The sequence below is a fragment of the Muscardinus avellanarius genome, assembly GCF_963383645.1.
Source record: "Muscardinus avellanarius genome assembly, chromosome: 12".
Lineage (NCBI taxonomy): Eukaryota > Metazoa > Chordata > Mammalia > Rodentia > Gliridae > Muscardinus > Muscardinus avellanarius.
Window position 1 is genome coordinate 28,257,296 of NC_137798.1, and position 144,179 is coordinate 28,401,474.

Genomic DNA, 144,179 nt, shown 5'->3' on the forward strand with positions numbered 1-144,179 from the left:
ACTCATCTGAGATGCTGTCCTCTACCTCTGACTCTTACCTGGGCATTTTCTCTTAATGCCTCACCATCCTCTCAATTTTGAAAATGCTTTGCCTACTCTCTTCAGAGTTTCCAACTTCCCAGTTCCTGTAAGTGGCACCGTGTCCTTTCTTTATTCGAGCTTGAAACTTGAGTTGAGAGTCGGGCGCCAGTTCCTGGCTGTTTGTCCTCTACTGCGCTTTTGGACTCATCCCTTGTTTAGAATCCCTTACTACCACCGTATTTAAGTCCTTGCTTCCTCCCACCAAGCTAAGGAAGTGCCCTCCTCTTTCTTCTCCCTCACCGACATCTGTTCTTGCCCTCCTCCTCCAGCACCAACTCCCAGCCATGCTGTGTACAAGTACCACACCTTTTTAAAAATATCCTTTCATCGTATCGCTCCACTATCCCATATCCCACAACAGTTTCTGTTTTCTCATGAATGTAAGCCTTTTTGATGGCTTTCAGAGACCTCTCTAATCCACTCCTCATTTCACCAATCCAGCCTGATTCCTTCCCAGAGGCAATTTCCCAGCCTGCATTTTCTGTTAGACCATTCTTAACACTTTCTCAAAAACACATTATCCTCACTCCTATCTTCCTTTCTAAAATGGCCTTTATATCTTCCTATCTATCTATCTAAACATTATGTATTCTTCAGGTGTAAGTGCCTCCAAAGAGACTTACTAAATTCCTACGGCCTTTCATAATTCCCCTGAATTCACACACAACCTGTTTTTTTTTTTAAAGGCAAACCAATGTTTTCCTGTCTTGCAATGTTAACTTTGCTCTATGCATTATTTTTATTATTTTATCTTCCTAACATACAACTCCATTAAGATCAAGATTGGATCTCAAAAAATTATTTAATAATTTTATTCCATCATTTATCCCATTACTTGATACGTGGTGGGCACTTGGCACTTACTTTTGACCATAATGTCTTATTTCACCTCATGTCTTTCATTTTCTCAAGTATTCTTGAGAAAAATCGGTGCTGCGGTATTTTATCTTTTATAAAGAGTTTGTGTAGGAAAGGGGATTTCTACAGGCCCTTGCTTGAGACCATAGATAATTGAATTTAGGATTTATTTATTTATTCATTTATTTGGAGTACTAGGGATTGAACCCAGAGGCATTCTGCCTCTGAGCTACACCCCCAGCCCTTTTTATTTTTTTTATTTTGAAGCAGGGTCTTGTTAAATTGCTTAGGGTCTCACTACATTGGTGAGACTGGCCTCAAACCTGCCTACCCTCCCAAATACTGGGGTTGCGGGAATATACCACCATGCCTGGCTGCATTTAAGATTTAAAAGGTAGAGAAATTATAAGTAAGAAGCTGTATGACATTAATGTTAGTAATCACAATAAATGAAAAATTTCTGCCTGTGACCTGTAGTCCCCAAATCTTAGACAGGGATTTGGAGAGGGGGGGGGGGATTGGCATTTGCCCAGTGATTAGCTGGATGACTTGAATCCCAGTTCCACCCCTTACCAGCTGTGTGATCTTAAGCTTATTAATTAACCTCTGTAGGCCCTAGTTTTCTCTTCCATAAAATACAGACATCAAGAGAATGTAATGAGTTTATTCATCCACTTAGCATAATGTTCAGCAGATAGTAGAGCATATCAGCTATTATTAAATTTTGATTTTTCTTCCACAACTTTGTATAAGAGTTATTTGAAGAACTGAAGAAACTTCTCCAACAGTCAACATGGCACAGAAAAGGTGCGCCGCATGCAGGAGGGCAAACGCTTCATAAACTAATTCAGTTCATCAGACGTGGTGACTCACGTTTAGAGGACCTAGAAAATGAAAGCCTTCACACCTTACCCCCATCAAATCCACAGAGTTCAAACAACACTGTAGTGGTGGTCAGCTACTATTTCTTCACATTAGAATAGCAACTCACTTGTGATAAAAGTAACTTCTAACTATGTGGTATGAATGGGAACTGCCAAATTACTCTGGACGGGCTGTGCACGACCCCCAGGCGGATGCCTGCCCCGGCTGAGCCACTCACATCACATAGACACCACTCTAGTCACAAACTGGCCCTTGGAAGGAAACCTGACTCAGACAGAGGTGATCAGATTCTTGCCCCAGAATTTTAAAATCTGAGATTAGAAAGAAGGAGCTTCAGTATCTCTTTGGTGGGTACACCACACCATGAGATGAACCCCATCCAGGAAATATTTCTAATCAATCACATCTGCTCTGTGAGGGGATCTGCACTGAGTATATGAAGCTAATACATGGATCAAAGTGGATGGAACAGAGCGTCCTTGCAGGGCTCAGTTCCTTGGCACCCAGGTGCTGGAAACCTAGATGCCCTTCTGCACTGCCCAAGCTTCTAGGAATCGGTGCATTTGTCGTCTTGCCTAAATCTATATAATCGCGGTTTATGTAACTTTAAAATGTCCTAAAAATCAATAATATTCTGAAAAAATATTTTAAGAAATTCAAGCGAATACCCGTCTGACTTACAAGAAGCAAATTTCACCTGTATAAAATTCTATGAAAATTGCTTTCTCAGTAATTTCTCCAAGTATCCTGAAGAGGGCACTGTGTGTCCATTCACAACTTCTGTTTTTTTGGGTTGTTTTTTTTTTTTTTTTTTTTTTTTTTTTTTTTTTTTTTTCCCCAGTGAAAGGGAGGAACTGGGCGAATTGCATGCGGTGATTGTAATTGGTTGGAACATCTGTTGAAATTGTGTTTCTGTAGAGAAAGGAAAAACTATTTTCAGAGAGTCCTGGCCAGCTCTTTCAAAGGCTCCTCGATTTGAGTCTTCCGTGAACTGGACCAAAAGAAATGAAGACGCTATTAGCAGGGATGCTGTGGCTTTGACTGGGCTGAGTTGAGGGTTTACTCCACTCAGAGGGTGAGAGGGTAGAGGAACTGTCCACACAACGTTCAGGTGGTGACAAGCTTTGGCGCGCTTCATCCGGGCTTCCTGAGGAGGAACTGGGTGCAGAGGCAACCAGCCAACACTTCCTTTGGAACCATTCTCCTTGGACAGGGTTGAGTGGAGAGCCGGAAGTGCAGCAAAGCTCTCGGCTCCTGAGCACCCAGGAGGCAGAAGACCGGGCTCTCTCTGCAACCACTCAGGCCTCCCCCATGCACACACTTGGGGGGGGGGGGGGCTACAACCATGAGGCTTGGCCCGCTCACTACATATTTTTTTCTCTCTCTGCAAGAAATATTTGGAAAAGAATGAAAAGGGATGGTGTTTTAACTTTTATTTTCATCACTGTAGAAATTTTCTTAAGAGGAAAATGCATTCAAGGGAAAAGTCCTAAACATGTCTTTCCTGAGGATGTAAGGTCCCATCCTTTACTGCCTCACAGTCCAAACCCATTAGTCTTCCGTCACGGAGCAACTTTACATGCAGTGAAACTGTCGCAAATAATGCCTCTGAAATATGGAGTCATTATTTGTTTTATATGTGAATGTAACGTAGCATTTGCCAATGGAAGAAAAAAGAGTAAATAATTTATAAAAGAATATTCTAGGAAAGGCCCCTTACCTAGTATTTTCTGTAAAAATATTAACTGCAGTAGTCAGATAAGATCTATGTGATCTAGAGATCCGTTTACCATCCTGTGTAGAGACTTCCGTTTTGTAGAACTTTGAAAGAAAATTAAAAAGTTAATTGAAAAACCCTGGACCTATGCCATTGAGTGAAAACACACATGTACCTGGTCTACAACACAAGGATACAAATACTTTTGTGCTATTTTTCTGATGAATGATTACAGAAACTTCCTGACAAATAGAAGTTCATATTCTGTCTCTGTCTGTCTGTCTGTCTCTGTCTCTATCTCTATCTCTATCTCCATCACACACACACACACACACACACACACACACACACACACACACACACACACTACTGCCCCTGACTGGTCTAAGAATCTAGAAGACTGAAGACATTCAGAGAAGCATTACCACAGCTTCCAGGCCCAGCACTGGCCCTCTCCTTGTTTCCTGCTGACATCCAACCTCCCGCGAAGTCTGAGGGGAAATGGGAGACAGTTGCTGGTGCTGATGCAGCTGGAGGATGATCCACTCCCTCCCTCAGAGATAGTTTGGCCAAGGTTCCCTCCTGCCTGGGCCCCAAGGCTGCAGACTATGCTCAGCTCCTTCATAGACACATGACCACTGGCCCAGCCCTAAATAACCAAAGAATGCTGGGTGCAGATGGCTTCTGGCATTCATATCACAGGCCAACTCTAGCCCCTTTTCTACCTTCTGTTATAAACATTTTTTGCTTTTCATCTCTTAACCAAAGGACCTGATTTCATTCATTTCCTGTAGGGTGACCATAGGGTTATGCATCTATGCATCAATCTGCTTAAGGAAATGTATCTTGGTAACCCATAAGAACCCTGTGGCCCCACTCTGATCGAGGCTCCCTCAATGACTCAGCGGCGATTTGTCCCCCAACATGAGACTCTGAAGGATGACTAATTCCAGTTTTGTGGGTTTTTTTTTTTTTTTGAGGCTACTCACAATAATTCCATGGTATTAACACTTACTAAGGGGTACTACTCTCAGTGAACATACAATGATTTTCTGTGGCTTTCTTACTGAATAACAGAGCTAACCAAAGCACTGTCAATGGTAGGCATTCAAGTTTTGTAAGTAAATTAAGAACAATTTAATAAAATGAAATTACATAATAAGATCTAACCTTACTAAAGCATCAATGAAAATACTTTGCTTAAAAGCAAATAAAGTAGTATTTACTTTATTTATTTTTGCAGTACTGATGGAACCCAGGGGCATTCTACCTTTGAGCTACACCTCAGCCTAATTTTTATCCTTTATTTTGAAACAGAGTCTCACTAAGTTATAGACAGCCTCACTAAATAAATGAGGCTGGCTGCGAACCTACGATCCTCCTGTCTCAGCCTCCCAAGTACTGGGATTACAAGCGTGGGCCACCACACCCGGCAAGTAGTATCTACTTTGACATAACCTAAATTTATCTTTTTTGAGGTCTTGGTGCACCTTAATTTGTCCCATATTAATGTTCAAAATCAGTTTATAGTGGTGAGAGGTCACTCCCTGGTTAGGAGCCCTTATAAAACTATAGAACATAACTAATTTTTGCTCATATACCATTATAGACTGATTATTTTTGTCTCCTTAAAATGCGGATATTGAAACCTTACCCACAGTGCGATGGTAGTAGGAGATGGGGCTTCTGGAAGGTGATGAGGCCTGAGAGATGGAACTAGTGTCCTTGCAAAAGTCAGAGAAGACCTCTTCTCTTCTTCCCCTCTCTCTCTCTTCTCTTTCTCCTTCTTCCAGGTGAAGGTCTAACCAGAAGATGGAAGCTGCCATTCTGAAGAGGGCCCTCCATAGAACCTTACCATGCTGGCACCCTGACCCCAGGCTCCCTAGAAAGACATGAGAACGAGAAGTTTTTGTTGCTTATAAACACCTCAGTCAATGACTTTGTTCTAGTAGACCAAGCTAAGACATGCACGTTGTTACAGTCACAGTCTCAGTTATTCAATGTTTTAGAGGCTTAGCCTCCTCCGTTGCTCTGCACAATGTTGGTGCCCGAGCTTCTTGGGGTCTAGGATCAATAGCTTGTGAGACGGCGCCGGCCGCTGCTTCTCTTGCCAGCAGCCTGTGTGCTGAGTCTGCAGGTTTGCTCTGCTCCTCTCTTTTCTTCATGGTAAAGCTTGTTGGTGAACTGGGTCAGTTACTAATTGAAATCTCAGTTCAAATAAGGTGCTGCCACCATAAAGAATTAAGAACCTTGTGACACTGTGAAATCAAGAAAATCCTCAGTGGACACAAGGCTCGGGGACCCTACTGCTCAGCCACTGCATGTGTGTGGGTACAGCGCACTGTCTTCATCTTTCAGGAATGTGTAAGGAACAAGGGAGAGCCACCAACACTGAAAAAATAGACTGAGTTACACCGCAGGTTTAAATCATTACAATCTAGCTAAAATTGTTAAGCTGGAGTATGTATCCAACACAGCCAGGCTACTTAGTGCATATTACTTAGCCTAGCCGAAGGTGTTACCCTTCCATCCTTCTTCGTTTGCCTTATATTGTCTCCTTTGAACTTCTTAGGAATAGAATGCGTTTTTATTTGTCATGGAAGGGACCACCTGGCTGACAAATGCAGTGTGGTTGATCCAGCAGCTTGTCAACCAAGCAGATAGAAGAAACTAGCTACCTACAAGAGAATTTTTAGTTAAAATGTTTTTTATACCAAATTCATAAACATGGGCGCCTCATAAATGACAGTAGGCTTCAAGCAAGTTGTAAGGTGCAAAGATACGGAGATCCATCCCATTCTATTCAGGGATCTTCTAGGTACTAGGGAAAAAAGAAATAAAGTCAGAGATCATTGCACACATTACTTAACTCATGTTTCCTCGTAACTATGGAACAAGAGTGAACACAAAAAACATGATTATCCACTAAAAGTCTATTTAAAGTAGCAGTTTAAATAGACTTCTGTGGAATAGGAGAAAGCTTTAATAGCTATCTTAGTACTTTTTTAAACAAAGGTATTGAATAAGAGGGTCATGCCTTCTCTCATTATTGAAAATTAGATTTTTAATTTTTGCTTTTTAAAAATTTTTAGAGAGAGAGAAACTATAAAAGAGGGAGAAGTTGTGAATAAACCCCAGTGCTGTCTTTGGGTTTAGAATATCCAGTTTCTCTCCTCTTCTACTGTTTCTTCATCCATAAACTTGGAGCAATAACTGTGCCACTTTCTCATTCCCAGGAATGATTTTGAAAAACTGACATGCTCGTTGAAGCTACCAGTCAACAAAAACATACCAAAACCCATTCTATCTGAATACAGCTGTTTCTTCCACACTCTATCACCAGGCTATTTTTACGTAGTCTTAAGTTATCTACAACCCAAGGAAATTTCTCTCCAAAAGAAAAATTTCAGGATAGAATCCCAGAAAAAATTTGTCTGTGGGCTCTTATCTGGATTTATCTCAAGACTACCCAAGTGTTCTTGTCAATCAGAAGAATATTATATATTTTTCTGTATTAGATGCAAGTTTCTTCTTCTCTCTCCATTTTTATGTTTCTTTTTGTTTTTCTTTTACTAAGTTGTGACATTTATTTAAACTTTGCTCTTTTCAAGATAAATCAGAACACATTTCACTCTCAGGAAATCCCCAAGTTGAATGTTACCCAGAAATAACTGAGAGCACATTTTTCTGTTCTGCCAGCAAGATAAACAAGTATCTCAGATACCAATTTCATCAGATTTTCATCCCAAACTTCTAGAAAAATAATAATCTTGATTCAGTTAGGCTCCTAGGTGAAAATATTTTAGAAATTGCAATGACAATGTAAAAATTGACCTTAACATTTCAACATTTGAATATCCTCCTAAGCAACAGCATATTTTAAATAGAAAAAAAAAATAAAAATACTTATTGCTCTAAATTTCCCAAGAGTCTTCATGGACTAATCAGCTTCCACAGCAATTTGCAGGCAGGTTGGGAGTTTGGGAAAGGTCAGCAATAGCAGAGTACAGAGCAAAAGCTCCTTTCACCAGTCAGAGCCTCCAGCACTGTCAATAATAACTTCCATATTCAGACAAAATGAAATTTGACACGGAAAACTGACTTAGTTCCATTGACCTCCGAGTCAAGCAAAGGCTCCACTCTTACAGATTAGGCAGACAGAACTTGGACCTTATATTTATAAATATTCACAATGTGTCATAAATTTCAAGTTTCCTGAACTATTACCAGAGACGTTTCCTTGTTAATGACTGCTTGTCAGGAAATTCTTATTTTGCATTTGTGAACTCAATTTCTGTGTGGTTACATAATCAGACAAGAGATGCTACATCAGATTTCCTGTAACCTTTCTGTAGCGCTTATCGGCATGTCTTCGCATACTGATAACCATACTGGAACAATTTCACAAGGAAACCATTCATGACAGGGAAAAAGCTCATTGCTAAATACAATCTAATCTAGTGAAAGGAAAATATTCACTAAAGTTGTGTGATATCCTCCGTCTTATAAGAGGTTTCTTGGATTCTAGAACTGAACTTTTAGATCTTAAGGTCAAGAATATAAACAAACTTCAAAACAGATGAATATGACTCAGACTTCACTCATTTGAAATTTAAAACATAAAAAGTTAAATTTCTCTCACCTCCTTTCCTGACCCCTTTCCCAGCTTATGAGTTTATAGAGTTTTGTTTTGTTTTGTTTTGTTTTGCTTTGTTGTTGTTTTGTGGCACTAGGGATGGAACCCAGGGCCATTCTATTTCCGAGCTAAACCACAGCCCTATTTTTTATTCTTTATTTTGAAACAGGGTCTCACTGAATTGAAAAGGGCCTCACTAAGTAGCTGAGGCTGTCTGCAAACCATGATCTTCCTGTCTCAGCCTCCCAAATGCTAGGATTACAAGCATGTGCCACCATGCCTGGCTAGAGGTTTTGTTGTTGTTGTCGTTTTTCTTTTCCCAGAATCACTGACTGTCACTGAAGACACATTAAACTAAAAGATAGAATACAGTCATTCAAAACTTAACCAGACGATTATAAGCATGTGATGTTGTAAAAAAAAATACTATCAAAGGTGACAATTTCCTGCCCAGTAGAATGTGCTTAAGCAAGCAACTTCATCCCATGGGCACATCTCGGATGGTTCCTGCAATGCTAATCTCAGCTCTGGTACTTCCAGCTGCTGACCGGAGGTTCTCCTGAGAAGCCCCATGGAACTTTGGATCCATTCTGATTTTCAAATGCACCAATTGTCGAGTCTATTCCTATAGGAATTAGGGAAGGACAAACTTTTCTCGAGTGTACTGTTTATCTCCCAATATAGTCATTTAAAATGAATAATCTTCCCTTTTGTGGAAGGGGAGGGCATTCTGGGACTTGAACCCAGGAGGTCTCTAACTCTGAGTTACACCCCCTCCCCTTTTTATTTTGAAACAGTCTCGATAATTTCCTGAGGCTGGCCTTAAACCTTCAATCCTTCTGTCTCAGTATCCCTGTACTGAGATTACAGGTGTGGACCACCATGCCAAGCTAAGAATCTTCCTTTAAAAGTACTTTTTACCATAGTGCATAGATATCTTTCTTATTGCTTTTTAAAAAACTGGTTATTTTTTTCTCTTATCTCTTCTCCAAGGCTTATCTAGAAGTTCATTTCAAATTTTATACTTAATAAAATTTGATTGAAGAATATACATATACAAGCTCTTCTTTTAAAATTTCCGCTAGCTGGGAGTGGTGATGCATGCTTGTAATCTCAGCATTTGGGAGACTGAGACAGTAGGATCGTGGTTCGTGGACAGCCTCAGCTACAACTTAATGAGGCCCTTTGCAACTCAGTGAGAGCCTGTTTCAAAATAAAGAATGAAATAGGGCTGGGTGTATAGCTAGGAGGTAGAATGCCCCTGGGTTCCACCCCCTCGTACTGCAAAAATAAAATTGCTAAAATTTATTTTGAAGTCAAATACATAATCATAATTTTATTTGAAAGCTACAGATTTGTATACTTATATCTATATATTCAACATCTTTGATCATATCATTCAACTCCTCAATGCTCTTGGAGTTTTTTCTGTTGAATCTGTTGCATTCTTTAAAAGGCTTATTGAAATCTTCCATTAATTTTGTCTTGTTTTTTTAGAAATTAGATTTTATTTTATTTATTTAGCTGCAATATTTTTTTTTTTTTTGCGGGTCTGGGAATGGAACCCGGGGGCATTCTACCTCTGAGCTACACCCCCTGCCCTATTTTTTATTCTTTATTTTGAAACCGGGTCTTACTGAGTTGCAGAGGGACTCACTAAGTACCTGAGGCTGTCCGCGAACCGCGATCCTCCAGGTCTCAGCCTCCCGAATGCTAGCTGCAATATTTTTATGTATATGAATTATGACTTATATCTTCATAAAGTCTTTTTAGCATTACATAATGTCCAGAAAATCATCTATTTCTTTTAGATTTTTGTCATATAATGTCCCTCTTCATCCTGTGTGGTACAGTCTGCTATTTTGCCCTTAATATCCATTCTAGTTTTTTTTTCTCCCACCTTTCTTCTGCCCCCAAATGAAGCCTGAATTTTCCTGACTTCTTTGCAGCTAGATATGGTCACAAACTGAGTTCTAGTGGATAAAATGTAAATATCATGCGGTCATTTCTAGGAGTTTCCCTAAGACTCAACAGGCAGGATCTTCAGCCTCTCCCTGCTGTTTTGACTTCTTCTTTCTTTGTTGCTGGGTTGTTGACCTTCTGAGAGTCAACCACACACTTCACTTTGTGGACACTGTCACGATTAGGTATAGACTGTCCCTTGAAGAGTTTATTTATTGGTGTTTGGATTTGGTGTAATTGAGTCTGAGGAAGCTAATCTCATCCATTGTGATGGATTTATCTGAGTGGTAATCTAGGTGGGTGGGGTGTAGCTGGAGAAGTTGGGTCCCTGCGGGGGGGTGGCCTTAGGAATTGTGCCTGTGTCTTTGAACCCCTTGCTTGCTGATACACTCTTGCTTCTGACCTCCATGAAGTGTGAAAGAGTCTTGCTCTCTCCCTCCCTCTGCTGCCCACTGCCATGCTCTGAGGTCCAAGAAGACATGGCCTGATATAGACTAAATTCCAAAATATAAAAAAACTGCGAGTAAATAAATCTTCCTTCCTCCACAGTGTATGGTCAGCCATTTTAGATTGTAGCAGTGGAAATACTGACTGAGAAGTGCGCCAAGAACCTTCTTAGGGCAGTGAGATCCCCAGCAGGTATACGGTTCTCAATTCCCAGCTTCCTTCCATGAACTCTTCCCATAAAGCAAAGTATTTTCATCTATTTTTAGAAGATATCATTTTAAAAGACCATAGTGTTATTTCTACTCTTCTGTGGCCAAGATATATTGGAGTAGATAGATTACTTTGCAAAGCTAAAGTCCCTCAGAGTTCTGGATGGGAAGCAGGTAAAAATTCCCTTTGCATTGAATAGACAATCTATTTTGTGGTTTTTTATCATCATTATAACTAGCTCAGGATTTTAGACTCAGGATTCATGATAAAAATTACCCTGAACCCTCAGGCTTTACCCTTGATATGCAAATTTCAAAAAGGAAAAATATCAGGTACTTGATTCCCACAATTCAGCAATACTTTAGCCAAGTGCTATGTGCATGTATGTCCCTATCACTCTGAACTACATTATGATGTGAGACTACAATGCACCAAAAAAGTGTACACATAAAAAAGGATATTTTCTTCTCATACAAAGTTTTATGTACATTTTGAAATATAAAAATCAAAAATTTGACTCAGGTCTCTTTGTATTCTTTTGCAATCTTCCTTTCCTGGATCAATTAGCTCTACCTCCAGATATTATGACAAAAGGTTACAGGAGAAAAAATGAATTTGAAAAAAGAAAAATATGATATTTAAAATGAATTATCCCACTCCATTTATAATGAGATTTCTAATGATACAATAGCATGAGCACCATACAGGTGGCAGAAGGAATCCCTTAGGTAGTTAAATTATTCTACTGTGAGCACTATGCCCTTAGGCAAATTTCATAATATACTTAAGCTTAAATTTTCTCATAAAAATGTGGGAAAAAATAATACCCACTTGCTAAGGTTCTTCTGACTTTTAAAATGAAATGGGCCAGAATTGGTGTGCACGCTTGTAATCCCAACACTTGGGAGGCAGAGACAGGAGGATCACAGGTTCATGGCCAGCCTCAGCTACTCAGTGAGGTGCTCCACAACATAGGGACACCCTCTTTCAAAATTAAAATAAAAATAATCCTGGGTGTGGTGGCGCAGGCTTGTAATCCCCGTGCTTGGGAGGCGGAGACAGGAGGATTGCGCAGGTATGAAGCCAGCTGCGCTGGCTTAAGAGACCCTGTTTCCAAAAAAAATATTAAAAAATAGGTCTGGGAGTGTATCCCGGAGGTAGAAGGGTTTCTAGGAACCCCAGTACCACCACTAATAATAATAATAATAATAATAATAATAATAATAATAAACAATAATAATAATAAGGCTAGGGGTATAGCTCAGAGGTAGAATGTCCTTGGGTTCAATTCCCAATACTGCAAAAATAAACAAATAAACAACATAAAATGGTGCATATATCAAGCCAATAGTACACACACCTGACCTTCCGGAACAGTGTTTTGTTTATTGGGGGAAACTGGTAGAGATGAGCAAAGGAGCAGGCGTGTGGTTTTCCCAGGGGCAGCACACACCTGCCGTATCTGGAGCTGCACACAGCATGCGAGCAGAGCTAGTGTTGGAACCTAAGAAAGAGATCTCAGTCTTGAGCCATGAAAATTTAAACTGTGTTCATTATTGAGGAGGCGCCAGGATTTACCCTGGCATAGGGGCTAGGCTCCAAACTATGTGATTATAGCAATATAAAAGAAATTTGTAGCCTCCAGACCTGATCTGTCACCTCAGCACTCTTCCAAAATTGATTGACCCAAGCATTAGGCTGTAGCTCTATCAGGAGAATCAATTTCTTCTCTGGAAGGCCAGCTGGCAGGGAATCAATTATTTTACCTTTCGGTATGTGAAATCCACAAGCACAGAACCCAACAGTTATTTGGTGTAAATGTAGACGAGTGTGTGGCCATGGGGACAATGTCTGCGCTTCCTTTATAATGGAGAAAGTGTGTTTGTCCTCAGGTCAAATAATTAACTTATTCAACAAGTGTTTATTGAGTGTCTACTATGTGCCAGGGTCAGTTCTAGACATGAGCTGTACTTTAACAATATGCACAAATATATCATCTTTGATAGAGATTGAATTTTTTCTTTTTTGATGTGTGGTACTAGGGATTGAACCCAAGGTCATTCTCCCTCTCAGCTACACCCGCAGCCTTATGTTATTTTTATTTTGAAATAGCATCTTGCTAAGTTGATGATAGTACTTGCTGCAGTTGTCCCTAAACCTGCGATCCTCCTGTCTCAGCCTCCCAAGTACTGGGATCACAGGTGTGTGTCACCGCACCCGGCTTTAGAGACTGAATTTAACAAAACAAACATTATAAATAAATCACATGCTGTGTAAGAAGATGAGTCTCCATGGGGACAGAGCAGAGCAGGTTCAGGGGATGGCGAGTCCTGGGCAGACTCAGGATTCCCTCTGATGGGAGCATGGGGAAAAAAAACTCACATTAATTTTATAATAGTCCAATCTAGTGGCATAAAGCAAGGAGAGATTAACCTTCACCTGCCTCTAGGCTGGTAAGGTGCCCTGTTCTCCTGGTTATTGAATATAAAGCCTTGGACTAGGACTCCAGCAGTGCCAGAGATCTATCTAAGAGAAATATATCTGCAGAGGAAAATATACACAAAGGGGCTATTAGTCAAACCACACAAAGGGCCAAGTTTTCACCATGAGATGTTTTACAGCCTCACAGCAAGGAGCTTCCATTGTTCTGGCCTGCATATGCTGTCTAGGCAGAATGCCCAACTTTGTTCTCTCCTGATAACATTTCGGAGTTTTTCCTCCGTAAGAGAAACTGCTTCATCATTAAAAATCATTCACCATAGACAATCTGGGCTTCCTTCTGAGGACCTTGACCACTTTTTTGTCTTAGGCAAGAAGCAAAGATGAAAGGAAGTAGCCTTATACAGGCATGATGGCACACACTTGTGATCCTAGTACTTGGGAGACTGAAACAGGAGGATAGTGGATTTGAGGCCAGAGAGCAGTAACTTAGTGAGATACTGTTTTAAAATAAACTAAAATGGTCTGTGAGTGCAGCTCAGAGGTAGAACTCCCCCTGAAATATATTCCCAGTGCCACATACACATACAAAAGCAGTAACTTTAGAAAGCTATATGCCCTAGTTAAATTCCCAGGCTCTGACATAAAAAATATTTATGCACTGCATAACAACATTTTGGTCAAAGTCAGGCCAGATATACAACAAAGGTTCCATAAGATTATAATGAAGCTGAAAAAATCCTATCACCTGAATGCAATACACTACTCATATTTGTGGTGATGCTGGTGTGAATAAACCTATCACACTGCCAGTCATATGAAAGTATAGCACAGACAATTATATATACTATATAACTTGATAGTGACAATAAATATGTTTCTGGTTGTGTCCCCACTAAAGAAAAATACCATGTCCCTAAAATCTGTCTTTCTTTTTTCCCAGAAACCTAGTTAAGTTAGGAGAAACAATAATAACAGGCTCAGACCTGAGTGTCCAAATAAATACTATCTTGAAGGACACTGTCTCTCACATTTGCTGCAAATAGGGCAGGCTAATATTGTCTGTAGGAGCTGTATCTTGCATGCACACAAGGACAGCTGCTCCTTGGGATGCTGGTCATACAAAGAACAAACCAAACTTAGAAAACCAATGATGTCACTGTTTCTGGAGCCTAACTTTAAACCCCTCTGCTGCAGTAACTGGCTCGGATTAGAGCAGCATGCGAGGTGGAAGTTCTTGTCCAGCTGGATGATGCTGGACAGTGCATCATGGGGAAATGGAGGTGCTACATTCTTACAAAGCACTGGAGGCAGCATGTCAAAACAGAGATGCACCTGTACAGCGCATCCTGCTGGACTTTCTGGAGATGCCTATTAGTACATCACCACTGGACCTTCTGGAGATGCACCTGTCTAGCCTATTACCACTGGACTTCCTGGCAACTTTCCCATTATATCTTCCCCAAATATTAAACATGTGCCGTGTGATATTCTGATAATATCCCTGTAATTAAAATGTCTTATACATCAATAATAAAACATTATTATTCCTGAGGGGAAATTGGCAATTTTTATTCCCATATAAAGGGCCAACTTAGAGATGTATGGAAATTTTTAGAAATCAAAGAAACATAAAAAGAACAATGTGATTCATTTTTCCACCTATCAAATAGTAAAAGTTACACACACACACACACACACACACACACACACACACACACACTCATGTAATTCTTCCTCATTCTTTCTCTGTTATTCAAAGGACAACTCCTGCCCCTTCCCAAATACGTACCACTCTTCCTGAACCACTCACTATGTAACCAGAAATAAAGATTGCAAATACTCAACTCTGAGCCGAATCACTTCTGGTCTAAGTGCGAAATTGTATGCTTGAAGAGTTTTTTCAGTTCTTAAGAACTAGGCAAAATGATGCCAACACTAAGAAAGAAACAAAGAGAAAAAAGAAACAATCAAGAAAACCAGAACAAGATTAAGGGGAGGAAACGCCACCCCACAGGATGACTTTAGTGAAACTGCACCATCGCCACTGACCAAATCTTCAAGTTCAAATAAAAAAAGAAAGGAGTATATGTACTCTCAGAATTACTCTCTTCTGGGAGAGAGAACCAAAAAAAAAAAAAATCTTGAGTCACTACCATTGCCAACAAAAAGTTTTGCAAATGTGCAATGTGTGAGAAAAATCCATAGGTCAGGCAATAGACCACCCTGAGAAGTTACTGCTTCTTTGCTATAATGCTAAATTTTTAATAATACAATTAATAATTAACTCTTGGGTTGAATTTCAGATTTATTCTTATATTTCTAAAGTTAATCCCACTTTGTCGGTATTCAGATGTAGTATTAACTTGGGCCAAATACTTACTATAGCACCTTGCCACTGGGCATTTGGTCGAAAGGTGTTTTCGGCTTACATGCTCTTGTAGGGAAATAATCAGATGTATGAACAAGAATTCTATGAGCATACCCTTATCACTGCATTATTTATAAAAATGAAAAAGTGGAAACAACTGTCTAAAATCCTGACATGCTGTGATTCTGAACTCCAGTGGGAATTATTCTCATTTAGAGTACGTGTCCTAGAAACAACAGGCTTATTAGTCCCTTTGCCCAAAAGAACCAAAGTATTCCCAACATTTCTCATAGGAATGAGGGCAGTCGTAAAGATATAGAACAGAGTTTTGAAAGACAGTTGACTGTTTTATTTATTTATTTATTTATTTATTTATTTATTTATTTATTTATTTATTTTGCAGAACTGGGAATGGAACCTAGGAGCATTCTACTGAGCTATGCCCTCGGGCCTATTTTTTATTCTTTATTTTGAAACAAGATCTCACTAAGTTGCAGAGGGCCTCACTAAGTAGCTGAGGCTGTCCAGGAACCTGTAATCCTCCTGCCTCAACCTCCCAAGTATTGGAAATATAAGCCTGGCCACCATGCCTGGCTCCAGTTTTATAACCTGTTCTTCAACTCGCCGCATGGGGGCACTATTCTCCAATTCAATTATAATTTATGCATGAATTCTAAGTATAACTGTAATGCCTTTGTTTCTTCATTTCAACAGAGATCCCTCCTACAGACCAGAGACTCCAACAATGAACTCTTCTCTGCACTGTCTAATTCTGATCTTAATGTTTGGTAAGTGCATTCTATTATACTTTTTATTATTTCAAAATATTAAAACTTCCTCTAAAAAATACAACTCTAGCCAAACCCATAAAACAAGCACAGCACTTTTTGCCCCTACAGGAGGAGCCAGTGGTGATTCAGTCGAACAGACAGGCCAAAAAATTGTCTTGGAAGGAGCTTCAGTGACTCTGGATTGCAACTATACATCCAAAGAGTACCCTGCCCATTTCTGGTATGTCCAATACCCCAATAAAGGTCTTCAGTTTCTTCAGAGGGAGACAATAGAAAACAGAAAAAGCTTTGGTGCCAGAAATATCAAAGAACGAATCTCCTCCATTGTGAAAGATTTGGTTCAGGTATCAGACTCTGGTGTGTACTACTGTCTTCTGAGAGACACATCGCTGAGGATGCAGGAGGAGCTGTACAAAAACCTCTTGGGCCCACACAAAGTATGCACTGAGGCGGGAAACCCAGATTGGGGAGCCTCATTCTCTCCCATGCAGACAGTCCTGTTGGGCCACTATGAGAAGGGGGAAAAATCATCTACAGGTGCCTCTACTTCCAGGGGCACAGAGCTTTCTTTGGTTGAAACTGGGGTCAGGGAAGAAGGTCTTTAATGCCTCTGCTTTCTCTTAGGTCAGCTCTCTCTCGTGCTTGAAGCTGGAATGATGCTTATGAATACAATCTAATGACCCGGATGACAGTCCTGGTTCTACTGCTTATTAGCCATGCAAATTTGTCCAAGTTAACCAATGTCTCAGGGCTTTGGTTTTTCATCTGTGAAATAGAAATTACAATAATCACACAACTATAATATGGGGAGGACGTAAGAGAAGGTAGTTCTAAAGGACAGATAATGACTCGAAGCATTGTTGGAACTAACAAGGCCCACCGTAGGGGCAAGCTCTCTGTCTGTCCTGACTGTGCTGAGAGCGTGACTGGTCCACTGCTCAACAGACCACACCCCAGCCCAGCCAGGCCTCAGTCAGGATGATCAACTGTCATCTTCTCTCCCACTGGCTCCCACCTCATGCCACACACGCAAAATTAACTGCAAGTGGGTCATAGACCTAAATGTAGGGACTATTGGTATAACAGAACACAAGAGTATGTTTTCATGATTTGGGTTAAGCAATGATTTCTTAGATGTGACACCAAATAATAAAATAAACTATTGATAAATTGGGCTTTGACAAAATTAAAATTGCTTGTGCTTCAAATTGTATCATCAATAAAATGAAATATGACCCCCACAAGATTTGCAAATCTTACATATCATAGATCTGATGGTAAGGGAGTGTGTGTGTGTGTGTGTGTGTGTGTGTGTGTGGTACTGGGGGTCAAACCTAGTGCTTTGTACATCCTACAAGGCAAGCATTAGATAGGATTTATCTCCAGAATATACTAAGAATTATTACAACCCAATGATAAAAAGACACAAAATAAGCAATAAGCAATGTAGCTGTGTGTGATGACACACACCTATAATACTAGGACTTGGGAGGCTGAGACAGGAGGATCAAAGCCTGGGCAACTTAGTGAGACTCTGTTTCTAATTTTAAAATAAAAGGGCTGAGGGTGTAGCTGAGTGATAGAATGCTCTGACTTCAGTTCCCAGTGCCCCCTTGTCCCCAAAACAAGAGCAAAGAATTTAAATATACATGTTTCACTAAGTGTGATTGCATACACCTGTAACCCCAGTTACTCTGGGGGCTGAAGGAAGAGAAGTGAAAATTTGAGGCCATCCTAGGCAACTTTGTGCGACCTTGTCTCAAAAGTAAAAAAGGCTATGAGTGCATTACTACTGAGCAGTGGTAGAACTCTTGCCTCACCCTAGCTTGCACGAGGCCCTGGTTCAATCCCCAGGACCAATAAGCAAACAAACAAACAAACATTTCTCCAAGGAAGATTATGAGTGGTTAATTAGAACATGAAAAGTTATTGACCTTTGTCCATTGTTTGCCAGAACCTCAAAAGGTGAAATCAGAATCGATTCCAGTCCTTCGTATCTACCCAAGATACAAGAAGCGTGTGTCCACACAAACACTTGTATGTGAATTTTTATAGCAGCATCATTCATAGTAGACAAAAAGTGGAAATAATACGAATAGAACAAAATGTGGCATATTCGTGTAATTATTATTTGATCATGAAAAAGAAAAAATACATGTTTATCAGTAAAAATCAACCTTTTTCACTCACTTTGCTAAGTGAAGAAAAAGCCAGGCACAAAACACACATTTACATAAAATTCCCAAAAAAGGCAAATTCATAGAGAAATCAGATTGGCGATTCATAGGAGCTGGAAGAAGGGAACAAAAGAAATGGATTGTTTAATAACTATAGAGTTTCTTTGGGGACTAAGGAAAATTTTCTGAAACAAGACAGTGGTAAGGGCTGCACAGCATTATGACTGTACTGAAAGCTACCTAATTATATAGACTTTAAAATAGTTAAAAAGGTGAACTTTATGTTTCTTTTATTCTTAGTAAAAAAGAAGACAACCAAAATTCAAAATGTGATTGTAGGGACTGGGAGGACTAGCTCTAAAAAAAATAAAATTTTACTTTTCTGTTACAAACAGTATCAATAAGAATACAAAAGATGGCATCAGTAAGGAAACCCACAGCCGCACAGGAGGTAGACTAACTCAGGTGCTAACCAAAAATTATAAAAATATTGACCGTCTGATGCGCAGATCAAGGGGAATAGCAAAGAAGACATGAGCCTATAAGGAAACATTAAAAAGTAAAAACCCAGAATAAAGCAAAAGCTTGAAGAAAATATGAAGTACAACATAAAGGGCATTTTAGAACAATTTGGAGAAAAGAGGCGCGTGGAGTGAGAATAGTTGATTTACATATTAAGGAAAACGGAAAAATGTTGGCACAGAGAGAAAAGGAGTGTCTCAGCCCCTAGTCTCATCCTCTATTCTCCATCAAGCAGAATACTTTTCAAAGTGATAAAGAAAAAAGAAAGACATAGAAAATTCTGACAGATGAAAAAATACTAAAAGAGAACTAGATGCTTTCAAATAATCAAGTCATCCAGACCATTTAAATTAAGTCCCCAAATGCAAAAAATAGTTTGGAGGCATGCTTTAAGAGGCATTGAAACCTCCAGGGAAATGAAGGAAATCTCAAGCCCACCAAAAGATGATTGACACTCACCCAAAGCTCCAGAGCTGATGACGTGTGAGATCCCTGATCGCCATGAGCAGGACGAGTTTACTAATGACATCTTTAAAACAAGGCGACGAGGCTCCAGAAATTTCCATAGATTTAAATTATCTTGATTGTTTGTAAGAAATTTGACCATTTTGTTTCTCACTATATCTTTAGGGGAAATTTGTAAATAATATCATGCATCATCTGAGACAGGAGGATAGTGCAGGTTCGAAGCCAGCCTCAGCTACTGAGTGAGGCTCTCAGCAACTTAGTGAGACCCTGTTTCCAAATAAAATATAAAATAGGTCTGGGAGTATAGCCCGGAGGTAGAAAGCCTCTGGGTTCCACCCCCAGTACCAAAAACATATATATATATATATATATACCATGCATCATTTGTTATGTAATATATTTATATTTATCAGTCTCCATCATACTATCCATAATAATAGATAAAATTTATCAAGGGCTGGACATATATGAAGTATTGTGGGTTTTTGTTTTGTTTGTTTGTTTGTTTGTTTGTTTGTTTTGGTGGTACTGGGGTCCTGGAAGCCCTTCTACCTCCAGGCTACACTCCCAGACCTATTTTATATTTTAATTTGGAAACAGGGTCTCTTAAGCCAGCAAGGCTGGCTTTGAACCTGCGCGATCCTCCTGTCTCTGCCTCCCAAGCGCGGGGATTACAAGCGTGCACCACCACGCCCGGCATATATGAAGTATTGTTCAAAGTGCCTTGCACACACTAATTTGTTTAATCTTCTCTATGAGCTCATGAAGTAGGTACAGCAATTAGCTGCATTTTAAAGATAAGGAAATGTAAATGCAGAGTAATTCATTAATTTACACAAGAACACACAGTCAGGAAGAGGAGAGCTGGCTTGCAAATAAGAGTAGACTCTCCAAGGTCTACATTCTTAATCACTATATTTCATTAACTCTCAATGCTATCTGTAATCCTTATCAGAAAACTACAAGTTTGGTATTAGACCCATTTTATAAGTAAGGAACTGAGAACTAGGGTGTTGTGGTAACATCTCAAAATTCAGTATCTAGTAAGACTCAAACTAAGTCTGTTTGGCTTCAAACCAGCTTCTCTTTTCACTTGCTATTCTACATAATGCTACGGTTGGTTAATCTTTGGCTAAAAAAAATGGTCATATATAGGGGCTAAAGATGTAGTTTACTGGTAAGCATAAAGCCCTAGGTTTGACCTCCAGCACCAAAAAGAAGAGAAAGAAAGAGACAGAGACAGAGACAGAGACAGAGAGACAGAGAGACAGAGAGTGGAGGGAGGGAGGGAGGGAGGGAGGGAGGGAAAACAAGCAAGCCATATATAAAGATGTGATTTAGAAAAACATCTCTATTGTTTTGCCAAATGATTTTATTCTCCATCTAACCTATTCAGTCATCTCATGTAAACTCATATAAGATATGCCAATCAAAGGTGAAACAGCACAAAGTTGCATTTGTAATGATATGTTTATTTATATCATAAGATATAGATTCAAAGTCATTTCAACAAGCCAAAAAGATGAATCAAAAAAGTCAAAATCAAATGTAATGGATACATATACGCTATAGTTTTATAAAAATCAATCGCAATATCTGGAACAAAGGAACAAGGGACCTTAAATTTACAGTATTTTTTGTATAACCCATCCAAATTTGCTCAAAAAATGATTTTTTAAAAGATACTGGAGAATATTATAAAAAACCATTTGTGCAAAATATAGCTGTTTCTTATGGGAGGAAGAGAGTCATCAATTGGCTATTCTTTCTGAACTTCTCTCTGAATGTGTAATCAACTCTCCTCTTTACAATGATTAAATTGTTAAATTTAATCAGATCACACTATTCAACTGTTAGACTCTACCCAATAGCATAGCTTTCATTTGCCAAGGGATGATTCAGGTTCAAAACGCACAGGGTTGTATACCTCTGGTAACAAATACCACCAAACTTGTGTTTCTGTACCTCCAGTCCAAAGTGATGAGTTTAGTATCTACCCAGATCAATAGGCTATCCTCCAGGAAAAGAGGTCTAGATTCATCCCTTAACGGGTCCATCCAGTGGCACGGATATGATATGGAAAGGAATCCCAAATGAGGAAAATTTCTGCAATTCAAATAGTTAATCAGTGTGATAAAATAAATTAATCATAGATAACAATCATAGACAAGTGGAAACCAAATGAATAAAGTCATACTCTGAGCCTGGCATGGTGGCACACACTCGTGATCCCAGTACCTGGGAAACTAACACAGAAGGATTGCAGGTTTGAGACTAGCCTCAGCAACTTAGTGAGGCCCTCAGCAACTTAGTGAGATTCTGTTTCAAAAAAATGTAAAAAGGTTGAGGATATAGCTCAGAGGTAGAATGTCCCTAGGTTCAAATCCCAGTACCACAAAAAAGTAATACTCTGACAAGACAGTAACATTTAAAGCCTATTCAAAGAGACATAGAAAAACTGCAATAACTCCAGAAAAGAAATACAAAACTAAGTCTGAAATAATATCATGTAAAGAAATAGGGATGTCTTATAAAGAAACCAGGGTTGTTTATAACATATCTTTTAAAACAAAAACAAACCCGCCCTTAACCTCTTAAAAGATTTAGGTATCTGGGCATGGTGACACGCTCTTGTAATCCCAGCAGTTAGGAGGCTGAGACAGGAGGATCAAACAGGTTTGAGGCCAGCCTCAGCTACTTAGTGAGGCTCTCAGCAACTTAGTGAGACCCTGTTTCTAAATAAATATAAAATAGGTCAGGGATGTAGCCCGGAGGTAGAAGTCCCCTGGGTTCTATCCCCAGTAACACACACACACACACACACACACACACACACACACACACACACACATGATTTAAGTGAAACACAGTCACTCTACTTGGTGCAACATAGCTTATTGAAGCCAAAGAATCACCAAACTTCTATTCTCTCACCTTAACCAGGGTTGCTAGTTGGGCGATGCTGTTTGCTTCTGTATCTGTCTTTTTCTTTTTCTTTTTTCAGTTATTTGACCTATTTTATAGTTATGCATCTTGCCACCAGATGGCAATGTAGGCATTATATTTAAAAGATCATGGGCAGTTTCCTTGTAAGAAACCCTCTAAATAGTGGGGTTGCTAATACATGTGCATTTCTGGTTTCTCTGATGGGCTGGGAATCCCCTTTGGTCTGGGTTCCTTGGACCAATTACCTTTTATTCCAAGTGTTCTAACAGAGACCTGTGCGAGCTTCGGGTACCACGGAAATGGTAAAGAACCAGCAAGTTTCTTTTTTCTTTTTTTTTTTTTCTTTTTTTTTTTTTTTTTTTGGTGGTACTGGGGGTGGAACCCAGAAGCTTTCTACCTCCGGGCTATACTCCCAGACCTTTTTTATATTTTATTTGGAAACAGGGTCTCACTAAGTTGCTGAGAGCCTCACTAAGTTGCTGAGAGCCTCACTAAGTAGCTGAGGCTGGCTTCGAACCCGTGCGATCCTCCTGTCTCAGCCTCCCAAGCGCGGGGATTACAAGCGTGTGCCACCACGCCCAGCGAACCAGCAAGTTTCGATGGCTATTTTGTGGCTTCAGCGAAGCTGTAAGTTTGAGAGTTTCTGAACATGAGAACAAGACTAAAGGGATATCTGTTCAAATTTCTGAGGAGGTGAGAAAAGAGACTCCAAGTGGTTATCTGGAATGCCGTCTGGCAAATGTATGAAGGAAAGAAATGTGTAGGAATACTGCCAGAGCAGTGATATTCTGTGTTTGATGATGTCTTTGAGCAAAAGGATAATAGGCAAAAATGAAGTAGAGCAGAGTCCTCAGTACCTGAATGCCCTGGAAGGAGACTTTATCACCATCAACTGCAGTTACTCAACAGGAATGTCCACCTTGCACTGGCTGTAGCAGAATCCTGGAGGAGGCTGTATCTTCTTGTTTACAATGAATGTACAGATGAAGAAGAATGGAAAACTTAGCCCCACGCTCGCTCTACAGGAAGGAAAGCCACAGTTCCCTGAACACTGCAGCCTCCCAGCCCACAGACTCGGCCACCTACCTCTGTGCTGGGAGGTAGCACAGTGCTCCCCAGGCACCTGGAGCCCATACCCAAACCTGACTCGAAACTTCATTTGTGTTGGAGAGGGACAGGGGTCCTGGGGATTGAACCTAGGGGCATCCTTCCTCCAAGCTATACGCCGAGCAGTTTTTATTTTTTGCTTTGAAACAGGGTCTCACTAGGTTGCTGAGAGTTTCTCTACTTGCTGAGGCTGTTCTTACACCTGTGATCCTCCTATCTCAGCCTCCCAAGTACTGGGATTACAGGCATGTATCCCCACATCCAGCTAAGACCTCATTTCTTATTTTTTGTCTTTTCAGACTTGTCTATCTCTATCCTTGGACAGATGATACAAGCTTTTTTGGTTTTTAAAATATAATGCTCACCCACTTTAGATCATCTTTCATCTCTGTAGCATCACCACCAAACATGGTAACCATAATGATATATGATATATACATTGGAAGTAGAATATACAGGCTTTGGAGCCAAGTTTCCAGTGTATACAAATCCTGGTTCTGCCACTTATTAATTGGATGATGTTGGTCAACAATCTGAACTTCTCTTTATGATAGTTTTTTCTCAACTAGAAAATGAAACTGTTAATCACAAGTTCTAACCTTAATTGTGGAGGTTGCCCAAGATAATAAATATATTCAAATGGTTTAAACAGCCCCCTGCATGTGGTTTGCATTATATAATGGTATCTATTATTAGTACTGGGTTTTACTGCTAATAGTGATAAAATAATACCTCAAATCTTGGGAGAAATAAGCGGAATACAAATAATAAACACTTAATAATAATTTTAATAAGAATTTCAAATTCTTTTCTAATGATACCCAGCAGCCAGCCTTTAATAATAATATTCAGAAAAACATAAAAAACACAAAATTGCTTTAAGAATCATGGTAGAAGGCCAACTCTATGGTATAGTTTGTGGTGTGGAGATGAAATTCTCCTAAGAGTTGCTCTTGGAGGCATTCCATGATTTCTTTGGGAAAAATAAAAGTTCTAAGTTTCTCACAAGGAGATTCCCTAATTGAAACATACATTTGTGGACATTCATGAAGCAAAATATCAAAACAAATGGATCTACATTCGTGGCCCTCAATGGTTGTAGTCTCAAAGATTATTTCTGTTACTATTCCCAACCCCAGTGGAATTATCATGTTAGAATGTAAGTATTACTATTATCATTGCTTTTGATACTCAACAAAAAACCGCACATATTAAATTATAGTTAAGTCCTTTTTGTGTGGTACCAGGGATGGAACTCAGGGATATTGTACCTCCGAGCTACAACCCCAGCCCTAGTTTTTAGTCTTATTTATTTTTGAAACAGGGTCTCACTGTGTTGTGAAGGGCCTCGCTAATTAGCTGAGGCTATTCATGAATGTTGGAATTACAAGAATGAGCCACCATGCCCTTAAGTCCTTTAATCTAAAAAAGTACCATGAAGATCTTCTCCCTCACCACTCTCTGCCCTCAAAAACAGCAGCATCACAGTCTACTCTCATCTTCCAATTCAACTCTACTTTAGCAACTTCTAAATAATGTTTATATCTTTGATTTATCAATATTAGACATTATTATTGGCTTCCTTCTCTGGTAGCACACCATTATGCTCACCTTCCCAAAATGGCAGCATTGCAATAAAATTAAATCTTATAGTCAATACATAGATGATTATGGCCAAGTAAATATTGTTACTATCCAGACAACATGAACACTATGATTGCATTTTCTTTCAGGCATATCTTTCTTTTTTAGATTAATAATTGCCTCATTTTTCTGTTCATTTGTTTTGTATCAATTTTCTTTTTTTTCTAACTTTTTAACAAATTCATGAACATATTCACCAGTAATTTTTCCCAAATGCTTCATACATTCTTGAAAAAAAAGAAAGAAAAAGTTTCTTTTTTTCCCCCAGAGATTCCCTTTCCCTTGACCTCTGTCCTTTACCCTGTATGACTAGGTTGCTCTTTGAGCTCAGAGCACAAATATTATTCTAGGATGTTTTAACACCAGTCTCCTATGATGGTTTTCTCACACTTTGAATCTTATATCTTCATTTCTCATGGACAAGTAGAAAAGAAGAAAAGAGAGTGGACAGATAAAGGGAAAGGAAAGATAAACACTGTTGAGACAACTTTGGAACAATGGGGGAAAATAAATGAATAAATGATTTCACCTTCAAAACTCCACACTGCCCTTCCCCACAAAGGTGAGAAAGGCTGAGGCGCATCCTGTAAGACTCTTCAGAAGGTCACACCAGGATCAAGCATCACCATGCACAGTGGTGTCTGGCTCCACCAAGCACCACTGAACCGGCTTTCCCTGCTGCCCAATGTTACTCCCTTCATCCCTCACTCTTGCTTCCTGGAATCATTTCTCAAATAAATGCCCGCGTGCAAACCTTTGTCTCAGACTCGGTCTTTAAAGGAATCTAGGCTGAAACTGTCTTTCTTTCCAATGAACAGAGAGGACATAGAGTGGGGAGACATGTAACCCCTTCCTGCCACTCTCGGGAGTGCCCACCCCCCAAAGCCCCGTGTACCTGTCACAGTGAACCTGTCATGGTGACAACCAACAGAAGCCTCCTCCTGAGGTTTCCTGGCTGCCTACTTTTAAGAAGTTCTAGCCCCATCTGAATCACTTTCCTGAGATATTCAAGAACTCTGGGGTTGAAGGGTACAAGTGAAATTATAGAGTGAGACACAGGAGGTGCTGGCCCTAACAGAGAGACATAGCAAAACATTGTTCTTTTTTAAAATATGTCTCCAACGACTGAAGGTCCATTAGTCTTTTCTTAAAATCAACATAGTTTTTCATCTAATAAGGCCACAAGTGAAAATCAAGAGAAAGCACAGGCATGGACAAAAGTTCCTCCATAAAGTTAACAAGATCATCCACAGAGATAGACTTCTTTGTCTCAGCTTTCTCGGCCTCTTTACTGGATGGAAGATATAATCACAGAAGGAGTCTCAGGCATAAAGATGCCAAAGCCAGCAGTGCCTTCATATCAATTGTTCAAGAATGAAGAGGAAGAGGAGAAACCACAATGTCCAACAGTAGAGGAAATCATTTTAAAGTTTTGGGTGCAGCTGTATACAGGATACAACCATTAAACATCAGATTACCTGAACTTCTGCCTTCAGCACAAATGGACTAACTGGAACTATATTTGCCCCTGCACTTGAAACAATCAAAAAATAAAGACTGCCTGAGACAAATTACATGAACCACAGTTCATAGGGCATTGTATGCCAAGCAATGAACGGCAGTGATCCCTGAAAGTGGACACCAACAAGATAAGACCTCCTGCTGCCCCAGCTTAATGTCTTGAGAGAGTTTCTAACCACGGCACAGGGAGGGGAAGTTGAGGCAGAAACCAGTGGGTTCTCTCATCTGAAGGAACAGAACTGAGGGTTGAAAGAGACTGATAAAGTTAGGTCAAAATACTGGAAAGAAGCTGTGCACAGGAAGAACATTGGAGAATAGAAGAGGGTCTCCTCAAGTATTCAGCAGGATGTTGTATATGTGTGTGGAAACCACCCCAGGCCAGGGAATTAACCATTCAAGAAACCAGAGGAACAATGCCTTTTCAAATTTAGAAAGGAGATTATGCTTGACTATATGTTCCCTAATTCTTTAATCAATACTTTATACATTTTATTTCCACTTGCCCTGGTCACTTATCATTATTGGCCATTTTCAAAAGACAAAATTTTCATGTAAATGTTTAAGAAATAACCCTGTCTCATTTAGATAATGAATAAAGACAAAAATAAATGTCATCCATATGACATGACAAAATAGAATTTATTGGTAAACCTAATTATTTTTGTCCGTTGTCAATACAATCATCTTCAAAAATTAGTTTTCATTTCTCATCCTTGAATCCATTTACACATAATGTCAAGTTATGATCAATTCCAATCATGCTGACACTGCTAAGGATGTGGCTTTGTGAGATGAAAACCCTTATACTTTGAATCAACTTTTTTTTCTTCTTCTTCTTTTTATTTTTATTTTTTGATGGTACTGGGGTTCCTGGAAGCCCTTCTACCTCCAGGCTACACTCTCAGACCTATTTTATACTTTTTATTTGGAAGCAGGGTCTCTTAAGCCAGCGCAGCTGGCTTCGAACCTGCGAGATCCTCCTGTCTCCGCCTCCCGAGTGCGGGGATTACAGGCGTGCGCCACTACACCCAGCTTGAATCAACTTCTGACTTCAATTTTACTGTTTTAATGTTTGAGTTTATTTCACTACTATAACATTTTTAATGCTTCCCTCATATTTTACCTCATTCTTTATCTTCTAAGACTGAGGATTTCTGTTTTTAGAATCTTCCTATTAACCCTATAATCATCATTTTATTGTATTTCTCTGAGCATTCTTTTTTTTTTACTTTAATGAACTCCTGCCATTAATGGCTTTTAGAAAGGATTCAAACACCATCTCCATCTTGGTTATCCCACACTGTGAATTCTGCCTTCCTAAGGTCCAACTTTTTCTTTAACAACTAAATATCCCAGGCTCCCTTGAAGCAAGGATGCAGACCTGTAACCAGCTGCATCTTTGATTGCAAGATGAGCCACTGACACACAGGAGAGGCAGGGCCATCCCTTTTCCTGGGTTTAGGGGCCATAGGGGGGCATGGCCTAGAGTCGGCAGCAGTAACCGCGTCTTGACTGAGTGAGAAGCAGTAGTCTCCTGTCTGGGCAGATTTGCCTGCGAGTCTGTGGTTGGTGGCACTGGGGGCAGCTGTAATTGAGAAAGGCAGCAACATCTTCCAAGACTAGTTCACGAATGGTTCTGCTCATTGCTGCTTGAAGTGAGCCTAGAGGCCGTTTCTCCAGCACATGCCAAATCATTCTGTGAGCTATTTAATATTTCTCTATAGATCAGGCACGGTGGCAGAGGCTTGTAGTCTCAGCTATTGAAGATGAGACAGAAGAATGGCTTGATCACGAGAGTTTGTGGCCAGCCGGGGCAGTATAATGGATTCTGTCTCAAACACACACACACACACACACACACACACACACACACACACACACCTCCCTAAGTATATGTTTGCACTAGGTGAAGCCGTTTTCTCTTCCTCACTTATGTCTTAACACTCGGGCATCTCACAGTGTTTAGTGTGAGGCTCACTGTGGCTTTCATTCTAATAAGCTTTAAGCTGAGTATCAGAGCCAGTTGACCTCTCCATCACAGCACATTTGGCTCATTTCCGCAGGAAATAGTTTATAACATTTCATAATGGCTTTCTCTTCCTTTGCCTGGAAAAACTGTGAGTGTGTGAGAATAAAGCCAGTTGTGATGATTGGCCCAAGATGTATCGTAAGCCAGATCCCATAGGCACTAAGCTCCCAAGAGATAGAAGAGGCCCTTAACTGCTACAGACATGGGCATGAATCAAACTGAAGATTTCTAAAGCCTTCTTCTCTGTGAATGTTTTTTCAGGACTTCACCAAATATTTTCCCTAAGTTTTATTTTTTAACCCTCAGAGTCAATAAGGACCTTAGGTGAAAGGCGCATTGAATTTCAATATTAATTCATGAACATTCTTCTCATTTGGCAGAAATGGGAAAGCAGCTCAAAGACTTAATTTAGAGCTTACATCATGCTAGTCTTACGAGCGCAAATCGAATTAGTGTTTCCAGTTATTTGGCTGATGTTTACTTTCTTTAAATCCTGAGTTAGTCATTTCCCCAGTGAACATTTTTCTGCCCCCCAATCTAAATGTGTTCCCCCTGTTTCAGTGTTTCAGAGAACCTTCCAATTTCTTTTGTAGGCAGGCCTTATCACAATTTCTGTGTATTTCTGTGAGATTATCTGCAAAATATCTGTCTTTCCCACTAACCACTAAGCTCCACTAAATGCTCTGTATTCAGAACAGTTATGGCACAAAAGTGTTTGATAAGTAGTTGATGAATGAATAAATCTGTGCTATTGGGCATGTATCTTACTCCATGTAGTACTGTCCCTCAAGTGTATATACCCCAGTGACAAATCCTTGATCCCAAACACTGCCTTAAGAGGGAAGCGAGAGAGAGATTTGGAAATAAGGGCGACATTGGATAGATGAGCAGAGACTCCAGGGGAATGACTGAGGGAGATTAGGGAAGGGAAACAACATCATGGAGAGTATAGCAGTTTAAATGATGTTATGAGCCAGGCGTGGTGGCACACGCTTGTAATCCCCGCGCTTGGGAGACAGAAACAGGAGAATCACGCTGGTTCGAAGTCAGCTGCGCTGGCTTAGGATGCCCTGTTTCCAAATAAAAATGTAAAAATAGGTCTGGGAGTGTAGCCCGGAGGTAGAAGGGCTTCCAGGAACCCCAGTACCACCACCAAAAAAAAAAAAATGATGCTATGAATGTATACAAAACTACCAATCCCAATATCAAACACATGTGCAGAGAGGGACCCAGTGGGTAGGCCACTAAGAGCTGTGTGCATGTATTTGTCTGGCACTCTGTAAAATTATAGTGCAGCAAATTAAAAAAAAAAAAAAAAAAGAGGGCTAGAAGCACGGGAAGCACTCCTGGGACTGAAGCTGCAGTCCAATGAATGGAGACAAAAAGAAAGACCTAAAAGAAAATTCATCAAAGGTGAGTATGAAGATGCAAAGCTGCAGAGTGGTCACAGCAGCAGTGTTAGAGCCAACACCTCCAAACTTGTATTAGGCGGGGGTAAGAAGTTACAGTGAGCTAGGCCCCGAGGGACGATGGGAAACTTTAGACTACTAACACAGATTTGTTGATTATTCTATTATATGTAGTAAGGAATTCAGCCTTTCCCAAAGACAGGTCTGGCCTTTGTACCAGCTCCTGGCTGAAAACCTCTAAAGTTTTGTAGTTTCCTGAATCATCGGAGTGCCTTTGTCAACCATGGTGGGCACCACGGAACACACTTAATAGTTTTTGCTAACAAGATGGCTCAACATAGGCTAGCCTCAGCCAGTAATATTAGGGTAGAGTGTCGAGGAGAAAAGCTGAACCAGTAGGGAAAATCTTGAATTAACTTGGAAAAACATGATTTAACTGAGTAAACCCAATATTTACTCAAAGTACGTTTTCTGGTACCAAGAAAAATTATGACTAGAGTTAGAATTAAGTCATTAGAGAAAACAAACTGTCCTGGTTTGTATATCTGAGTACATTGCAAAATGTTTACCCACTATAACCCTACTCACCAGGTCAGCTGGATGCTAGCTGGCTCCTAAACAGCTAGGAAGTGGCTCTCTCGTGTACTCTTCTCCCTCTCAGATCTACCAGGGTCATGTGCTATTTCTAAGACCAGGAAACAAAAACATCACAACCCAAAACCACTGATGTGGACACTTACTAAAAGAAACAGATCAGGTTAGTGTGGAATTTGGTATAGTCCTGAAATATGGAAATGCGTTCCCAGAGGCACCAGAGGAGCACGAAGTTCCCTGTCAAGGGACCCCGCTGACAGTATATTACAAGGAAGGCAGTGATTGGCAAATGGCAATTTCAAATAGGCACATAAACAAACATTGAGAAACAGTAAACACATAAGATAACTCATTTGGACACGTTTATATGCAGCCTGTATAGGACTTAAAATAACATTCCCAAGTTAAACTGAAAACATTACTATGTAAATGCCACAACTAAGTCAAATGCAATAGTAAATACCAGCCTTGCAAATTGGTCTCCCTTAAGGGCACTCAAAGGAGTTAGATCACAAGCTGCACTCTTAAAAAATGTCCTCCTCGCTATCAATCATTTCTGTTTAGACATCAAACCCATTGACCAGCATATGTTTGGGAAATTCTGAACAATTGACTTTCAAAGCCTAGCAAACATTTTGCTCTCTTCCTTCTTAGAAACCTCATAGGAGCCACTGTTGCCAATAAAAATAAATCATAAATCTAACCCCAAAACTGGATCGTTTCAGAAGAGAACAGATACCCCTTCCCGGCATTGTTTGCACCCATCTGTGTGGATTCTTCATTGAATTGGCCCACGCAGCAGGTCATCAATCAGCAGACGTCACCCAGTGCAAGTCAGAATGGCTCCATAGAAAAATTGAGCGTTCTTTTTTATTCCCTATTGTTGCCTACTAAAATGTAAGTTGCTTGTTGATCTCATCATACTGACTTAGCTATGTTTTAGTAAAATGTTGAAAAGACTCAGTGTGCACATACTCTTGAAGTTTTGAAATAATGGCCAGTGAACAGATGGGAACTTTCTCCCAGCAGCTATATGCGGGAATGCATTTTTATGAGCCCCAAAAATCTTTGGATCAGCTCTGATTACAAGTTAAGTTAAAACTAAATATCATAATTTTTTGTAAGAAACTCAAGAGAATTTTGAAGGTTGTCGTTCAAGGACCTTTGAGACTAAAAATCACAGCATTAATAATAAGCCTTTCTTTGGTGAAATAAAATATAGGACAGAGATTAAAAGCATAAGCTATTAGGCCAGCCTGGGTAGGTTCAAATGTTTCAAGTTTTAGTTCTGTGACCTTGAGCAAAGTATTTGACTCTCCATACTTCAGTTGCATGTTTTGTTCTGTTTTAAATAGGATAATATATAGCGATTCCAAAGTTGTCATAGACAACAATAATATTTATTTGCACACAGAACAATGCCTGGCACATACTAAGCTTCATTAGCACTAGTTATTATTGCATATAGGTAGATAGGAGAAGTAGTTGATGAACATGTCAGTTAACATAAAATGTAAGCCAAATCCATACTCCAAATATTATGAGGATTAAAGTCTTCTGCTCGCTCACGTTAACTAAAAAGAGCAAAGAGCTTTGCTGTAATATCTCAAGTGTCATCCCAATAGTTCCAAAGACTAGAATGGTTGTAACTAGGAACAGTTGTTTCATAAGCTCACTCACTGGATGTCTGCTAGAGAACAGGGAGCTGTGTTTACCATGTGGGTCTGTCCTCACTCACCAACAGCTAAACGTAGCAATGCTGACTTGGGTCTAATGCATTCAATCAATAAGAAGGACAGAGCAGATTCTACTAAAATTGGGAACATAGCTAAAGTCATTCTTCATTGTAAAAACGATTTTAAAAAATAAGATGACTCTAACGGAATTACTTTAAAACACAATGCAATATCTTTATTTGAAATACAGTATCTCCTGTCTGACAGCATTCAACTTACTTTCAGATTTATTCAGTGTTGTCTCTGCTTCCCAAGCACTTGAAAAACCCATAAAGGGGGGGCAAGTATCTTTTTTATTTTCAATAGTTAGATCAAGGATACTTTCTAAAAGTCTTTCACTTGTCATGTTTTCAACAAGCAAGTCCTGCAATATTCTCAGAGGACAACAGAGATGAGGATAAGAAGCGACGTTGTTTCCCTTCTGTCTTTAACTGTGTGGAGCACTGGAATGTGTCCTCTTTCTAAACCCTCCTACTCCACCAGGAATGAGACGTGGAGGGTGTAGCTGGGCTCTACACAGGTGGGAGCTCCCAAGCTCTGACCCATTGGTTGATTTCCTGTGCCCTGCAGCTCAGGGCTTGTGGTGAGCAGAAGGGAGAGGCAGTGCTAGCAACCAGGTGTTTGTTTACTCTGAACAAGTGACTAGCAGGTGCCCAGATGTCTTCCTTCATCACTCTCACTTTTTGGAGTTCTTTTTACCTCCCAGAAGAGTCCGCAGGGGCTGAGTGAGCCCTACACGCCCAGAAAACAGTCTCCAGAGAAAACTCTGCAATGAGGACTCAGGGATTTTCCATCGGGGGCTTTGTTCCTGCTACAAATGGGCACAGAAAATGGAGTCCAGGAGACAGACTCAGGTTACAGATTAGAAACTGACTGGAAGGTAAATAGTCAAGTAGCTGAATTTCTATATTATATTCTGAGATCAACACACACACACACACACACACACACACACACACACACACACACACACATCTCATGTCAGTCGTCAGTAAGGCATGTTTTGCCCTATGTCCTACCTATTGGTGGATGGTTGCTAGCCTTTTGAACAGGGGGATCTCCTTTTAAAAACCAAAAAATATTTCAGATAGTAATGGATTTTCAATATCCACTGATTGAAAAAAGTACTGTGACTACAGTAACACACGTGTGCGTGTGTGTGTACGTGTGTATGTGTATTACTGGGGATTGAACTCAGAAACATTCTATGCCCCCAACTCTTTTTATTACTTTTTCTTTCTTTTTCTCTTCCTTTCTTATTATTATTGTTGTTGTTGTTGTTGTTGTTGTTGTTGTTGTTGTTGTTGTTGTGCAATACTGGGGATGGAGCCCAGGGGCATTCTACCTCCGAGCTACATCTCCAGCCCTATTTTTTATTCTTTAGTTTGAAACAGGGTCTCACAGAGTTGCAAAGGGCCTCACTAAGTAGCTGAGGCTATCCATGAACTGCAATCCTCCTGTCTCAGCCTCCAAATCCTCCTGTCTCAGCCTCCAAAATGCTGGGATTATAAATGTGTGCCACCAAGCCTGGCTATTTCTTATATTTCAAAAAAGATCTTGCTAAATTTCTGAGTCTGGCCTCAAATTTGGAATCCTCCTGCTCAGCATCCCAAGTACTGGGATTACAGGTGTATGCCACAGCACCCAGTTAACAGTAACACCTTTATGGTACTGGGGGTTGAACCTGGGGCATTCTACCACTGCACTACCACCCCACAGACCTTTTTCATTTTTTGTTTTGAGAAAGGTCTCACTAAGTTGTGGAGAGTCCTGTTACACTGCTGCATCTGTCCTCAAACCTATAATCTTTCCATCTCAGCCTCCCAGGTTCTGGAATTATAGTTACGTGCCACCACACCTGGATTAGAGTAACACTTTTAAATAAATTGTTTTTGTTTTCTTTTAACAAATAAAAATACATCTGCTGTGTATTTAACCTAAAAGGACAAATATGTATGAAAGAAACATCACATCACAGTGCCTGATGTACTGAAAGAACTCAGTAAATACTAGCTGTAAGTGCTGCTACTGTTGATACTAACTGAATGCACAGATTATGTCTAAGGGATTCTCAAAGTCTGTATAAAACTCAGCAGCGCATATGCTGTACTAAAAGATTCTAATTTTTTTATGTCAGGAACTTTGACTCACATTTTAATACCACCACTACCACCAGCATCTAGCCTTATTTTATGCTTATATATAAGTTGAATCTATATCCCTAAAATGCCATGAAGAGTTGAAATATCTCGATTCTATATTTTAGCATTTTTAAACCTTTCCATTTTTAATGTATCAGCTTCTCCTTTATATACATGTAAAATAAGAAACTTGATCCTAAAGTTACTAATAAAAGGCATGAAAAGTCTCCTTGGGAAAGAATAGGTATGGCAGATTTCTGACAACATTTATTCTCAGTGTAATGTAAGCACAATTTTTCTCTAGGAACAAGGATACTTTAAAAAAAAAATTCAGCTACCCTAGGTAACAGATTTCATTGGCCTGGTGATTCCAGAACAATCTAAGTTATTTTCCTCCTATACCGGACATGATTGTGTCTTTAAAAAATAAAGAACATTATAAATAAATAAGAAATTTTAACAGCTCAATTGAAAAGCAGACAAATTATATAGAAAGGCAATTTATTGAAAAATAGAAAGAAAAATGGCTAAAGAGAACTTGAAAATAAATTCAACCTCACAAAATTTTTAAAAATACAAAATCAATTAGCAAAGATAGCATTTGTATATAACACACTGACAAGACTTTGGAGGGATGTGGCAAAAAAAAAAAACACTCGGATACACTGATGATGAATGTATTAACTAGTGCAAGCTTTTTGGATGTCAATACAGCAACATTGACTAAAAGCCTTAGAAATATTAATCCTAATAACTTGAATACCCATTAACAGTAGATTGCTGGCCTAAATAATGGAATATCCATATACAGTAGATTGCAAAAAGAGCCACAATTATATGTGCCCGTCAACATCCATGCTCTTTGCAACTTAACTTTGCTGTTCTTCCATTAAGAGGTGGTGTCTATTTCCCCATCCCTTGAATCTGGACTGGCCTTGTGACTTGCTTTGGCCAACAGGATGTGGCATATGTGATAGTGTGAAAATTCCAAAAGCACACCTCCAGAGACCGTGCATTCTTATGTCTACTTTCTTGGGACCTCTGTTTTTACCATGTGAATAAGCCCAAGTTTGCCTCCTGAAGAAAAAGAGATGACACAAAGCAGAAGCAATTTAGCCCAGATCCAGCTGAGGCCTTGAACGTGTAAGAAAGTCCAGCCAAGATCAGTAAAGTTGACCTGCAGCTGAGCTACAGTTAACCTCAGATACATGAGAGCCTCACCAACACTAAAAGAAATAACCAGTTGAGTTCCACCTAAATTGCTGACCCAGAAATAGCAACTAATCTGAAATCCCATGATTGTCACATATTCAGAAGAAAAAATACATTAGATTAATGTGCACTGGACTGGAAGGATGTGTATGATTATTCTGGAGAAGAAAAGTTGAGAAATATTGCTTATGACAAATTTCAATTATTCACAAGAGCAAAACAAAATAGAACCTGCACATATAAAAGCCTACAGGAAGGCACGTACGGGCTTCAACCTCTGGTAACCTCAGGAGTGTGTAATCGGCAGAACGGGGAGGGTGGGGGAGCAGAGGACATCGATTTTTTTTCTTTGACCCGTCTCTGTATTATATGATGATAACAGCCAGATGAATCACTTTTGTAATTTCGAGAGACAGCTTTTAAAGGAAAGTTATAAATGGCCGATGCTGAAGTAGAGTTGAGGAGTGCTTTGGAGCACCTGAAGGCTTCTGATTGAAGACACAAAGGACTCGTGATGAAAGAGCACACACTTTCGATGCTGAGCATTGAGAGAGAGAGAGAGAGAGAGAGAGAGAGAGAGAGAGAGAGAGAGAGAGAGAGAGATGGGAGAAGAGAGGGAACTTTTCCCATTAATTCTATGACTGTGAATTTAATTCATAGGAAATAATCATAACTATATAAATTAGTTATACTGAGGTGCTTTATTTTCACTTTTTATTATATCAAGTATTGAGAAAAGCATAAATATCTGCCAGTAATAGAATGGTTAAATAAATCATGGCAATTTCTGCACAAATGCTGCCATTAAAACCATACTAAGAACCTAGATATACTCTTGCTGTTAAGAGGAAAAAATGCAATAAATAAAACGGAATGTACCACCACATTGCTACAATTTTGCAAATGTACATATATAAATCTAGTACACAAAGTTGTTAACAAAACTTATTTCAGCATGTTTGATTTAAAAAGCTATTTTTATTTTTTCAAATTTTCTCTTTTCTCCATTATATATTATGAATATATATTTCTTCAAAATCAGAATAAAACAGGAACTACAAATATTTTTTAAGAATCCTGGGAGAGAGAGAAGAGGGACAGAACAAAGAAACCAGAAAGAAAGCACAAGGAAACACAAGACGTGACAGTCCTTCTCAGACTGTCTAAGTTTGAGTTTCCTTACCTCCCCCATGACACTGAATTAAAAACTGTCAAACAAGAGACATTTCATCAGGTACATGAGACAGCATAGATGATAGTGTAGAATATTTATATCTTCTTACTGGAATGTTCCAACAGGGAGACAGAAATTGATAATGCAGAGGATACAACCTGGCTTAATGAAGTCTTTGAGCTGGCAAAGATAATGGGGTTCAAAACACAGAGAAGTTGACCTTAAGATAGACAGGGCTGGTGCATCCAGTCATCAGGAGGGAAGACAGACCATGCACATAAAGATGCAATAGGGTCAGCAAAGTTGGAGTCAGATGTTTGGCTTCTGTATTTCTGGAGAATGAGAAGAGAGATTACTGGCTGAGTGTACACAGGGAGAGCAAAAGGTATGAAAGTATCGATGTGCTGCTTGGTTCTCTTCTTTCTCACCCATTTGCAGTGCAGTCCATAATTTTGGTACTCAAGAAGTATTACCTAAACATACTTTAATGCTCATCCATCCCTTTCAAAAAATTAAGAAATAAGTTTATAAAGCAAGATTTCTGGCCCTACTGAGCATACACTTTTATAAATGAAACAAACACATATGAAATAAAAAATAATTAAGCCAACAAGAAAATAGTTTTCAAGCAAGAGACTTACTAAATGCAATACGTGCACCATTTATAATACCAGTAAGTAGTAACCAAGGCAGTGGGCATGTTTTACTGTCAACAGTTATCCTTTAGAAAGCCTTCATGGGAGAACCTTCAAATGACCTCAAAGAGGAAAGTGTATGTGGACAAAGAATTACGTCAGAGTAGATGCAAGTTCACCACCAGAATACAGAAAGATAAAGGAAGGACTGTGGCATGAGGCCCATGTCTTGAAATAGAGAAGATCCTACGTCAGTCCTGGAGGGAAGAGCTGGGCCACACCTCCAGGGCCTCCTGCAGCAGAATCCCCATGGAAAAGTTGTTCCAGTGTCTTGGCAGAGTCTGCACTGGAGCAGCTGAACTACACACTGAAGTCCAGGAGCCCAGAGATGACCTCTGACCCTGCTCACATTTATTTCCTCTGTCTGGTACCTTCTCTTTCTAAGGAGCATCCTGCCAGTCCTTGACCCCACTAGACACACACCCCATTTGCTCATAATCATCCATTAAATCTTAACAAGTTACTTTTCCTGGGGTGCTTTCTCCGGTGGGAAACCCTCTACTACTATGGCTCTCCATTCACCAAACTAAATCTAAGCTGCATGAGGTCACTAACCATGATCATTTATTTATTTGTAGTATCTCCAAACATCGTATCATATTTGTACATCGTGGGCACTCAAAAAATACTTGTTGACTCGATGAATCAATTAGCTAGTTTTCATTCACCCTGAAGCAATTTCAAGGCTTGGTCTTCAGAATATGAATATGTAGTTTGCGAAATATGACTAAAAGTATGAAGGAGGAAGCAAAGAAACAAGATCAACAGAAATGGGAGTAGCAAATTGGCTTTTAGCCCATCCTCCCAGAAACCCCCTTCCCTGTTCTAGGGAAGCAGTGCCTCATAGCTCCAAGGCTCTGCCCATGACTTGTCAGGTATCCAAATCAGGAGATGACCTTCCAAGAACAGAAACTCTGCCTGCCTACTCCAGCCTGGACTTGGAAGGTCTTCATCTTCCTAGCAGGGATGGTCTTCACCTGGCTCTGTCACCTCTCAGGCTCTTGGAAATGGAGGGTGGTTGTGTTTATTGGTAGTTTGGGGCTTGAGATAAAGAGACCCCTAATTTCCTAACAGGAGTCTGCCCTTGGCCCTCACTTACCAGGAGAAGATATGTAGAACCCTGGGATATCCTGCCTGAAAAAGTGTCATTATAAGCCTGAGGGCCTTGGCCTCCATATGGTCCAACATCATTATTTATGATGGGAACTTTAGACCATGTCATATAACCTCTAACCCCTGGTAGATCCAGAAACTAATGGTCTTAGCTGAAACCTCCAAAAGGGGCTGAAGGCCAGAGGTCAGTCACGTGAGCAGCATATGCGCACGCCTCAATAGAACCCTAGACACCAAAGGCTCTGGTGAACATCCCCAACTGGCAACACTCTGTGTGCTTTGTCACACAACATGGCTGGGGAGAGCTGTCACCACCCAGAACTTCATGAGGAGCTTCACATTTAGAACCCTCCCACATGTCACCCCTGCTTCTCTCCCTTTGAATGGTGCTGATTTTTACTCATATGGTAGAATAAAATTTTAATCTTAAGTGTAGCACTTTCCTGAGTTTTGTGAGTCATTCCTATGAAGCTATCAATCCTGAAGTGTGGAGGACTGTGCTCTTCACTGGTGAAGTGTGGCCTAAAGCCAGGCAGTTGATGAACTGCAGAACCATTTAGAGGGAAGCACTGGAAACTGAGCCAGTGGTGTCTGACTCCAGGGGTTCCTGCCCATTTCTAGGAGATCTGTGAGGAGGCGCCCCTGTTTCTTTTTCTTACAAGTTCCAGCAAGGCTCAGAGGATCATCGATTTGAACAATATCTGTGCAGGAGAGAGGAGCTGTGATTCCATTCTAGCCTAAAAGAGCACTATCTATGTTATTGATTAATACTTGAATGCTACAAACAGCTTCCTGCTAGGAGAAGATTTATCTTATTCTTATGTATAATTAGAATGATTATTCAACAAATGGGTGCTATTTGGCGAACTTCAAGAAGCCAAGTTTATCAACTTCATCAGCTCACAATTGCAGCCAGGGATCTGAATTCCTGGGCTCTGAGAGAGAGGGGCGGGGAGGAGAGAGAGAAGAAAACAACAGGAGACCAGCAAGTAGCCCAGGAGCCAGTGGAGAACCATTCTCAGCTGCAGGCACCTCCGGAGACCCACAGACACACTCAGGAAGAGGCTGGGGAGAAGGAATTGTGAGTGGTCTGCGGAGGCCTGGAGAGAAGACTACTGATACTTTAGGGAAAACATTCCCATGGCAAGGCTCAAGTAGAGAGGATCATGGCATCTAGGCCTCAAAGCCTCATTCTCAGAAGCATCCCGCCATCTGGAATCTAGTTTCTAAAGTAACTGGGCAGTAAAGTGTGTGTGTGTGTGTGTGTGTGTGTGTGTGTGTGTGTGTGTGTAGCTCAAAACAGTAATTTTTTTGTACTAGGGGTTAAAAATAAGGGCATCCTTCCTCTGAGCTATACCCCAGCCCTTTTAATTCTTTTTAAGTTTGAAACAGAGCCTTGCTAAGTTGCTGAGGCTGTCCACAAACTTGTGATCCTTCTGTCTCAGCCTCCCAAGTATTAGGATTGCAAGCATGAGCCATCAACCATGCCTGGCTCAAAGTCAAATCATTTTTAAAAATAATCCACTATCTGAGCTTTGTTTCCCTGTGGAACTCAAAGCAAGCCAGCTCCTCTAACCATACATATTGGTTACAATCTCACATGATACATACCTGACTTCATTCCATCTTCCCTCCATGTCACTCAGCAAGGAGGGGAGCCAGGCAGTACAGGCAGCCAGGACAGCCTTTCCACGGTGGGTCTGACTACGAGTTCCCAGGCCCCTCACACACTTGTACCTTTTGGCCCTTCCTGGTGTAGCCAGACCAGTCTTCCAGACCTTCTCTCTCTTCAAAATCATCCCAGGATATCTCTTGAGACTACAGTTTTCCTAGAAACACCCTGTGCCTGGCCACTTTCACGTTCTTCCTCAGACCATTCCATTTGTCTTTGTTTTAGTCAGCTTTTTATCACTATGACCAAAATACCTGACAAGCACAACTTAAGAGGAAGGAAGGTTTATTTATGACTCATGGCACCAGAGGTTCCGGAAGCTCCCGAGGTCAGACCATGGCCAGCCATCTACCAACAGTAGAACATCTTGGTGGCAGGACTTCAGGGCATGACAGGAAAATGAAAGCCATGCTTAGCTCTTAATAGTGGAAACAGAGAGGTGGAGACAACCAGGGACAGATACAGCCCTTTCTCCATATCTGTCCATGTCATTCTTTCTCCAGCCATGTCCTACCTCCAACCTGGCTGCATTACCCACACACAAGGTTTAGGGGGGCATTTTAAATCCAAACCACAACAGTCTCAAAGACTATAATTCCCATTTTTGCAGTGAAATTAGACCTGGGGTCACATCTACCTGAAGTCAATCTCACTCATACTTGCCAATTTTTTTATTTTTATTTTTATTTTTATTTTTATTTATTTATTTATTTATTTATTTATTTATTTATTTATTTTTGCAGGTCTGGGGATGAAACCCAGCATCCAACCTCTGAGCTACACCTCCTGTCCTATTATTTTATTATTAATTTTGAAGCAGGGTCTCACTAAGTTGCAGAGGGACTCACTAAGTAGCTGGGGCTGTCTGTGAACTGCGATCCTCCCGTCTCAGCCTCCTGAATGCTGGGATTACAAGTGTGTGCCACCACGCCTGGCTATCTTTGCCAATTTTGAAACCTCGCAGAAATCATGTTGCCTTGGATTGCATTTACTGATGGGGAGGTCACAGGGGCTGCACTAGATCCCAAAGATACAATGTTAAGGAAGAAACATTACCTAACAACAGATTCCTGATAATCTAATGGAAGAGCTAGGACATACAAACAATAAACAATGCCTACACAAGTTAGAGTGAGTGTTACTAAACTAATAGATAGGCTGGATGTGGTGGCACATGCCTGTTAACCCCAGTACTTAAGAAGCTGAGACAGGAGGATTGCAGGTTTGAAGCCAGCCTCAGCAGCTTAGAAAGACCCTCAACAACTCAGTGAGACCCTGTTTCAAAATAAAAAGGGCTTGAGGTATAGCTTGGAGGTAGAATGCCCCTGGGTCCAATCTGAAAGAGGAAGGAAGGAAGGAAGGAAGGAAGGAAGGAAGGAAGGAAGGAAGGAAGGGAGGGAAGGAAGGGGAGGGAAGGAGAAAGGAAGAATGAAGAGTACAATTTAAATAAAGCGATTCTTTCCCCTCTTCTGGGGAGGAGGGGAGGTATAAAGAAGTCAGAATTGTTACACTAATGACCATTCCTGTGCTTGAAAATGCAAAACAAGGAAAAAGAAGATTCCACCCAAGAGAGATATACAAGGGCATCGATCACATGCATGGTCAAAAAAGACCACCCATGCCCACCTTGCTGACATTCTTCCATAGGGAATGTGATTTAGGCTTGTGCCAATCTACTTCATCTCCAGTATCACTCTCGCTGAGATTAGATGTCATGTATCTGCACAAAATCTATCTAGGAAAATTATACTCTCTGTTGAATAAAAGATAATATCCATGTAGACCAAATATCTCTTTATAATGATACTGCAGAAAGCTGTGCTAACTGGCTAGAGATCTGGATACATATGAGCAGATGTCTAGCTAGCAACTGAACCCCTCATGACATCCAGGCTCTAAATTACTATTCAGCTCAGCAGTTCATCATTGTCCACCTGGAGTTAGAACTCCAACAAAGGGTAGATCATCTCCATGCAGAGTTTTTCAAAACTCATAGGCACCTTGAGAGTGTGGCCATCAGAACCCCCGGGCATCTTTTCTAACTTTCCCTGCAAGTTTGTAATAAGATTCCAGCACTTGGGAATGGAAGTACAGTCTGGAAACAGCAGCTAATATGGGGTGATATGACATGAAGTTCAAGAACCCTGTGTACTCTCTTTTATACTTCTTTGAACTTGTAGAAATCCTTTGGAAATATGTTCAGCACCAACATTTAAAACAAAATCGCTATATCATTAGATGTCTAATAAAGAATATGTCTAATAAAGGTTGATCTTATAGTTTAATATAGCTGCCATGCATATCTGGGACATGAGGGGATTTTTTTCATATATAGAGAAATATGGGATGATTAAGTTACATTAACAGCAATGGCAGCTCCTGGGAAACACCATTTTGGGCAGCTGAAGCTTTCATCAACACTTTCTCAGCAACTCTGAGAGCTGGGAATTCCTAGCACTACCTTTGAGGATAAGAGATAACCTTGAACTAAGGGACTCTTTTGATGGCTCATTCAAACCCTGTGGCCAGTGTAAGCTTGAATAAGACAAGTTCCTGCCCTTGAGGAGTGCACTTTTTTTTTTACATGCTTGGCACAAAAATGTAAATTCATAATAAAATTGTGTCAAGAAGATATGGATGGGACATTTACACAAGCCTTATTCGCCTAGAAGTGATTGGCCCTCGCCAGAGATTATAGGTTTTCTAGTACCCCTTCACTGTGAGATAAGAAAATATATTCTTCACTCTAATACACTCTTTGGTGAGACTGAAAATTAGTATAACCACCATAAAGATCAGTATGAAGTTTCTTCAAAAGATCAGAAATGGAACTACCATACGACCCAGCTATGCCACCCCTCTGTATCTTTCCAAAAGAATTAAAGTCAGAATACTATGGTGATTGATGCATATTCATGCTTATAGCAGCACAATTCATAATAGCTAATTACAGAACCAACATAGGTGTACATCAACAGAAGAATGGATAAAGAAAATGTGCTAAACACAATGGACTTTTACTCAGCCATAAAGAACAACAAAATTATGTCATTTTCAGAAAAAAAGATAAAATTAGAAAATATTATACTAAGTGAAATCAGTCTCAGAAAGTCAGGGGTGGGATGTTTTCTCTCATATGTGGAAGCTAAAGATATAATAGACAACAAAGGGGACTTTAGATAACCAAGGAGAGTGACCAGTAGAATAGTGGAAGGGGACTGGGGGAGGGAAGAAGGAAGGAGAAGAGGAAAAACTGATGAAAGAAACAGGTTGAGTTATGCTATGCCCAAGTACAAAGGAATCACTGCCAATCTCATTATTATATACAGGGAGGGGTAGGTAGCAGGGTGAGACCTAAAGGGAAACAGACCAAGACCTGCCTTCATGTTTGTTTTTTTTTATTCTTTCTTTTCTTTTTTATTAAAGTATGAATTTATTTTTTACTTTTATGTGGATCATATTGAAAATGGCATACATTCACACAGTGCTTGGTGCCCTCCCCCCCTTCTCCTTTTCCCCTCCCAACAATGAGTGTCCAGGTGACCATGCTACATTCACAGTTATACACATATTTGAATGTAGCTCCTCCAGTTAAACAACCTCGGCCTCCTTCCTCTCCTACCCTTCCCTTTCAGCTTTGCTGTTGTTTCCTCTCCATTTTCTGGAGTCTCTCTGGTATTCCTAATAGTCCCTAGTTTAGGCATACTAGAGAAAACATATGTCCCTTCTCTTTCTTTGCTTGGCTGATCTCACTTAATATAAGGTTCTCTAGGGCCTTCCATCTTCTTACAAATGACATGATTTTGTTTTTCTTTATTGCTGAGTAGAATTCCATTGTGTGTATTTCCCATAATTTTGCAATCCATTCATTTGCTGATGGAGACCTAGGTTGGTTCCATACTTTGGCTATTAGGAATTGTGCTGCTATGAACATGGGTATGCATATGTTACTGTAATTCTCTGATTTCAACCCCTTTGGAAAGATACCCAGGAGTGGTATAGCCAGATCATATAATGGATCCATTCCCAGCTTTTTAAGGAATATCCACACTGATCTCCATAGTGGCTGAACTAGTTTGCACTCCCCCCAACAGAGTAAAAGAGTTTCTCATTTCCCACATCCTCACCAGCATTTGTTGTTATTTGACTAATTTATGTTTGCCACTCTAATTGGGGTTAGATGGAATCTCAGCATCGTTTTGATTTGCATCTCCCTGATGGCTAATGATGTAGAATATCTTTCATGTATCTATTGGCCATTTGTATCTCTTCTTTTGTGAAGTGTCTATTCAGTTCAGTTGCCCATTTCTTTTTTTTTTTTTTTTAACAGCAAAAATAATTTATTTGCAACAAACCCAGTCCCATCACTTAAATATGTCATAGGAATAGAAGAGTCACACGGTAAGCACCATTTAGTCCAAGGCACAGCTCCATCATCCCTGAAGCAGCAAACCCACCGCCCCAAGACCCATGCGTACATCCCAACTGGTCCCATGAAACAGGCAAACCTAAACTCTGCACGTTTTACATTTTCCCTCCTTCCCAGGCCTCTCCCCCTCCCATCCCTAGTCAGGCCTCCTGGCCTCTGAGCCTCCAAGGGACTTTCTTTGAGGGGTCATTAACAGAGTTTTAAGCGTTACACAAAATACCATGTGAAATCTACCGTTGTATAGAAAGTTTAAAATATCTCCCTCACCCTGATCAGCAGTGACAGCTCTTTCTTTATCGTATATGTAGGCGGTTTTAAAATCATTGCCATCTCAGACCATTTCATACTGATATTTCCCTATAGGATTCATTCACAGGCTGCTCTCCTTATGTCAGAACAGGAAGGAATCCCAGGTACTTTTGCCATATTCAGAGGCTGATAGCTTTCTAGTCCACCTGAGAAAACATGTCAGAGGCAGACTGGGCAGGGCATTGGGTAGCCTCTCTGATTTGGAACTACTGCTTTCTAGGAGACAGGAGGCCAGGAGAGGAAGATAAAGTATTCAAGCTCCTTTTACCACCCCAGATCTTCTAGATCCTGAGAAGTTAGAATTTAGGAAGAGTTCACATTTCCCAGGCTTTGGTGGGACATTTTCTAACATTCTACTAGCATGGATCAGTGACTTTTGACAGTCACTATAAAAGAGACAAAAATAAAGAGCCCATTTCCAATGGAGCATCGTACATGAGCATTAAGGGCTCTGAGTAGTGGTTAAGTCATACAGATCCATGCTAGGAAATTGGCATCAGAACTGTTCTCAAACTGAGCAGCTAACACATTGGGGAAGATGCTTAAATAACACTTAAGGCAAGGAATAAAACCTGTGCACTGCAAAGATCACGTGCAACTTTCACATTGATATTTGTTCATTTGAAACCCTTCTCCAATTTCTTGGGAGGCCCGAGTTACCCAGACCTGCGCTATTACCTACATGTGCAGGACTGGGCAATCATATCCTCATACTCCTTGTACAAAATACTCCCATTCGCCTCGATCAGAAGGATGCTAATGGGAACATACTTATAAGGGACACAGGAGGGCTGAGGGACGCTCTGATCCACTAGCTCATTGACAAGGTTCTGGATGATGGCGTGATTGGGGGAATTGAGACCATAGCGTAGTACGCGGGGACAGGCTCCCTTACAATAGTTCGGGGTATAGACATGGGGAGCAATAATCCAGTGATCCCAACCCAACTGCTGGAAGCTGACTTTGAAAGGGTGCAGGGAACACTGGTTGTTTTCAGATCCATCGCGTTCCTGGGAGGGACCAGGAACCTCAGCTGCGATGTTGCCTGCCTGGCGGGCCCTCCGCAAGAGAAGGGAAGATTCCCTTTCCATCAACTCCTCTAGGCCCCTGGGAAGCAGTTTAGCCTTCTGAGTGCTTTTATGAGTCTCATTGAAATAGAGTAGCAAGAAGGCAATGTCCAAGGAAGAAGCGGTGGGCCACCGGAGCTGGAGAACCTCACTACCTTTTTGCTGCTGACACATGTAGCGGAGTCGAAGAACCCTGTGACCTTTGTGATTCCAGAGCCTCTGCTGAATGTGTCGTGTGATGTCCATCTCTGACCAGGCCTGAGACATCAGGGAAGGCTTTGAGGAATTTCTTCCTGAAGATGGAAAGTGCTTGGTTGAGCTTTTGGGGACCCAGGGTTCTACATGGCAGGAGAGATAAAAATGAACAAGGTGGAGTTGGTGGCGATAAACCACAGTGGCTCTGATCAGTTGGTATGCTACCTGGTTTGGTCTCAGAGGAAAGTCCAGGGTCTGCATATGCCAGCGACCTCTGAGAGGCCTTGCTGCATTGGCCACAGGTCTCACCAGCCTCACCATGGTGGCGCCAATGGTACGGTTCTCCCTGGGGTGCCCATGCGGGTCAGCTGAGCGTTGGTACAAATCCAACATGTAGCGCAGGGAGTGCCCTGGGAGGCGAGGATGCCTCTGCAGCTTGCCAGGGGCTTCTTCTAGTAGTTCGCGAATCAGTGGCAAGGTAGTGGCCTCAGCTAGGAAGGGAACAGTGGGGTAATTCATTGTAATTATCACTGTAGAAAATCTTCATTTGTTTATTATTTGCTACTTATATTTCTTTTTTTAATTTTTATTTTATTTTTATTTTTATTTTTTTAAATTTTATTTTATTGGTGCACTGTATTCATATATCATAGTGGGATACAAACTTTTGTAGACATACATGCACACATCGCCCAGTCACCCCCCACCCGATCCCCACCCCATTCTCTCCCCATCCCTCCCTCCCATGCTTGGCTTAGTGGTCGACATCTAGTATCATAGCAATTTATCCAAAATTAAAAATGACAATCTCACATAACAGTTTCATTTGTCTGATACCAAGCGTTTGATGATTTAAAGATAGCATTTCAATATTTCTTTTTGCTTTCTTTCTTACTAGAGCATATTTTTTTCTGTTTTTTTAGGTGAAACTATCATATATTTATGTATTTATTTTTCAGAAAAAAATCTATCCTAATATGGAATATGAATTCTAGATACCCAAAATGATGTTGAAAAAGAACAAAGCTAGCAGATATATATTTTCTGATTTCAAACCATATAAAGCTACAATAATTGAAACAGTGTAGTACTGTTCTAAAGGAAGATATATAGACCATTGGAGTTAAATACAAGCCTAGAGCTAAATTCTTCCCTATATTGTCAAGTTATTTTTGACAAGGTTTCCACGAACATTTGGTGGTGGAAATAATAATCTTTTAACTAAATATTGTTGAAAAATAATAATTACATGGAAAAGAATAAAATTGGACCTTTACCTAATCCCATATACAAGTATTAACTCAAAATAGATAAAAGACCTAAATGTAAATCTTAAGACTATAAACTTTTAGGAGAAAATCTGGGTCATAAAACCTCACAACATTGAAATTGGCAGTGATTTCTTGGATATGATTTCAATGGCACAGGCAACAGAAGAATATACAAACTCCCTAAAAAATAAAAGAAAATATTGTATATCCAAAGACAATGTAAACAGAGTTAAAAGTTACTAATAGAATTGGATAAAATATTTCCAAATGCTATATCTGAAGGTATATTAATATTCCAACTAGAAATCCTAAAAATTAACAACAATAAAGGCAAACAATACAACTTAGAGATAGGTAAAAGACTAACATAAATAATGAATCTCCACAGATAACCAATCTTAGTTGTCTGTTGGATGGAAACTCTTGTTTCTCTGGTTCTGGTGAGTGTTACCTATTTCTTCTTTGTAGTTAATCTCTTTGAGTATTTTCTCTAGTGCTGGTTTTGAAGACATAAATTCCTTCAGTTTCTGTTTGTCATGGAAGCTTCTTATTTCTCCATCTAATTTGATAGAAAGTTTTGCTGGATAGGAAATTTTTGGCTGGAAGTTGTTTTCTTCCACAGTTTGGAATATGTTACTCCAAGTCCTTCTGGCTCTCATGACTTGGTTTGGGAAGTCTGGAGTGATTCTAATTGGTTTGCCTCTGAATGTCAGTTGGCCCTTTGTTTTTGTTGCCTTTAAGATTCTCTGCTTGGCTTCCACATTGGTCATTTTGACAATTATATGGCGTGGGGATCCTCTTCTCCGATCCTGTCTAAAGGGAGTTCTATAAGTTTCCTGGATCTGTGTATCAACCTCTTGCTCTATATTTGGAAAATTTTCTGCTATTAGTTCCTTGAAGAGATTGTTGATCCCTTTGGTATCACTTTCTTTTCCCTCCTCTATTCCAATTATTCTTAGGTTAGCTCTCTTAAGATGGGCCCATATTTCTTCAGTGTCAGATTCCTGCTGTTGGATATTTTTTTCTAGATTAGAAACTATGCATTCATTTTTGGATTGCTCATCTTCTAAGAGCGAGATTCTGTTCCCCATGTGGTCTAATCGGTTGTTTGTGCTTTGAATTGAGGCCTTTACTTCATTAATTGCATCCTTTATCTCTTTTTGGCTCTCTCTGAGTTCTTTTCGAAGCACCTCTATTATTTCTACAGTTATTTTCCTGATTTGATCTTCTAGAAATCTCTGTTTTTCTGTTTTATCAGGTTCTGATGTTGTGGGGTTGTGCACATTCATTACTCCAGTGTTATTCCTCTTTCCCATGATTTCGGAGGTTTGTGCCTTCTCTGGGTTCTTCCCTTGGGTCACTATGGCTTCACTTAAGGTGCTCTGGATCTCGAGTCTGTATTATCTCAGACCCCACTACTCATTTACTGGGTTGTATCACTGAGTCTCCGACCCAGGGAGTCGATAGAGGCTGCTTTAGACTATGGGGGGTGCCAGGTTGCACGTTCTCCTATGGTGTGATATCTCTGCCACCACCACTCCCTCACTGGGTCAAGTCCCAGGAGGCCCAATACTGCGATTTCTCCTCTGTGGCCCGCAATTTGACTCACTGTTCTTGAGTACGCAGATGTAGCTGTACTGGACTCGGTGGATTCACTGCTGCTGCCGCCGCCGGTGGCAATATGGCGCCTCTGCCACGCCCTCGGCCATGAGGCTGGCGTATTTTTTCTTCTCTGGTTTTGATTTCCACTCTGAATCCCTGCAGCGTGTGCTGAGCTCAGCCACTGGGAGCTTTAAATGCTGTCTGCGCCGAAAGATCCTGCCTGGCTGTTCCGCAGCGGCTCACCTGGCTTGCTGTAGCCGTCCGTTGAGTTCGCCGCTGCCACCAGCAGTATGGCGCTGCTGCCGCGTCCTCGGGCGCGTGTGTCTCCTCTGTGGCCCTGAGCTCTGTTCTCAGTCCGCTTTCTCTCTGGAGCCTGGTGGTTTTTTTTGTTTTTCTGGTGATGGTGCTTTCTGGCTATGAAAGGCGCTCTTTTTGTGGTAATGGAGATTGGTTGTTAGCGGGACTCTTAAGCCCCGCTTTTCTCGGTCGCCATCTTCCCGGAAGTCCAGTTGCCCATTTCTTGATTGGGTTATTTGGTTTACTAGTATACAGTCTTTTGAGCTCTTTGTATATTCTGAATATTAGCCCTCTATCAAAGTGGTGGCTGGTAAAGATCTCCCATTCTGTAGGCTTTCTCTTTAGGTTCTATTTCAAAGGTTCTACCTTTGATGAGCAGAAACTTTTTAGTTTGATGCCATCCCACTTGTTAATTCTGGCTTTAATTTCCTGAGCTTTGGAGATCTTGTTAAGAAAGTTACTGCCTAAGCCTATATGTTGGAGTATTGAGCCTATGCCCTCCTCTAATAGCTTCACAGTCTCTGATCTAATTTCCAAGTCTTTGATCCATCTCAAGTTGATTCCTGTGCACAGTGAGAGGTAAATATTTAGTTCCATCTTTCTACAAATGGATAGCCAGTTCTCCCAGCACCATTTGTTGAAAAGGCTGTCTTCTCCAGTGGCCCATTTGTTAAAGATCAATTGACTATACATGTGTGGGTTTGTTTCTGTATCTTCTATTCCATTCCATTGGTCTGTATGCCTCTTGTTGTGCCAATACCATGCTGTTTTTACTACTATTGCTCTGTAGTATAATATGAAGTTAGAGATTGTGATGCCTCCTGCATGGTTTCTTATTGCTGAGAATTGCTTTGGATATTCTGGGTCTTTTCTTTCTCCATATAAAATTCATGACTGATTTTTCTAGGTCTATGAAAAATGTCATTGGTATTTTGATAGGAATTGCATTGAATTTATAGATCACTTTTGGCAGAATGGCCATTTTGATTATATTTATTCTGTCTATCCATGAGCACGGGAGATCTTCTCATATTCCAATGTCTTCTTCAATTTCTTTCTTTAATGTTTTATAGTTTTCATTATAGAGGTCTTTTACATCTTTAATTAGGTTTATTCCTAGCTATTTTATTGGTTTTGAGGTTATTGTAAATGGAATTGTTTTCTTTATTTCTTTCATTGTGGATTCATTGTTAGCCTAAAGAAAGGCAACTGATTTCTTTATTGATTTTGTATCCTGCAACTTTGCTAAATTGGTTAATCAGCTCCAGTAGTCTTTTGGTTGAGTTCTTTGGGTCTTCTAGATAAAGAATCATGTCATCTGCAAACAAGAATGATTTTAATTTCTCTTTTCCTATTTGAATTCCTTTGATATCCTTCTCTTGTCTTAGTGCTGTGGCAATAGTCTCAAGGACTATATTGAAAAGGAGTGGTGATAGTGGGCATCCTTGTCTTATTCCTGAATTTAAAGGAAATTCTTGTGGTTTTTCCCCCATTCAATATAATGTCATCTTTGAGTTTGTGGTATATTGCCTTAATGATGTTGAAATACATTTCTTCTATTCCAATTTTCTGCAGTTTTTTTTTTTAACATGAACAGGTGTTGGATTTTGTCAAATTCTATTTCAGCATCAAATAATATGATCATGTGTGGTTCTTTTTCAATTCTATTTATGTCGTGAATAACATGTATTGATTTGCATATGTTGAACTAGCTTTGCTTTTCTGGGATGAAACTAACTTGGTCATGGTGTACAATTCTCTTGATATGGTTTTGAATGTGTATAGCTAATATTTTGTTTAGAATTTTTATATCTATGTTCATCAAGGATGTTGATCTGTAATTTTCTTTTCTTGAGGTATCTTGCTGGAAATCTGTCAACCTGGGTTGACATCAAAGAAAACCCTGAGCTTTTCTTTGATGGCAGGATTTTTATTGTTGTTTCTATTTTTTGCTTGCTGTTGGTTGGTTTAGGCTTGCTATGTCCTCTTGGTTCAATTTAGATAGGTTATATGTGCTTAGAAATCTATTGATTTCTTCCATGTTTTCCAGTCTATTAGAGTATAAATTTTAAAAATAGTTTCTAATAATCTTTTTAATTTCTCCACTGTCTGTGATGATATCTCCTTTTTCATTCCTGGTTTTAATGATTTGAGTTGATTCTCTCTTTCCTTTGGTTAGGTTGGTTAGGAGTTTGTCAATCCTATTAATCTTTTCAAAGAATCAGCTTTTTGTTTTGTTGATTCTTTGAATTGTTTTTATATTCTCTATTTTATTTATTTCTGCTCTGATTTTAATTATTACCTGCCTTCTGCTGGCTTTGGAATTAGACTCTTGCACTTTTTCTAGGTCTTTGAGATGTGTCATTAGGTTGTTTACTTGGTGACTCTCTGTTCTTCTTATGTGGGCACTCAATGCTATAAACTTTCCTCTTAACACTGCCTTCAAAGTGTCTCATAAATTTTGGTATGTTGTGTCTCTATTTTCATTGAATTCTAGGAATTTCTTTATTTCTCCCCTTATTTCTGATCTTAACTCACTCATCATTCAATAATGTATCATTCATTCTCCATGTATTGAAATAGTTTCTTTTGGTCATCCTGTTGTTGCTTTCTACTTTCATTCCATTGTGGTCTGAAAAGATGCAGGGAATTATATTACATCTTTTGAATTTTCTGGTGCTTGCTTTATGCCCCAGGATGTGATCTATTTTGAAGAAGGTTCCATGGGCTGATGAAAAGAATGTGTATTCTGCTGTTTCTGGTTGAAATATTATGTATATATCTATTAGATCCATTTGGTTTATAGTTTTCTTTAATTCTGAAGAGTCTTTATTCATCTTTTGCCTTGAATATCGATCTAGTAGCATGAGCAGTGTTTGAAGTCTCACAAGATTATTGTATTTGGGTCTATTTGAAATCTGATGTCCTGAAGGGTTGGTTTTTTTTTTTAACAAATGTGGGTGCACCCACATTTGGGGCATAAACATTAAGTATCATTATTGCTTCTTGGTGGATTGATCCTTCTAATAAAAGGAAGTGCCTTGCTTTGCCTCTTCTGATATGTTTTAGCTTAAAATCTGTTTTGTTGGATATCAGCATTGCTACCCCTGGCCACTTTTGGTCTCTATTAGCATAATATATCTTTTTCCATCCTTCACTTTCAACCTATGAATATTTTTGGCTATAAGGTAAGTTTCTTGCAAGCAGCATATGTTTGGATTATGTTTTTAATCCATGTTGCCAGTCTATGTCTTTTAATTGGTGAGTTAAGTCCTTTGACATCCAGGGTTATTATTAAAATATGACTTTGTTTCCTGAAATTTTGTGTTCATCTTATGTTTGATATAATATTATTTCTTCTTTGCTTAGTTGCCCTGCTGATCAACTTCATCTCTTCTCTGGCTCTGAAATTTGCTTCTTTTTTCTTCTTTATGGTTTGTTTCTTTAAGTATTTTCTCTTGTGTTGGCTTTGTATTCATGAATTTTTTTAGATTCTGCTTATTTTGAAATACCTTTGTTTCTCTATCATTTTTGAATAATAATCTTGCTGGATATAGTAGTTTTAGTTGGAAGTTGTTTTCTTCCAGGTTCTGGATTACATCATACCAGTCTCTCCTGGCATTCATGACTTGGGTTATGAAGTCTGGGGTGATTTTTATTGTTTTGCCCCTGTATGTCACCCATTCTTTTGTTCTCACTGCTTTTAAGATTCTTTCCTTGGCCTCTATGTTGGTCATTTTGATTATTACATGGCATGGGGAGGTCCTTCTTTGATCTTGCCTTAACAGTGTTCATTATGTCTCCTGTTCATGTATGTCCAAGTCTCTTTTCATGTTTTGAAAATTCTCTAAAATTATTTCTCTGAAGAGATTACAAATACCCTCGGTCTGTACCTCTATCCCTTCTTCAATGCTTTTTATCCATGTTAGGACATTTCATGTTGTTCCATGGTTGTTGGATGTTTAGGTTTTTTGCTGTAATGACTTCTGTATGCCGTTGACTGTGCTTTCAGTTTTTAATGAACTGTCTTCTAACAGTGATATTCTATTTTCTATTTCATGTAACCTTCCAGAATTTTTTCTATTGCTGACTTCATTTCATTTACTCTTTCATTTCATTCCAGACCTTTTTCTGATTCTTTCTTAGTGTCCCCATTTCCTCTTTAATTTTCTGTACACTTGCTGTGCGGACTTTCATCATATTGAAGATCAGGATTCAGAATTCTCCTTCTTGCATTTCTTGTAGGTCAGAATTTGGGATTTCCCTTATTTCCTCACTGTTCCTAGTTCTTAAATTTTCAGAGTTCTCAGGCTGTTTTTCTGATGTCTTGGCATCTTTTTTTGTGTGTGTGATTCTGTGAGTAATCTGTCTGATCCAATCTTAGCAGTAGGAATTTAGAGGTGGCAGCCAGTTCATGCATGAGTAAGCAGTGCTTTTTTCAATGGTGAGGGGAGGAGCTGGGGTGATGGGTACAGGAGTTGGGTAAAGTAGAAGAACTGAGGCCAGGTGTGGTGGCACATGCTTGTAATCCCCGCGCTTGGGAGGTGGAGACAGGAGGATCGCGCAGGTTCAAAGCCAGCTGCACTGGCTTAAGAGACCCTGTTTCTAAATTTAAAAAGTATAAAATAGGTATGGGAGTGTAGCTTGGAGGTAGAAGGGCTTCCAGGAACCCCAGTGCCACCAAAAAAAAAAAGTAGAGGAAATGATTAAGTTGAGTAAGGATTTAAGTATAATAAGGTAGTATCTGGTTGAGAATAAAAGAAGGTTAGATAATAAGATTTTTATAGTTAGTAGTGTATTTAGGTATAGAGCCATGAAATAGCTTGAATATAAAACAAGGAGATACAGTAAGGGAAAAAAAAGTTTTGAGAGAAGAAAGTAGATAGGCTAGAGTAAGAAAGTTTGTAAAAGAAAGGAGCAAACAAACATGCATAAAGTAACAAAACAAATTACAAAAACTAACAATTATAAATCAAAAACATAAAAAACAACCCAAAGAAAAAAACGTTATAAGAAAAAAAGAAAAAACAAAAATAAAAATGAAAAAGAACAAAAAGAACTAGCAACAGTATATGAGAAAAAAATAAAACAAATAAAAAACAGTAGTCCTGCTAATTTACATATACAGGGCCCGGGCCCATATAATATTTGTATGTCTGTTCACTGTGGTAGATTCTGGAGTATATTCCAATGTCTCTCATTTGCTCCATAACCTATTGTCAGCTTTTGGACTCAGTTTATGAGTGTTTGCACTTCACGCTCTCTAGCCCAGGCTCTATGCTCTCTGTCCTGGGCTCTATAATCTCAGGACCTGTGCTCTGCACCTTCCCACCCTGGGCCTGCACCTTCCTGCCCACACCCAGAGCGACCCCCTGTGACCCTCTACAGGTGCCGTACCTTGAGCGCTATGCCTTTTCTGTGTCTCTGGAAGTTCTAACTGGACTACCTCTGGGATGGGCCACCAAGTCTTAGTCCACCAGGATTCCACTGCTGCTCTGGGCAGAGTAATGGGTAATTCAAGTGGTTACCTTGCTGTCATGTGGCTCGGGTTTCTTTAGGGCACAGTGTGCTGAAGCAGAGGGCATCCAGTGTAGTCTTGGAGCTACCCCCTGTGACCCTGTGCAGGCACCCCACCTTGAGCACTATGCCTTTCCTGTGTCTCTGGAGGTTCTAACTGGACTACCTCTGGTATGCGCCACCAGGTCTTAGCCAACTGGGATCCCGCAGCTTCTCTGGGTGGTCTTCCACCTCTGCTGGGTACTGAGTAACACAAGAAGTTACCTTACTGTCCTGTGGGCCAGGTCTTTGGAGGGCACAGTGCACCACTGCAGGTACTGCCTCTGGTGAGCGCACGGGCTTTGGATCTTTTTCTGTGTTTCTGAAGCATGGTTCTGGTCACTTAAGATGTTGGAGCTCTGCGGCTGCTTCTTGAACTTCAAGTTCTTGGATTATTTGTCAGGATTTTTGGGTGCTGCAGCGCCAAAGCCGCACCAAAGCCAGCAATTTCAGTCCAGGCCAGCGGCCCGAGATGGTGCTGGCTGCCTCACTAGGTAAGTCATGTGCTCAGGCTTCTTGCAGTGAATCTTGCATTCAGAGAACTGGATTTCCTTCCATCATGGTTCCCTGTGTTGTCTTCTGCTGCTTTGTTTATTTTGTTTGTCAAGATGCCCCTTCTCAGTAGTTGAACTTCATTTGTTCCAGCTACTAAGATGTGCTGCATCCCGCAGTCACCATTTTGAATCCACCCTGCGTGTTTGTTTCTGTGACTTTGAACCTCACTATGATGTATAATAACAGTGTACCAAAACACATATATAGAAAAAGATAACATCCTATTCAACCATATACATCAGGAACTTAGAGGGAAAAATGCTGTGTTATCATTTAAGCCTCTTAAAAATGTCTTGAATTATAACAAGCCCATTATAACCATCCCTCCTGTATCTTTATATAAAAATTTTTAAATAAATTATGCATGTTGTACTAGTTTTTTATTGCTGTGTAACCAATTACCACAAACTCAGTGGCTTAAGGCAATGCACATCTATTATTTCAGTTTCTGTGGGTCAGAAGTATCAGCCCAGCTTAACTGAGTCCTCTGACCAGTCTCACAAGACCACACAAGGTTTTTCCCAAGCTGCATTTTTTAATCTGAAGGCTTGATTATAAAAGAACCTTCACAAGTGCAATCAGGTTGAAAGCAAAGTTAATTTCCCAGCTGCTGTATGACTGAGAACACTGATTTTTTCTCCCTGTCAACCAGAGGCCACCCTTACTTCCTGGAGATTGTCCATAGTTTCTGGAGGTCTCTTGTAGTTTTTTTCTCCAGGTTTTCTTCATCGTGGTTGCTTACATCCTCAATCAATAGGAACAATCTCTCATTCTAATCTCAGACAATTTTCTCTAAAGTAGTATAATAGAGTGACATCCCATAATGTTTGCACATTCTGTTGGTTAGAAGCAAGTGACAGGTCTCTTCTGTACTCAAGAGAGGGGATTATATGTGTACAATGGAAATCAGGAATCTATGTCTCCATAATTCTACTTTCTTGCCCCCAGTAATTTTCATCCTTCCCACTTGCAAAACACTTTCACATACTTCCCTAAAGATCTCAAGAATATCATCCCATATAGCATCAACTCAAAGTCAAAATCTCATAATCTAAATCAAGTCTAAGTTCAAATGTACCGGGGTACAATTCTCCTCTACCTGCCAACCAACCTGTAAAACTACAAAGCTAAATGGCATGCCCCAGTACTCCCACGTGTAGTGTTGGAGCAGGCATGACTGGGAAGGCCTTGCATAATAGCTATAGACATTTTAATTCAAAGGAAGGAGGAAGAAAGATTTAAACAAAAATGCCACTAGGCCATAACATCTCTGAAATCTAGTTAGGTAAATGCTGGCAGTTCCTTGATTCAATTTTAAGACTTAGGAGTTATCCTCAGCTCTACTTCTTGGCTCATGGTTTCACCCTTTGAGTCATCATTCCTCTGTCTTAAAAAAGTAGCCTAGCCAGGCGTGGTGGCGCACGCTTGTAGTCCCCGAGCTTGGGAGGCTGAGACAGGAGGATCGCACAGGTTCGAAGCCAGCCTCAGCTACTAAGTGAGGCTCTCAGCAACTTAATGAGACCCTGTTTCCAAATAAAATATAAAATAGGTCTGGGAGTATAGCCCAGAGGTAGAAAGCCTCCGGGTTCCACCCCCAGAACCACACACACACAAAAAAAAAAGTAGCACAAGTCTATAGTTGAATGCTTTTATCAGCCTGCTTCCTCATAGCAGAATTTGGGGTGGGTTGGGGGTGGAAGTCTGACAGCCCGTTTTCATTTGTACTCTCTCTCTCTCTCTGTCCATTTAGTCCAGGGCAGAAATGTTTCTGCTAAATAATTTTCTCAGAAACTTTGGTTTCCATGGATTTCAATAAAGTTCATGCAATCAGAAAAGAGGGGAAAAAAAAATAAAGGCTGTCCCCACAGGTTTTTTTTTTTTTTTTTTTTTTTTTTTTTACAGATAACTTATATCTTTGGCTTCTGTTCAGAAGGCTGAGGAACAATCTTCTCCAGATTCCTGGAGTCCTGGGGTTTGATTAAGAGGACCTATGAGGTACACCCTTAATCTCTTTAAAGATCCCTTTGTGCAATTGAATTTTCTCACCTTTTAATCTTCTGAAGCTTTAATTAAAAGTTGTAAAATCATACTCTTAGCTTTTTTCCTTCTCTTTTTTATTTTTTGCCAGTCTTCATTTTAGCATTTTTTCCAGTTAAAGAGATTGAAATGTTTTAGATTTATCCAGTCCTAGTTCCTCTTCATTTAACACTGTTTCACTCAATCTATCTCCCTCCTCTCACATTTCATTGTAGGCAGCAAGAAAAAGCCCAGTAGCAAACAAAACTTTGCTAGAAAATCTCCTTTGCTCTGCAACCAAATTCATCACTTACCAATTCTGCCTCCCACATACCTGTAGGAGACAATTTCATAACGTTTTCTGACGCTACCTAATAAGGATCCCTTTTCCTCCAATTTCAAAAACATGTTGCTAACTGCTTTCTGAGCCTTAATGGTGTTCATAAAGTCCACACTTCTGAAAAAAAAAGTTTCCTCACAGTAATTTAAGCTTTTTCTATCATACCCATTAAAATTCTTTCAGTCTCTTTTAGATACTTGCTATGGAAGCACTCCACTTTCAGATGCCAAGATATGTATTTGTTTTGTGTTTTGTATTACTGCAAAACAAATTATCACAAAACAATATTTTAACACAACATTTGCTTATTTTCTCAGTTTCTATGCAGAAAGCATGCTCTAGGGACTCTCCTGTGGGCCTGATGGAGTGAACATTCACAGCACTTGAGAGATCCAAGGCAAGGAACTATGCACAGCAGGAGAGTTTGTTTTTGCTTTAATTTCCTCATTACCAATATAAGAAGATACAGAAATTCATGAAATCTTACAAAAACAGAGTGGTAGCTCTGATAGTCTAATATCAGAACCTAGGAGGCATCTCCCCTCAATTTAAGGCAGATGGAGCTGTATTTAGTAAACTTTGCCAGGTTCCCCTACCCGGTGCACCAGGCATTATCTCAAAGTCAGGATTAATTCATAAGCTTAAAGACTGACTTACTTAAGCCGGGCATGGTGGCGCACGCTTGTAATCCCCGCGCTTGGGAGGCGAAGACAGGAGGATCGAACTGGTTCAAAGCCAGCCACGCTGGCTTAAGAGACCCTGTTTCCAAATAAAATATAAAATAGGTCTGGGAGTGGTGTAGCCCAGAGGTAGAAGGGCTTCCAGGAACCCCAGTACCACCAAAAATAAAGAAAGAGAGAGAGAGAGAGAGAGAGAGAGAGAGAGAGAGAGAGAGAGAGAGAGAGACTTACCTAAGAGGTGATTTCTCAAGGTTGTTTTTTTTTTTTTTCTTTCCTCCCTGCTTCCAAGCGTGGCACCTCCACTGTGGATCTACATACAGAAATAATGAGTCCCAGAAGTAACTTAGAGTATGTGGCAAGACCCACTGGCAGTGTTGTTAACCCACTTTTTTGTGCAGGATTGAGTATTGAACTCAAGATCTTGTGCATGCTAGGCAAGTGATCTCTTCCACTAAGCTACATCCCTAGCCCTTGTTACCTCTTCCAAATATAGACAATGAAAGGGGACAAGGGGAGGGAGGGAGGGAGAGAAGGAGAGAGAGAGAGAGAATGCGGGTGAAAGATTCAGAACACATCACCCCAAAATATTCCACTTTCATATATTGGTTATTTTGAACTAAAAATAAAAATTGAAAACAAGCCAATGCAGGAAAATATCTTAACCTCCCCTTCAGCTGCCAAAAAAGAAAGTGTAAATTGTCACTTTTGTAAAGAAAATTTACAAAGAAAATATTCACTAGTAAAGGTATCTGTGCCAGGAAGAAAGCTACTAGGAGACAACTTGTACCACCTAGGAGACTTTCCTTTGCATAATAAGGCAACACTTATTCGCCCTACATTTTCTCCCCTCACTGTCCTGCAGTTTGTCTCCGCCTCCCTAATCCAAAAGCGCATGCCCCTGTCCTTCCTGCAGCTCAGCATGTTGTGGAAATTCCAACCCGACCCCTTCCTTGAATCCCATGTCTTTGTGGGACTCTCATTCATATGTATCTAATCAAACTTGGTTTCCTCCTATTACTTTGTCTTATGTCAATTTAATTCATAGACCAGCCAAAGAACCTAGAAGGGTAGAAGGAAGCAATTTTCTTCCCCTACACAGAAGAGAATTATAAGGTTTTTGTTGTTGCTGTTGTTGTTGTTTGTTTTGTACCCTGACAATTCAGAACATGAGAGGACCAGGTTATAAGGACAGAAAAAAGGTATTGATATTGAAGACTTTAGGGCAGCTGTTTATTTGTTTGCTTGTTTTACCAAAAATAAAATGGTATAATGGTTTATTTTTATATCTTCATAACTTTCATATCTTCATATCTTTCTCAAAGAAATTAAGCTAAATAACCTCAAAAGAGCCCTTGAGTCCTAATTTTTTGCAATTCTATGATTCTAAGCAATAGAATATTAATTAGTATTAGCTTAGAAATATAAATTCCAAAATGCTAGTTTTGGAAAACTTTTTTGCAAAATGCAGTCTTTCAGAAAGTTTTGGCTGGTCACTGAGTTGCTGGCCTCCAGCAGTATTCCAACCATCTAGAGCTCAGAGGAAACTGAGAGAAGAGTCAAGGCTTGCACACTGGAGAGCAAACTTGGGTAATCAACAGTCAACTTATATATGCAGGAGTGATCACTGTTATGGGAACATCACAGATATGCAGATAAATTCCACCACTCTATAAAGTTTTGAGTCTCAGTGTTAGACTTTTTAAAACTTGTTCCCTCTCAGTCAGGGAGACATTCAAATTGTTTCCTTTTTCTGTCACCCAAAATATTCTTTAATTTACCTTCCTGCTATTAGTAACTCTGCTTCTGCTTATGTTTAGATTATAGAACTGCCATTCTCATTTCTATATCATTTCTTCACTTAAGTGTTAAAGATGGAAATATTAGAATATGTCCTTATACTGGTGTGAGGGTTCAGGAATCAACATTTTTTTTTTAGTACTGGAGACTGAACCCAAGAATATTCTACCTACGAGCTACATCCCTATCCCTATTTTAATTTTATTTTGAAACAGGGTCTTAATAAGTTACTGAGGGCCTCGCTCAGTTGCTGAGGCTGCCCTCAAACCTGTGAGAAACAACAACTTTGAAGCTCTCCTATGTATTCTAATGTGCACCCAACCTGAGAACCCTGGCCTAGAACATGTTAAGAAGGTTGCTTTGCCATCTGGAACTCCAGAGGATAATGCCATGTTAAACATGATTCTGGAAGCAATGCAATCATGCTGAGACTGCTTTAAGAATGATGAGAGACCTAAATTTAGGACAGAAAATGGTAAGGTTGAGAATCAGAAGCCTAAATAATATTGAGGGCACTGAAGGAATATTTTGTTTCAAATTCTCCTTAGCTTCAGGAAATTTCATGACCAACAGTTCTTTCTCCTTTGCATGCAGTTTTCCCAAGCCTTGTCTTATGTCCAGTCCCAGGCTGTACACCTCTTTATTCTGAGGTCCTCTCTGTTCCATTATCATTTCTTTAAATGATCTTCCCTTGAACTCACCCTTTATAACAGATCTTTCTCAGAAGAAAGACTTGGCCAAAAGTTATCTTTTATTCTTTTTTTAATTTCTCTTTTTAAATTTTTTTATTGGTGGATTATAGTCATACATCTTAATGGAGTACAAGATGGTAGAGGCATACATGCACATAATACCCAATTAGCCCTTCCCCACTTCCCACCCTATTTCCTTCCACTCTCTCTTCTCATGTTTGGCTTAGTGATTGACTTTCATATGTTGTGAATGTACATTATGTACACTAGGGAATTTCCCCACTTCTTCCCTCCCATTTTTTATTCCAAACAGCTCACCTTGGCTCTTACAGCACTACATCACAGAAAGACAAATATTACATGATTTCTTTTCTTTTTCTTTTTCTTTTTCTTTTTCTTTTTCTTTTTTTTTTTTTTTTTGTGGTACCAGAGTTCCTGGAAACCCTTCTACCTCCAGGCTACACTCCCAGACCTATTTTATATTTTTATTTGGAAACAGGGTCTCTTAAGCCAGCGAGGCTGACTTTGAACCTGCGTGATCCTCTTGTCTCCACCTCCCAAGTGCAGAGATTACAAGCATGCACCTCCATGCCTGGCATATTACATGATTTCTACAAATCATGTACAAATGCTACAAATATTACATATATACATATATATAAAGCATAATTATATATAAGTAGAATTATATATGTAAAGTAGAAATATATATACATATATATGTATGTATGTATGTGTGTGTGTGTGTATATATATATATATATATATATATATATATATATATATTCACATTCCCGGAATCAATTAGTAGAATGGCAGTTACCAAGGAGGGCTGGGCATCAGGGGAAATTAAGAGCTAATAATCAATGACATAAATTTTCAGTCACATAAGATGAATAAGCCCTAGAGATCTGATCTGCTATACAACATTGTACATATAATCAACAATAATATATTGCACACTTAAAATTTTGTTAAGTAGATCTCATGTTAAGTGCTCTTACATGCAAATTTTTTAAAGAAAGACCAAAAATATTTTTTCAAATAGAGCTGAATGATGTGATGGAATATTCATATACATAATGCTAACCAAAAAAAGGATTTTCAGGATGGTTTCAATTTCTCTAAAGTCTGCATATTGGCATATAAAAATAATGAAAAGCACACAAAAATGACTTAATAATGTTTCTCTTTGGGTGACAGATTACAGTTGGATTTTCTTGCCATTCATAATTCAAAATGTGCTGCATGTCATATGTTTATTAGAGAAAAGGAGCAGGCCTGGAGGAAATGAGGTAGGAAGGCAAACAGGCAGCATGTGGCCTGACTAAGTTTGCAAATGCAGAAACCCCATTTCCAGCTCTGCAGCAGCAGGTCACATGAGGACCAGATGGAAGGCCAGCAGGAGGAGAACCATTTCACTCATGGGAAGAGCCCTCACCTTGCATCCTGGACTGCCAGCTTTCTTGCACACAAGACGCCTAGGCAGTCTTCATCAGCCTCAGTAGAAAACCCACCAACCCTAAAGGAGGGGACAAAACCTGGCTATTTGTGACAGCTTCCTTGTGAGCAATATCAGCAGATGTCTTTTTTCTTTTCTTTTCTTTTCTGCAGGTTCCAGTAATTCTCTGAGTGTTGATCAACCTATGAATGAGGGATATAAATAAGAAGAAGAATCTATGACCATGGACTGAAAACTCACAGTTCATTTTCCTTTTATCCAGTGTCCTGGTATCAGTAGCCATCCTGTGGAAAGATGATTCATATGATTTAATTGGATCCTGAAGATGAGAACTCAAAAGAAGGATATATTCTGTGGCATTTCAGAAGTCACTCGAAGTTCTCAATCTCACCATATTAGCCTTTGTTTTAGTCAGTGTTTACTAAAGTAACATAACTCAGAATATGTTTGTAGTAAAGGGAATTTATCGAATCAACTTACAGTCCAAAGCAGTGTAGTCCCAAGTTGCTGACGACACATGAGAGCTGGAGAAACCAGTAGCTGGTGAAGCAGTCCAAAAGTCTCAGAATTGGAGTGACCACTAATTCAGTCCCAGTCCAAGATGGAAAGGCCAGGAAACTCTTCAGAGAAATGATGATTAAGGTCCAGTTCAAAGAGTTGAATGCTGATAATGCAGACAAGAACAGATGCACTTTCTTCAGAAAGAACCACACATGCACTCCTGTGGCAGAGCAACCGACAGAAGATGAAGAGAGTAGACACAGGCATGGTGGGCAGAACTGATGAGACTAGAGATGAAGCCAATGATCAATCAAGCCAAGATTCATTTAGGAACAATCTTCCAACACTTGATATCAAAGAAAGGTAGAGTCATGCTTAAAAGATGCCAGCTTCAAGAACATGTTCATCTTTGAGTCCACTGCCTAAGGACAGTAATAAAGCCAGTTAAGGAGAGCACACATTGTTTTTGCCTGCTTGACATCCATCTCCTGTTTTTTAGTGATAATGCTACCCTGATTGATTTCCCCTAGATAAACCAACCTTCACCCCCTCTTACCCATGTCTGAGTCTGGGTAAAGTTTACCTATTTTTGATCCCCCGACAACATAGTTCATCTCTCTGGCCACAGTGATTGTCTCAAGGATGAGCTCTTGACCCTAACCCACAATTTCATATAGTGCTATTAAGAAGGTTTCTGAGATGTGAGAAGCTATAATTTACACCTAGACCTGCTGGTAGCCCCCTTCCCACTACAAGGCAAGAGATCCTGAAGAGAGAACAAAACTGAATCCAGATAACATGGTTGGAGGCCCCGGATCCACTGTGACTGGCATCCACCTAGGATTTTGTTGTTGTACACACCAGCTACCTTAACTTGGATCCCCCTTCAAAGAAAACAAAGAATATAAGAGTTTTAGTTGGAAGGCGATCCCAGGAGGCACAGAAAGGGGCATAGGGAGGAGAGACTGAGAGGGAAGTTAGCCAATGGAGTATTATTAAGCCGTCTGTCAGTATTGGCAACTGGACCTTTGTCCTGCCAAGGAAACTCAGTGAAATGCTTGCCTTAAGCTAGCCCACCAAGAGACCAAAGAAGCTAGGATTGACACCCCAAATCCTGCTTATCATTGATGAAGGAGGCTCCTGGAAATGATAACATTCATTCTCCCGGCACTGTGGTGGCAAGAGAAGTCTTGGGCAAATAAAGGCAGGTGTTGGTAACAGTAAGTTGAGCAGCATGCCTTGCATTTGTAAGCACACAGAATACAGGTGGGCCCCCAACGATGCAAAATAAGCCACTTTTTTGGTGCTGAGGATTGAACCCAAGGGCATTCTACCTCTGAGCTACACCCCCAGCCTTACTTTTTATTCTTTATTTTGAAACAGGGTCTCCCTAAGTTGCAGAGGACCTCACTAAGTAGCTGAGGCTGGCTGCAAACCCGGACCCTCCTGTCTCAACCTCCAAAGCACTGGGATTACAAGCATGCACCACCATGCCTGGCTCATGCACCACCATGCCTGGCTTTTTGAGTTGGATTTTTCTATCACTTCAATTAAAGGAGACATAACTAAAAACACTAATGAAGATAACCTTGGGCAAAATAAACTACTCAAAAAATACTTTTAAATTATTTTTGAATATATATTTATCACACTGCAGTTCTAAAAAGGAAACAAGTCCTCAAACTTTGCAGATTAGATAAGTTATCTAGCTCTTTTCTATCAAATTACCCAATGTGGTGAGAACCAGGGACAAATTTAACACCCATACCTGCATCTAATCATTCCCTTTTCTCAGATGCACCCTGCCTAGTGCTGCCAAATTCATCTCTAAAGTGCCCCCCAAAAGCTTTGCCTTCTCAGAACGTCCAGATTCCACCCAAGACTTCCTTTCCCAACTCCAAAATCTGTTCCTGCTACTTGTTTTTCCCACAATATGTGCACGGGCCATTTCTACCTCTTGCAGTTCTCCATCTTTCTAAACCTATTTCATTTCTCTCTATGCATGTGATGGCCACAGCTCTTCCCAAGCCCATGTGGCAGTTCACCACTTAGCATTAAGCTTGTATACCACAGGTGTTTGATATTTATGGGAAGGTTGTTTGTTTTCTTTTCTTTTCACTGTTGTGGAACAGATGGTTTAAGAGACATCATTATACATAAACTCAGTGGGTTAAATCTCCCAGGAGAACAAAACACTTTAAAATGACCTCCAGTCACCTCGGAGTTCAGGGACAAGATCTCCTCCAGCTGTTGCACATTGAATAATTGGGTTAGCCCCTTCCTCCCAGTTCTATTGGAGCAGTAAGGAGGAAGCCTAATATCTAGGAAATTCTCTTATGAAACTCTGTCAGCGATCCTTATAAGCTAATGCTGCTTCCTCAATAGTCCATGGTCTTCAAATAAAAGCTCTACCTACATACAAACTCAACTCTACCAAACGAAGACATAAATTTAAACACATTTCCAGTCAAAATTGAAAAAGGCTTTTTATTTCATAACTTGTAAAGATGGCTTTTAAAGGTTATCGAAAGAATAAATGAGATATATATCCAATAAAAATTTAAATACTTGCCATATTAGATATTAAAACGTGTTCTAAAGCTATACTCATTAAAATAATGAGGGGCTAATGCAAGGACAGATATTCAGACAAATCAATAAAACTATAGAACCTAAAGTTAGAAGTGAGAGATCTGGTTATGAGGAAGACGTTTGCATATGTTAAAGTCATCATCCTAAACCAGAACGACTTCTCAATAAATTGCTGGAAGACACCTGAACAACTATCTAGAAATCAGTGAAACTGAATACTAACCTCAAAAAAATCCAAATGTAAAGCATTTATAATGTTTTATTTTTTTAAAAAAAATCACTGTTTATGTAATTTTGAAAAAGAAATATTTTGTAAAAATACAGCAAAGAAATTATGAAGGATAAAATTGACAATTTTTTTTGTGGTACTGGGGTTCCTGGAAACCCTTTTACCTCCGGGCTACACCCAGACCTATCTTATATTATTTTTATTTGGAAACAGGGTCTCTTAAGCCAGCGTGGCTGGCTTCGAACCTGCACTATCCTCCTGTCTCCACCTCCCAAGCGTGGGGATTACAAGCGTGTGCTACCACGCCCGGCAAAATTGACAAATTTGATGAGTCCGTTTTTAAACATCCAAATATTAAAAGCACTATAAATTATAAGACAACTGATATGGTAGAAAATATTTGAAATAGACATCAAAATGAAAATTACATATAAATATACAAAAATATCTAAAAATAAGTAAAGATAAAATGAACTCAAATAGAACAAAATGACAGAAGTCAACAAGCATTTCACAAATTATATATACAAATGACTGCTAAACATAAGAATGTCTATTACTATATAATCAAATTACTGTGATTTTGAAACCAATCAGACATTATGTTCAGCCAATCATAATGGCAAAGACTACGCCATGTTGGTAAAAATGAGAATGGACTGCACACCAGTATATTGCTGGTAATGCAAATTTCTACAAAAGTTTTTAGCTAAATCTAAGCAATAAGCATCTCAAAGCCTTAAAAATTATGTGATATATAATATGTAGACACACACAAAGATCTGTTAGAATTAAGTATATAACAACATAAATCATAATGGATTTAAATGTCCAATAGTGAACTGGGAAAATAAATTTTGAAACAGCCACGAAATATAATGATATTGTTACTTGAAACAATTTATGAGTATTGGTTGTCATGAAAAATGTTTTTGAATCATAATATATTAGTAAGTAGGAAAAATCATAAGCATAAACTTTGTGTTAGGATTGATACAAATGTTTACATATAGAAATATGTATACAGAGAAGGTTAGTTTACACACACACACACACACACACACACACACACACACACATATTTCCTTGCTCTGCCAGCTGAAAACCAACAGCATCCCAGTAGCAACAAGATCCTGGTTTCTAATACCATTTTTCAATAATAGATCTCAGATCCTGGTTTCTAATACTACTTTCCACTAAAAGGAATTAAAGCTCCTTGAAGAATAAGCCTGGAGAACCTTACAGTACCAGAAAGTAAACAAAACAAACAAACAAACCCTCAATGAAGGGGTGGGAGTGTCAAAATGGTGTAGGCATTGACTGAAAAGGTTTCCATTGGCAAAATCAGATCACTCTGAGCAATAAAATAAGTAAGTAATGTTAAGTAATAGTTCAAAGTATAAAACAAGTACCTATGAGTCAATGCTGATATAAATATAAATAGGGGAGAAGAGACAAAATTTCTAGGCAGAACTCTGATAATGTGTGTAGCCATCCTTCATTCAAAGAGGTGGAAGAGAACTCCCATTCCTTATACATGGGGCAAACATAGTGACCTCCTTCTAAAGGGTACAGTACAGAGAGTGGTAGTGTTTGCCAGATTTTGTCAACTTTATAGTAGCAAAATCTGGCAAACACTACCTCAACCTGGTGACAGAAATTAATGTCAAGAGGGATAAATCATGTTGACAGTGTATGACCTCAATGTTCTGCGATGAGAAATGGCACTTTACCCTAAAGATCTTCCTCCCCAAAACCCATAAGCCCAATCTAATTATAAGGATATTCTCAAAAAGTCCCAATTGCAGGAAATTCTATAAAACCCATGACCAGTATCCCCTCAAAACTGTCAAAGTCACTAAAAACAAGAAAAGTCTGGGAAAGTATCATAACTAAGAAGAGTCTGAGAAGATACCATCACTAAATTCACTGTGGTATCGATACCTGGATAGGATTCTGAAACAGCAAAAGGGTATTAGGTAAATTCTAAGTCGATCTAATAAAGTGTGAACTTTATGACAATATGTCACCATTGGTTCATCAAATGTGGCATATGGACTGTTATAAGATGTCAATAGGAGGGGACATTGGGTATGGAATATATGGGACCTCTGGGTACTATCTTCACAACCTTTATATCAATCCCAAATTATTCTAAATAAGGCTTTTTTGAAAAAACTCATAAAAATGTAGGTTTCATATGATGTGATTTTTACAGGAGGAGAATTATAATTTTATAGATGAGAAAATCTTGAGATGTGCTGTCCAATACATAGCCAATACCTGAACACTTGATTTGTGACTAGTCTGAGATGTGCTGAATGTGTAAATGACACACTAGATTTCAAAGACAGTATGAAGAAAAAACTTTAAATAATCTAATACTTTTTAAATTTACTACATGTTGAAATAAAAGTGCTTGGAGTATATTGAATATATTTATTATTTCTTTTAATGTTGCTACTAAAAACATTCTAGCCATGCATATGGTTTATATCGTATTTCTATTGACAGCAGGGGTCTAAAAGTATAGACATAAGAATGTTAACAATAGTTATTCCTAATAGTGGGATTAAGAGTAGTTTTTTTTAGATTTTCTTCTATCTAGTTTTTCTTCTATGAATGATCGTTCCTTGTATAATAAAAAAGTAATAAAAGTAAAAAGACACAAACCACTGCCATAAAATGTCATGCTAACTGATAGAAGTACCAAGCAGAAATGTTAAGCCATAGAATCCTTTCATTAATTAAATGTATTCACTCATTTAAACACACATATATTAAGTATTCCCTGTGCACTGGGAGAGTTACTAGGAGTACAAAAAGATAAGCTGTAATTATTTCCTTTAGGGAGTTCAAAGTCCACTGGGGAAGTTGAGCTCAGAAGCAGGATATTAGGACACACTGTGGGCGATGATACTATGAGGATTCCTACAGAGCCCACTCCTCTTTCCTTCCTGCTTTAAATGCTACTGTTTTTCTGGCTCCATGCCTAATCTAGCTCTCTGCCCCAACACGACCACAACTAACACCCACATGCTAATGGCTTCTCCTCTAACCTGATGTTGTTCCAGACTTAGACATCTAATGGCCTTTTGCTAAATCCCAGAATTTCTTCACTTCTTCTAGTCTGAGTTCCTCTACCCTTTTTTCCCCTTGTCTTTATTAATGATACCACCATTGAAATAGTTGCCTTGTGGCTTGGTATAAAAATCCAATTTAGTCAATGTACTTTACTTGCCAGAGTTCTTTAGAATTGGTAGCACACCAGCTCACTGTAGCTGCCAATCCAACCTCAGCTCCTGGCACATTTCTACTCAGCACTGACACTCTAGAAGTACCAAACTACCAATTTAGAAAATACCTTGTTATCACCTCTCTCTCCCATACCCTTCCATCATCATCACCATCTCCTTCTCATGGTCCCCCAACATGTCCTCTCTGAACCCTTCCTTGATCTTCCAGGAAAGTATAAGCACTCTTTCCTCTGGCTCCTTTGAGCTTTGTATATCTCCAGTTCCTACTCAGAATACTCTATTCTTTGAGGACAGATATTATGTCTCCTTCACCTCATTACCCTCAGCATCACACAGAACATGACAAATAGAAACTTCTCAAGTTTATTGAATAACCACTATTTTTCTTCACCTTTTTCACTCTACCGCGGTCACTCTTGCCCTCTAGAATCATCTAGATGTTCCTGGAATGCCCAAGCCATTTTCACATCAGGAATTTTGTCCTTGAATGATCTCACTCCAGGGGGCTTTCTCCATCACACGATTCAATCACTGATCAAAAGTCATCTCACCAAAGAGATCCTTCCTTCCATCCTAGGTAAGAAAGTACCCATCTGACTCACCCCTCTTTCCCCTGTCCTAGTCTTATTTTTTTTTCATGGCAAGCATCATTAGCAGACATTATAGTATTTATCTGTATATTTCTTTTGTATATTCACTAGAATATAAGAATCAAAAAGCCCATGACTCTAAATTATTAAATTATTAAATCTGATGTGTGCATAAATAAATGATATTCTTCATCATCAAACATGGCACTGTTTCTCTGACTTCCATTTCCCCTTCATCTGCCATTTTTCTTAACAAGTCATAAATCTGAGACCTTAAACAAAAAGGAATTAAGACACGAACTCCAAGAATTGGCATGGATAACAAGGTTGAGTGAGCAATAATCTTAAAACTTAAAAAAGTAATAACAGTTCTGCTATCCATGTAATGAATTGGTATCAAGCATGTGTTTTATCTTCTAATTCATTTATTCAACAAATATTCATATCACACCTGAGTTCCTTTTTAAAAGATAACTGTCTCTTGCATTTGTAGCATTATTTATAATTTACAAGATCCTTTCTGATATTCACTTCAATGTACCCTCATAAATAATTCTTTAAGGTAAGCAGGTCTTATGAGGAATGAGTCTTATGAGGAATGAGTTACCAGATTAAGGATCATTGGGTTGTGAAAATTTTGAAGTAGGAATGCATTCCATCGTTTTATTGTTGATACAACTATGTACAGAATCCCATTATCAATCTATTTATTTCACCTCAGAGAGCTGTAATACACACATTGTCCATCAGTACCGGTACATTAATTCTCACTCCTGGGATTCTCAGCCTACTCTCAGCTTCTGTACTAATATGAATATTTCATGGTAGAGTGCACATACTTTGAGGATAGGTACCATGCCTTCTCTGATTCTTCTTCTTACATTAGGGCTCTGTGCATGCTGTGTGTTCTTCATAAATATGTATTAGTAAAGAGAATAGCCATTAATACAAGAATTTCTCCAATCAGAAAGTAACCAGGGCAAACTGACATCTAGTCTCCAAAAATGGCTCTCCAATGAGCCATGCTTCTGAGTTGTACATTTGCATATTGCCTTCCTCTTAAATCTAGACTGGCTCTGATACTCGAGTATAACCAGAGAAAGGCTGCAGAAGTGATGCCCTGTGCCTTCCCAGCCTTGTAGCTTCTCTCTGAGTCTCTGGGAATACTTCCTCTGGAGGAACCCAGCTATCATGCAGGCAGTTGCACTACTTTGATACCATCATGCTTTAAGGAAGCCCAGGCAAGACAAATGCAGAGACAGGTCTAGTCAGTCTTCGGCTGTTCAGCCATCCCATCCCAAGCTCCAGTCATGTGAGAGAAGAAGTCATCCAGGATGTCATGCCCAATGGAGTTGCAGATGACTCCATCACAAACAACCTTTCATGTGTCACTTCCATCGTAAATGCTTTCTAATGGTTGTTAAAATATGATATAAAATCTTTGCACCATGTCTTATATATCCATCCACATTCATCTAATACAGACCTTCTTGTTTTTAACCTTCCAAATCTTTTCCTTCCAGAACCCTGACCAGGAAGTTAGACTATCATTGGCTACTGCCCAAGAAAATATATATATATATATATATATATATTATATATATATATATATATATATATATATATATATATATATATATATATCATCACTATGGGCCATTTTTCCTTCCATATGAAATGTAGATTATTAGAGTACTGTTCACAGACCCATGCATTAGAAAGATTGTCTTTCTCCACTGCCTCTTAAGTCCATCCCTGAACATTGCTTATAAGGTAGATGCTATGCATTTTGGGCTTGGATACATATATCAAGCAAATCCACCTGTAAATCAAGCTCAGGCTTCTTCTTTCTCCTTCAGCTAGCTACATTTCCCACCTGACATGGCCATAAATAAAAGTTGTGGGAGTGGCACTTGAGCAATTGTATGGAGAATGTACTTATGCAATGTATGTGCACCATGGGGTAGCCAGACCATAATAACCTAGCTTATATTTGTTATGATAAGATTAAGCCTGTAGACCAGGAGAAAGGGGGAATGGGTTAGTTCCTAAGAGTACACTGATTCCTTGCACAAGAAAGTACTATGAGGCCTCTTCCTGCACAGGGAAATTGCTGGTTCTTTTGTGTGTGTGTGTGTGTGTGTGTGTGTGTGTGTGTGTGTATCTGGGGATGGAACCCAGGGCATTCAACCTCTGAGCTACACTCCCTGCCCTATTTTTATTCTTTATTTTGAAATAGGGTCTCACTAAGTTGTGGAGGACCTCAGTAAGTAGCTGAGGCTGTCCATGAACCACAATTCTTCAGTCTCAGCCTCACAAATACTGGTATTACAAGCATGCACCACCATGCCCGGAAAATCGCTGGTTCTTATGGGCAACTTCTGAAAGCTGTGAAGGTCCAGAGCAGAAATCCCCAGTGGCATTCATCCAGATGTCCCCATCCCTTATGTCAGGGTTTCAAATTTTCCCAACCATGGACCTGTTACCACAGCATGACAAGTCTTCCCTGGCTGAGCATATAAATGTATCTGGAGCTCTAAATTGTGATCAAATCCTATCTGCTCATCAACTATGTCTGTCCTTCTGTAGAAGAGTCTCTTTTAAAAGAAGACTTCTGACTCTCACACTCAGCCTTTAACTATTTATAAATGCTGTCATTTTTCACTATTCCTTTTTGGAGTTTTAATACAAATTAACAATAGCCAGTGACTCTCTTTTGTTTTGTTTAATCACCTCCTGGGTCTTTTAAATGCCTGAAACTCTTCACCTGCCATGGAGTTTTCATTAACAAAGACTTTCCCACCACACAACCACCAGAAAACCATAGGCTTCTATCTTGTACTAAGTACTATCAATGCCCCAAATACCACTAAGGATGGGGTCTCCTTGCCTAGCAAGGTGGAAAATCAGTCCCAAGTCCATCAGTTTTCTTGAACAATTCCTTATACTAATTGTATACAATGCTCAGACACAAAACATATGCTAAGTCAAAATTAGCAATTTATTGGAGGAAACACCCATGAAGAATATGGGGGAAAGAACTGAAGAAGGCAGGGAAAACCTCAAATGGATGCAGATCTGACACTTGTAAAGAGAACGAAGAAGTAAGGATGCTTGAGCAGAGAGTTTCACTCTGTAGCACAGTTTCCGGGAAGTTTCTACCAGGCCAATAGGGAGTATACACATGCCAAAATTTCCCATTGGAGGAGCCCTGCATCCTACAGGAATGCACTGATACCGGTAGCCTCAATGCTCAGTCATTGGCTTGAAGCAGCTGGGACTGGGAGGTCCCAGTGCAAACGCACTGGTAGATCCAGAGCGGTGACCTATGAAGCTGTAAGTCAATTGTGCTCTCCTAGACGGGTTCTCTTAAAAGAGACCTGAGTAGGCATTTTCGTGAATGCCACCAAAGGCTCATCAGGAGTTCTGTCATAACTTCAGCTCTTGGCAGTTTGAACACACAACAGGGATGATAGCTTGATAGTTCTTGGTTAGCAAAAGTCCAGTTGTTGAGTCCATGCAAACCCTTCACCATATCACGTTGTTAACTAGCCATTGGGCAAAGACAGGGTGTCTGGTAAAAGCAGTCTATTGATATCTGTAAATCTGATCGTCCTGCCAATCTAAGATCTCCTTCTGCTAAGGGTTGGTTTTTTTTGGTTTTGGAGGGGGGAGTGGCTAGAATCTAAATGGAACACAAATATTTTTATAGTCTATAGTTATTCTGAGAGTTCTAACCTCCTCAGATTCTTATGAAACCAGTTATCCAATTAAGTTCCTTTAATGACCCTGATCATCTGATCAAACTATTAGACACTTTATGCTGATCATATCTTCCTCTAGGTAAGATGAATCAACAGATGCTTGAAGTTTTTCCCAGCAAAAAAAGATTTCATCTCCATCCTTCAGCCCCATGAGTGGGACTTCAAATCCCCCTAGTGGGACTAGAGCATTCTAGATATCCATTTGGGGAAGGTATTGAAATATTATACAGAACTATCTGGAAACAAGCCTAATTTTCCCCTCTTTCAACTGGTCATAAACATTTGATAAGACCATAAGTACCAGCTTAAAAATATGAGGCAGTGTAGCAGAATGAAAAGCTATGCTAAACCAAACCTCTTGCTAATATCATTTCTAAATTCCTTAAGAATATACTCAATCCTGATCGCTAATAAGCCACTCACACTCATATGCATGTCCAAATTTGGGGTTTGTTGGATCAAGCAACACCCACTTCATGATGAGCATTTCAATTCATGTGATAGCTCAGTGATCAAATACTTTGTCTCTAGCCAGGCGTGGTGGTGCACACTTGTAATCGCCCCATTCAGGAGGCTGAGACTGGAGGATCGCAGTTCGAGGTCAGCCTTAGCTACTTAGTGAGGCCCTCTGCAACTTAGTGAGACCCTGTTTCAAAATAAAGAGTAAAAAATAGGGCAGGGGGTGTAGCCCGGAGGTCGAATGCCCCTGGGTTCCATCCCCAGACTGGAAAAAAAAAAAAAAAAAGTCATCTCTATTAAGACCTAACAGTGAAAATCCAAGTGAAAAGCAAAGAGTTATTTCTCAAAAGCAGGATAATTACCTGCAGAGTAGAGCATGACTTTGTTCTCTGTTCTAAAAGCCCACTCTGCCATTCAGCTACCAAAGGCATGGTAGCCACTGGTGTAGACACCATTGAATGGCTGTGTCAGCTGACCAAAGGGGCAGGGAAGCTCACATAATAGCCTGTTGCAATGCCTTCTCTTTCTCTAGACCCTATTTAAAATTGGAAATCATTTGGGTTACTCAGTAAATAGGTCTGAACTTTAGCAGTACACCCAGATATTTGTTGCCTCTAAAATCTAGTGAGGCACAATAAAAATTAAGACTTTACTATTGGTAGGAAAGACCAGATGTAACAACTTGACTTTTGCCTTGGAAAAAAGTATCTCAGTTTCCCCAGATGATGGAATCTCAAGAGACTTCACTGAGGGAGAAAGCCCCTATGTTTTTCTGGGATTTATTTCCCATTCTCTTGCCTATAAATGTCTTACCAAAGTGTCTAAATTACTTGATGTTTCATGCTGCCCTGATCCATCAGTGTAATAGATCCATGTTATGTCTTGTGAGATGTAGAGGGAATCCGTTTCCTGAAAAATAGAATAAGACAGGATGAATATTTGTATTACCTGAGGCAAAACAATGAAGAAACATAGATGGTTATTCCAGATGAAAGAAAAAAAATGCTTCTCACGGCCTCTACTAACAGGCATAGAGAGTAAAAGAATGATTTTCCATATTAATACTCACATACCATGTGTCAAAGAATACGTTGATTTACTCAAGCGATGAAACCGCATCTAGAATCATAGCTGTAATTGTATTGACCATCTGATTAGATTTACATTAATCCTTTGTCATTCCTCAACATCCATCTATCTTCTGAACGGGCCAAATAGATTGTTTGAATGGATATGTAGTGAAAGTCAGCCCTGCATCTTTTAAGCCTTTTATGGAGGCACTGATCCCTACAGTTTCTTCAGAATGCAGTATTACTTGGCACTTATTTTGGAATACAGAAGCAATTTTGATGACATCTACTTATCTTCATTTTATAGGCCAGACAACCAATATAACATGATGCTGTTATGATGCTGTTTTCTGAGTGTGTCCCCTTTGATTAAACATAGAACTTAGGAAATAATGATAAGTTGGATTTAGAGCTCTACTAGAGCTCCATCCACTGTGAGATGGACCTGAGCCAAAATACCGTTAGTCATTTGGCTTCTATAAACTTCCTCAATAAACACTGGGAAGTAGACAAGGGGAAGCTGGTCCACAGTGCAACTGAGTCTCCAAGAACTGGTACCATTTCAGAGCCAGTATCCAGAAATCCCCCCACCACCACCAAAGTCTGGTAATTTCCCTTTTCCCAATGCAGTATGACCTTGATTCGTATCTGTAGGTTTTTGGAAGAAGAGGAGAAATGAAATTTACAGTCTAAACTTTTGGATATGTAAATAAATACAGATAAGAAAAATCTTGCAATCTTTTTGGCATGTATAGAGACTCGTCCTTTAGTACCCATGTCCATGCAATCTCCCAGGACTTGAATCTGGCTATAGGTACAGAGCAATTAACATCTTGGGGATGAGCTTGAGGAGTGTCAGCATTTCTCCATAGGAAACATCAGTCCATGTTCTTCAGCTGGGAGCTACTAAACTCAGACAGGGGACGAGAGGCTGTTTCTACTGAATCAGAGACTGAGGAGCCTCAAGGTCCTCAGTGTTACTAGAATCTGCCCACATGTTGCCGCCTCAATTTTCACCATCTCAATTCAATCCTGATAAATGCCTCATCTTAACCATCAGGGTTCTTGAATTAATTGCTGTTGTGATCCAGCCACCCAGAAGATTAGCCTTTCGGCTTGTTTTCCAGAAACATCAAATCCTGAAGAGATAAAAGGTAAGGACTTCTCTCACAGTAGTAATAGAAATATTCCAGTTCTGACTTTTGAGCCAAGAATGTAGTACTGTAAATTCATTATTTTTTCACCCGATTCTCTGTGGCACGTTGAAACAACCTACAAATCTAGTACTCGTTACATTCCTTATTCCCATTATTCTATGGTAGCAGCTCCCTGGTCATCTAACACCTTGCCTTTTATAAACACATGATGTCAAAAACTACTACTATCTTGTTTCTTACTGAAAATGGATAATTAGTGCCTCATTCAAACAGAGAATCAACACTGAATTCTTATCCTTACAGCTCTATCTCTGGAATCACTTCCAAAACCAATAACCACATCAGTTGGAAGTCATCTAGAGAAGCAGAACCACTAGGAGTGATGCAGAATAAAGAGATAATAGATCCTTTGTAGAATGAGACCTCACCAATGTGGAAGGAGCTGGAGAAGTAGAGATCTGGAAGAAGGAATCAGAGGACTAGAAAAAGGGTAATCAATCTATCTGCCTAAAGCAGGAGCACAGACTGACAAGCTGGGGCTTGAAGGAAAACTCAAGAAACTAAACACCTTCAAGTCCCAAAGTGAGACTGGAAAGGGGAGCTCATGGAGAAGAAGATGAAAAACTCTTCACTAAAGGAGCCACCACTTCTATGGGTCCACAGCCAAACATCTGATGACTGGCCTGGGGCTATCGTTAGTCATTTGAAATTATTTCTAAGTAATTATTAAAGGTAACAGGACATTAATTATTTGGGGTAAGTCAGCATACTAATAGAGATGTATGCATACTCCTGTTTATGGCAGCACAATTCACAATAGCTAAGATATGGGACCAACCTAGGTTTCTGTAATGAATGGATAAAAAAATGTGGAAAGAAGAGGTACTTGGGAAATTAAATTGATCAAATTATGTTATATGTATGTATGAATATGCCACAATGAAACCCACTATTCTGTACAATTAGTATGTACCAATTAAATGTTTTTTAAAAATATTTCTCAAAAGAAGATTCAGGTGAAAAAAATTATATAATATGAAGTAAAAATACCACAAATTGCTACTTAGAAAAAGTAACGGGACAGAAATAAACAAGATCTCTTACAAAAATTGCTATAAAACAAAAAATAAATCAAACTAACAAAAAATGGCTAGTTACTTCAGTTTCCAGATAAATTGGCTCCATAATGTGGCTAGAATTGTTCAACTAAAATAATACAAATCTTAATTTGTTTTAATCTTGGTGAGAACCGCAAAATTACCAATTTTGCTTATAGTATATGAATTATTCATGTTTATATCATGCCACTCATATTTCACATAATTTATGCTCCCCAACTGCATATTTTAGACCATTGTTTTATTGAAAACATTACATTTTTAATTCTGATAAAACATGAAGACCCATGGCAATTTTAGAGATATACACATTCTAAATGTGATATATATTATAAATAATTTTTGCAGGGCCTCACTCATGCTGGGCAAATGCTCTATCACTGAGCTACATCCCCAGGCCAATACCATAAATAACTTTTAAATTCAATTTTTGAATAATTATTGTTATTATTATAAAATCCATGCAGATCTTGGAAGTACCTTAAAACTAATGATGCATCTCTGTGAAAATAATATTATTCAAAAAGAGACAAAATCTTAATAAAATTTGAAAGTTCTTTGCTTTCTAAATTTTTCAATCAGAAATTCAAATATTATCAAATTTTGGTGCACTTAAAGCTAGAATTTGCTATCTTCTTAATTATAAAATAGCATGATAATCTCATTATTATCTATTATCAAATTATAATTTTAATTGCCTAGTAAATTATTTCAACATAACGCTAGCATATACAAGTAGGGAAATAATCAACTACAGTAGAGCAGTGGTCAGTAGAGCCCAGAGGAGAGAAAGGCTATAACTAAGATTGAAGGTCAAATCCAATCAATAAACAGGTGTTTTCTGTTGGGAAATGGAGATTCTTCCGGGTGGTGTCAATAGAGTTTTAAAACACCTTAAAATTTTCTCCCAAGCCATTTAATTTTTTATGCTCTCATCAAGAAAATATATCTAACATTTGGCTTTCAAAGTATCCAGATAGCCGGGTATGGTGGCACACGCTTGTAATCCCTACGCTTGGGAGGTAGAGACAGGAAGATCACACAGGTTGGAAGCCAGCCTCACTGGCTTAAGAAACCCTGTTTCCAAATAAAATATAAAATAGGTCTGGGAGTGTAGCCCGGGGGTAAAAGGGTTCATCCCCAGTACCACCAAAAAAATAAAATAAAATCCAGATAAAAGAGGAAGGCGTAACTTGGACGCCTTCTAAAACAGCAAATACTTTGGTATTCAAGGTTAAGCCTGGATCTCACTTCGATTTAGACAGCACAAGCTTCCATTGAAGAGCTGATCCCCTCTTGGTTTACTGAAAGCATTAAACTTCTCAATCTCATAGTCAACCAAAGGACTGCCATAGAGAAATTCCTAGAGCCAACAGCAAGCCCCACTGCCACTCCAAAGCCATTTGAAAAGCAAATGGAGTTTTTTTTAATGAAGGAAAATATATTAATTAGGGAAAGACTGAACAGAATTCACTAATCCCAGTGAAATTAGCTAATGGAGCACTCTATAAATAGATCTTGGTGCCACCTTACCTAATAGATATATAGACAAAATTGAGACATAAAAATTATATATAAATTGCTAATGACTATAAAAAATCAACCATGCTGAAAATAAAAATGCAAATGCAAATAACTATTATTCATATCAAATTAGCAGATTTTTTAAAATAGTCACAACTAAACATTGGTGAAATTGGGCATATTAAATTTATTAAATATCATTTATTGATTACAAAATGATACAGTATAATAGTCAATCACTAGGTTTTAGGCATCACGATCTTTTCAAATGGTCTTTCTCTCGGTTCAATAATTGGGAATTTATCATTAAAAGAATCATCTGTGAGCTGAGGCTGTATTTCAGTGCTTGCCTAGTATGCACAAGTTCCAAGGTTTGATCCCCAGCACCACACACACACAAAGTCATCTGAGAAATACTTTTATAAGCAAATATGTTCATTAAATTTTTACACTTTCAAATAATTTAAAATAACCTAAAGATCTTCAGTAGAACATCATGCCACCATTAAAAATTAGATTTTATTAACCCCAAAAGCACAACAACTCTAGAAAGATGGTAAGTAATGTGATATAAAAAAAATGGAAAAGGACTCAGATGTTTCTCAAAAGTAGACACACAAATGACCAACAGAAATGTGAAAAAAATGTTCATCACAAACCATCAGAGAAATTAAAATTTCAATGAAGTAGTACCTGTCAGAATGGCTTTTCTGGAAAAGAAGTAAGCATGGGGGAGCTGTGGCACCTCTAAAGGGGCCCTTGCACAGTATCAGTGGGTGTCAGTCAGTACCGCCGTTATGAAACCAGTATGAAGATTCCTCAGAAACTCAGAAGAGTTATTGTTTATAATCCAGCAACCCCATTTCTTGGTATTTACTCCAAAGGTCTGAAAGCAATATATCCAAGAGATGGCTGAACTTCACAAGAGCCAAGTTATGAAATCAACCCAAGTCCATCAGTGGAGGGATGGATAAAAGAAAGTACAGTGGACTACTATCCGGCTTTAAAAATGAAGGAAATTTTGTCATTTGCAACATCGTAAATGGACCTGGAAAACATGTGCTAAGTGAAAAAGCCAAGAAAGTGCAGAAAGATGAATACAGCATGTTCTCACTTGCGCGTGGAATATAAAACAATCAAATTCAAAGAGGCAGAGAGTAGAATGGTGGTTACTAGAGATCGGGAGCGAGGGGAGGATGCAGATGTGATGGTCAGAGAGTACAGAGTCTCGCTTAGGCAGAAAAATTGGTTTCTTTTTCCTTTGAGACACATTGCACAGCATGGTGAATATAGTAAATAATGTAGCCTCTATTTCTGAATCGCTAGAGAGTAAATTTCACACATTCTTACTACAAAAAAATTAATATTTGAGGTGATAGGTATTTAACTAGCTTGATTTAATTATTCCATATTATATTCATAAGTCATAATATTACTTTGTATCTCATAAATATATGCAACTCTAATTTGTCCACTTATAATTAAAATAAAAATTTTAAATTAGACTTTGAAGTTTTTAATCACCTTGGGAAAACATCTTGCTCTATTATAAATGGGAAAATATTTAATATAAAACCAAATATACAATATAAAATTTCTCAATAATATAAGAAAATATGCTTAAGACCAAAAGCTAGAAGGAAATGTCCTCAAATTATATAGTTGTCTGTGAGTAATAGGGTATTGGATGATTTCCTTCTTCCCTTTTTTATAATTATATGGAAATCATAATTTTTTTTCTTCAGTGAACACATACTTTTATAATAGGGAAAACCATCTAATAAAAGAAACTGTAAATACTCAGTTATGTGCCCTTAAAACATTTCTACTTTCTCTAAATTAAATTGTCTAACATAAATAAATTTGTCTAAATCTTTTTAGAACACACATTCATATATTCTACTGCTAGAGTAAAGAATTTCTAAAATTTACCACCTAAGGGGAGCAGAGCCTCCCTTCATTTTTTTATCTGAGTTTAACTATTTCAAGCTTCGAGAAATGCTCTCCATTGTTTCTGCTCAAAGACACAAGCTGCAAGCATAACCTGTTCAGTGAACCATTATTATTCAAAAGTAAAATGATGCTTTGTTTCCAGATTCTCCCAAAGGATGGAAGAGAGAGGAGGGCTAGCCTTGGGGAACAGGAAAATAATCTAAATTGGCCACCGAATCATGTTCGGCCACAGTCCTCAAAGATTTCAGCTGAATTCAGTGATTCTGAACACCTGTTACCCCAGGTGGTCCTGCTAGGTGAGGAGGACTGGAATGAAGTGAGTTCAAAGAACCTGACAGATAGCCACAGCAATTAATCTTGGGTTCCAGCCCCACGTCAAAATGACAATAAAACACAAGAATTGCTTTGTAAAAAGTCCAGAATGAAAATGGAATCATTGCAGATGTCTCTATGTTAATAATTGCTGCTGATGATAAACACTGTGTGCACTCGAGGAGCAGAAGAAGGAGACATAACAAGGATGCTCTCTGGGAAATAAAATCATTCTAAACACTGTGAAAATACCTCCTACTCTGGCCATCAGGGAATCACTATCCTTTCCCCAGCAAGAGAGAGAGTAAGAAAAAGATCCAAATGAAACGCCTCAAACTTACATTCTAATCGTAGTCCTCTTAAGTTAATTATGAAATCTTAGCACTCTATGAATCTTGGTTTCCCCCTCATCAGATGATGAGTGCATTGGAAGACCTTAAGTTTTCCAATTCTAACATCCCATGGGGCTGTGAAGAACTCTACCTTGGTTGACCCCTAGAAGCACCTGCAGACTTTAGTTTTTAGATAAACTAGAAATTTCAGTGCTAAATGAGGGCATAGTTCTTGAGTGTAGGATTTTTCGACACTGTGCAAGCACTGGGTCTTTAAAATTATTAGTTGGTCCCTGGGCTGTCTCTTAGAACTTTAATATTTACACTAGGACAAAGTGAAAGTGCTCATTAGCGTTTGAGCCAAAGTAATACCATTCTCTTTATTCATTCCAATGAGCCTATTTTACATTAGTTAAAAAAAAAAAAAAAAGAGCCAGAGAGGTAGAGTCCCATGGGACACTTGAATAGCCAAAGTGGATCTCAGAAAGAAAGAAATTGGGAAAGCATTAGCCTGGGATCTTGTGAGAAATGTGTTCTTCCATCTGCCCTCCCCCAGGAGAGGCCACAAGTAAGTGGCTGTTGGCCTGCGCCTTCCTTAGTTCAGCCAGAACTGCTCAGCGTTCTCAGCACTGCACATCACTGTCTGATGGTCTCATAGGACCATCAGAGAGAATCACAGTTAACTGCCCTTCCAAATGAGGGGAGCCTTAAACAATAGTGGGTGGAAGGTCTATTGAACGTAGTCCAAAGACCCTGAGAATCCAGATCTCCGATGAGACCACATTTTCCTAGCAAAACTCTCTAGTTTTGATGAGTATACCCCCCTTCATCTCCAGTGGCCTGTGTCATGGACCCACCTGGAACCCACTCGGGGTCCTGGCTCTTTCGGTGGACCACGTGAACCCTTGCGATCTGGAGGGCTGGGAGCACACTTAGCATCGGGGCCTGAGTAAGTGCTACCACTTACTCAGGCCCCTTCATCTTTGCTGTCCCTTCATCTCTTCTGGTACATCCAAGGGAAAACCTGGTAACATTTACCAAAGGTTTTTGCAGACGAATTCTGTAAGAACTTCTTACCTCTGAAGGGAATCCTCTTCCTCGGGATGAGTCTGCCCTGTACTTCTGATCTGTGACAGCAATCACATCCATATCCATATCAACCGGGCCTGCAGCAGAAGATGAAAAACACCCACGGGAGACAAGGGGGAAGTGGCTTCTCTGTAGTTCCAGGAAAAGGCCAGAGGGACAGTACTGCTGCCCCCATTTAAGGTTTTCTCTAACATCAGAAACAGCATGATTAGCATTTAAAATTTTCCAGAATTTATCATTCAGGTCAGAACTGGCCTTATTCATAGTGTAGCTACTTATATGGTAATATTTAATGCACTCAAAAAATCTCTTCACAAAAAAAAATTATGTCCCCACTAACCTACCATGATATCTGAAGTTTGTCCATCGGTAACTGTTTGGAGTTCAGCCAGTTCAAGGTATGGGTTAAAATGCAAATTTCTTACTTAGACAAGTGGCACACAGAATCATTATCAATTTCCTTTTGGGAGGGGGACTGGGAATTGAACCCTGGGGCATTCCTCCTCCAAGCCACATGTCCAGTTCTCCTATCTCAGCTTTATCAAATTTCGGTGCTCCTGGATTGTTGGCATATTAGGCTACAAAATTGGATTAAAATCAACATACCAATAAATAAAGACTGGGTTTATATACTGCATATCTAACTTACGAAAACGGCAAGATAAATAGGTGGTACCTAAATGTAAATAGATTCAATATCATTTGGATTTATGTGACAAATCCTTAATATGTTACTATTGCAAATGTGTTTAGGGGATATAGCTTAACCTTTGAGATTAATGTCAAAAGGGAAGGCTCTCTCCACCGGTGCCTATGGCAGAAGCGGAACATTAGTATGATTCACCACAGATCAGATTCCTTTTGTAATTCAGTGTCGGTGGTGCATTTGTTGCAGAGAATAGGAAGATTTGGTTTTGACTCTCTCTTACTTACAAGGATGCATGGCCCTGGTCAGGCTGCCCAAGGAATTTAAGGCTCAGATTCCTCATCTATAAGATTAGGGTGTGGGAAAAAAAAAAAAACCAAAATGTAAAATTCTTGTTCAGTAATCCTGTACTAAAGAATCTCTCCTTCCTTCTTCCATTCACATCTGTCAGGGGAAAAATAAATGGACGGTACCAGCCAAGGACACTCCACAGGCATAGGCCTATTCCAGCGCCATTCTGAGCTCTGAATTTGGGACAAGCATGTCACTCCTGGTGTTTAATTCCTTGTTCACCTGTGTGCTGGTGATTGATCACAATGTCAAAGATATGGCCACTTCCTGAATAGGAAAGGATAAATTTCGGACGCCTTTTTACACACGTTTATATATCTGTCTGCCATGTATATAAGAGCTTCCTTGTTGATTCAGACTAGGAGCTTCCAGAGGACATGAGTTCTTTTTGTTTCATGGTTTCAGTAGAGAGCTGCTCTCAAATAGGACAAAATAATCCATCAAATTCGTGATTGTGATGCTGTGAATATTACAGGAGATTTCTTACCTCCCTCTTACTGGATCGCTAACTCCTTTCAGACTACAAGCCTATAAGAACAAAATCAGACTGCAAACACCACCACAAAGGAACCTAAGCAAGCTGGCAAGGCAGTTCAGATCTACTTGTCACCCAGAGCACACCCACAGGCCTTCAGAGCCTGGGAGGAAACCTCCCTGGAACTCCCCCACATATTTACACACAGAAAAGTAAATCAGGCCAAGCACCTATAGCCAGCTTCCAGAAGAAAACAGACTGGAAAAGGGCACTGTGGTGCCTGAGGAACCATACCGCGTACTGCATACTGTAGGAAATGGCGGAGAGCTGGTCCAGAGGAGGGGCCTCTGCTTTCTAGGACCTGGGTCTGGTTTCCAGTTGATCACATGCTCTAGCCTTTACCTTTCATAAAATAAAATAAAAACTGACCCTTTCATAAAATAAAGAAAGTGAGGCTCTCGTTCAAGACCCAAGGTTAGAAGGCAGAACTGAGAATGGGAATTGCTTATGTAAGACTTAGAGCCAAAACAGATGACCATGTATTCTTTCAATAGAAGCAAAATAACCCACATGAAGCTACTTAGTCTTATAAAAGTCTTATTATTAGCAACACATAGTGAATCAGTCAAAGATTGCCAAGTTGAGTTAAAATGTAAGGATGCTAGGAGTTATAGCAGGTGCTGAAGACTGGATTAGTGACTGCTGTTCTCTGCACAATGCCCTAGCCGGGGTGAACACTCAGGCCCTGGATCCCAGTTCTGCTGAAATTGGAAGCTGACAACCAGAGTGACTGAGTCCTGACACCCAGATGGCGACATGGAGTCTTAGGGGTAGGGTGCCAGGGCCACTGGACACACCTAAGGACTCTTCCTCCTCCAAACAATTCCTCAGCTCTTCCTAATAGCATGGTGGGTCGAAGAGGAAGGAGGAGCACCGGCCTGCCCCATCCTCTTCAGTGCACATGGTCATAGAAATTGCCAGGACCTTAGACCAACAGTCAAATTCTTTTTGGCATTAATTTTCTCTTTCACAAAATGGGAATAACATATATACCCTTTGGTGGGTTGTGAAAGTTAAATGAATCGATGTTGTAAAATTGAAAGCATACAGTTGATGCTCAGTGAAACTTAAGCTCCCTTCTACACCTTGTGAATTGGGATTAAACTCTTCATCTCAAGGAAGAGGTAAGGGGGATAAAGGGAGGAGGCAGGAAGCTCGGCGCACAGTGCCACAGCACCTCCACAAGCCCATGAGAGTCAGCAAATGTCTCCTCTTATTTGTAACATTTTCAAAAATTATAGAGAAAGGGAACCAAGATACAGGGGCTCTGATCTTATGTTCGCTTGTTTCCTAGAGCAGGTGGTGTTTGGAGGGTCCTCTGTGCAGGTGTGAGGGCACGGAAGTAAACCAGCTAAAGCCAAGAAGCAGCTGTGTTCGGTGTCCGGGCACCTGTGGAAGTGCATAAGCTACCTGCTACTCACTGCTCCCTGGCAGGTTCTGCCTCCAGAATATTAAACCCCAGCACTAGGACGGCCAAGAGAGTAGCCTCTGGCCTGTGACCACCGCTCATGTGACTTGGTAAGAGAAGCACCAGGCCCCAAGGCAAGGGAGAGGGATGAGGGATAAGGGTGAGGGTGGGCAGGAGTCTAATCTACTGACTGTAAGAAAAGACCACAAGATAAAGGGATGGATCAAAGTAGTAAAAGTTGTGAGTTACTTTGCAACTCAGCTAAACAAACTATATTCCTACATAAACACTCTGAAGAAAAAATGAACAATATCATACTTTCTTGAGCGCTTTCTGATCAAATACTTTGCTGTTAAAGGTTATATTTCTGGGGAGTTGATATCAGAGATTTTCGTTCCTTGTAAGTAAATATAAGAAGAGGCCAAGTCTGTGTGAATTTAAATTACATAAAGTCTTCCCCCGATTGTCTGGTCTCTCTTAATAGTTCTTTTCACTGAGCTTTGTAATCGTGAAATGTAAATATCTTTATCATAACGGCGCAGACTTTTGAAAATGTGGCATAATAAATTTCTTCCTCCCGAGGCATATCAATTGCAAACTAAAGTCTGCTTTACTCTTAACCAAGACTCAACCAGAGGGTCTTTGCTTTGTTTGTGGACTATTTACACATGGCCAGTACAGAGCTCTCTCTGACCAGCCCTGAGACTGGAAGCCCCAGGAGCTTGCCCAGGCACCCCCAGAGACGAGGCTTGTGAAAGGACTGTGAGAAAATGCACGGGAACCTTGGGGGCGGCAGAGAGGAGGCGGAAGGACCATAGGATTCAACAAAGACTCTCCAGGTACTAAACAGAATGACCGAGGGTAGAGACAGCGAATGGCAGTGACAGAGATTTTCTCTGTTCTGTGAAGCTCATGTCAAGCTGGTATGAAAACTTAGGAAATAGTTTAGCTTTATCTCTATAACCCCCATGCTATGGGCTTGGGTTTGCTGAATGAATAAATGAACGAACATATTAATCAATGTGTAAACAGTGAGGCTAAGGAGCAGCTGAAATCTGTTGCGGGTCGGTGAGGGGGTTCAACAAGGTTCCACGGCCCCTCTTGTTGTCTTCTGACTCGGGGAGGTGGCCCCAGCTGGAGCAGAGTTGTGAGGTATGGAGACCTAGGAGGCCACTATCTTAGAGAACATTTCACCAGCTGCAATCCCTTGATCACTTTGAGTCCTTCCTCTGCAAGACACGCATCCCCGCTGCTGTAACCTCTAGTGACCCATTCCTTTGCTGAGCACCTACTTCCTGTGCAGGACGTCTCTTCATTGGGAGAATTAATACTGCCTGAATGTTGTGCTTTTTTCTTCCGTCCATTCTGATCGCAAGGTCCTGGAGGGTTCAGATGTGGCACAGGCTTTTTGTGTCTGCTGCACAGCATATCCAAGAGCTGAGTACAAATGGAAGAATGGATCAATTAATGAAAGTAATGAGCGCGTGCCAGGGCTTAAAGACAAGCACATTAGCTGCTTGGTTTGATGACCAAAAAAGCATCATTACTCTTTGTGTCCCAGTCCCTTAGCTCAGGGATACAGTTCCCATCCTCTTCTGCTGGGAGCCCACAGTGATGCACAGGCACCCACAGCCTGTGCAGAAACCCCGCAGCTGGCTTGCGCCCTGTCTAAGCCTCACTCCCTGCTCTCATGGGCTGCAAAGGCATGTTCAGCTCTTCTGCTTCATGTGCCTTCCAGCTCAAGGGGTGTTTCACAGCTTTTCCAAGCCCCCAGCTGAAAAGTCAGGGCTGGACACATGTTCTGATGCCATCACAGGAAACAAAGAAAATGAGTGCATGCTTGTAATCCCAGCATTTGGGAGGCTGAGACAGGAGGATCACGGTCTGATGACAGCCTCAGCTACTACTTAGTGAGGCCTTTTGCAATTCAGTGAGACCTTATTTCAAAAACAAAGAATAAAAAATAGGGACTTCCGGGAAGATGGCGACCGAGAAAAGCGGGGCTTAAGAGTCCCGCTAACAACCAATCTCCATTACCACAAAATCAGCGCCTTTCATAGCCAGAAAACACCATCACCAGAGAGACAAAAAAAATCACCAGGCTCCAGAGAGAAAGCAGACTGAGAACAGAGCTCAGAGCCACAGAGGAGATACACCGGCCTCACGCCCGAGGACGCGGCAGCAGCGCCATACTGCCGGCGGCAGCGGCGAGTTCATCGGACGGCTAGCAAGCCGAGGTGAGCCGCTGCGGAACAGCCAGGCGGGATCTTTCGGCACAGGGAGCATCTAAAGCTCCCAGTGGCTGAGCTCAGCACACGCTGCAGAGACTCAGAGTGGAAATCAAAATCAGAGAAGAAAAAATACGCCAGACTCATGGCCGAGGACGTGACAGCGGCGCCATATTGCCACCGGCGGCAGCAGCAGTGAATTCACCGAGTCCAGTACAGCTACATCTGCGAACTCAAGAACAGTGAGTCAAATTGCGGGCCCCAGAGGAGAAATCCCAGTACTGTACTCCCTGGGACTTGACCCAGTGGGGGAGGGGCGGTGGCAGAGATATCACACCATAGGAGAACGTGCAACCTGGCACCACCCATAGTTTAAAGCAGCCTCTATCGACTCCCTGGGTCGGAGACTCTGTGATACAACCCAGTAAAGGAGTAGTGGGGTCTGAGATACTACAGACTCGAGATCCAGAGCACCTTAAGCGAAGTCATAGTGACCCAAGGGAAGAACCCAGAGAAGGCACAAACTTCCAAAATCATGGGAAAGAGGAATAACAATGGAGCAATAAATGTCCACAACCCCACAACATCAGAACCCAATAAAACAGAAAATCAGAGATTTCTAGAAGATCAAATCAGGAAAATAACTATAGAAATAATAGAAGTGCTTCGAAAAGAACTCAGAGAGAGCCAAAAAGAGATAAAGGATGCAATTAATGAAGTAAAGGCCTCAATTCAAAGCATGAACAACCGATTAGACCACATGGAGAACAGAATCTCGCTCTTAGAAGATGATCAATCCAAAAATGAACGCATAGTTTCTAATCTAGAAAAAAATATCCAACAGCAGGAATCTGATATTGAAGAAATATGGGCCCATTTTAAGAGAGCTAACCTAAGAATAATTGGAATAGAGGAGGGAAAAGAAAGTGAAACCAAAGGGATCAACAATCTCTTCAAGGAAGTAATAGCAGAAAATTTTCCAAACATAGAGCAAGAGGTTGATACAAAGGTTCAGGAAACTTATAGAACCACCTTTAGACAGGATCGGAGAAGAGGATCCCCACGCCACATCATTGTCAAAATGACCAATGTGGAAGCCAAGCAGAGAATCTTAAAGGCAACAAAAACAAAGGGCCAAGTGACATTCAGAGGCAAATCAATTAGAATCACTCCAGACTTCCCAAAACAAGTTATGAGAGCCAGAAGGGCTTGGAGTAACATATTCCAAACTCTGAAAGAAAACAACTTCCAGCCAAAAATTTCCTACCCAGCAAAACTTTCTATCATATTAGAAGGAAAAATAAGAAGCTTCCATGACAAACAGAATCTGAAGGAATTTATGTCTTCAAAACCAGCACTAGAGAAAATACTCAAAGAGATTAACTACAAAAAAGAAATAGGTAACACACACCAGAACCAGAGAAACAAGATTTTCCATCCAACAGACAACTAAGATTGGTTATCTGTGGAGATTCATTATTTATGTTAGTCTTTTACCTATCTCTAAATGGTATTGTTTGCCTTTATTGTTGTTAATTTTTAGGATTTATAGTTGGAATATTAATATACCTTCAGATATAGCATTTGGAAATATTTTATCCCATTCTATTGGTAACTTTTAACTCTGTGTACATTGTCTTTGGATATACAATTATTGTTTTATTTTTTAGGGAGTTTGTATACTCTTCTGTTGCCTGTGCCATTGAAATCATATCCAAGAAATCACTGCCAATTTCAATGCTGTGAGGTTTTATGACCCAGATTTTCTTCTAAAAGTTTATAGTCTTAAGATTTATATTTAGGTCTTTTATCTATTTTGAGTTAATACTTGTATATGGGATTAGGTAAGGGTCCAATTTTATTCTTTTCCATGTAATTATTATTTTTAACAATATTTAGTTAAAAGATTATTATTTCCACCACCAAATGTTCGTAGAAACCTTGTCAAAAATAACTTGACAATATAGGGAAGAATTTAGCTCTAGGCTTTTATTTAACTCTAATGGTTTATATATCTGCCTTTAGAACAGTACTACACTGTTTCAATTATTGTAGCTTTATATGGTTTGAAATCAGAAAATATATGTCTTCTAGCTTTGTTCTTTTTCAAGATCGTTTTGGGTATCTAAAACCCATATTCCATATTAGGATAGATTTTTTCTGAAAAATAAATATATAATTATATGATAGTTTCACCTAAAAAATAGAAAAAATATTCTCTGGTAAGAAAGAAAGCAAAAAGAAATATTGAAATGTTATCTTTAAGTCATCAAAAGCTTGGTATCAGACAAATGAAACTGTTCTGTGAGATTATCATTGTTAATTTTGGATAAATTGCTATAATACTAGATGTCAACCACTAAGCCAAGCATGGGAAGGAGGGATGGGGAGAGAATGGGGTGGGGATCGGGTAGGGGCTGACTGGGTGATGTGTGCATGTATGTCTACAAAAGTTTGTATCCCACTATGATGTATGAATACAGTGCACCAATAAAAATTTTTTTTAAAAAATAGGGTTGAGGCTGTAGCTCAGAGGTAGAATACCCCCTGGGTTCCATCCCCAGTACTGGGAGAAAAAAAAAAAAAAGGTCAGATGGTGGCCCCTTGACTGACAGGCGCCTCCACTTACAAAGGCTTTGCCTGGAAATAGGTGGCAGGCAGCTGAAAAGGATGAGGGACCCTAGGAAGGCACAAAGGCCCCTCTGCCCTGTGCCTCTCCCCTCCCGACCTCGGAGCAGTGGTCAGTGTGTTAGGAAATATTTCAGCATGGGATGTGGGCCTCCCGCCTGTCTCCAGGTCAAAGCATTCACCTTGGGCTTTTTCAAGGCTTCCCTGATGTGCCAGGTTTTCATGTTTTCTATTTAGATTCTGGAGGCTGAGCAGGTTTGGGCGAAAACCAACAGAGGGTGTCTCTTCAGAGGAGAGAGCTCTCGAGCTCCCGGGGACAGTCCCAGGGTGGCTCAGGTGGATGTCAGGAGAGGGCACCAACCCTCAGTTGATAACAAGGAAGCTCAGTAGATCCACGATTGTGTTGTTTAACGTAAACCATCTCACTCTTTTCATGTGAAAAGACTCCAGCCCCATTCTGAAAAGAGCAATGCAGAAGAGACAGGTGGCCACTAGATGGCAGCAGATGGTAAGAAACCCGCGCTGCAGGCAGCTCTGGAAGCCGGGCTGGAAGCCCCTCCATTTTGCTTTACATCTTTAATGAGATATGCGAGGAAAATGAGTCCCTTACATGCCAGACACAGATGCCACAGCATATGGAGAGATGCCGCACAGCAATATTTCTCTGGTTATTAAACAGGAGGCACCTAACCAGTCATTCTCGGCATCGTCACGCAGTTGTCCTTTATATCACCGGATACTGTTATCGACGAGGTAAAGACAGAGAAGAGTGGGCGAGAAGACTGACGCAGGGCGGGGCCTCAGGGGTCAGGGGGCATCGCCATGCCAGGGTCCAGGGCGAATTGCTAGTGAACAAAGGGCATCCCGGCAGAGGCCACTTGGCGAAGGCCCTTTGCAGCTTCTGCTGCCAGCCTCCTTCCTGCTGGGCACCTGCTGCGCTCCCAGCTCCCTGGCAGTCCTTGGGGGCTCATTTATTCAGAACCCCTATTACCACCAGACAGCTCTGCGGTCTGACCTTTCACCACAAACCCCAGATGGGAAAGGGAACCCCGGGCATTTCAAAGAGCAAGCCACACTTGCTGTTCTGGCAAATGGAAGATGCAGCATGCCTCGAATGCACTGGGATGCCTGTAGATAGGGGCCCAGGGGCTCCACGCTGCCCAAACAGTCCTACCGCCCGCTGAGCATGCCGAGTGCAGGGCTAGCTTCACCTGGAGGACCCAGCTTCATCTAGAGATTGTCAGCAAGCAGGTCCAGAGCAGCCAGGCTTTGCTGGGTTTCATTGCTGTATGCCACCCACTCTCCGCCCCCCTATACTTCTCTCACCCCCAGCCACTCAATCTGCTACTCCTTATGCAATTCTCCCACCCTCCTAAACCTAGGGGCTTCTTAAGGCCTTAGGGGTGGCAGAAGAACATAGAACAGGTCACTCAATCCAGACACCTCTCTTGGGCCCCTTAAGAGACTATTCTCTTGTTAACCCCAAAGTCCAAGGCACCAATGACCTCTCACAGTCACTTGAAAAAAACCCTCAACAGTCTGGAGACAAGGTAAATAATACAGCCATTTTTCACTCAGGGGAACTGAGATGCAAAACGGAGACACCCCCATCTCTTTCCCGTAGACCTGGCCCTCTGTGGAAAAGTAATAGCAAGGTTTACCCTGGAGCTGTTTGCCTCTGCTTTTGGAACAGGCCTCCATGTGCTGGAAGTCTTTGCTCGTCTGTGTGACCTTAGACGATTCACTTAACCTCTCTGCGCCTCGTTTATCACCTGCAACTAGACTGGAGTGGGTGATGACGAAGGCCCCTTCCAGCTCACTGAGCCCGCAGCTTTAACTTCTCAAGCCTCTGCCAGGCCCCAGCGAGGGGCATGCAGGACATTTTTTCCAACAATAGCCAAACTTAACAGGAGCAAGTAGAATTTCCTCCTCTGGTGAAGAAGAAGCGTGGTCGTGGCTGGAGTCGTGTTGAGGTCCTTTGTCCTCTGAGTGAGGCAAACAGGGAGGCTTCTGATGTCATTGACACTGACAGCAGGGCCCGGAGGTGGTCACACTTGTGGAAGGACCATACAGAGCCATCCCTGTGGGTGGTGGGGATGCCTGGTCCAAGATTGGAGGATGTTTTAATAACTATTTCTCAATAAAAGGACCCATTATATTCTGCACAGGGGTCTGGGGGCAAATCCAGGTCTCCCAGGAGGAATCTACTCTCACCCATAATGGGGGATTGGTTCAGCTTAGCTGTCTTACAAAGGGCCGAATGCAGCATGCAGTGGTTCAGGCAGCTCCCCGCAGCTCCATGTGAAAATGACTCACAGCAGTTATGAATATCAAACCTCCTTTGATGTGTTCCCAGACACGAGGAACGGCCAGGAGGAGGAGGTGGGCTCTGGATGCCGGCTCTGCGGGGTGGTGCACGGAAGCCTGGACACATCTGGCATCATCCGGAAACTCCAGGAGAAATTCAGGCCAGGTAATTACCTAGGACTTCCTAGGATAACAGAGCTCTCTTTCATCCTTCTCTCTCCCTCTCCCTCACTCTTCCTGTCTCTAGCTACAGGGGAATTAGATTCTCCAAGAAATTACAACCTGTTTCTATACCTTCACCTTTCCTGAGGGGATAACAATTCACATGCCTGAATAAAAGTTGTTTTATTGAGCACAAAATGAATGCACCCCGTCGCTTGGCATCTGAGCCAACCGCTTTCAAGCCATAGACCTGGCCCCAGTCAGCCAAGCGGAAGGATTTTCCTGTGTAATGGCCATTTCTAGACTCTCCGCCTTTCAAGTGGCTGCATGGTACCTTGTTCTCCTAATAGGCTCTCAATGATGATTGAATACAAAGCCTCGGAGCCTCTGCAGCTCCCGAGACCGGATCAATCACGATCCTCCTGCGCAGAAGACAGAGTTGTGCTTGTCGAATAAGGGAAGGGTCAGCCTCGGCCACCCACGCCCGTGGCAGGGGAAAGCGAATTTAAGTGCAGGGAGGCCTCCCACTCTAGACAGGGTTCAAGAGCTTGTTGGTCCCTGGAAACGTGGGCAGTGTCTTTCTAGTTATACAAGCAACTGGCAAAAAGGCATGAAGGAAGAGAATCTGTTCAAACCCACACTCGCACATTTTCATTTTCTGGGCTGGGGATGTCATTCCGTGGTAAAGTGCTCACCTAGTATTTATGGGGCCCTGGGTTTGATCCCCAGCACTGCAAAAAGTGAAACAACACACACACACACACACACACACACACACACACACACACACACACACAATTCTTTTTCTGAAGTGAGGCTAGTTTTATTTTACATTTCAGTTGGACTTTGACTGATAAATCCTTATGAACCCACAGACATCTGCCACACTCGCACTCACACACAGAAATAATATAAACAGCTCCTGCCTACGGAGTCCTGACTGCCTGCCAGGCGTGACACCCGGGACTGGACGCACATCCTCCTCTCCATCCTCTCAAACTTCCTGGGTGTGTGGGACTTGGGGGGGGGTACTGCTATCCACACACACACACGGTAAACCTGAAACTCACAAGGACTACAACACTTTCCTGAGATTGAGCAATGGAAAGAAAGGAGCTTGGGTTCCAGACTGCTGGGTTCCAAAGCATCATCTCTTAACCCCACACTATGGGGAAGTATGTTTATTGTCAGGTGCTTGCTATACTTGAGGCACAGGGATTATGACAAAGGGCAAGAGAGACCCAGTTCTTAGCTTTTAACCACACACCAGTGTACAGAGGGACACACACACACACACACACACACACACACACACACACACACTTCTGGTCTCTTCTAAGACTGCTGCATCCGAGGTCCCCAGCCTTCCTCATTATTCTACTCTCAGACCCGACCTTCCTCACACTTTGGATTGTCCATATGGGAAAGTCCGGGATCTCCTACAGCAGAGCTTCCCCTGCTTGAACTTTGCAGGCAACTCCGTGGGCAGTTCAACCTTTCATGCATGAGGCTATTATTAACCGGCTCCTCAAATGCTCACTGTTGGTTCTGTTTTCTTTTTTAAATTGGTCAAGAAGTTCTCTCACTTCTCTATCTTTGAGGAGCCAGGGCAGGAGAGCACAAGGCACAGGGGCAGGGGAGAGCTCAAGCTTGTTGAAGGTTCAGGAAGCCAAGTCACAGGTCAACCAGAAGGAATAAAGTGGGGGAGGCCCCCGGACGGGGTGAAACTGCTGCGGCCTTACCTCGGAAGGCGAGTGATAATATATCTAACTCTATGCGCTAAGGTGAAACAGAAGGCAGGAAGCAAATGATACGCAAGCTGGAGACCTTGCCAAGAACAGACCAGCTGCCAAGGCTGCCTCAGCCTTGACTCATGGATCTGCGGTCTGGGAGATAGGGCAGTGTCTTCCGGTGCTGAGCATCTGCCAATAACATTGACCCAGTTGTTGGGAGAGGGGATTTCTTGATGTTAAGAGAAATGATGTAAAGACCACCTACAAATAAGACAGAAGAATCTGGAACCATTTAGGTCCCAAAGGTAACACAAACGTACCTTATGAACCAGACCCCTTTGAAAACATAATTTATAAAAAAAAACACTGAAATTTGCATCCAATGTCATTTCAGGAGATTTGTACTTCTTCCTAGACTGCCCATGAATCTGAAGGTAGAAATTTTAGGTCAAATTCTCCCTAGAAACTTAGAAAGCGCTGCCCAAGAAGGCTGGGCGTCCAGCTCTAGGGAGCCACCTCCCCATTTCCACCACTACACTCTCTAATCCCCAAAGCAGTCTGGTGACCTTGTCAGCCAGTTACTGTTTCTCCTGACCAAATTCAGACTGAAAAAGCAAATTGGTCTTTGTTTCCATTTCTTTCTGTGCACCCTTCCCAAAGTGCCCAATCAATAATAAATCTTAATCTTCACTTTCATTTCTCAGCTATGGCTTCCAATTTCGTTTCCCCAGCCTCTCTCTGGGGAGCCATTCTACAGCCCCTTCATCAATCCACAGACATCCATCTCAGAACTTTACTCCAGGAATTCCTTGCCCCCCACATTCCTGCATTTGACCACTGGAGGGCAGTGCTGGACTGGCCAAATGCTGGACCATCGCAGCTCCCCTCCACCATCTCAGCTTTGCCTTTTCATTTCAGGATGAAGCCTCTTGTTGGAAGCCAAAACCAAGAACTTTTAGAACACCCTCAGCTAGCTCATAACACAGCTGGGCATATTGCGATGCCTGACCCACACCTGTGGGGTCACAGGAATAAAAGGCAGCTCACTGGACAGTAGATCTGGCTCCATGGATGACACAGTCCCCTGGGAAAGACCTAATCATGTCGTTAACCAGGAGCATCTGTCTCTCTGACAGGGCCAATGCAGAGTCCTACCTGGCTCCACCCACACAGGTGTAAGACTCTGGAGGGTAATGTCTGAGTAAATTCTGCATTCCTAAAGAGGAACTACCTTTCTTAACAATAAATATTTGCTGGTTGGCTGGCTGGATAGATGGGTGAATGGATGGATAGATGGATGAATGGATGGATAGATGAATGGATGAGTGGGTGGGTAGATGCATACACACATCTAAATTGGAATTGGCCAGTTTCAGATCTATTGCTGTTTTCTAGATCTTATGACACTTAAAGTTGAAGTCATCAATCAGTTGCCAAGCATTCATATTCTTGAAGACAGGTAAGGATGCGCAGGCTGTTAAACCAGTGGCTGTCATTGTACAAATGTTATTTCAAAAAGCATTTCAAGAGTGTTGGTTCTCTTTATTTTTAGGAAGTCTTTCATTATGTTTCCATGTGTCCTCACGAGCCTGTGGGCTGTAACACAGACACTGTATGTTAATATCCAACTTACAATAACCTACGGCCTCAGCATATGCAACAGGGAGTGCCCATCATGTCCCCCAGATTAGTAGGACTCTCCTGCCCCAGCATGGTCTTCAAGACACTCAACTCCACTGAGCCAGGGAGCTCTTCTTCACACCATCTGGGGTCATCTCATGAGACCCTCCTCTGGCACCTCGTGTCATCTCATGAGACCCTCCTCTAGGCTGCTTCTCCCTTCCACCTTCATTGCAAAGGGTCCCATGGCAGCATGCACATACCTCACTTTCTTAATCAGTCAAAGCACAATTAAATGTCCCAGGTGAGAATATTACATGTTCTTTGCTCTCAAGAATATTTAAGCCCAAACCCAATATGAGACTCTCCCTATTTCCCAACATGTTTCCATATTGCAGTGACCAGCTCGAATTTCCCCAATAGAAGTCAGAGGCACCTCCACCTGGCCAAGGGCAGAGAACAGAGGAGGTCTTTTCTTCTCAGTCCAAGGCTAGCTCTTCTCCTGATTCGATTATTCTGGATGATTCACAAGGAGAAAAAAAAAAAATTCCTCCAGGGAAGGAATGCCCTCCACCATCTCAGGCGGGGTCTGGCATTCATGGACCTGATAAGGCAAGGCAAACTCCATGCTTAGCTCTTACTGGGTCTTATCATACTGTGTATGGAAAAAATCAATATCCCTCACTAAATCCACATTTGGGGGAAAATATGCCCCTTGTTCTAACTAAATAAGATGCCATTTAAATTTTCTTAATAGACTACTCACCATCTCTGTGTACAACATCTATGTTCATATTCTCCTAAACAATGAGAGGATAGTTTTAGATGTGAATAAACTAATTCTCAACAAAAAGAAAAATGCTCTAAATCTCATCCAGAGCCTTTACTCCAAATACAAAAACCCAACACTGTTAGCAGTCTTCATGCAGCATTTATGCTAAAGAGAAAAGAAAGGCAAAAAAAAAAGGAAGACCTGTTCTTATAAGATACACCTGTTATAAAATTTCTCTTTATAGTTTAAAATGGGTCTTCAAAGTGACTTGTCCTCATAAAAATGCTGTAGAAAAAAAGGGTCCTTTGACACCTTCCCTCAGAGCAAACAGATACTGAAACAAAATCATTCGAAGATAACATTTTTTATATTACTGTCTATGGAAGTCAAGTTGATCACATATTAAAGCATGTCTTAGACTGTGACTTCCTCAAGATGCCTTACTGCGATTAAGGGACAGGCTTCTAGGGTAAAATCTCTGTTCCAGATCTACAAAAAACAATGTCCAAAATTTTCCATAAGAGAGATTGATAGTCAACACATAAGACTCTAGAGGCAAGGGACATCTCTGGGGTTAGCCCACTGCATTCAAATTCAGCCCTGCCTCAGGGCTCTGACCTCCAGGTCCAGATCTCTGGTGTGTGGATGTTGCCCAAGGTCTTGATGCCAGGTCTGATATCTAAATTTGACTTTGAAGGCAGACCACAGATCTCCTGCTTTGTGATTTTGGAAAGCCCAGAATCCTTCCCAAGTTTTCTACCTTGGCCCTGCCACTCACCTTGGCCCAGGTGAGAAGTGTCTGAGGTTGTTACCTTTGAAATCATAGTCCTCTTTTACTACTTCAAAGCCAAGAATTCCTGGTTATTAATTGGTGGGTTTTGGGCACAGTAGGAAATCTCAATTAGTCCTTCCAAACCGCATGTGCTGGGTTACTCCACAGGAAAATTATTACACTGTGCCACCTTAAAAACAAAGGACCCTGATAAAAAACTGTGAAGCCAAAATATTATTTTTATACATTTATTGTGCATTGTAATTATATATCATAGTGATATTCAAAGTGATCCAAATGTTACTTGATGTGTCTCCGTTCCCACACACTCCCCCATACATTTAGTGAAATTCGTAGTGATACCTTTACTTATGGACATAACATTATTTGCACTGTTTCCCTCCTCCATCCTCCTTTCCCTAGTCCCCTCTCACTATGCTATTGATCTCTCTATTCATTTATCTGAAGTCCCTTTGGTTTTCTATTTTCCCTTGACTTTCTGAGACTGGACGATCTCACTTAGCAGAATATTTGCTAGTTTCATTTATTTTCCAGCAAATGACATAATTTTCTTCTTCTTTATGACCCAGTAAAACTTCATTGTGTGTATATACCAAATTCTCTTTATTATCTGTTGACGAATACCTAGGTTGGTTCCATAATTTGGCTATTGTGAATTATGTTGCTATAAACATGTACATATCATTATAGTATTCTGAATTTAAATCTTTGGTAAATATTCCAAGGAGTGGTATAGCTGGGTCATATGGTGGTTCCATTCCTAGTCTTTTAAGGAACCTCCATATTGATCTCCACAGTAGTTCTATCAATTTGTGATCCAGAGAACAGTGTATAAGAGTTTCTGTTTTCCCACATCCTCGCCAGCATTTATTATTGTTTGTATTATTGATGACTGCTATTATAACTAGAGTTAGATTAAAGCCAAAATATTGGTAGAGGTAGGATGTAGGACCTTTGGTTCATTTGCCAGAAATTATCCAACCAGAAAAAGATTTCTTTCAAGTTCTGTTCAGAGTCCAGCAGTGTGCTTATGGGGCTCAGGTGAGACTGATATGTGTCAGCTGGTCCTTGGACAGAACACCTTGGCAGCTCCTTGAAAATCAATTCCGTAGGAACTCTACTGCTTAGAAATGAACCTTCCTAGGCAGGGAGAGAAAAGGAAAGCATATATTTTCCAAAGGAAGCATACGGGCCTTCATATCACTAATTTCTAAAGCCAGACCATGATAAATGTTGGTCAGAGTACAATGCACAGCTGCTCAAAGAAGGGAGAAATTAGCTTGGTTCAGGAGGACTAGGTAAGACTCCCTGGTGGAAGTTCTATCGAAGAGACTTAAAGGACGAATGATTTTGATGAATGGTGGGAGTGGAGAAGAGCACAGAGCATGGCAGGTAGAGAGAGAGCGGCCTGAGCAAGGAGGTGTGAGGAGCCATGTTTGGAGATAGTGCTCGCTCTGCCGAATGGTGTCTCATTACCCGGCAGAGGAGTAGCTGGGAGGGAGGGGTCCTTGTGGGGAAACATCTGGTGAACCAGGCTAAGAGACATGGATTCTGTCCCACGGAAACTGGGCAGAATTCAGGAGGAAATGTGCTTTAAAACGTGTTTAACAAAATCACTCTGGATGGGAAGATTAGTCTGTGGGTGAAAGCAATGAGATTAGACATAACATTAATCCAAAATCTGAGGGGAGCATTGAGGAAGATGAGAAGTAAAGACCTGGAAAGAGTTTGAAATAGATTCAAGAAACACCTCAAAAGTAGATGAAAGAGATATGGGAGCGAAGGAGGGAACGATCTGATCTATTTCTGGTATCTTGATTATGTGCTGGAAGTTTCTTTAGATTCTTCCTGCTCTGGGGCCTTGTCATTAGAAATGAATCCTTACTCACTCTTAACATTAGACTTAACAGGTGTCAGTCCATCTGGGAATATTTTGTTTCTACAGACGAAAGGCGGTTATGGATGGCAGAACTCTAGGCACTAATAGGGAATATTTGGAAGAAGAGGTCTTCTCGGATCTCTACAAGTCTTTACATAGTTGATTGCCTGTTCCTCTTTTTTTCATAAGGCCAGCTCTGTGAATAAGTGCCCAACTATTATGCCTGTAACAATTGTTAATAGTTTTTTTTTTTTTCAGTACTGGGGATGGAGCCCAAGGTATTCTACCTCCAAGCTACCCTCAGCCCTGTTTTTTATTCTTTATTTTGAAACAGGGTCTCACTGAGTTGCAACAGGTCTCACTGAGTAGCTGAGGCTGTCCTCAAACCGCGATCCTCCTGTCTCAGCCTCCCAAATGCTGGGATAACAAGTGTGCGTCACCACGACCGGCAATGCCTGTTTTTTTTTATAACTGAATATGAAATCTGAGCTGAGCATCTGTATTCTTTTTCTTCTTGGGTGGAGCCGTCCAGGGCCGCCGTGCAGCACACATAAGTCTTCCCAACCAGCTCCACTGTCCCATACATCCTCACCGTTGTCATGGCCAAGCCTCTGGAGGAGCCCTGGCCTCCAGGTTACTCTGTGTGCTCTGATACAGGCACACTCAGAGTCACGACACCAGCCCTCTACTCCACGTCTGTGTGTGCCTCTGTGGTTGCAGATGCCCCTGAGTCTCTTCTGTGTTTCCCTTAACATTGCATCCTGCCGTCGGTGTCTCCTTATTTCTCTACTCATTGTCCTATTGCTCCTTTGTAGTTTGTTCATGAGAGCATTTTTCAGAAAGACAAGTAGTCATAGAAGAAAGAAAAAGAGCCAGTAAGAGGTTGCAGAAAAGACTTTGAGAAAAGCAACAAAAGAGAAAGACACTTTGACTTCTCGGCTCCCAAAAGAAGATTAGCCCTAAAAATAGTTCATTATTTATCCTTAAATTAAAATTTCCTGTCTGTGTATTCTTTGTGTACATAACAAAGAGGAAACCATCACACAAAAGATGCAGTCATTCTCACAGTAGGAGCAGTTGCAGCCACGCTGATTCTGCTCCAAGAATAGAATAACAGTGCTAAGTCAGGAACTCCAGAACTCTTAATTGTCAACAAATAGGATGGGTTCTTGATGGGAGAGTGGCCATAAAGGCAGGTTGGCAGAAAAAGAGCCCTCTGACTCTTGGATAGGGCAGACTGCCAGGGACAGCTTCTCCACGGTGAGCTCAAGGCTGGCTGAGTGGACCAGGAAAAGCCCTGCCTAGATGTGCACAGACCCCAAAAGCCCCCCATATCTCCCATGCCCGACTTTGTATGTAGCAACTCATGGGCTCCCTCTACCCTTTTCTCTTGCCTCAAGTCAAAATTCATCAGCAGACTTTTAGATCCCATGATGACAGAAACTGGCTGGGTTTGCTTCCATTTGTATCCTCAGCACTCAGCAGAAAGCTTGGCTCTCAAACGTTTCCTGAATGGATGGTTGATTGACTCATTGATTCATTTAAAATGAACAAATTGCTTCCTCCTATCCAGCTTCTGAAAAGTGAGTTCCAGCAGAGACGGTCAGCTGGGCAACAAAGCCACAACACCTTCAGGAAACTACCCCTGCCTCTCCTCATCCTTACAGTCCCAAAATTCAGGGAAAAGGACCGAACAGATCATGACCCACCAAGTGTCTTTCAACAAAAGACTATCTCCCTGCTTGTTTCTTTTCAGAGAATAAGCCTCCTGGGACTGATAAGGGAACAGCAACAGATGCTGAAAACACAAGCCCCGAGTGGGTACGGGACTCCGGAGCCTCCTCGAAGGGGCCTGTTGATTTGCTGCCTCTGAACAAGTCTGAGTGTGTCTTTAGATAGCACGGGCCCAACCACCCCCAAGGAGCTCTTTCCTTTATTGCTGCAGCAACGCGGCGGCCACATGGCTGTTACAGATAAGGTGGCCCAAGTGCACTGTGCATGCAAAGCAGGCTGCGTGGTGCTCGGCACTGAGGACCGCAGGCGCGCCATGTTCCGGCTCTTCTGCGTCCTGCTGCCCTTCCTCTGTAAGTAGCCTCCAGGTAAATGGGTGCAGCTTCCCAACACTTCTCGTTTCTCACTTCCTTTCCTTTTTCCTTCCTTAGGCGGCTACTGCAGGACTGAAATCACACAATCTTCCCAAGTGGTTGCCGTGATTGGGACAGATGTGAAGCTCCAATGCCAATATAACAATCTTGATGGGAATTATGACTCTGTGTACTGGTATCTGCAGAAAGCTAACCAGAGGCTCACCTATATCTACCATGTCTTTCAAGGCAGCAAGGAATCAGGGCATTACCATTTGTCTGTGGACAGAAAGTTGTCCTCCAGCACCTTAACCATTAAGCGTGTACAGCCAGGAGACAAAGCTGTTTACTACTGTGCACCATAGACACCATGATGCATGCTGGGTATCACACCCAACAAAAACTCTGCGCCACAAGCAAACACGACACGGGAAAAATCAGAGATGCCAGCAAGACAGAAATTGTGCACTGTCATCTTGAACTCCCTCCACTCATTCATCTCATCATTTGTTCAAAACTAAAAGGCCCTTATGGCTTGCAAATTGATATACTGAGTACAGTGGGGATACAAAAACATAAAATAGGTGCTTCTCAAATAATGAAATGTATTCAGCAGGTAGTGAGTCCTCATTTTTATCTTGTTAAACCACGAGAAGTGACAATTAAATCCTATTGAAATGACTTAAATCTTCCACCTGAAAATAAAAGCACAGTCCTTGATATCCAGAGTGAAAAATGAATTAAACACGTACAAAAGCAAGGTCACCACTTGACATCTTAATTATAGATCCTTGACCACTTACCAACATTTTAAGGCCCCCCCCAAAATATTAAATATCTCTGTATACATATGGAGTAAAATGAAAAGATTGATTAGAGATAGAAAGTGGAGGGATGGAGGGATGGAGATTAGGGAGCACAGTAAAGTGGTTGGGCTCGGGTTCAGAGAGGAAAGCCAGACTTCTGGAGATTTGAATCCCAGATCTTCCTCTTACTAAATCAGCAGCTATATGACCTTGGGCATGTTACTTTATGTCTTGCTTTCTTCATCTATAAAGTAATGGCAATAATAGTAACTTCCTTAGAGTACTGTTGCAAGAATTAAGTGATCTATCAGATCTCAACGTATTTAGAGCAAGTCGTAGCACATAGGAAGTACTCAGTAAATATTAACTACTCTTGTTGACCATAACAATATCATAATAATGACTACCACATTTATCTATATTTGGGCTGGATTGAGTCCTTAGGAAGTTGTTGATAAAAGGCAAGTCAGTCTCTGAGAAAATTGAGCCTTCTTTTCTACATCAGTATTCCTTCTAGTAGGAACTAAATATCAATAGAAACTCAAAGAAATACAACACAAAAGACCTTCAGGGCCTCTTTCACTGGATGCTGATAAATTATTAAGGGCTTCCTACATAGATAAAACAAATAAAAAAGTAATTTTTGCTTGACCCTCATAAAATAAGCAATGGGCAGAATAATTTATAAACAAAGAACCAGAAATAAAATTAGAACTGTTTATGAGCATAATTATAGGTAATGAATTAATTCTATCAACATAACAAGCATATTAGATGACCAAAAAAAAGTTCCCACCTCCAAAAAAGCAACAAACGAAGAATGCATGACCTCATGGCACCCTGAAAAGATGTCAAGTGGGAATCAGCCCAAGACTCCAGGCTCTACAAAGACACATCTGCATCACATCTGCTTAGTCAAGAAACCACTGTGAAAACTCCTTGGTGTGAACTGCTGAGCTAAGAATTGAGGATGAGAAGTCTCTTCTCTATTTTCTCCTTTGAATACACAAGCCTTATTACTGCCTCAGATCCTGAGTTTATTCTTCCTGCGTTTATTCTTCAGTGGGAACGAAATCCCCTGCTGTCTTACTGGCTTTCTCTCTCATAGCCAGCATATGAGCTGATCATCATTGGTGCCCCTCACAGCCCTCCAAAGGTGCAGGAGGACACAAAACAAGCGGTTCTTCTTGGAACAAAGAATCCGAGAGGGACACTTTGTAAAATTTGGTATCAAGGTCATATAAGCCTTAACATTGTTAGGATAGGCATAGATCTGGTGAGAGTTTGGCAAATGAGTGAGATTTTATTCTTCCTGGGCTTGTTTCTCCCGGGGCACTTGGGGTCATTAGGAACACAGCCCCCAAATTATTGAATGTCAGTGTAGGTGGTTCAAGTTTTCTAAAGGACACTTACAGCTCTGAAAGTCCTTCTTTATTCTCCACCAGGAAGGAACTGTTAAGTAATTCCTCCTCGAAGCCGAAGTTCAAAGATGTCACATGACATGCAATAGGAAAATGTGACTGTCAGGTGTCAAATCCTGCCATTTATTACCCCATGTTAAGAGTCTCAGTGAAGCAATTGTTTCTTCTTTTTGAAAATGGCTACTGCCAAAGGTAATGGAAAGTTTGAAGGAAAATAAAATCTTGGAGAACTATACATTGACTGGCAAGTGCTGCCCAAGGTCAGGTATCCTGGTATTGAGCCATAGGAATCAAAATGGAAAGTGTGTTGGAGTTGATGGGATATTTCAGAGTCTGTCCCAACCATCTCAGCATCTAACCAAAAGCCCTCCAATCTCCCTGTGTGACACTTGAAGGACAGTCATAGAAGACAGGGTAAGCAGAAAGGTTAAACTAGTTGAAATGTCCCAGTGTCCCATAAGTCTCATCACATGAAATTGGCAGGGCTCATTTTTGTATTCAGTCACATATATGAAATGTCTACCATGTGCAAGAGCCAAGGTCATAGCAAATAAGGTAAACTTCCTCTCCTTTTGGAGCTGATACCATAATAGGGTTTACAGTCTAACAGAGGGTCCAGGTCAGGCACAAGAGAACAAGAAAAATGCTTGGTTTGGTCTTAATGGTTATGGGAGTGCTCCTGGAGGCAAGTGCAACTGCAATTAGATCTCAGGATGAGTTGGGTGATGGGAGCCAGGAACACATCCTAAAGGGACCAACCCCTGAGCTGCAACTAAATATGGAAAAGTTTATTTATTTACATCCCAAGGTCCCAAATCAGTAACAGCAGCAGAATTACAACTCAAAAGAGTCCCGACTCGCATCTCTGCCGCTCTGCCTGGCAGCTGTTCCACTCAGTGCCACACAGCTGGGAAAGTGAGCGCAGATGGAGTATTGGCAGCTGAGATCTTTTTAGAAACAAATGACACTGTGATTTTTCCTGACACCCATTGAAATTTCGACTAATTCCCTCAAATATCTCGTGTTTGCTTTAAAACAACCAATGGGCCCCAGACATTTCAGTAAAACAAATCAGAGAAATAAAGTAATCTCAGTCATTGAAGCATTCAGAGCCCAAATCAGATAGACGGAGGGGAAGCAGCACTTGCTTGCTGGCGGAGGCCCCTGGACTCCAGCCACTGAAGGCCTGACTCTCTCTCTCTCTCTCTCTCTCTCTCTCTGTACTGGGGGGTAGAACTCAGGGGCTTTTCTACCTCCAGGCTACATACCCAGACTTATTTTATACTTTGTTTGGAAACAGGGTCTCACTAAGTTGCTGAGAGCCTCACTAAGTAGCTGAGGCTGGCTTTGAACCTGTGCGATCCCCCTGTCTCAGCCTCCCAAGCGCTGGGATTACAAGCATGCGCCACCATGCCCGGCTTGGCACCTCTCTTTTCATTCATCTCTGCTCCTGTATTCTTTGGTTACTTGTCCAACCAGCCAGCAACAGAGCAGAGAGACAAGAGAACAAAGACCATGGTGTTTGTTCTGATGGTGTGTAAGGACCACGCCTGAACACAGATTCATTCTAGGTGCAAGTAGGGTCTGACTGCGCTGATACTAAAGCTTTGTGTGAGTTTGAGGTTAATGAGTAAGAGATAAAGCAAAGAAAGGGCTTTCCTTCTCTCTCTCTCTCCTTCTCTTCTCTTTTCTTCTTCTTCTTCTTCTTCTACTTCTTCTTCTTCTTCTTTTCTCTCTCTCTCTCTCTCTCTCTCTCTCTCTCTCTCTCTCCCTCCCTCCCTCCCTCCCTCCCTCCCTCCCTCCCTCCCTCCTTCCCTTCCTCTTTTTTTAATGCAAAGAAGTCAAAGAGAGTATGGAGAGACTGGATGCTATATTCTCAACTCAAAAGCAAAATAGGTCCCGAAATCTCCAATTAGAAAACCAGAAGTCCTGGCACTCTCTCCCACAGATATTCAAGAGATCACATGGATCAATATTTGATACCCCAGATCCCAGAGTGGCAGAGACCATCAGAGGGAGAGGCACAAGGCTGGACAAGGAGCAGCCAGTAGTAATTGATTCAGTTTGACCTCTTTTTTGCTTCTCAAAGCCCTAATCTTTTTTCATCCCAGATAGACACAGAAGACTTAGCTTATATGTATTTTCCACCTAGTGATAGTCCTTTGCCTAGGGGCATAGAAGATATTGATCCTCTGTCCATAAATATCCAACATGGCTCTACTCTGTACATCCATTTACCTGCCCAAAGCTCTACAGACAGCCTAATGGAGCTGGGAGAAGCCTCCTTTCCTTAGAGGACTGTTCTGTGTCAAACTTGAAATTACAAGTTCTGGGTCTCCCCTGGTGACACAGACAGGTCACTAACCTGATTATCACTAACCCGGCCATGACAAGTCAAGAGAAGAAGTGAAGTAAACAATATCTGTAGTCAGCTGTGAATTTGTGCCAGGCATAGAGAGTCACGCTTCACATGTGGCCTTTAATTTAGACCTTGCAACAACCCTGCAAAGTCATGACAATTACCCCACTTGCAAATGAGGAAATGAAGACTCAGAGACAGAACTTGCCCTGCTACTGGTAAGTTGCAAAGCAAGATTCAAATCCATAGATGGTTAAATACCCGCCAAACAGTTCTCCTTTCACATACAGATAATATGGGCGTGATACCACCCAGCCGGTGAGCCACACTATTACACACAGGTTCTGCTCAGGTAGGCACTACCTTGCTGCCACAGGGGCTCCACCTCTCCCTACACCTGCAGCACTGGGTAGTGGACGGATCCCCCAGGTTTTAGCCTGGGTCGCTGGCAAGTCCTTTTCTAATCACAGCCTTCATTACATAGCATCCGGCCCTCTGGGCTCCTTGGGAGTCGGGAGACTCCAAACAGAAGTCCTGCTTACAGTAGCAAATACCTGCTGAGCTATTAATACTAACAAGCTCTGTGCTGGGTCCTAGGAATGTGAATATAAATAAGATACAGTTTCTGATCTAAATAATCTTAAAGTCCAATGCAGGAGACAAACCAACTATTAGACAATTACAACAGAGGTGATCAGTGTCTTGGCCCGCCATGTTCAGGGAGACCAGGGGCCACTTCCCTCAGTGAGGGGGGAGGGGGGAGAAGAGGGCAGCTCTGCTTGTTCAGGAAGGAGAGCAGGTGCACACGAGGGACTGCAGCACATTTTGAACCTCTGAATACTTATTTTTCTGTGGCTGAAGCCTTGAGTCCAAGAGGGGAAGTGGCTGGAAGCCAGGCTGGAGGAGACAGTGGATGAGGAGCTTGTAGGGCAGTACAGGGGGTTCTGGAGGCACGGCGGCCACCTCAGGAGATGAGTTTGATCCTTCGTGCCTTCATGCCCTTTCTTGGACAGTCCTTTCTCTATTCTGGGTGAGCCCTTCACACACAAATCTTCCAGTCCTACTCAATGCCCAGGGCTGAGTATCCCCAGCAGAAGCGACTCTCGCATCCCTGTCTGGGTCTACCTTTTTTCTAGCATCTAGCAATCCTTTGTTATTTGTTTGTTAGTCTCCACCCTCCCCCATGAATTCTTTGAAGGCAGAAGCCACATTTTTTAAATTTACTTTAATGTCTCCAAAATAGTTACTGGTCTATTATAAGTAGTTCACCCATGTTTGTTGAGTAAACAACCTGACTGTGACCTGACAGCCTGTCACATCTCTCTTTGAGGAAGTGAATAATACAAACCACCTTTATAACGGACAAGGTTTCTCAAGGGCAGACAGCAGCTGATCTGGGCAGCGCCACCGGGACAGCACAAGCCTCCCGCAGTCACTCCCTGCAGCCATGCGATGGGCCTGTCTGCTCTCCCACCTCGCCATCCTCTGTACAGGTAAGGATAGGCCTCCTTGACCCTTTGGGAATGTGTCCCTGGAGCAGTTTACTAGGAGCCTGGAAGGGTGAATCATTGCTAAAGCTGCCTCTGACGTTCCATCCCCTTGGGCAGAGGGAGTTTCTCACAGCCTCTCTGACTACAGGCTTCTTGTTTCAGGGGTCTCTTTGGATATAACTCTGGAGCCAGACACCAGCACTCTGACCGTGTCAGTTGGGAATCCTATCACCTTCCGCTGCACAGTGACAGGCGGAGACTTGAAGAACTATCAAATGAGCTGGTATAAGAAGAATGAAGTCAACTCCCTGATTTTAGTATACAAACTAAACAACAACTCTATTGACAACTTAAGGAACAATTTAAAGGGGAAAATTGATATTTTAAAAAGTCAATTTATACTTGACATTCAAAAAGCAACAGCAAAAGACGCCGGGACTTACTACTGTGGGTCCAATATCCCCGGTGCTACAAATCTATTTCCGATCACTTCAAGAACCTCTAGGGTCAAAACAAGGTGTCAGATCCAATCAGAGGCCATCTTGGGCTAAACTGTGCATGACATCTGAGATGAGACCCCCTGATAACCTCAACAGAAACCTCTGATAAGTGAGGCTGGAGGTGAGTTGGGGCAAAGGCCTATGTTTGCAGTTTCTTTATCTGTTGAAGAGGGCCCAAGAGGCTGTTAGGGTTTTTGTGGGGAGGAAAAGCTCCCTTCCAACTTTCTCTCACAGACTTTTGGTTGAAAACAGCATCCTTCAATACCGGGAAGGCCCTCTCATTGTGGAGGCAGACCAAGACTGACAGAATTTCTTCTATCATGAGTGTTGTAGCTCATTGCAATCATTATTGTGAAAGCGCTCATGTGCATAAACTAGATGAAGTGAGGATGGTTTTCCATTAGCATGCTAATCAAAGCCTCCAAAACTATTAGAGGCACCTTTAACCCTTAGTGAAGAAGAATGAGTAAAGTCATTTTCTGAACATTCTCTGAAATGTTTTCATGACTATGTCAAGTACTGAATGTTTTATATCATGTTGTAGCTGGAGTGCTGTGGGCTCCTGGGGGTGGGTAATGCATAGGCTTCCTTCTTGCTGGTTGCTGAGTTATCCTAGAGGCAAATATTCTGGGAAATGTGGGATTTCTGAGTTGTCTGTGAATCAACTGAATATATAGAGAGAGTTAATCATATGTAATCATATAATATATATTAATATTATATCATATATATATATATATATATGAATTGAATATATATCCCACCAAGAGGGTCTGAGGATACAGGGGACCAACACAGAGAGAAGCCCACTTCATGACTAGTGGGCAGTGGGGCTTAAACATTCTACAAACATTAACAGTCATCAAGGAGAGCTTTTTTATTGCCTCTAGTGGCCAACTCTTTGTCTTTCTACTCATTTGTTTTTCCGGAATCTTTGCCTCACCTAAAGTTAGAGCATTAGAACACACAGTAGACATGAGTATAAAAATTACAACTGAAAGTCAACTCTCCTGATGCCTTCTGTTCAGTGGTCTTCTAATGCACTGTCCTCTTTATCACACTTATTTATAGGGCACTTACTGTATTCATTGTATACAATGGGCCATGAGAATAGGAAAAATTCTAAGGTGAGTTCTATTCTCATCAATATGTTTACAGTTTAAAAGACATGGCATTAGAAATTACAATTAAAGATCACAAAAAATTACAAAATCACAAGACAGAACAAACCATATAACAATGAGTGTTGCCGTAGGAGTTTATAAAAGGAACAATCACTGTGAGAAAAGTTTCTTAGAACAGCCAAAGCTTGACAGAGGCAGGGTTAGATACGTGGGAAGGAGGAGGAGGGGCTTTCAGCATTTCTACCATTACCAATTTCTTCAAGACTTGGAGGTTCAATCTGGGTATGGTGGCTCACACCAGTAATCCCAGTACTTGGAAGGCTAAGAGAAGAGGAATGCAGGTTCAAGACCAGCTTCAAGCCAGACATAGTGGTGCATACTTATAATACCAGCATTTGGGAGGCTGAGACAGGAGGATCTGGGTTTGAGGCCATCCTCAGCTACTTAGTGAGGCCCTTTGCAACTCAGTGAGTAGCTTGAAGGTAGAATGGCCCCTGGGTTCCATCCCCAGTGCTGAAAAAAAATCTACCAGCCTCAGTAGCTTAGTGAGACCCTTAGCAATTAAATGAGACCTTATTTCAAAATAAAAAGAGCTGAGGACATAGCTTCCAGGTAGACTACTCCTGAGTTCAGTTCTCAGTACAAAAAAATAAAATAAAAATAAAAAAATAGAGGTTCAGAAAAATGTATTATCTCCCAGTGGCTGTGGGTCAAGAATCTGCATGTGGCTTTACTGGCTTCTCTAGCTCGGGGCTTCTCATCAGACTGCAATCACAGCCTTGGCCAAGGCTGCCATCACCTCAGGGTTTGAGTGGAGGAGGATGCACGTCAAGCTCACTTGTGTAATACTGACGGCCTTGAGTCCCCAGGAGGGCATCTCCACAGGGCCCCTCTTAACATGGCAGCGTGCTTCCCTACCGCATGCACTCTGAGGAAGAGAGGGTATCCCGTCAGAAGCCACAGTCTTTACATAGTCTAATCTTGGAAGTGACATCTCATCAAAACACATCCTGTTTGGTGAAGTGAGTCAATACGTGCACCGCACACTCACTGGGGTTACACAAGAGAATGACAACTGGGAGGCGGGTACCGCTGGGGGACCTTAGGATGAAAGCACTCTATGATTGGCACAGGGGGGCACGGAAAGAGCTGGCTTGATAACTCTGGCTGTGACTAATTTGTTTAGAGACCTCTGGCTACAAGGCTGAAGAGATTTGATTTGATTTTTATAAGCTGGTATTTCTCAAGCTTTATTGCACATACAAAACACCTAGAGAGATTGTTTCCAACACATATACACATATATATTTGAGCCTAGGCTGTAAAGAGTCTAATCCCAATTATCTGGGGCCAGACCAGGAATATGTGTTTACAAATACTCTAGGTGATTCTTGTGCAGATAATCCATGTTTTGAGAAATTCAACTGTAAAGCAGAAGAGGAAATATTTATTTTGGGGTGGGGGTTGTTTGATTGATTTGTAGTGCTGGTGATAAAACCCAGGGCCTCACCCATGCTAGATAAATGCTCTTCCGCTGAGCCATTCCCCCAGTCATGGGTTGTTTTTGTTTTTTGTTTTTTGTTTTTTGTTTTTCAGTATAAAAGACTTGTGTCCTGTTTCTCCTTCCCTGGCTTCAGATAAGTGGACATTAGATATAGTCAAGTCATTTCTAGGGCATGGTGGTTTTCACAATTCCATCTGCATATCTGAACGATCTGGGGGAAATTCTTTGAAAGTGTCAATATCTAAGATGCATTCCCAGAGATTCTGATTGAATTGGTGTAGGCTTGGAACATCTCTGGGTTCCCAGGTAATTCATCCTCTCTCTCCTCCAGTAGCCCTTCTCTCCCCTGGGGCTGAACACCACTGGTCTAAGACCTTGCTATTCCAATTGTAGTCGACCAACAGCATCAGCATCATCTAGATGTTTTACCAAATGAATAATCTCATGCATCAGCCTAGATCTACTGAATCTTCATTTTAAAACAATCCCCAGGCAAGTTATATGCACATTAGGGTTTGAGAAGCACTTGTCTAGAGAACCCATTTTCTTAAGTCCATTTTGTGATACTATAACAGAATACCACAGACTGGATAATTTATAAAGAAAACAAGTTTACTTCTCACAGACCTGGGGATGGATGACTGAGAGGCCCACATCTAGCGAGAGCCTTCACACTGTTTCATCCCATGGCAGAAGAACAAGAGGAGCAAGAGAGCATGAGGGAAAAGAGCCAAACTCATCCTTTTATCAGAAACCCACTCCCACGATAACCCACTCCTGTGATAATGGCGTTAATCCATTCATGGCCATCCTGCCCTCATGACCTAACCTCCTCTTATAGGTCCCACCTCTCAAAACTCTCAACACTATTGCACTGGGAATTAAGTTTATAACACATGAACTTTGTGGGGAACATTAAAACCATAACATCCATCATAATTGAAAATTTTCATGGAGGTAGAAATATATAAATTAGTTTTTCCCAAATGCCATTTAAGAATCTTATTAGTAAAAAAAATCTCCTAAAGGGATTGTGATGTGCAACCAGGTGTGGGACTCACTGATAAGCAATTGGTCATCCCAAAATCAGGTCACAGATGATTTGTGTTGCTAATATAATAAATATTATTATTTGGAATGATATTGTGTGCTTATATGCTCCTTGGGAGAGGGTATTACATAAATTCTAGGCATAACCATTTCCCAATCAGCCACAAGCAGATTAGGGAATGAATTAATATTTATTAACTCTATGTGCTTTTTACCACACCATCAAGGACTTTTCACAGAGACCCAAGATCTTTTGCCACTGGCTCAAGACCAAGCCAGAAAGAGAACATGAATCTTCAGTGTCTGATTAAGTAAGTCTAACTGGGAAGAAGAGGAATAGGAGATGAGAGTGTGTGTCTCCAGTGGTCCATTTCTCTTGTAGGATGGATGACAACATAAACTTCTGGCCCATGTTGGCATGGGGCAACTCAGAACCTGAGCTGGGCATAGGGCACACATAGAAAACAGAACCTGCAGTCAAGGGAGAGGGATGGCCAGGGAGAAGGCAGCCAGGCTGCCCATCAGTGAGCTGAGAGAGACCAGGAACAAAAGAATGAAAAGAAGAAAGGAGGAGGAGGAGGAGGAGGAGGAGGAGGAGGAGGAGAAGGAGGAGGAGGAGGCGGCAGACAAGAGTTCAAGGAGCAATCCAAGTAATTCCCGAGTGTAGTAGCAGGTAATTGAGGAATCCTTTTATATAACACCTGAAGCCTCATATTAACATAGTATGGACATGGACCAAGCAGAAATCCCAAAGCCAAACGAACAACACGAGCATCAGATACTATTTTTGTATTGACTTGTTTTTCCACACTCCACAGGCAAAGGCAATTGAGAGTTCATATCATTACCTTCATTGTTCTGCTTTCTGTGATTCTTCTCCAGGATTAAAAGGGCTCAGTTTAAAAGCACTCAGACCCAGAGAACATCTGCCTGCTTTCAAAAAAAAAAAAAAAAAAAAAAAAGCCTGAGTTCAGTTACCAGGGATTGGTCACAGGCACACCGCTTCTACCAGGCTCCCAAGCAGAGGAGTCCAGAGCATCCTGTGTGGCTGAGAATCAAAGATACCTGTCTGGCTACATAAAAGCATAAAAGCAGTGAGGTGAAGGTATCCCAGATGCAGGGACAGTGCCATTGGCTGGCTGCCTTTGCAGGCAGGTCATCCAACAAGAACCATAGTTATGAGAAGCAAGAGGAGAACCTGAAGCCGGCTGTGGTGGTGAACACCTGTGATACCAGCACTTGAGAGGCTGAGACAGAATGATCAGAGGCTCGAGGCCAGCCTCAGAAACTTAGAAAGACCCTGTTTCAAAGAAGTAGAGGAGAGTTTGGGAGTGGAATCCAGAGGTAGAAATTCCCTGGGTTCAATCCCCAGTACCAAAAAATCAAGAAAAGAATCTGAAGCTATATACGTCTGCCTCTTCCTCTGCATCAGAGGAGGCCACAGGCAGCCAAAAGGAGAAGGTATTTCCATCGCACAACACACTGCATATTCTGAAGGTGTCACACCCCAGAAGGAGGTTCTCATTATTGCATCTTTCAAGTGCCTGGAGAGTATACAGTTAGGGTCCAAATAAGGACATGGACTCGAGGGAATCCAAGCTGTGACCTTCATTCAGAACAATTAGGATTTTTAAACAGAAAATTAGAATCGTTGAATTTGAAAGCCAGAAGGGATCTTAAAGGTCACACAGGAATCCGTCCATTCAATTTTCATGTTCATTAAATATTGGGTGAATAAGTTATCATCCATTTCCATTAAAATACTTTCAATGAAAGTTCTTACCAAAAAAAAAAAAAAAAACCACTTCCCACATCAAATTGAGATCTGCCTCCCTAAGTTCATATCTTTATGAAGCAATGCCTTCTGGAGCAACACAAGCTAAGTTTCACTTTCACAATTCAAAATTAAAGATATCAGGTCCAACAATTCCTCATGACTGTCTAATAAATTTTAAGCTCCTTGAGAGAAGAATCCTAGTTCAATATATTTTCCTGTACCACATAGTTCTTAGCAGAGTGACTAATCAAGTGAGTAGTCAATAAATATGTGTTGAAAATGTGAATTAATATCTATGTGTCCACTTGACTGTTCAACATTTCTACTTAGATATCTCAAAGATGCTTCTACTGAACTCCAAGCCTCAATTCGAAATCTTCTCTGCAAATATGGTCCTTTCCTAAGGTTCCCTATCTTAGCAAATAACTGTTGTTTTAAATCTACCCGCTACTCTCCATTCTCCGCTACCAACACCCTGGCCGAACTACCATTTTCTTCTGTGAATTATTTTGATAGACTTTAAATATGTCTCTATAGCAGTCAGAGTGGTTTCTTTAAAATATAAATGTTATCATGTCATGTCCCTGATTCAAAATCCTTGGCAACTCCCCATTATTTATAGGAAAAAGACATACACCCTTAAAAGATCTCTGATCTAGCCTAGTACAGGGTTGTACACCTGTAATCCCAACACTTGTGAGGCCAAGACAGGTGGAACACAAGTTAAAGGCCAGCATGTGATAACGTAGCCAGACCCTGTTTCAAAATAAAAAGGGGCTGCAGGTGTAGCTCAGTGGCAGAGCCCCCCTGGGTTCAATTCCTAGTACCACAATAAAAGACCTCCAGCCCCTCTTACCTCCCCTGTACACTCCCTACTCTCCCCTTTCTCGATTTCCATGCTCCTGTCCAGCATGCCTCCTGCAGTTACTTGAATGCACCAGACGCCCTCCCACCCCAGGGCCTTTGTGTATATATTGTTCCCTCCTTATGGAATATTTCTGTGTGTGTGTGTGTGTGTGTGTGTACACGTGTGTGTATGTGTGTGTGAACACATGTGTGTACATTTTGCTAGAGATTAAAGCCAGGAGCATTCTACCTCTGAGCTACACCCTCAGCACTATTTCATTTCTTATTTTGAAAAAGACTCATTGAGTTGATGAGGGCCTTGCCAGATTGCTGAGGCTGGTCTTGAACCTGAGCTCTTCCTGTCTCAGCCTTCAAGTCCTAGGATTTCAGGTGTACACCATCCCACCTAACTTCCTTCCATCTCCTTCCCAACTCTTTAACACTCACTTATATGTGGATCAAAGTCACACACTGATTTCCCAGGAGCATCTCTGGGTCTCCCAACAAGTTTAGGTTGTTTCCTTTCTAATGCCTTCATATGTCGGCTTATGATGATAACTCATTCATTTGATTATATCCATTTTCTCTGGGAGAACAAGCATCAAATCTGATTTTGATTATCACTGAACCTGAGAAGTTACATGCCTACACTTGTATGGGGAAAAAAATGAAAGAATCCCCCAGACTCTGGGGCTTCCCAGAATGTGGTCATCATGCAGACTCTGGGCTACAGGGGTGGGGGGGCCTGAGTCTTTCCATATTCTTATTTTTGAGTGATCTTAGAGACCCCAAAATTAACTGAGCTGGAGCCTAAGGGTTTTCAGAGGCCACTGAGTCCCACCCATTGCGTGATAAACTCGAAAGCCCATTTGGGGACACACAGGAAAACAGCAGGTCAGAAGTCGTTCGTAGGTCTGAACCAAGTTCCATGTAGGGGCTGTGAACAGGCAAAAAAAAAAAAAAAAGCCAATCAGAAGGGCCCAACATGAGCATTATTTTTCCAGTGACTCCTAGCTGGGCTCATGATGCCTAAGACTTTTTGGTGGTTTTTTTTTTTTTTTCTTTTTACGTAGTTATTTTCAGTAGCTATATTATTAAAAAACACAAGTCTGTAATTATAGGCATGCGTATCCTCATCCCTCAAATATGCACTGAGCATGTACAATGTTCCTGTTGCCGTGCCATACCCCGAGCTACAAAAACAACCAGTCTCTATCCTCAAAGTGCTCTTTCTAGTGATAGCAACAGACATGAAAATATAGCCTTATTAAGAGACATGAATATATAAACAGACATGAAATTATAGCCTTATTAACTCAAGAAGGAGCAAGAGATGTGAGAATATAAAGAATGTTGGCATGGCCCCGTCTCAGGGAGGCTGCTACCTGAGCTCATAACAGAAAAAAACACACTGCTTCCCCAGGTGAGGGTGCTTGCGGGTTCCCTAAAATGACCCAGGAGAGAAGAGGAGCAGCCGCAACAGTGCTACAGTGTTGATGTTTGCAGTTAAAATAAATAACTGAAAATAAACACACTGAAATTTGGTGGAACAATACTGAGCCTTAGGCTAGACACAGTTTCTTTTTGCAAGGGAGTAAATGTGTGTCAGAGGTTTTGTGGGGGCTCCTTAGCCACAGGAGGTAGCTAATTCCCAGTATAGCAAAGCTTAGAGATTTTCAAGATGCTGCTTGGTACCCAGCGCAAAGCAGACCCGCTGAAATGGTAGTATCCTGGTTCAAGAAGATAAAGAAGTTAGGAAAGCAAAGAGGAAGGGGAGAGGGAAGAAGGATGCTGCATCCTTCAATAAGGCCCACTCTTTAACCTTTTTGTTCTTGTTAAAAAGCCATCCCCAACCTTGGGATTTTCTAGAACTTAACGCTGCCAGGCACAGATCTCCTCCCCATCCTGCCAATGAGGCCAGGCGGAGCCGGAGAGTCCATAAGAGGCCAGGTGCTCTGCGGGAGGCAGCGGTGCCCTTGGGACCGGCCGTGAACTTCCTCTTTGGTGTGTTCTTTGATTTCACGTGAAGTCAAAGATGAGATTTCTTCTGAGCTGTGCAGGCACGTTATGGCCTACACTAGATCTATAAATCTTTATCTAGGCTACATCCAGTTGTTTTCATTTGTGGAGCTGTTTTTAGTCGAAGCAAAACTTTGCTCCTGTAAATTATAAAAGAATTCAGCCGTAAACTGAGCCATTCTCATTCTGCTTTCTGTTTCTTCTCTGGAAAGAGGCAGTGGCCGTGGACATATCTGACTTCCATATTTTGCTGTGTGTGTGTGTGTGTGTGTGTGTGTGTGTGTGTGTGTGTGTGTGTATTACTGAGGATTGAATCCAGGGGCATTCTGAGCTACACTCCCAGGCCTTTATTATTATCATTTTTTTTAATTTAGCCAGGCATGGTGGTTCATGCTTGTAATCCCAGCATTTGGGAGGCTGAGACAGGAGGATCACGGTTCGCAGACAGCCTCAGCTACTTAGCAAGGCTCTTCACAACTTAGTAAGACCCTGTTTCAAAATCAAGAATAAGCATTAGGGCTGGGGGTGTAGCTCAGAGGTAAACTGTCCCTGGGTTCCATCCTCAGTACCTAAAATTAAATTAAATTAAAAATTAAAATTAAAATAACTTTGAAGCAGGGTCTCACTAAATTGCTGACGCTGGCCTCGAGGCTGAGATTCTCCTGTCTCCCAAGTACCAAGTACTGGATTACAGGTGTGCTCCACCACCATATTTCCCTTTTTATATTAGTCAGCTTTGTTGTGGTAACAAACTGTGCCTGATTCTCAGTGGCTTTCAACAAGGAACATTTGCCTTTTGTGTACTGGTATTGGGAAGGGAGTTTAAAAAGTATTAATGTATCAATCCTGGGAAAGATGTCCAACCTTGAAACATATCTTCTTTACTAAGAAAGCCAGGGTTAGCTAACATGTCCTTGCATTCCTAAGAACAATTTAACACATTTTGGGGGAGAAGACGAAATGTAAAAGCCTGTGTTTGAAGACAGAGATGCCTCCCCCTCCGGCCATAAATCTGGGCCTGTGTTTGAAGATAGAGATGTTTCCCCCTTTCAGGCCATAAACCCAGCTGGAGAGATAACAGAAGCAGAGCCAGGGCTGGCGATAAGGTGTAACATGATCTCCAAAAATCAAAGGGACCTGCTGGACTTAAACAGGATAAAAATTCAGTAAACTGGAGTTCGTTGGCATTTTCATTCGAATTGCCCCCCTGTGCCTCGCTCCGGCACAGGGCTGTAACTATCTCTATATTTCTATCTTTTTAATAAACTTCTTTAAATCTGCAGCAGCTGTCCAAGCGATGAATACTTATTCTTAGCTTAGGACAAGAATCCACGGTTTTTCTGTTTGTCTCTGTGTGTCTGGTGGGGGGGGGATTATTTCACACCACACACCTTTCCCCCCCCCAACCTATCCCCTGCAACATTTTGCTTCTGCTTTTACCACAAGTTGGCGGCTACAAGTCGGCTGCTGAGTTATGTTCCCTGAGTCTTTCCATTCCAGAGCTCAGGCTGAAAGAAAGGTCACTATTTTTAACACACCCTTCTCACAGGAGAAGAAAAAGGAAAGGAGAGTATCAGTGGAAGCTCAAGAGATGGCTCCTCCTCCTCCTCTTCTTCCTCCTCCTCCTCTTCTTCCTCCTCATCTTCCTCCTCATCTTCCTCTTCCTCCTCCTCCTCTTCCTCTTCCTCCTCCTCCTCTTCCTCCTCCTGTGTGTGGGTGTACTGGGGACTGAAACCAGGAACATTCTATCTCAGAGCTGCATCCCCCATCTCTCTCTCTCTCTCTCTCTCTCTCTCTCTCTCTCTCTCTCTCTCACACACACACACACACACACACACACACACACACACACACACATTTTTGTTTTGGAAACAGTGTTGCTGAGAGTTTTGCTATGTTGCTGAGCCTGTACTTGAACCTGTAATCTTCCTGTCTCTGCCTCCCAAATACTGGGATTATAGATGTGTGTCACCACAACCATCTCAAGATGCCTCTTAAAGCTTCTGCTCTTACATACTGAACATCCTGTCCACTCACACCCATTGGCCAAGGTCCCTCTGTAGCCAAGCCCCGAGTCAGCTTAGCAGGGACTGGTACTCCTCTGCAGAAGGCACTGCAAGACACACTGTAATGGGCAGGCACTGATAATCCTCTTACATGGAAGGAGGGCTTGAATACTTCAGAATCATGACAACCTACCATACCCTCTGTCTCCACCGTGGGGAATGGCTCCTGATGTCACCTAAGAAGGAAATTAATGTGGATGTGATATTTTTTCTTCTTAGAATAGTTGCAAAGCTCTGGGGCAGCATTTGCCAACCTCCTCTTCAAAATGTCACTGTCTCTCAGGATGATAACAGTTATTGCACAATTAAAAAGAATTCCATGGTCAGATGATTTTAGCAAGTGCTGCACATTAAATATCTCCTTATCCTTTTTAGAAAATTAAAAGTAAAAAGACCTGCTGTAAAGATACCTGTTTAAGCAGAGATTAGGATGGCAGAATTCTTTTTGTAATGGCACAACCATTATTGTCTCACAAGATTCTAACGGCAAACACTATGATCCTAGAGGATTATGGGAGAATCCACCAGATGAATTTTTACATCTTCCTCACTTCCGTGCATCTAACACCTAACAATGTTGAGAGTAGATACTCATGAAGACAATAAGCCTGTGCAGGCCTCAGAAGAAGGCTTGAATTTTTTGCTAAGACTCAACTCCATGTCAGGAATATGAAAATGTTATTCAGCTGTTACTTGTGGGAACTGAATTGAAGGAAGCATCAATAAATACATCCAGCTGGCTTCTCTTCCTTTCTTTGTGAAACTAATTTATCTTGAAGTCCTACTCTGCACCAAATACTACACCAGGCACTGAGTATGTAATGTGAGAAAACAGAGATGAACTCTGAAGTCACCGATGTATCCATTTAAAATAAGAGGAGCCGGGCATGGTGGCGCACGCTTGTAATCCCAGCACCTGGGATTACAAGGCCGAGAGAGGAGGATTGCACAGGTTCAAAGCCAGCCTCAGCTACTTAGTGAGGCTCTCAGCAACTTAGTGAGACCCTGTTTCCAAATAAAGTATAAAATAGGTCTGGGAGTATAGCCCAGAGGTAGAAAAGCCCCTGGGTTCCACCCCCAGTACCACACACACAAAATAATAATAATAATAATAATAATAATAATAATAATAAGAAGAAGAAGAAGAAGAAGAAGAAGAAGAAGAAGAAGAAGAAGAAAGAGACATAAGACAAACATGAGTAATAGCCATCAATCATGCAACCTGCTGGCGGGAGGATGCACCACTGACCACCCATTTCTTCTAGAAATGCTCTGCGCTCTTAGCTTCTAAGACGCCACGCTTGGCTGGTGTTTCTCTCCATCGCTCTCCTGTCTTCTCAGTTCCCTCTGTTGCCGCTTCCTTTTCTATGGAGTTTTTAAATACCAGAGCACCCAGAGCCCCTCCCTGGCTCCCTCGCTCCTCGTCTGCCTCTCTTCCTACTTAATCTCACCCATCCTCACAGTGTTACATTTCACGTATGTGCTCACCACTGATGGATTTTATCTACAGTGCAAAACTCTCCTCTGAGGATATAATCTCCCCTCCACGGCACCACCGGAGGACCCGCATCTCCTGAGCAATTTTGTACACTCTCCCTTTTGCCACAGTTGTTTGGCTACTCTCTTCACTCTCCTAATTTACAAACCTCTGGAGGGCAGGGCTCCTTGGTCTGTTTCATCTTCAGTTCCCACAGTGCAATGCATAGTAAGTGTTTAATATATGATTATTGAATTTAATGTTTGAGCTGAATTTCTGCTTTAGGGATCCCTGAGACACAGATGTGATAAAAGGGAATATTTTATTTAAAGAAATAATGCTGCCTCCTTCTGTATTTCCAAATGAACAACCTCAAATGAGCGCGCACAGCCCCACGCGTTGGCATGAGGTGAATACTTGAGTTTAAAAATGCTAAATTGAGCCAGTACCATCCCGCGTCCTTACGGAAGCCGCCACAAAGGTTTTATAAATCGCCTCCGTTCCTACGCCCCATCTGGCAGCGCTGGTGTATTACAGCCACGGATGGCTAACTCCTCTCAACAGCCCACCCTCGGATCTCCTTTCTACTCCAAAATGAAAAGACCAAAAGAACACTGCAAGGGGTTCACCTAAAACCCTCCCACTCGACCAGGGCAGCAATTCAACCATGAAATGCTGACTCCTCAATTTGGATCTGAGGCCAAGAAGGAGATCCAAAAGAGGAGGACGCCCTAGATTTCAGAAAGATGTTTCGCCAGCAGTTCTAATAATAACACGTGGCGACTGGGCTTCTCCTTCCTCTGAATTTTGATCCTGTTTTTTTTCCCCAAGCTCTTGTACCAGTCAAAATCAGCTAGCTTTCATACACCCTCAAAAAAAAAAAAAAAATTACTGGCAGAACCTAAGTACCACCGGATTGTCCAGAGTAAAGCTAGAGCCTCCTTCTACCTTCTGAGCGAGCCAGGGTCCCCGCTTACCACCAGGGAGGTTCTGATTACCATGTGGCCACGACTCCCTCGACTCCCCACACAGATCCTTCATGTGTATAGACAGAAGCTGCCTTTTCTCATCTTGGTTGCCCTAAAAATAGTTTATCCTTAGACTGGAAGCCTAGGATTTAACCTTATCACAGAGGAAAATCATCTGGATTGCATGTCTTCGAGGGGAAAAGAAAAACAATTTTTTCAGCTGCCGTGGCATTTTAAAGTATATTTTCTTTTTCTTCTGGCAGCCCTTCCTTATCACACTTCCCTGGGAAAATATATGGTTAGTGCCATAATATTTATTAACAACAAGTCCTTTGGGCAGATGGTGGCATTAGGAATTCCTGCCCAGCATTTGGTGTCCTGTCCAGCTGAGTCCCCAGCCCTGTTGTGAATCAACACTAACACAGCCAATTTGTGGATACAGACAACAGTTATACTAACAGGCTGCAGCTGTGATTCTCAGCTCAACCTCTGGGTCACCAATCTGGGGCTTGAGCTGCTACTTTTTAAAATAAGATATCTGAGACAGAGAGACCACTGTTGGTTGAGTCTTCCAAAACTCCTCCTTCCCTGGGCTCTTTTGGCCCATGTCATTCTCTCTGCATCTTTTGTTACCCAGTATCCCTGGACCCTCACAACAGCCTGGATGCTGCTGTTGGGTGAGAGCAAAGCACCTGCCTTGTCAAGGACACGGCACAGTGTTATTTCAGTTTGACTGATGCAGAGATGGTTTGTCTCACAAGGAACGTCTCGCAGGTCTTCCTTTGCCCCCTTTTGGTAACTTCCCAAACTCCAGGCACTACTCTGGCCGTGCACATGCGCCAGTGCTCAGACTACTTTGCAATTAAAGCCCCGCCAAAAGGACAACCTGCATTCCCATTCAATAATCTTTTCATTCACTCACACTAAGCATCCATTACGCAGCTTGGTGTTAAGAGCTCTTTAACTTGTCATATACATGATGTATACAGAAGCACTTACATTCTAAACTACTTAGCACAGCAGTATGGTGGTGATTATAAAACAACCACTATTTACAGCATCTGTGGCCATGTTAAAGATGACGAATAAACTTTACATACCCCAGTCCTTGCCCCTGCACCTGCCCCCACTCACCACCCAAATGCCATATAAATTTCACATAAACAGGCAGACCGTCTGAGGTGCACGGTCATGGCCACAGGGTAGCAGTGGGAAGAGGGCCAGGTTCTTGGGACGTGACAAGGACCCTGGGTTTACAGTGGCCCAAACTGCTATAGGCCCAAGGTTCCACGTGAATACCAACTGTCCCCCTTAATTGCTTTAGGAATTCTCCTCTTCCCACTCGCAAAGTCCCCCTGAGGGCCACTCTTGCCACCTGCACATCTTCCTAAAAGCAGCCTGAGGTCTCCTGGCTGACCTCCCATGCTTCCTCAGTCGCCTCTGGCTCCATTTTGCCATTCTTCCAGGTGCCTTCTTTTTCTCCCAATCTGTAATAAAACTAAGTGAAAGCGCCAGGCATGGTGGCACACGCTTGTAATCCCTGCGCTTGGGAGGCGAAGACAGGAGGATCACGCAGGTTTGAAGCCAGCCTCACTGGCTTAAGAGACCCTATTTCCAAATAAAATATACAATAGGTCTGGGAGTGTAACCGGGAGGTAGAAGGGTTCCATCCCCAGTAACACACACACACACACACACACACACACACACACACACACAAAACTAAGTGAAAAATAGTGGGTAAGATAGCTCAGAGCCCAAGAACACGGGCATGCCAGAGTCTGCAGGTGAACACAGTGTTCAGCAGTGCTGTGGGAGCCACTGGCATGGAAGGCCAGAGCCACCAAGCCTCTGACCTAAGGAAAAGAAGATGAAACCCCTCCATTATCTCCCCTCCTCTAAGGTAGGGCATCTCATTCCCAATCCCTGATGAAGGGAGGAGGTCTCACTCCCAGGAAGATGACTCCTCTTTCTTTTTCCTCCTCTTCCTCCTCCTCTTCCTCCTCCTCCTCCTCCTTTTTCCTCTCTCTCTCTCTCTCTCTCTCTCTCTCTCTCTCTCTCTCTTTCTCTCCTTTCCTTCCCCCTTCTTTTGTACTTGGAATGGAACCCAAGACATTCTACCTCCAAGCTACACTCCCAACCCTATTTTATTTTTTTATTTTGGAATAGGGTCTCACTAAGTTACTGATAGCCTTGCTAAGTGGCTGAGGCTGGCCTCAAACCTGTGATCCTCCTGTCTCTGCCTCAGAAGTACTAGGATTACAGGTGTGTGCCACAACATCCAGCTTTACTCTCTCTTTTGAATGAAGAATGAAGGGTCTTTCTTTGCTTCCCCCTGGGAGTTGAAACAGAGAGAGCCCAGCTATGTCACCAAGCTGTGCCTCGGGTGACAGCTCTCTCTCTATTGGAATATTGTTAGGCAGAAGCAAAAATAATCACATTTTCTTACCTTTTTAATTTTTTATAAATGGTCTTCTATCAACGAAGATATAAGATTATCCCATTACCAGCACGAAAGCCTCTGCCGTGGGCTTCTCTGCTTTCTACCTGAGGACTGCCAGGCCCCCACAGGCCCCTGTGAGCAGGGCAATACAGGGAGGGTTTTCAGAGGTGGCAGGAACTTTACATTCTGCCCATGGCTTCCTCTCTCTATGGCAGAAAATCTTCACTGTGGAATCTGCAAGAAGAAATTAATCTACCTCCCTCCGAAAATAATTGGCCACTTCTGGAAACTGGACATTTGCACTCTTAATGATGTTCTCCTTGGACTGCTGTGGGCTGCTGCATGCCTGGGAACTATGAGACAAGGAAGGAAGGAAGGAAAGAAGGAAGGAAGGAAGGAAGGAAGGAAGGAAGGAAGGAAGGGAGGGAGGGAGGAAACAACGTTGATATAGAGCAGGAACCCCCTGCTGGGAGCCAGATGTGTGTTCAGGCTGCGCTCCCCTCTCATACAAGGCTGCCCCGCATCAGGAATCACAGCTGGCGGCTTCCCTACTGAAGTCTACCTCTCAGAACAGAGGTGAATAGATCAGAATTTGGAGCTGGAAAGTCAGAGCAGAATTTGGAAGAACAACCAAGAATACAAACTCAGCCCAATTCACTCAGCCCAGAAAGATCCAGAAAAACACCACCAACAAAGTACTGACTAAGCGCCCATTAAGTACCCAGCAGACGAGCAGGAAGGTGGTCTGTGCTGCGCTAAGTAGATCCTCATGCCCTCTGGTCTGTAGGAGGCCAGCTGTGGGCAGCCACGGACCAAAGAGCTCCTGGGGTCCACGTGGGATGGAGAAAGGACAAAGAGCAGCCCAGCAGCCCCTACAGCAGCCATCACGGTCACGGCATGGGGCTCTGCTGCCCTATTCCCTGAGGACAACACTTTAGTATGCCCTAACTATACTATATTCTTTTTGTCAAACAGTTATTTCCACCCCTAGGTGCACCTAAGAATTATCTGGGGAGCTTTTTAAAATCTTGGTGCCCTAGCCGGGCGTGGTGGTGCACGCTTTTAATCCCAGTACTTGGGAGGCTGAGACAGGAGAATAGCGGTTCACAGACAGCCTCAGCTGCTTAGTGAGGACCTTTGCAACTCAGTGAGACCTTGTTTCAAAATAAAGAATAAAAACAGATCTGGGGGTGTAGCTCAGAGGTATAATGCCCCTGGGTTCTAACCCCAGTACTGCAAAAAAAAAAAAAAAAAAAAACCTTGGTGCCCAGAACCCACCCATACTATGAACTCAGCCTCTGTAGGGCTGGCACCAGGCTCCAGCGGCTCTCACAGCTCCGCGTGGTCCCTGTGAGGGGCCGAGGTGGACAGCCACAGCCACTGCAGGGAGATAATTGCCCTAATTGCCTTGCCAGCTTTTCTCTGATTCCACATTCCTCTTATCTAAGCTGTTATATTTCCTTTTTTATTTTTAGCTTATTCTACTCTGTCCTTTCAGCAGATAATTCTATAATACCCCATTAAACCTCTTTATATGCTTTAACTTTGCTTTTCCTCATTTAATTTTCATTGCCCGCTCCACTTACTCCATCTTCCCATTATGTTTGTTCGGTTTTGTGTTTTCCTTAGTCCGCATCAACATTCACAGGGCACTCGATATGGGCGGAGTACGATGGTGGGCACTTAACTGCTACTAAAAATTCAATCCAATGCAATAATATTTTCTGCTAAATTCTGTGCTACAGTTATGGGCTCTTGTCTTACGAAAGATTGGCATTTTAGCAAAGTATCCTTCTCTTCAGAGGAAGTAGCTGCTTTGGTATCTAAATAAAAGATCCAAAATAATTACATTGCAACAAAAAATAAAAGCAGCATCCACAAATGGAAGGGAAAAAAGCAGGAAGAGCAGTCTGAAGATAAATAGCAACATCTATAAATGGCAAACTCTTAACCTCACGCTAGGAGGGAGATGCTACCATTTGCAGCTAAAAGGAAAAGGTCCTGCCTGTTTATCTACTGAGGCTGTTCTCTGGGGGCAGGACATCTGCTTGTCCAGGCTCTTTTCCTCACTGTCAGCAGGCAAGCCCAAGAACACAAGGGCCCGGTGCTGAAACGCCAAGGCTTTAGAAGAGGAAGCAGGCAGAAGATGATGCTGTTACTGGGCAGTAATCTCTCTAGAAACAAATATGATGGGGCCGTGATCTCGCTTCCTCTGTTGTTGCTTCTCTAAGATAAAGAAGTCAAGTGAAAGAACAAGTAGGGCATATAAGGATTTATTTGGGGGAAGTGGGTATATAGCATAAAAGAAGGCCATGATTTAAAAAAGGGGAGAGGGTTATGTTCCAGAGAAAAATGTCTGGAACAGGTAGCCTTCTGGAGTAGAAAACAGCATGGGACTCTTCGTTGGGAAGCCTTATATTCCCTCTGGACACCATCTTCCTCATGCATATTTATTTGGGGTAATCTATTGTGTTTTCAAGCCACATCTTAATGCGCCTGTGCTGAGCTGTCTTTGACTTATTGGAAATGTTCCCCAGGGGGTGGAGGTCTACGTGCCAGGGGGTCTAGCTTTCTGATATCCCGGTCATTCTCTATCTACAGCTAAATGGGGAGGCTGGTGCCCCAGGTGTCAAATCCAGCTCTGAGTCCTGCCCAAGTGGGTAGTTATCCCTGTCAAATTACCCAATAGTCCCAGAAGCAGAGCCCTTCACACAGTAGGTCAGCCCCCTTGTCCCCCGCTGTCCCACTGCCATAAATAAGCCCCCACAGAGCCTCAGAACTGCAGTCTCTGCAGCTTCCTGGGCCTCATTCTCCTCCTTACAGACCCAGCCAGCACTCAGCACCCCGTAGAAGCCAGTGGTGCTTTCCCAGTAATGGAGTGTATGAATAAATGACTCTAATGAAATGGCTGCCTGGAAGAGTCTTCAGGAAGACCGAAAGGGAAGATGGCTCTATAATCCCACACCTGTACCCCGGACCCTTGGTGCACCTCAATGTCTCTACCTTCCCTTGGCCTTGATTGTTTTTCAGAAATCAAGCCAAATACCTTGTTAGAGCAACAAGAGCTAGGGACATTTATTCCTTTTTGAAATAAAATTTTGCAGTGCTAAATTTTGCAGTTCACCTTTCTTGATAGAGTTCAGAATTCAACCTGCCAATCCTCCCCAGAGATTTCTGGAGTCAGAGCAAGAGAGAAGGGGACTTATTACTGTGCCGCCCTGCCCATGGCGCTGTGCTCTGCCACCAGGTCATAACTCAGAGCCTGCCCCCCCCTTTCACTCTGCTCTAGGCTCGTCCAACTGTAGATCACAGATGTGGTCACATGAAGAACTTCAGGACTACCCACAGCCACACGGAACCATCTCACCCCCCCTTTGTTGTCCAGAAACTGAGGCCTAGAGAGATAAATGGCTTAGCAAGTAAGCGGTGGAGTCAGTTCCATCCCAGGTCTTCTGAGTCTAAATTCACTGGTTTCCATAACAGCAAAGCTGCTTCTTGAGAACTGAGCAGGCAGTGGGGAAAGGGCGCCCAAGCCCCAGTGCCTCTTCCAGCCCAGTCTTGTAGGTGACATTCTGCCTGAGGCCTGTCAGAGCCGAGGTGGGCTTACCCAGCCACCTGCTCCTCAGCAGTCTTTGTGGGTTGTAAAGTGAAATAAGCCAGGCACAGAACGACAGGTACTGCATGATCTCACCCATATGTGAGATCTAAAAATGCTGATCTCATAGAAATAATTGAGACTAGAATGGGGGTGGCCATAGACTAGGGAGAGTGGGGGAGGGAGGGAGACGCTGATCGGTGAGTACTAAATGACAGTTAAATAGGATCAAGATGTCCTGGTGTGCCACTGCACTGTAGAACGACTGCAGGTAATTGTACTGTGTATCTCAAAAAGCTAGAAAAAAAGAATTTTGAACATTTTCTCTATTTAAAAAATGGTGAATGTTTCAGGAGAGAAACATGTTCAACTTGATTTGAACATTGTGTGATGTATTCATGCATCAAACACCACATGGGACCCCATAAATATGTACAGTTTTATGGTTGTTCTTTTTTTGCACTGAGGATCGAACCCAGGGGCATTCTACCTCCAAGCTACATCCCCAGTCCTTTTTATTTTTTGTTTTGAAATCGGGTCATGCACTGCTGGCCTTAAATCTACAATCTCCCTGTCTCAGCCTCCCAAGTAGTGGAATTAAAGGCATGTGGCATGGAGCCCGGCTCAATTTTTTATGTTCTTATGTGTCAGTTAAAATAAATTTAAGTGTAAAAAACAAAGAAATGGGGTATGAGTTCAAGGAACCCATTTGAAGAAATGGGAAAAGCAATTCTGCTTAGCACATGGGGAAGAGTAGGCTGAAACAGGGATTAGACAACTTGCTAAGGTGTCTTCCACCCTCAAATCTTCCATTCTTCCTTCTGTTCCCAACGAGGCCAGCATACACACCTTCACACACCTTCCTCCATCATTGTTTAATCTATTGGTTGATTTTTCTTGATCCTCCCAACCAGCACCAGAGTCCCAAAAATTAAATGTTAGTCATATCCGGGGCAGCCATCTCTAGCCATCTTGCACTAATAGAAAGGCAAGCCATGCTTGCTATGGTTTGCATGTTGGGGTGAGCAATCCCCTTTGCATCTCCCCTGTCTGGCAAGGCCAAAGGACGTACAAGCTTCCGAAATGATCTGGCCATCTTCAGAGCCACAGCCCAGGGACCTGGTCGTTCCTGGGGCTCTGATCTCGGGAAGGGGCTCCTTTTAGCTCTTCTTTCACTCTCCTGTATGATGGGCAGCACCCCACTTTCAGATTGGACATCCTGTGGACAGAAGAAATCATGTTATTCCAGTCAACATTGCGTGTGTGTGTGTGTGTGTGTGTGTGTGTGTGTGTGTGTGTAAAATTTGTATTTATTTCTTTTTTTTACCTCTCTTTTAGTTTTTATATTTTTATTTTTATGTGGGTCATATTGAAAATGGCATACATTCAGACTGTGCTTGGTGCCCTCTCCCACCTCCCTTTCCCGTCCCCCCCTCCCAACAATGAGTGTCCAGGCTGACCATGCTACATTCATACTTTTACACATATTCAAATTTAGCTCCTCCATTAATCAACCTCAGCCTTCTTCATCTCCTACCCTTTCATAATAGCCAAAATATGGAACCAACCTAGGTCTCCATCAACAGATGAATGGATTGCAAAATTATGAGAAATGCACACAATGGAATTCTACTCAGCTATAAAGAAAAACAAAATCATGTCATTCGCAAGAAGATGGAAAGACCTGGAGAACATTATGTTACGTGAGATCAGCCAAGCACAGAAAGAAAAGGGACATATGTTTTCTCTAATATGCCCAAACTAGGGACTATTAGGAATACCAGAGGGACTCCAGATAATGGAGGGGAAACCTCAGTCAACATTTCTGAGGACCTATATGAGTTCAACAGGTACTTTGGTGGGTGGTGCAGGTTGTTCTAATCCAGGAGATTAGAATGACCCAAATGGCAAGTACAGGGCAGCATCTGTCAACTGTGAAGCACTGTATACAATGATAGCTTCACAATGTCTACAGCCTTGGGGCTGAGGAATGGCAATCTGGTTGGAAGATCCCTAAGGAACGTGCCCCTAAGGGTTGTATTCATAACATATAAAGCTGGGAAAGACACCATGGGTGTGTTGGAGATTATGAGACAGGATGGATAAAGCCCCCAACCACTCTTGCCACTCCCCCTAACTGAATCTCAAGTATCCTCATGATTTTTATAGCAAGGATAAAACTGACAAATAGCTAAGTCCAATGTTGGGAAATATAATTTTGTTTATTTCTCCCAGAAACCTTATCAGTTATCCTCCCCAGTTGTCCAGGCTGTAAAGAAATCCTTAGTTCTCCCTAGAAGTCACATGAAGGAACAGACGGTTCCCCAGGCCTGGGAGGTTGTGGCCTAATTGTGGCCTTGACACAGAAGGAATGATGGGGAAGGAGGACAGCTCGGCAGAGCTTGAGAAGGCGGCATCTGGGTTGAGAAGGTGGATTCTGGGTTGAGAAGGTGGATTCTGGGTTGAGAAGGCAGCATCTGGGGTTCAGAAGATGGATTCTGGGTTCAGAAAGTGGCGTCTGGGGTTCAGAAGGTGGATTCTGGGTTCAGAAGGCGGCATCTGGGCTTGAAAAGGAGGCATTTGAGTTGATAAGGCAGCATCTGGGTTGAGAAGGTGGCATTAGGGTTGAGAAGATGGCATCTGGGCTTGAGAAGGTGGCATCTGGGGGCACAGCCCTGGTAGAAGTTTCTGCCTCCCCTTGGGCAGCCCGGGACAGGCATATTTTTGCTCTGGTTCCATCTTGGCTCAGGCCCAGCTGACTCTCCTTGCCTGGCATGGCAGTTCTAGCCACACTCCCCACAGCATCCCAAGATCCCCCCATTACCGCCCAGCCCCCTCTGTGCTCTCTTCCCCTCTGCCTTTGATTTATTGCTCACACCAGCTCTCTCTTAGGCCTAGAGTTAGGCCCAGGGAAGATAAATCATAGTCATAAGCATACGCACAGTATTGAGATTATCCAAAAAGGCTTACTGAATAACTGGGGATAGTTCTGAAAAGATGGGCTTATTTGAGCCCTGCTAAGTGCTTTAAGCCCGTGGTGTTTCTTCCTGCCTCCAGACTGTTTTTTTAATTCCTCATTCCCTATATAGAAAGTTCTTTCCCTATACCCAGTGTTTCAGACAGGATCCCAGGAGGAGACAGAGGGCACTCTTAGGATGATTAGAGTGAATATAATGAAGGGACATTTATAAAAGTGTAGGTGGGTGCCAGGGATTGAATCATGGCTTCGAAGAAGAAAATGAAGTCCTAACCCCCAGGACCTTGGAATGTGATCCTTACCTGGAAATCGGATAACTGCAGACGTCATGGCTAAAATGAGGTCATACTCAGTAGGATGGGTTCCAATCCAGCATGACTAGTGCTCCCATGAGACACCCGTGGAAGACAAAGACACATGCATGGGGTGGGGGGACGCCGTGTGGCCATGAAGGTAGAGACCCCGGTTACACAGCAGCAAGGAAAGCCAAAGGACACCAGATTGCCCACAAACCATCAGAAGCTAAGAAGAGCCAAGGAAGGGTTCCCCTGCTGATTTCCTAGGAAGCATGGCTCTGCCAACACCTGGATTTCAGGCTTTAAGCTTCCAGAACTGAGACAATGATTTATGTTGTTTGAAACCAACGAGTTTGCAAACTTTAAGGTAGCTGTAGAAAGATAATACAACAGGATTGTGGGAAGCCAAAAGAAACACTCAGGGACTGCAACAGAGAAGCCATTAACACCCTAGGTAGGGAGCAGCCTTTTCTAAGACGTACAGCTGTCAGAGAGGAGCTGTAGTCTCCACCAGAGGAAGGCAGCCTCTGGTCACCCCAGCCTGGCAAGAAGAAATGTGGGGTAAAAACACCCACCTCACTCTCCCCCTTCCCTTAGGACTCCTGTAGGTGCCGGCCATTGACCAAACCAAATGGGATGCCAGGGAGCCAGGGAACCAGGTGGAGGCAGCCCATAACGTGAGCCTCCCAGAGCAGCAGGATCTGGAGCAGGGGTATCTGGAGGCACAAAAGGCTGGGGCTCAACTGCCATCACTTCCCTGCCCTCCCCACCAGAGCCTGACCCCGCAATGTGCTCTTGTGATCCTTCTGCTTCTGTGGAATACTGACCACAGCTACAACGGAGGGATTGATTCTTGAGTGATGATTGCCTCTCCTGCTCAAACATGAGCACCAGGGGAGAAGAGACCACACCTGTCATTCATCGGTGACTCTTCAGAGCCTGATGCTGTAAGAATGTAAGAGCGGCCGGGCGTGGTGACGCACGCTTGTAATCCCAGCATTTGGGAGGCTGAGACAGGAGGATCATGGTTCGAGGACAGCCTCAGCTACTCAGTGAGGCCCTTTGCAACTCAGTGAGGCCCTGTTTCAAAATAAAGAATAAAAAAATAGGCTGGGGGTGTAGCTCAGAGGTAGAAGGCCCCCGGCTTCCATCCCCAGTACAGCAAAAAAAAAAAAAAAAAAGTAAGAATGCCCAGAATTTAGTATATGCTGACAACCAGACAACCAGGTATGAAAAGATCAAGTACAAAGTATAAACCAGAGAGGTTATGCTTGGGAACTTCAGAAAAACTATAGAGAGTGAGCACTGTTGAGTTCGATGGGTAGTGATGGCACTTGTAAAACCACATGATGTGGCCACCTTGAGTACCACTTACAGCTCTCTAGATCTGGTGGGCAGGACAGGTAGTGAAGTGCCACACAGGTGCGTGGGAAGAGCATCCACTCTGCGGTCTGCAAACTCGAGCTGCTCCCACCTGTCTCCTCAGGGCAGTCTGATCCCAGTCACACTGGTGAAGTCAAGAAAGTAAGTGGAAGCTGGGTGTGGTAGTGCATGCCCATAATCCCAGGACTTGAAAGGCTAAGACAGGAGGATTGCAGGTTTGAGGACAGCCTCAGAAATGTAGGGAGAGACTCAGCAATCTAGAAAGACCCTGTGTCAAAAACAACAAAACAAAAAAATTAAAAGGGCTGAGGGTGTAGTTTGGAGGTAGAATGTGCCTGGGTTCTACCCCCAGTTTCAGAAAGAAGGAAGAAAGGAAGGAGGGAGGGAAGGAAGAAGAGGAGGGAGGGAGGGGGAGAGAGAGGGAGAGAGGAAGGAAGGAAGGAAGGAAGGAAGGAAGGAAGGAAGGAAGGAAGGAAGGAAGTAAGTTTAATAGGTAAGTTAATTCCCTCTACCAGCATGGGAATTGAGAACCCAGACATTCATTGCGTAATCCTTTGTCTTGCCTTTTTGTTTACCAAGTGACCCTCTTCCAAGCTTCTGCTGCAGGTTTCTAGTTCCCATTATTAGCTTACCTGTTTGATTTCAAAATTTCAAAGATTATCAATCTTTAATCTCCAAAGCATAGATTCAAAGAATTCAAACACTCTCCTCTTTTGAAGATCATATAAATTTAGAATGCCATAAACTGGGAATGTAGAGGTGGTTTCCAAGTTTTTTTTTTACATTCTTTGCTTTGTATAATTCAGCATGTAATCTTTTGCTTCAGAAAATAAAATATGGATGAGTTTAGTAAAGATCAGGAAACTGGTTGGAGACGATGTTTCATTGGATTGCTCTTTTTACACATGGGTGAATCACCCTTATCCAACTTTGCCCAGAGGGAGTTAGCAGTGAACACAACAATCATTATAACATCCTCAATGTCTTTGTGCTCAGAGTATCGATCTCCTCTTTTGATGGTTCTTTTGATTACAGCTGTAAATGTCAATAATTCTTCTTCTTGGCACTAACTATTAACACCATCACAGAGTATCCAACACATATATCTAATTTGGAAATGGAGCAACAATATCAAATTTAATTTCTAGGGCAGGAAGCAGAACCTCATCTATCAATCCAGCAAGCTGCCTCAACCTCCTCTCAGTCGGCCTTCCTTACTGGACCTCACTGTGGATTTTTTTTATTTTATTATATTATTTTTTTTTTTTTGCAGTTTTAGGGATGGAACCCAGGGACATTCTACCTCCAAGCTACACCTCCAGCCCTATTTTTTACTCTTTATTTTGAAACAGGGTTTCACTAAGTTGCAGAGCATCTCACTAAGTAGCTGATGCTGTCCGCAAACCTGTGGTCCTTCTGTCTCAGCCTCCCAAGGACTGGGATTACAAGCGTGTGCCACCACGCCCAGCTCACTGTGGATCTTGAAGTAGCATCATCACTCCATTAACAAAAAGCAGGCAACTTGGGAGTGGGACAGCCGCAGAAAGGAACGGGCTTCCTCCTGCACAAGTGCATCCATGGTAGAGTTGTTGACTGAGAGGAAGGCAGGCCAGGGGCTGCTGGGAGGCAGAGCGGTGCTGTGCAGAGCCATACAGAGGGTCTTCCGTCTCATCCACGTCACCCTCTCCTGGGCAGATGAGACAGAACCCAGGACCTCAACCAAGCAAGCCTCTGTGGGCCTCGAGGACAGAGCCCCTGACGCAGTGGCTCGGCAGCAGTCCCCGCCAAGCCCCTGGATCTTCTCTCAAGATCCATGGCAGCTGCTGTGTTGATGCGCTGATTCTCTCCAGGCTGCAAAATGGAAAAACAGCCCATGTGCCTCCCTCCTGATGCTCATTGAAGGACTCCTTTGGAGTTTAGGGCAGTTCTCAGATTTGCTGCCAGTCCTTCTCCTTCCCAGGGGCCTGCCTGGTGTGGCAACCACAGGGATCTGGGCTGCTGGAATGGGGGCTGGAGAAATCCTATGGGTTTCTGTCATGTCCATGGAATTGCTAACTTTACTAGCCTTATATATCCATGCTGTGAGGCAGGATGTATACGTGTTCAGGAGTCTCTCTGGGTGACACCCACTTATCACCTATACAGAGGCGACAAACAGGCTTGAGATCTAATATGCACCATTCTCTGCATTTTAAAATGAGCAAATGAGCCCCAGAAACACTGTGGTGGATTAAGGTGCAGAAGCCACCGTGCAAAGAATAGAAATTCTTCTTCTTTTTTTTTTTTTTCAGTACTGCTTCAGGCAGGGTCTCAGCACACTGCAGTGTCTCAGACAATATGTGCTGGGTGGTAAATTTTCCACACTGACAAGGTGAACAAACTCTGAAATCAAGCCTTTTTCCCACTCTTCCCTTGAACACATTTCCCTCGGATATTAATTGAAATGATAGGATAATACAGCTTTAATATTTTTGTCAGAGCATTTCATTTATTCTTCCAGAAAACCCGTCTCTCGTATCTGCTTACTCCCTAGCATTCATCACTGTTTGACGTGCTATATATTTTACTTGTTTATTCTTTTGTCTAGCTCACTGCTGGAACACAAGATCCTTGATGCCAAAGATTTTTTTCTTTTTCATTCGTTGCCTTAACTCTAGCACTGAGTCAAGTCTGACACATATTAGGCACTCAATAAATGTATGACGTGGAGAGGTGACTGAAACATTTAACGACTCGGGGCCACATAGAGGGCCCTGTGCTGGGCGCCAACAGCACCCGACACCGGATCCGACTGTCCTGTGAGAGGCGTTCTCTAAACCCCATCTGTCCACCAACAAAACGCTACTGGCTGCAACAAGATTTCTGGCGGGTTGATAATCGAGGACTCTAGAACACTAAGGAACTTACTCTTGGGAGCAGACATTAGTCCTCCTAAGTTTCTTGGACATCTGCTGTGGCCGCAGCAAGATGCTGAGGAGGGTATACGGCACACCTGTAATCCCAGGATAGGGAGGCTGAGATAGGAGGATCGTGGTTGGAGGGAGCCAGCCTCGGCAACTTAGCAAGGTCCACAGCAACTCTGTTTTTAAATAAAAAAGTAAAAAGGGCTGGGGGTGTAAGCTCAGAAGTAGAATGCCACTGGTATAATCCCCAGTACCACAGAAAGAAAGAGTGAGGGAAGGAAAAAAAAAAAGGGAAAAAGGGAGGGAGGAAGAGGAGGGAGGAAGGAGATGGCAAGGATGCAGGATTTCTCTTTTCTCTACGTTTTGTCACTTTTGAGTCCCAAAGCCCCAGACCCAGAGTCTAGGGCTGTCAGGGAAACAGCTCAGCACTGCCACTTCATTTTACAAAGAAAATTTTACAGACTTTCTCCCCAAACAGACCTGCAAAGGCCTTCTATTTTCACAACTGAAACCCACAGTAACACATTTTCCTAAATGAAGGAGCAAGTCCTAACTCCCCTGTACCCTCCAGCCCACCACCATCACATGCTCTGGGTAATCTTCAAGAATATGAAACAAGCTGGGATCTTTTTAATTTTTTTAGCAATTTACACAGACACCCACACAGACATTTATGAATAGCAGCCGCAGTCAGTAGTGGGCATCAAACCCAAAGGGAATTCTCTGAAGACATGCCCCAGATGCTCCCTGGGTGCTCCGGGCTCCCGAGGCCAGTGGAGCAGCGTGCCACCCAGCACGCCATGCTCGACAGGGAAAAGACCCAGTGATAGAACAAAGGGAGTCAAGCCGAAATGCAATTGCTGTATTAATTTAAATAAGGTCAGAGCCTCAAACTCTGTATTTAAATAAGAAATCTAACAGTCATAAGGTGTTGTTTTTTTTTTACCTGCATGCATAGAGTAGAATAAGAAAGTTTAAATTATCCCCTTCTGACTTAAGGACAAAACCTCATGAGTATTTATAACTTCAGAAAAAGAAATGTCAGTATAAATATATTACTAGGGCAACAAATTATTCAGAAAGAAAATCAATCCCAAGTATGGGCTTTAGGAGATTAAAGTTGCTTTCATAGAACATTAACATTTATTCATTCCTTCAGTGGTAATTTATTAAGTACCTACTGTGTGCTGGGTACTTTTCTAGAAACACTCATGATGCTCATATTTTAAAAGAAAGAAACATACAATTAAATAAATAAGAAATTTTTATGTTATATTATGGTAATTGCCATGAAGAAGAGTAAAATGGAGGGGTAGATATCAGAGAGGGTGTTGCCCGTGGGCTGGGAAGATCGCGATTTTTAATCAGATTGTCAAGAGAGGCTACAATGAAAAGGTAACATTTCTGCAAAGGGCTGGGTATGGACGAGGAGCCCAGTACTTGGAGTCTGGGTGTTGGCCAGATTCCTCCGCTAGAAATGACATTATAATGCACAGTTTAAAGGGAAAAATAATACCAGCTTTTCCGTAGGTTGGGGAAAGGGAACTGCTTTTCCTTCTTATCTTGCTGAGAGCTCTTCCCAGCAGCTCAGATTTTCATTTTTTTCAAGCCCAAATAATGAACTTCCATTAATTAGCACAAAGTGTGTTGAGGGCAGGAAGAAGGTGGCCACACAGAAGCGGTCCAGGAAAGATCAAACCTCTGACAGAAAAAAAGACAAAGGACAGAGGCAGAATTGAATTACTGACAAGTGGAAAATGGGATATGCAGTGGAGATCACTTTGCCTTGACTCTCTCCCTACTTTTGTGGCCACATTCTATGGACTGACAGCGCATCCTCCATAGAAGGAATATTTGGGAGCAGATGGTGCAGGTCTCCAGCTGCCTCTTCACCCGCAGCCCTGGGGGACATCTGCATTTACCCAACATTGTGCCTCCCCAAAACATACGTTCACGCCAGTGAGGTTCCTGAGTCTTCTTCCTCTCCAGGAAGCCATTTCCAGAGAAACCCAAGGAATGGAGCAACTGGAGAAAGCGAGAGTGGCTTTGCAAGCCTTGGTCAAACGGTAGGGGCTCGGCACCCAGGGCTTCTGGGTGTGCTGGAACCACAGGCCCAGAAAAACCCATGGGTCAGGTCCCAGGTTCACTGGCAACTGACACAGTATCCTCAGAACTGGATAGAAAAGAAGTCTGCATCCACAGGGACAAGACCAAAGAGATACAGCCTGAGCACGCGCTGGCACAGGTCTGTCCTTCCAGAGGCCTCCTCCTACCTAAAGACCTCACCTGGCCAGGCATGGTGGTGCACGCTTGTAATCCCTGCGCTTAGGAGGCGGAGACAGGAGGATCGCGCAGGTTCAAAGCCAGCCATGCTGGCTTTCGAGACTCTGTTTCCAAATTTTATAAAAATATAAAAATAGGTCTGGGAGTATAGCCCCAAGGTAGAAGGGTTTCCAGGAACCCCAGTACCACCAAAAAAAAAAAAAAAAAAAAAAAAGACCTCACCTGTGTTGGCATCCACACGTGATATAACCTCAAGTGACTGGTTAAGGATCATCTGTCTTGCTCCTCTAAAGAAGCAAAGTGAGTTTCATGCACCAAGTTCCTAAATTAGGAACAAAGAACCGAAAAACAGCCAGTGTGGCCAGCACTATCAGCTGAAATCAGAGAGGTGGCTCAGTAACAGTGACCCTCCCCAGAAAGAACCAGCTTAAAACTTTTGATCTCATAGCTATCGGATTTCTCAACATCGAGACCTTCATTTCTCTTTCCAGATGAGGGATGTCCACTCCCACATACAGAGTGGTAGAACAGTGAGCAACGTTCATCATGGCCTGGTTCCACCTCTTAGGTAAAGATGTAGAAAGCAAAGAATCGAGAGGCCAAGTGCCTTTCCCCATCACACGGCCAGAGTGTGGCAAGGGCAAAAAAGCCTAGTCCCCCAACTCCTGGTCCAGGACCCCTTTCACCACACCCTGACACCCGGTTGCCATGGTAATTCTGGTCACATCCCTACAACTCTCCCCTGCGATTACCCAGAGACCTTTCTCCTCCCAGCAAGCTGAGCTCCCACTACTCATGTCTTCCAGGCTTGGAGAATAATAAGCTGCTTCTGTGTTATGAAAGTCTAACGTCCTCAAAGCATTCCTGAGAGCTTGGGTACAGTTCAGTCTCTGATTTATACTGCTTTCTAAAAAAATAAAAATTAAAAATTAAAAAAAATAACTCCTTGAAATTTCAAACCGTGCCCTGGGTTCTTGTTTGGTTTGGGTTTTTTTTTTTTTTTTCCATCCCTGTGGGTACCTAGCATCATACTGAGCACATCGCAGGTACTCAGTGCCCACTGCTGGGTGAAAGAACAAAGGCTGAGCTCCTCTCTCATCTCAGCCTGCGCAGCCCTGCTCATTAGGGACCCTGCTCCTCACAGCAGCACCTCTGACCCGCTCTGCTGAGGGAGGGACCGATCAATGGCCAGAGCCTGCCTGGAAGTTTTTCCCTCCCTTCCATTCAGAGACAAAAGCTCCCTCCTTTCTTTTTCGAAATAAGGGCAGTTGAACTATATGACAATCATGTATGGAAAGAGAAAGCCAAGGAGGTGTTATGAGAGTATTAGAACAGGAGCCAGGTGGCACCTGGAGGGAAATCCAGGTGATGTGTGCAGGTATGCATGTATCACCTTAGCATATGATGTATATAACCACAGTGCATATATAGTTATATAATGTATAAAACAGTAATGAATCAAACTATAAAAGATTGTAAGCCCCTTCCATGCAACCATAGGCCTGATCCACTCTGATTCACCCTGAGTTACGAAGAAGTGAGAAGTGTTTAATTGCTGCATGAGAAGCTACGGCACAATGGGAAAGAAACCTTTTAGCCTGCACCTTGTGTTCAAAACCCAGTTGTGCCCTGTGATGACTGCAGTCCACCGCTTCTCCCCCCAAGGCTACTCACTTGTAAGAGGAAGAAGCTGGGTCTGACACAGTCTGCCGGCCGCCCCAGCTCACACGCTATCACTCCTGTCAGTTATCCTCATCTCCTTTTAGTTAGGAAAAAAGAGAAAACTTTCTGAAGTTTCAGCAAAAATAAATTAAAAATGAAAATCCCCTTGAAATAAAAATCATCCATAACACAAAGTGTTTCTGGTAATTATAATGATTGATGACCTACAGTCATGGAACACTTTTCCATATGCAAGTCACTGTGCCAAGTAGTTAACATGTCCTAATCTGGTTAATCCTCACAGCACCCCATTGCTATGATTGCTCCTATTTTACAGATGAAATCAAAGCTTGGGGAGGTGAAGGCATTACCCGAGGTTATGCTGCTGGTATGTCGTGGCAGAGCCAAGAAGTGATCTCAGGCAGCCTGCTTCCACCACTACTGTGCCCCCCAACCCAAGTCTCCTTCCTCTGTCTCATACCAAAAGCTGGCTTTTAATCATGTCTGTGAGAAAAGAATCAGCCCAGGACCCTCCCAGAGTCCTCTCTGACTTCAGTAAACTCTGCTCTGCTGAAGCAAAAAGAGTGGGAAAGCCCTACTGCGTTCCCTTGCACTGGTCATCTGAGATGACCAGGAACCTCCGTGTTTGTCTTTCCCACCATTGGTATCCAGCACGTGGTACCCGCCTAGGCGGACCCTCCTTGCACCACTCATGGCAGTGTGAAAGTTATCACTGTGAAATGACATGACGTCTGTCTCTCATGATTCTACTCATGCTTCCTCTTGTCCCAAGGTTCAGTCAGCCTTTGGGGAGACTGTGAGAAATATAGAAGACTTTCTGGTGCTCATCTGAAACAACCATCTCTGGATTTAACTCCAGAGCTTCTATGTGAACCAGTACCACCAAAATCCAGAAAAACTACATGAATATATTTCCAAACTTAGTCCTTTGAGCGATAAGCATCTTCTGTGTGTGATCATCAGAAGCAATGTCAACAATCAGATGTATTTACAAACATACTTACTGAATCAGGAGGTCTGAGATGAGTCTTATTGGGCTTTTACCACTGGGAACCTAGAGAAACTGAGGAGTACTGGAATCTTGCTGGCAGCCAGAATAAGCAGAGATGCAGCTAAAATCAATGATCTTTCCCTAACTGGATCTCCGGTCCCAGTCTACACCTCCGCCCTGGTCATACTTGAACTGCTTCTCACTCTCGTGTGAACATGACTTGCCCATTCTACTCCTCTGAATTGTCCTAGTCTTTTCCCTTCTGCCTTACTGAATCCAGAGCTGGATATACACACAAAAGTGAATAGAAATATGATGAGGGTACCTCCCAGAAGTCCTACTGGCCAAAGGAGTTCTGAGTGATTACTGGGCAGTCAGAAAGTCTAACTCATACCTACCTTTAAGGTGGGGCTGGTTATCTATCATGGTTACTTAACTCCTGTCTTCTAGAAGACTGGAAAATGTAACTAAAAAGGATAAAATGTGATTATGCCAAGATGAAAGAAAGATGGGAATGGGGTTTGCCCTGAGTTCTGGATAACCACTTTCTGTAATCCTGCCCATGTTCACAGAACCATAACGAAGTTCTCAGTGCTTTAGAAAAAGTTCTCATAGGTTGTATTCAGATACAAACCTTTTTTAAAATCAGTATTTTACTGAGGTTGAAGAATTCCTGGCAGTTTAATTGGATAGTATTGATTATGGTTTTCACTGTTCATTCAAGCATTTATTGGGCACCAACTTGTGGTGCTCCACATTTGTTACTGAAAGTTACCTTAATTTTCCAAGAGTGGTGCCTACTCTGTTTCTCCTGTGTGGTCTTCCAATCTGTACATGCACACACCTGTCAGTCCTCAGTCATGGCAGAAAGCTGGGTCTGTCATACCATCATAAATTTTTTTTTTTTTTTTTTTTTTTGGTGGTACTGGGGGTGGAACCCAGAGGCTTTCTACCTCCGAGCTATACTCCCAGACCTTTTTTATATTTTATTTGGAAACAGGGTCTCACTAAGTTGCTGAGAGCCTCACTAAGCAGCTGAGGCTGGCTTCGAACCCATGCGATCCTCCTGTCTCAGCCTCCCAAGCGCTGGGATTACAAGTGTGCGTCACCACACCCGGCTACCATCATAAGTTTGAACCCTGTGCTCTGATGCATTGTATCCTTTTGTGGGAAGGAGGGATGGTTTGTAAGATGAAAACAGCAAAACAATTTTTTTCAACAAATTGTAAATTATAAGAAACAGAATTGTTTTGTGTACAACCATTTTAATGATTCCCTTTATATTTTTGCTGTGAAATGCACTGAAAATCTTAAAGTGAGCTATAGTTAATGTACTGGGAAATTTTAAAAATAATAAACTAGAGAAAAATGAAAAAGGTTCTCATAGCATAATTTAAATAAGTATGTTTCTCCCTCTTAAATAAGTAGCAGTACAGTGTAGATAGGTAAATTGATATGCAAAAAGTAAATGCAGTCATACACAAAAAATATTAATTTCTGTGTTAAACTTTACAATAGTAATCTGCAAATTGTCCCTAACATTGGCAAAGTCATTTCATCTATCTTAACATGAATGGGTTTAAAATTTGGGACTATAAACTTCATGTATGTTTTCATATGTGGGTTTTTCTTTTAGTAGTGAAAGAATCAGTCAAAAATAGGTAAGAATCACAACTTCTCAATAGGTCTGAGCTCTTAGAGATTGTGGGCTTAGCTTCTCCAGACCTTTATTCTATCCCTCATCCGTAAAATAGGAATAAAACTTCCACAGCATTATCACAGATATTACATTAAATAACTGCTAGTAAGCACCTGGTACACTTTCATGACTTGCTCCAGAGCTCAATAGTACTATTATTCCATTCCTCTCAACGCTTAATGTTAAGAAGTCGAATAGTTTTCATTCAGAAGAGAGAAGGCTGGAAGAGCAAGAACGGGAGGGTCGTTGCCAGGGACCACTAGCCTTTTTCCAAACCAAGAAACCCAAATACACTGTAAGCATATTTTTTATTAAAAAACCTCATCAGGAATATTTCTTACCAGGCAACCTCTCTAAATTCTTTCCCTGCACTAATAATAATGAAAGTCTCCAGGGCAAGACCATCTCTGTGAGCATCTATCTTCTTGGTAAGCTACGGTGCCCTCTTTTCTCTTTGTCTCCACTTCACTAGAAGTAAGAGGGAGAATAAACTTTTCATATCAAACTCTTTCAAACAGACTTGGTTTAGATGTCTGAGACAAGAGCTGGCCAAGGGGGCTATCCCAATTTTTAGAAAGCACAGCCTTATCCAGCTTCAGGGATGTTCTCTTAAAGGTCCTCCTCAGTCTTAAGATATATCTAATGAGCTCTTGTAAGAATAGAGCAATCCTTTCACATCCTAAAAAAATAAAACTATAAAATTAATTACTAAGCTGTGAAGGGTGACATTTGCCCAACCTCATTTTGCCCATGCTGTCTACATAGGGTTACTTTCTACTGTTGTACGTGGCCAAGAAAGCCAAGTTCCCCTAAATGAATCCCAAAAATAAATATCCTCATTCCTCTGGCTTCTTCCTCTAAAGAATTACAAGGACTTGGTCCAAGGGAACTAGGGAAAAAAGCCAGAGAATCAGAGCTGCTATTTTGCTAGAGATGCATGTCCTGATGGGAGAGAGCAGTGAAGGACATTTGTGCCAAATTACATGAAGTGCTGGAGAGAAACTGTCTGAGATCTGAGGAAACGTCCACCTGCTAGAGAGAGCTAGCAGCCCATTGAAATGAAAAGCATTTGGAAGTCAGAAAGCTTGTCCCTAACTTTCTGTGTGACTTTAGAGAAGTTGGTTAACTTCTTTGGGCCTCAGATTCTCATCTGTATAATAAAGAGTTTATATTAGATTATCTCTCAAATTCCTTTAGTGCTGAGAAGCAATATAACTCTCTGTCCAGAAAGAAAAAGGAGGATGTTGCTGTGGGACAAAAGGAATCAAATTTGACAGATTCCTAAAATTTGGGAAGCACAGATTCCCTGCCCTGCTGATTCCTTTATGCGACCCAATAAGGATAAAGTAAAAAAAGGAACTAAATGAAATACACTCATGATTAATCAAAGGGATTGAAAGTCATTGCTAACCTCACAGCTACCCCAAATCCCTTCAGCTCACCTCCCTGGAGACACTCCTCCTCTTCTTTAATGCCTCCTCGTGATTCTCAAAAACTGTGATCACTCAAGGTTGAAGCTTTTAATCTCCCATGTATAAAAGGATATGCAAATAGAGTTCAGTTTCCTGTTGAGCCTCTGCCAAGGTCTTAGCCTGGCAGTTCTGGGAAAGAAGCCAGAGACCTCATATTTCTTGGCTGTTAACATTCTCCCATCTGTGCTCGAGTCAGCAGCCTGGGCTTCGGCTGCAGCTTGTCTTTAGTCTTCTACTTTCCCAAGGTTCCTAAAGGAATCCTTCAGAATGTTCCTGCAAGAAAGTAACATGCAGCTGGCTCCCAAGTGCCCAAGCAGAGCATTATTTGGCTATATTTGGTGGCGGTAAGAAAAAGATCAGGAAGTTCATATTAAGACATTCTACATACAAAACTTGAGGTGCTGGTGTTAACTAGGCCTTAGGCAGGGCTCACAATAACTCATCTGTGTCTCCAGTATGTGGTGACATACCTACCCAGTATGATAAAGACAAGGTCCTAAGGTGCAGCCCCATACAGCATTCAAAAACAAAATACTTGAAAAGCAGATATCTCAGGGTGTTTCTGCACCAGAAGCTCTGCTAAACAACACAACTGGGGACCAGACTAATCGTCCCCTACGTCTCCCTGACCGAACTCACACAAAAAAGCAGCTGCCAATTTCATTCGACACAGAGCAACCCGACCCAAATGTACTACTGACATGTTACCAGTATTCTGGTGGGATATTATATGTTCCAAGATATGTTAAATCTGACCGTTTATTAAGCCAAGAATTTTCACTTTTTCTGCAAGTGTCGTGACTTATTTGTATTTTCCAGTATTTTCCTTCTGAAGCTAACTCCCACCAGGGCTTTCCCGTGCATTCTCATGTCCATTACAAGGTCAGTGTACAAGTTAAATTTTTAAATTTCTTCAGAAACCTCTATGGGAGAGATTTCCTCTTTCATGTCTCTGTTATCCCACACCAGTATAAAATGCTATGTTATTGTTCCAAAGCCAGAACTCGGGTTCTTCTAAATACCTCTATCTCTCTTATTGATCCTTGGGCATCCACTTTTTAAAATCATACCTTTTTTTGAAATCTGTTCACTGAGCATTGATGTTCTGTAAATTTTCCACCCCTCAGTG

At 41.6% G+C, this 144,179-nt stretch overlaps 1 gene segment (V, D, J or C); it reads left to right on the top strand.

The window, feature by feature from the left end:
• Positions 1 to 107,951: 107,951 nt before the first annotated feature.
• Positions 107,952 to 111,542, top strand: LOC308270958 (T cell receptor delta variable 2-like). The segment is given in 4 exons: positions 107,952 to 107,997; positions 108,157 to 108,441; positions 109,566 to 109,621; positions 111,516 to 111,542.
• The last annotated feature ends 32,637 nt before the right edge of the window (positions 111,543 to 144,179 follow it).